Here is a 126605-nt window from a genome sequence, read left to right as displayed (position 1 = left end):
AAGATAGCTAACAACGCTTATTCGCTACACTGGAAAACAGACAGGCCAATTTGAACCTAGCGCAGAGCTTCATTATCGACGACAAGGCCCTGCACGTGACTAGCAGTGTCAAACTTGCACCTTTTCTCGCGTGAGGCGGTTCTTTACACGTAAAACCGTCAACGTAAAAACTAGGAAATGCCGGTAACGTGTACAGGGCCCGCCTGACATTTTTATGCCCTGATTGCCGATACCAAAGCGGATACAAGCAAGAAGGATAGCGGCGACAGCAATAGAATTCGGGCACAAGCCTCCACATGGCGCCGAACGTTAGCTTCGTCAAACCTCCAACAGATGGCAGCAATTTGCATAAGGGTATTGATATACAGCATATACTGGCCTTTGCTTAGGAGTGAGAAACGTACCTTCTGCACTCAGTGCAATGCATATTATTTAGTTTGCATTCCTTGAACATGGAACGTCGAATAGTTTGTATTGTTGAGCTTGTAATCTTTGAACATGGGATGTCGCCAGAGCCAACGTTTTGAAACTTGGAGTTGTCTTCATAAAGGGAGCAACTGTTAATTCTTGATGTTGCCATCTTGATGAAGGCAAGTCTACTCGTACAGAGTTGGCTGCAGTGACATACCGTTTGAAGATTTTTTTCGTCTTTTCAAGCCTCCTCCATCTTCCATCGAACATCTGTGATGTTTGTGCTGCATGAAACTGGTGAAACTGTGTGGTGCTGCCATGAAAAAAAAATTGGGCGTGCGCAGGCACAGCACCATCGAAGAAAAATAATTATTTCTTTGTTAAAGATAGTAAAAGCACAAATGCAATCTCAGCCAAGATTATTAATAGTTGCCGACTCAATTTTAATGTAGTAGTTTCGTTGCTGTGCATACGCACGACGAAATCTCATCAAAAAGTGGGAAGCAACCACACATGCTCCAGTGTTCAGCTAACCAGTCATCACTGCCTTTCTTTATGTTTCAGTCTTCCCTGAGCCTTTCTTTGATACACTGCCCCATTTGCCCCACATAATGCTTATCCCATCATCTGATAAACGATGCCTTCTTTACAGAGCACATAATGTGTCCTGTGATTATTGCAGCCAAGTGAGTGTCTGGGTTGCAACCTTTTCATATTTAGCACGCTTATTTGAGGCCGTGAACACTATGCTGATGATTGCCCGACCACCAACCGTTCTTATATTGTCGGATATCCCGTGCAGGTATGACATAGTGGCAAATATTTTGGCCATCACGATTAGCCATTTCTTTGGCCTGGCAGCTGGAAGGTGTTTGTTTAGTAGGGCTTCTGCAGCCAATACAGCAAGGGGAGCAGGATATCCTGCTTGCATCCAGCGAGTTCTTGAAATCAAGCCTCGTCCACAAGAAATAGGACATGATTATTTAGTACAATATGCAGCACATAAGTTTTAAATGTTTTAGATATGAGATGACTGCGTCTTTCTTTATTAAATACTACAAAGGTTCTTTCGAATCTGAAAGCCACTAACATATAACACTGGCACATGATTACTAACACCCACTGGTGCTACCCACGAGCATCCGGGCAAGGATTGTACCATATCAGGTTCCTGAATGTACAATTTCATTTGCATAAAAAGTGCATGAGCTAGTTATACGAAGCTGATGGAAACAAGCCATTGCTGCTCTTAGTTTCTCCCACTCAATAATGGTAGAAAGGTGCATTGTCTGACACTGCTTGGACAGTGGCGTAGCGAGGGGGTAGCAGACCGGGCCCATGCCCCCACTCGCCCCTCTCCCGAAATGAATTTCTGCCTATGCCACTGTAGCTCGCTACGCAGTAAAATTTCTGTTCCTATTACTTGTGGACTAGCCTTAATTTCCAAAGAACTCCCCTGAACACAAGCAGGATATCCTGTTCACCTTGCTGTATCGTTTGCATATGCCCTACCCAGAAAACCACCTTCCAGTTGCCAAGCCAAAAAAAAAAAAAAGCCAAATCTTGATGGCCGAAAAATGTTGCCACGATGCCCATATCTGCACGGAATATTCAACAATATAGAAACTGTTGGTGCTCGGAATCATCAGCATAATGTTCATGGCCTCAATAAGCATGTTAAACTATGGAAAAGCAGCAACCCAGATACTCAGAGGAGAGGCTTGGCTGCAATAAGGAATCACAGGACACGTTACGTGCCCTGCATATAAGGTACCGTTTATCAGATACTCCTATCATGGGGTAAGCATTATAGAGGGCAAATGGGGCAACATCTCAAGGAAAGATTCAGGGAACATTGCAACAATGTAAAGAAACGCAGCGATTGCCTGTTTGCCAAACAGTAAGAAACTATACTACATTGATTATTGAGTCAGCAAGTATTCATAATCTTGGCCGAGATTGCGTTAGTGTGTGATTACACTACTTGTCAAGAATAACTATTTTTCCTGGACGCAGCTGTGCTGCGCATGTTGAAGTTTTTCTTTTTAAATTATAAATAGGTGTGATCTGAGTCCAAAAAACCACTTAAAAGATAGCGCCTATCTGTGTCCCTTCTTATCCTGTCTTCACTACTCTCTGCAATAAACGTAATGGTTAAAAGGGAGCCGTTCGGCGACCTAACAGCTTGTCACTATTAGTGGGTTAGTAGGCCTTGAGGCGCTCCACGTTGACTATGTCGCGCCTCGACGGCGCATGTCCAAAGCTGGTTCGATGGGTTCGATCAGGTAGTTGACCGGTGATATGCGCTCGATGACCCGGGAGGGGCCTTCGTATTTCGGCAGTAGTTAGAAGAGAGGCCAGTTGCAGTGGTAGGGACCGAGAGCCATACGAGCGCGCCGGCGACTAACGTGGACTCAGAGTGGTGGTGCCACCGTGAAGGCTCTTCTCTGCCGCTCTTGTTCGTGCATTGTAAAGGTCTTTGCAAGCTTGCGACACTCTTCAGCAAGCCTGGCTGTGTCAGAAATAGGCGCACACTCAGATGGACCGGCTTGTAGGGTAGTATCGTGTCCAAATGGTGTGCGACGGGTGCCTTCCGTACAACAGGAAGAAGGGTGAAAAACCAGTAGTGTTCTGAGGGGCGGTATTATAGGCGTAGGTGACGAAGGGCAGAATGGCATCCCAATTTGTGTGATCGGCGGCGACATACATTGAGAGCATGTCGCCGAGCGTGGGTTAAAGTGTTCGGTTAGGGCCATTCGTCTGTGGGTTGTAAGCAGTAGTTTTGCGGTGAACAGCATGGCACTCTTTGAGATGGCTTCGACGACTTCCGACAAGAAGACACGGCCTCGATCACTGAGAAGCTTCTAGGGTGGACCGTGACGCAGCATGATCGGTGTAGCAGGAAGGAGGCAACATCACACGCTGTAGCCGCTGTGAGGGCAGCGGTTTTCGGCAGATCGCGTTAGATGGTCAACGGCGATGATGGCCCAACGGTTACCAGCCGAGGTCAGAGGAAGTGGTCCATACAAATCGATGCCCACGCGCCCAAACGGATGGTTAGGTCAAGGTAATGGTTGTAGACCGACTGGTGACACGTGCGTTGGAAGGTTTTCGGTGTTGGCAATTCGAGGCAGGAGCGGACGAACTTCTGCACGTAACGGTAATCCCTCGCCAGAAGTATCGTTGTCGAATGCGGTGGTAAGTTTTGGATACCCCAGAGTGCGCGCATTTGCGGATCAGAGTGGAAGGACTCGCATATTTCAGCACGCAGACTTCGGGGTATCACAAGTAGCCACTGGCGCCGTTTGGCGTTGTAATTGCGTCGGTGCAGTAGGTTGTCACGAATGGCGAAATTGTGGGCTTGACGACGCAACGGGCGAGTGGTTGGTTGTTGCCGACGGATCAGTGAGCAACTCTATCAGCGAGGTGATCCATTTATCCTTGCGCTGCTCGGTAGTGATGGTGTGAACGTCGATGGAAGAAACAGCAATGTGAGATACTGAGCAGGAGGACATTGGCGTCAGGCAGGGGGAGCGCGAGAGGGCGTCGGCATCAGCATGCTGGCGTCCGTTGCGGTACAGCACGCGGATGTCGTAGTCTTGCAGGCAAAGTGCCCAGTGGGCGAGACGTCCCGAGGGATCCTTCAATGATGACAGCCAGCATAGTGCATGATGATCGGTGACGACATCAAATGGGCGACCATACAAATAATACATGAAAATTTACTACTTTGAAAATTATTAGAGAAATACAAATGCAGAGGTTCATTATTCACATAAAGGCCTATTCATACAGCAAATATGAACAAACTAAGATGTTCACAGAAGTAACCATAGCGTCCCAAATTTGACTAATTTTCACTAACGCAGCGTTTGTCGTGAATTTTTAAAAATTCATAATTTGCTCAGAATTCCATCAAATTATAAGAGCTATTTCTTCTTCACTTCTACTTATGCTAAATAGAAATATATTTGTAATGTATAGCTTCAGTAGCTGCCATCATGGTTGCGAATTTACGAAAACGCACTCTTCGTAAGATGGTCGTCGTCAACCGGCGACGCTCGTCGAATTTTCCTGTGTTGAAAAAAATTTTTATGTGAAAACAAAATGCGATTTCGTGCTGTGCAGTCATATGTGCACAACATACAAAATTATCAGGAAAATCGGAAACATCAAGTATACACCTTTTTTTTATCTTTCGTGGAATCGACCATTGTAAATGATGTTATCTCTGTGAAAACACTTGGGTTCAGGTGATATCTTAAGTATCTGCGTGATTTCTAGAAAAGTTAGTCGTGAGTTCAGCACTGCTATGTGCTCTTTTCTTGAGTAGCTGTGCTATCCTGTCAAGATGTTTAACAAGTAACAACGCACTTGAATGTGGATTCTTCTTTGTGGCAAAAGAGCGCAGACAACGGGACGAAGAACATACAGGGCACAGAGCTGACTATCAACTGATTTCCTTATTGGAAAGTCTGAGAATCGTAGGCAGGCGAGCAAAAATCGAAAAATGGCACAATGCTATCAAGTGACTCGGCCGCCCGGCTTTTTTTTTTGGATAGGGTTTACAAGATGCGGCAGAAGCCGATTTCATTAAAACATAAACACAAGCGAAAAATGGCAAAAAAGAACAATGACATGGTGGTCAATACCAAACTGATTAAAACCGCTAAAAGTCTGACATTCATAAATCAACAAAAACGAAGAACCAGGGTCTGAAAAAAAAAAGGTTTTTAAGCAAGTGACAGCAAGGCTAGAAAACTGCAACTACTAACAATAAAACAGAAAACAAAACAAGAAAACAAAACATGTGACAACAAGCTTAGTGATCACAATTGAGGCTCATGGCAGCTAATTTCTTCGTCAAATAGTGCTAGTGATAGCGCGCTAACGCAAGCTGCTCCCCTTTTGTGAATTATGTGCGCCTCACAAATTTGTGAGCACATTACTCCCGATATTTCATGAGAACTTGCACATTGTCAAGCAATGGGGAGCAGCCGCATGATGTACAATGCCAGGTTCCTGCCTGTTGTTGCTTTTAAAGATTTGGCATGTTCACCCCATTTTGTAATTTATGCATCGTCCGGTTTGTCCTACATATGATTTTCTGCATGATAATGGAATGTCATAAATGACGTTCTTCACGCATTCAATGAAATGATTTCTGTGCTTCTTGTCACAGCAAAAGGATACTGTTTCATCCCTGTTAACTAGCCTGCATAGGGAGGCCAGATGGTTTGGGATGGAGCACAAAACTCTTATGCCTACTCTGCCTGCAGTCTTCTTCAACCTATGAGAGAAACCGTGAATGTAAGGAACGTCAGCCAAGGGAGAGCGAGTGTGCTTGTTTGGCCTGTTATTTCTGGTCGTTCTAAGAGTGACGAGCATCTTTTCAGCTAGGGAGCTCAAAAGAGCACTAGGGAACCCCGTGCTCCTCGAGCGTTCCACTTGAATCATAAAACTTGTTTCCGTCCACTGAGGGCATGATCGGGTGAGGGCGTTTCTCATGGTAGAATAGCCTATTCCTGGAGTCATCCAGGAGTCATGCATGGAGTACCATTTGAGTAGCGAAAGGATGCTGTTATGCAACGTTACATCAAAGAAGCTGACCGAGCTAATTGGCCTGTATATGATAGCTGGCCTATCTATGACACCACAGCCCTCAGAAGTGCTGTATAGCGGTTTGTTTTCTTATGTTTTTGATCAAAGGAGCATTAAGCCAAGGCTATGGGGTTGGGCATTGAATACACGTGGATTATTCAAGTAAAATGGTAAAAATGATATCACTATTTCGAAACAGAAAGTCATCAATCATAAATTGCAGCATCTGTTGATGTGTTGGGCTAAGCTGTTCGCTTCAATGCCAAACTACATTTTCACACTCTCTCTTGCAGGTTTCAAATACAGCAACTGTACCACCACAACAGTGCAGCACAGGAGAGCCTATCGTCAGTGCCGCGTCGAGAAATTAAATAAAAAAGCACTTACTCCTGGAAACTTCTCGTATCATCTTATTGGTTTGTTTGTGATTATAAAACTGCACTTTCATGGGAATTGAATCAACTAGCCCCATTTATTGTCCCATTGAAACTAAATAAATTGACAATGTAGAGCTTGTTTCCGAATGCCTGCATGATAGGCCTACAAGATTACTTATTGGCTTCAAAATACTCTTACATGTAAAGAACGCTGTTGATATAGTCATTGCTGGAAATGTTCTGCTGATATTTTTGTTACAATCCTCTAAAGCCTACACACTTTCGTATTGTTAACCACAAAAAGATTTATTGACCTGTGTGCAGCAAACATGCTGTTGCAGGCATAAGGCTGCAATACGCTGAAACTCATACATCAGAATTCTACACACTAACAGCAGCCAATTCCTTGTAGACCCTCATTAGGTGTGCATGAGAAAGCGCATTAGACTGGCAAAAGACAGTCTAATGATTCTGATAATAATAATAATATCTGGGGTTTAACGTCCCAAAACCACGCTATGATTATGAGAGACGCCGTAGTGGAGGGCTCCGGAAATTTTGACCACCTGGGGTTCTTTAACGTGCACCTAAATCTAAGTACACGGGCCTCAAACATTTTCGCCTCCATCGAAAATGCAGCCGCCGCGGCCGGGATTCGATCCCGCGACCTTCGGGTCAGCAGTCGAGCGCCATAACCACTAGACCACCCTGGCGGGGCAATGATTCTGATGTCTAAAGACATTAGTCTCTTTATTGAAATACATTAATTTTTTTTCTGTGAGATTAGCTGATGCATGCTCCTTGTGTTAAGTAAGATGCAATGTTTCTAGTTCATGAAGTTGACTGACGTTATCAAACGATGTAGCAAATTTTCATCAATAGTTGCTGCAAATAGCTAACATGCACGGTGGAAATTTGCTAACTTACAAATACTATTTTCCTGCATTTAGTAGCTAAGTAATAACCGTCGTGGTAGTAATGTTACTAGCTTAGCTTACTACCTTCCAATAAGTAGCAACAGGAACTAGTAACTGTCATGGTAGTAAATTTACTAACTTTATGTTACTACCTTTGGTATGTAATAGCTGCAGGTAGTAAATGACATGGTAGTAACTTTACTACCTTGCCGTTTACTACCTGCAGTTACTACTTAGGTAGTGAATGTTGTGACAGCAATTTACTACCTCAAAGTTAGTAAGTAGCACTACCTTTTCTTTTAAGAGTGTAGAATGATGTGTCTTGTAGTTAATATTGTTTGGGACACAATTGCAAGGAAAGTGCACACGTTCAAAGCCAAATTGCTAAGGTAGCTTGCTAGAAAATAACAAGTGGACTGCCCCCTTATTTGTTTTGAAAGGATAAGTTCATGAGATTCAATTAGCTTAATCTAATCCAATAGCAGCTTTGAAAACCACTTCAGAGAAACTACTGCCGAGATCCTTTAGGGGGCCATTATGTGCACAGGTGCTGAAGTGGAACACGTGGAGGTTGAAAATTGAGCAATAAAGAATATGGCATGTATTTTAGGGTGATTTTATTTTTACCTTCGTTATTTTGTTCACACAATGCCCTATTACTCCAACAAGAGAGCATATAGGTGAAGAACCCTTGCAATGCATCCTATTGTATATGTAGTGATGCGTGTGCTCTGCAGGTGAGAAAGACAATGGGGACATCAATGAACATCAATGTCTAGTGGGTTTTTGGGATTTTGCCGAAGACATCATGTTTGTCCATGATGAACCGGCAGTGCAACCACACACGGACATAGGAAAGAAGGCACATAACACAGTGCTGTGTTTCGTGTACCTTTCCTTTGTGTGTGGTTGTGCTGCTGGTTCATCATGAAGGACAACCAACTAGCCCAAGTTTCAGCCTTGCTAGACATGTTTGTGCCTGCTATTTTTTTTTGTGTCAACAAGCTGTCCTCCTACTCTTGTAGAACTTCTCACTGTCTTGTGTTTGCGTTGTAGCGTGACAATATTCTCTATATTTTCTCTCATGGCTCTAATTCATTTCATTGTTCTGCTCAGTATGCAGCTGCGCAGCAGCATAACATGTTCCTTCATTCACTTAGTGCACTAAATACTGGCATGGGTACTCGAAGAAATGGCACAAAATGTAACAACAATTAGCGGTGCCAGATGGAACACCTAAATGCCACAGTTCTACAGTAATGGGTGAAGGGAAGGGCTTGAAGCAGAGAATGGAAATAAGGGACCCATGCATACATAATTAAGTGCCAGGCTGGCACAGTGATGGATTTGGACTCGATGCCTGACTAACTTATTGCAATATATGTCTCAACACTGCAAGGGAAAGGTCATGTTTTGAAATGGTACCAGAAAAATAACAAATACATTTCAGGTCTCAACATTTAGTGAAGGACAAATCTTGTACTATATGCAAATACCCTTTATGTGGCACAATGTCTGACAGATGGTGTGCCGTGGTAACTGCACGTAAAGGGGGGCTGCACGTAAAGGATAATATTGAGGAATTGATCGCTGGGCAAGTTGGTAATCCATGACTACAAAGAACTGCGCGAAATAAACTGGCACAAGGAAGACGCTTGTCCGTGCGTCTCCTTGTGCCAGTTTATTTCACGCAGTTCTTCGTAAAAAAGAATAATAGCTGCACATTTAGACGTGTATGTCTGCATGCTTATGTGAGCGCTATATGAGCTGCTAATTCTGAAAAAAAAGCTGCAACACTTGCGCTTGAACTACTACAGAATGTTATTGTGTATAGCTAGTGTTAGTACTGGCAATAAATCTTGGATTCTCAAGCACAGTTTGTATTAGCTGCTGTACCAGCCAAAGCTAAGGATGTTGCATGACAGCTTATATTTAAATAAGGTGCACGTAAAGCTACATGATATGGAACAGGGGCGACGCCAGGGGGGGGGGGGGCATTGGAGGGCATTCAACCCCCCCCCCCCAAAAAAAAATTTTCAATTTTGCTTGTGTATATATACACACAGACATGCAAACGCATGCACAAACATACATAAAGCATGGATGACTCCCCCCCACCCTGAAAAAAATTTCTGGCTACGCCCCGGGTATTGAACATGAGGGAGGTTGACTGGGACACGTAAAGCTCAACATTTATGGGTGTGCTATTAGTGTGAAAGCGTGCTTTTTATTTGCAGCTGTTATTTGCAATTATGACACCTACTGAGTAAAAGAATTGTTCCTCTATATCTACTATTTAGTATTTTACGTTTGCATGTCGTGTCCCATGATCCGAATCAAGCAGGATGCTACTGACTGCACATTTTTAAGACAGGTGAACATTTATTCCTAGAAGTCAAGATTACTGCCCGAGTTCAGCCACTTCTAGCATTCTGCTAGTTTATACGTTTAAGCGTTGTTAAGCTCAAAGCATACTCGACTGGATGACGTGGAGTGAAGTAATACTGGCCCTTGTCGCTCCGATCACATCTCGTAGCCAAGGAAAGAATCACTTTCACTCGTCGACAATGGGTGGAATACGAAAACAACCTTCAACCTGCTATGTTTCCCAACACAGGGCCTCCACCAGATCGCTGTTCGGCGCTGATATGTGGTCAACTGAGGCATGTTATAGAGCTTAACGTTCATGAAGCTTCAAGGTGCAAAACAAGTGCATATTTAATTTGGGGTTATTATTTAGATTTAACAGCACCTATTAAATATTAGAATGTTTCTAGTTAATCTTTGCATCATTCAGTATAATTGTTCACATGATCCTTCTGAATCCTTCAGGCCACTTCTGACTTTTGAAGAAATAGCATGGTTTTATCCTTGAAAGCTGGATCATATTGTGACTTCATTCGATTTCAAGCATTGCTATTTTTGATGCGACGCTTGGCAGGAAACATATGTTCTAACGGGTGATGGAAGCGATTTCATGCGTGCTCTTTCCGCGCCAGTCATGCACTATACGTTTCATCGTTTGTGGAAGCCAAGGGGAGCATCACCTCCAACTGTCAACAACGAACGAACCACGAGAACGAACAACCTCAGACCCGCCGTCCTCCCCAGCATGACAATCCCATGGCATCGCTCGTCCGCGCCGTCAGCCTCGAGCTCGGGAGACTGCATTCTTTTTCTGCGAAGGCTCGTTGTTCTTTCGACTCAACAACAACGTTTCTTCATCGCCTATGCTACGCTCGAGAGAGAAATGAGCGCGCCCGTTCTGAAAGCTGGTCCGTCGCCTCGTACGCGCTGCACTACACCAAACCCATCAGTTGCGCGAATAAGCGATTATGTGTTTTAATCCGATTCTCTGAGATGAACCTCTACATAATACTGTCCGTATAAACGCACCGACATCAACGCGATGCTCGCGAAGGACGTGGGAGACTGTACTTCGCCAAGTAGAGATGAGATCAGCTGACTTCCACCGCCTGTAGTGCGTCAAACATCGCAGAAAACTTTTCTTTGGCGGCTGGTTGCACATCAGGGCACGTTCGGCTGCTGTATGATGCCGGCAAATGGAAATGCACTCGGAAACGCATCGTTCATTGTTCACCTCTGTCTCCGTGCGGGATGCGCAAGCCGTCGGACGAGAAACATAATTCCACACACAAACTGACTGTGACTAACGATGCCTCTCATATATGCAAAATTATAGCGTTGTAGCCGATCGTAAAATCGCCCAAGATAACGTGAAGTGCATATATAAAGCCGAGGAAGTCCACCCAGATCGTGTGGTGCGGTGGCGTAGTGGTTACAGTGTCTGCTTGTCACGCGGTTGGCCTGGGATCAAATCCTCGTTGATACATGGTTTGTGACTCTCTGTGCAGTGTTCTTGTGATGTGTAAATGCATATTCATGAGTTGAAAGGCTGAAGAGAACAAAAGAAAAAAAAAGAGGAACACTGCACGATCAACTACAACGTAGAAGAATTTCTTTTTTTTTTCTAAAAACTTGCGAAAAGTACCGCATATATTTCGACCGCGTATTGAGCCGTATATAAGCCGGACAGATTTGACCTGAAATCCCGCTTAACCACATCGACGGTATGCGTTACTTTAAGCGGTCACTTTTAAACGGCCTTCTGGCAACGAGATGGCCGCGCATAGGGAAGAGCCGCATAAATTTAGGCCGCATAAGAAAGAGCCGCTTAGCCAGATGCCGTATAAAGAAGGGCCGCATGAAAGAGCCGTATAAGTAGGCCGCTTAGAGAGCCATTTATAAGCGTCGAAAATTTGACCTACTTTCCGCCTTATATGCGTTGTTTTAAGCGGTCGTTTGCTAAGAGTGTAGGCATCGCCGCTTACAGAAGAACCGCCACAGCATGGCAGCACCAGACACTAACTGGAAAGCGTTGTGGTTCTGATTGCTTGAGAGTTGCCATTTTGTGCGTGTCGATAGGCTTGCGTCCAAGCTGCATTTTAATTATTTTTTGTGCATTGAGGCATTGTTGATAAAAAATAAATGTTTATGAATAAAGTATCTCCTTTTAAAAGCCTACATCATTTATTACATCTTTAATTGTGCGGTTCTACACTTTTGCAAGTCGGAGGCAACGATAGTTTCACAAAAATTTATTCACAGCGTGCGGGCACGTCAACGCCCAATGTTTTTACACCAATCCTGTAAGACGCATTTTCCCTTTTTGCATGATCCACACACCTCACAAACTTCCGGAGGCTCTTTATTAGCAATATATCCTGATTGCTGGCATAATATCTATTGGGAGGCAAAAAAATAGCATGCCGGTTATTTTTTGTAGAGTAGCCTTAACAAGTGGTATACAAGATGGTGCTAACTATTGAAGTGAGTGCAAGTTTCCCGCATTCTATGGCTTTTGCGGAACAACAGTGCTGCCATGGTTCATTGCCTAATTTATGCACTGATGTGGTTGCGTGGCTACAATATTTTCTGCGGTGTTTGCAAAAGAACCATATGCAATCCTCAGTAAGGAATGAATGAAAAAAAAAAGTAATTTCAATTGCTCGTTTCGTTGTTTGACGTCACCATGATGAAAACCAATAGGTAACAGAGCCAAGGAAGAAACAGCAATTGAATTGTGCTGTTTCAACTGTACTGTATGACTGTGATATAAATGTGAAGAGAATAAAGTGGACGAAAAGACAATTTGCCACCGGCAGGGACCGAACCTGTAACCTTCGAATAACGCGCCCCATGCTTTACCAGTTGACCTACGGCGATGACAGTCATCCTCCCGTCCACTTTATCGGGCAATTATTTGCATGCAAACCTCGGAGTGTTAGTCAGCGCCCCTCGTAGTCATGACGGCGAGTGGGCGAGTGTGGAACATTGTTTTTTTTTGCCAGCTGGCGTCACGTCGCATGTGACCTTCTAACGAGCGGACAGCTGACCAATAAGCCCTCGCATACTACCTAAACACATCAAGCCATAGACAACTCTATGGGTTATATAACAGCGGACTGCGTTACTGAATACTAAAAACAATAAAGCCTACTGAGTACATCGTTTCTATTTGAGAGTGTCCTTCATTGATTATCTATTGTGATGTCATAACCTGGCGAGAGATTAGAAGAAATGAGCACGTTACCAGGAGATACTAGGGTAGGCATAGCGAAAGCCGCTGTTTGACCTGTAACTCACAGATAAGTGTGAGTGAGGCCGGAACATTATGAGCGTTGTATATTTGTTATTAAATTCAAGAAAGAAATGCCATTTACGCGCTTAGCAAACATTCATAAAAGCCGTCTCAATCTTTTTTCAGAAAATTGTGACTGAACGTGCTACCGCGACATGCATTTCAGCTACACGCTCCTATGCACTTTGGAAGACTATATCTTTCAGAAGTTGGTGATGCATACATGACGAAATGAAGTGCAATGGACGAGACAATGCCTGCCCCGCCTATTGCGCTTCATTTTACCAAGTAGGCAGCTATGCACACAGTGTGTGCGGTTCGGGCCGCCATTTCGGCCACGAAACGTGTGGAAGTAGTATTCGTGAAAAAAAAGGAAGAAAGAAAAAGGGGAGGGGGATATGCGAAAAAAAGATAATTGATAGAGAAGCAAATATATTTGTGGTAATTTTGGTTCCTTTATTAAATGCTAATTAAACGAATGTTAAACAATATAATTATGTGAATACATACAGAGAAGATAAGTAAATAAATGAAAAGATACTATATAGATGTACACCCGACAGCAAAAAGTTTACGGGACGTAGACTTCAGAGCAAAAGGGAATTTCTGCTCTGTTATTGAATGATGCTTCTGATCTAGCGGGTAACAGTATAGGTGGCAACACCTACTACAGGCTTCAACGTTCGATTGGAGGCTTTGTTCCCAGACAAAGCGGGAATATACGCTTTTCTGAAATTTCACGTCCCGCAAACTTTTGCTGTAGGGTGTACTTATAATATGAACATGGGAGTCTCTTTGTTTCCTTTAAATAATTAAATACGGCATCATATATGCCCGTGTTGCAGTGCCGACTCCCCTGGGGAGAGTAATGCCGATGCGCAAAGCTCAAGGCCATGTTTTTAAAAAGGTGGTTTCAGAAATCCTTGCCCTATATTTTGATATCTGGGACATGCTGTGAAGAAATGCTCTATCGTTTCTACTTGATTACAATGGTTACATTGGGGGAAAGGAACGAATCTAGGCATGTGCAAGTAAAAATTTAGTGACGGTATTCTGCATCGCAGTTTAGTTATCGTAACTTCCAGTTGCCTTGTGTTACACCATGTGCCATTCCGCGGAAACCTAAGTTCCTGAAAATTTGTGTCGTTTAGGACAGAAGATTTAGTATGTTCCTCTTGCATACAAAAATTTCGAAATCGTGCTATCATATTATTAGAGGAAGGTCTTAGGACATATAGGACAGGTCCTTCAACGGAAGCTGCCGCTAGGGTGTCCGCCGCTTTATTTAATGATAATCCAGTGTGGCCTGGTGCCCAAGCGAGACGGACGTGCCGTACATGAGTGAGCATATATGAGCAAACTACTGTTTGGCAGCTCGACGAGTGTGGTACTGTTAAAGCAGCACAGAAAATGATTCTTTTAATATCTCTACTAGAGAGATGTATGCAGGGTGTCAGCGCAAGGTAAGCATAATTGTCATTAATTCTCCCTGGAGTATTCTTAAGGCAATCGGGCAAGCGACGGCAAAATAACCAATTTAGTGATGCTGAATAAATGCCCACTCCCGCCTTTTCATCCCTAAGGGAAGCATCTGTGGTTATTGCTGAATTTATAGGCATAACTTTAAGGTGTTCCACCAACCCGCTTAAATATCTAAACGGCAATAGCTTAGCGTTCTTTGGAAATATGTCATCAAATTCTATTACTGCTGTGTGATTAACTAGGTTTGGGTAATTTACATACGAAGTGTTACTTGTAATGATTCCAAAAGCTTTTGCACGAAAATTATTTGAGGGCAATGTAATCTAGACCGCTCGCTTTAAAAAAAAAAACATGGACAGCTCACAAAGGAATACATATTGGGAGCGTCTCTGTGCGGAGGCATATACGTTCAGAAATGTTTGAAATGTTAGCATTCGAAACATGGTTTGAAGAGATGGCAGGTATGTTTCAAGGCAAACTATATTGTTAGCTACAAATTTTGGAAGACCAAGACATAAACGTAACGGCTCACATTCTATAGTTAAAAGAGGGCGCAATATATAAGCGGGTGTCTCATAGAACAATACACTTCGTAACCCTAATATTGGGCGGACATACGCACAATAGATCATTAACAATATTTTGTACGCATTCCAAAACGAATTCTGCCGATTCGCCTCAATAATTCAATTGCACGTAAACTTTTAGACGCAATATACTCAATGTGCGAACTCCAAATAATATTTGCCGCGTGTAATTTACCTAAATGGTTTAACGAATGTACTTGTGGAATAAAGGCCTGGCCGTACATCAGCGTAATTCGCCCAGGAAAAGTCAATGGAAAAGCAAGAAGAGCGATTTGGTTACCATTCAGAGAAAAATTCATATCGTTAAGCCATATTTCAATCTCATTAAATATGCCTGTTGAATGTCGTACACCGAATGTATATCACTGGAAGTGGCAAGGAGTGCGATGTAATCCTCGTATACATACACTTGCACGTCGTTATGCGAAGGAATAGAACTTAGTAATATATTGAGGAACTCCCCTATGTGTTCGTATTTTTGAGAAGATAGCCCATTCTTCGAGCAATGAAATGTGTGTCCGCTTGAAAAACTTTGTATTCAGCAAATATATATTCAGGAACGCTAACGCTTCGCAGTTTACCAATGAAGATGGCGTGTTGTACGCTATCATATGCCTTAGCAATATCTAAGGTCACTAGGGTGGCGTACTCTTGTTTCCGCCGACCGAGTTCAATTCTACTTTCCAAGTCAACATGATCACACCATATTGAGCATCCAGGTCTCAACCTAATTTTAGATTTACTCAATATATGATTCCATTTATCGGGCGGTATCCCTATGGCGTCGCTCATCTTCTTCCTTTCATGCTCGAGTCCTGATATAACCAACTCGTGATTAATGAAACGCGTGTTGGAAATGAAAACTCGGAACTTCTCCAATAACTGCAATGCTCGATGTCGACAATACACGTGGTCCTGCAGAAGGCTTTTATTTCTCCACCACGAAATCTTTTCAGAAAGTGTTCACAGGAGGCGTTCCACTGTTAAATACTTTTTTTTCTGTCGCCGGCACAACGCATGTAAATGATGAAAATACATTGAGATTCTGCAGGTACTGATGTGTAGCCCAGCGGTGAAGACACCCGCCTTCGCAGAGTGGGGGCTCGTGTTCAAACCCAGCCACGCCAAAAAGACAGTTACTTTGCTATATTAGTGACTCGAGCAACGAGTGACAATCGTGCTTCTCTTCCAGCACTTTCGGTCGAGTATTGACTTCCGGTTTTCGGAATATTGAAGAAGCGTGTTTTAAAGTATAAAACTGGTGCGAAATTGATGGTTGTGGTTGAAGAGCTATACATGATACATATGACGTCGGAGTATAAGTTATTTAACGTCAGAATCGTTCAACTGTTAGGATAATTCACGAAGATAAATTGAAGGAGTTAAGTGAAAGAGGATACGCTTTTCTTGCGAGCAGCTGCGACACCAGACAAAGTAGATCTCATTCACGCACTTCTTTATGTGTGGCTTCTGAGATGGGCTTCGGCAGTGCGACGAAACACGAAGCTAACCCAAGAAATACCCAGAGAAAATGAACGCCGACGTGCGAGCACCACTACCAGACACCAAAGGTATGACAATGGTCGTCTTATGTGAAAGAAGGACGGACGGGCATTATTCAGGATGAGTCGGCATAGATACGCTGACGCATATAAAATAGCGATATATGTAAAGTGCAATAGGTTACTTACGTAACAAGGCGTGTGATCTGGCAGTTGCGAAGCACCGTCACATGTCTGGTTGCATTGTATCCATGCCTGCGAAAGTAGAATACGATAAAAACGATTCCACTCTGTCTTCGCTGTTTGCGTTTCGTATGCAATGTTTATCATTAATAAAATTGCGGCCATTCGCATGTCTGTTCCCTCGATACATTGTCTTTTATGAGAAAGGATGCCGGAAAACGCCCCAATGAGAGGGAGGAAAGAAGGAAAGGCAAGCACTGGGGTTCTTTCGCCTTGCGGTGTTTGGAAGGCTGTTCGTCACTTTTCTCCTCAACACTGTGTACGAATGCACACAAACGTACAGATCCACGTACAAACGTACAGATTGAATTTGTTATCTCGGTCACAAGGCCATCTTTGATGGCGATCGACACCTGCAGGCACTTACCTTTAGGCTAGAAGCTGCCTCCTCTGCGAATTCTGTGGAAGGAAGCTGGTAATAGGCAACGAATGCCATCTTGATTTATTCTGGTTGCGACGAAATATGCACTGTGCGACCGGTGTACAAAGACGTCTCGCGTAGATGAGCGCTATAGAAACCACACATTGTTAATCATGTTCTGATCCACACGTGGACCTATATTGTTTGCATATAGGCGTTGTTCATAGTGCATGAACTCTTGTAAGGGTAAAGGCCCGTCCGATTATTCTTTAGGACAACAGAAAGTTGAGCTAGTTGGTAAGTATTCTTCACAAAACAGGATGGGCGTGCAAGCATGGACACAAGAGAACGAGACAACGCGAAGGCCTAAACAAAGAAATTGCAAACAATTATACCTAATCGTGTTTGAACGCCCGCCTTCTATCGTGAAGGTTATTGTGCTGCTGGACACGACTGCTTCCTCTCCGAAGGCATTGTCAAATTGCTTGCGTCTTAACGTCCAACTTACGTTCCAGCCGCACAGCGGCCCCGCGCAGGGTGGAGCACCAACCGCCCTCGACTGCCGTGCAGAACACGGGACCGGCGACATGCATATTCCAGTTCACGCGTTAACGGCATTGGCGGTTCGAATGCGCACGCTGTTCAGAGCTGGCGACCGTTCAGTATAGCAGAAACGCGCGGGGTCGGCAACTATCGCTAACAACGAACGGCGCTGGAACGCTTCCTGACGTGAAAGCTTCGTGTGGGCCCAGGCGCTCGAATGAAGAGATGGGAGGTAGACAAAAACAGGTCGTTTATAGATAACACGGGTGGAGTTACACATACATATACTTGTGTAAATCGCTGAGAAAATCGTCCCTGTAGTCCTGAATCGCGTGCTATGATTGTAGCGCTACTAGTTCGCGCGTCACTTGATGACGATCACCCAGACGTCGCTATTGTCGTGGTGGTTCGACGTGTCGATGCGCCTCGTGGCGCTATGATGCTCCTTGGTCGCCGCGGTCGCCATGGGCAATCGATGAGATGGCCTCTTCACCGCCCGGGATGTTGCCCAGACCAGGTGCTTGGCCGCGCCAGCGAACACCGGTAGGCCGGCCCAGCTCGCCACAGCTTCTCTAGGCTTAGCGGTCCATGTAGCCGCCGGCCCGCCCATAGGCCCCGACCATGACCACAAGCATGGTCGTGCTCTCGCGCAGCTGTTCGTCGGTGTTCAACAGCAGCTCCACCCACGAAGAGGACGGGCGCCACAACGGGTCGGTAGCCGCCACGGTCGCTCCTTCAGTGAGCTGTTCCTGACCTGCTGCCTCGCAGCGTCTCGCTGCTCGAGCAATTGAGCCTTTCTCGCGCTCTTCACGAGCGGCGCCGCCGCACACCTTAATGTCGTATTCTTCTGCTTCAGTCGTTGTCAAGCGCGTCTTTTAAATTGACCCCAGCTCATCACATTCTCCCCAATTTCCAGAACATTGTGCCGCGGGTAGCGTTAGTGTATAGGCGCGACACAACGAAACATAATAATGCCAAACGTCACCACCACGCACATGCAAAGCAATGGACGCACTTCTCGCACTGCGCAAACACTCTGGAAGCTGTTAGACGTAGGGCTCACGCACCCGCACACCCCGTCAGATTGCAACGAGGCTCGCGCACACTGCCGGTCAGGTGATTCAGCACGCGCACACACGCAGCACGCGCAACGGTATACGCAGTGGTTATCTCGTTGCCTTCACTTGGTCCTGTTTGCGCCGTGAAGACAACCACCATGCTCCAGTTAGTCGTTATCAATGAATGTCTTCGTTGTCTCGTCGCTTGAACATTTTGGTCCTGTGACGTCGGCAGCGACTCTCGGGAACGGATAGTTGAGGCAGCGGTGACTGATGTGCCTCTGCACTGAGGTTGTCGGTGCCACCGTAATGGTGCGACGGAAACTCCAGACTGGAGCGCAAATAGGGGACCGTGTTGAGTTGATCCCAGCTGGAGGGCTACCACTTTCGCCGACGCGGTGGTACATTAGGCGACGTGTCAGAGGCACCTACGCCTCACCTCGTTGGGCCGAAGTTCCACAGAACAGCGACGGTTCCGGTCGCGAAGTCGACCATGGCGTGGTCAACAGCCGCTGAGCACCAGATGGGGTTGTCTTTCGTTGTCTCTTCGCGCATGCCTTCCGGCTACCGCTATTTGCTGCAGATACGCTGGTGGCACTCGATTCGGACTTATATGTCCGTGGTCGGTTCGCCGCTGTAACCTGGTCCTCTCGTCTACCACGACGAGCTGTAGACGTATTGGGTGTCATTTGCTCGATGTCGTTGCTGCTGCTTGCACTGTTGGCCTTGCTTTGCTTTAATATTGGAATGTCCAATGGCAATGCTTCTGGGAGGTTCCCACGACATCGTAAAGGGAGCTTCGCATGCCCAGAGTCCGGACTTCTCCTATAAAAAAGGGTGTGTCCAGGAAAACCATAGCTTCCTGCAGGTAACCTACCGTACGATCAAGGGGTAAGACCGACCGTACGTCCTAGTAAACCATCCTTTTGGCAGTAATGACTGCCGCACTTCAACCGTGTGGTAGCCGGTATGACGTAGTGCGGTAACCGGCTGTTTATCCAAAAGCCCTTGGCCACTGGAAGTATCTCACTTTTTTCTGTTGAAACGCCCCTGGTTACTGCGGTGCTGACGACAGAAATTCTTTCTCCATCTTTAAGAACGAGGTAGCCATCGTTCTGTGTAGGTTCTTCAGCCGTTCGGTCCCCGGCTACCACAAAAGACGCTTCTCTCTTGTAATAAGGGAAAAAAAAACAATCACAACCACACACACACGAGAGCGTTCCGCTCAGAGGCGCTCTGATTCCCCAACCCCAGTGGAGGGTAGCATACCGGATACAAACTTCTGGTTAACCTCCCTGCCTTCCTCTGCTCTTTCTCTCTCTCTCTTGTACTCTCCGTCAGCAGCATACATGTCATTGTTGTGTGCATGCACTGGGAAACCTTCTTTTGTACGTGACCAGCATTAGGCTGCCGTATGCCCCTTTTGGTCGCAGAGGAAAGAACGGTTGTCAATCTGAAGTGGTTTCTTTGTTGGCTCCGCTCTCAGACCTGAGCCAGGTGCCGCTTCTTTCTCAGGACGCGCTCTACCCAGGTTCAGCAAAGACTGAGCCTCCACAAAATTATCGGCTGTCTGGGAGAGTTCCTGTTGGGTTCGGCAGTTCATTTCCATGAAGAAAACCCTTAGTGCGGGAGAGCCGCCCTTGACAAATTGATCGGCAGTCGTCAGCTCGCTCAAGCCGCTGCAGCTTTTCTCCGTCTCCACGAGCTCCAGACAATGGTCGAAGCAACCCCAGAGCCGCGAACCATACTGCTTGGCAGTTTCTTTGTCTTCAGGTCTTGGATTACGGAATTTATCCCGGTGCACTTCCGCAGTGTACAGGAACTGTTGAAGGAGAGCCCGTTTAGGCGTGTCATAGCATGTCAGTGCGGCAGACGGATACATGCGTCCAATGACCGTTAGAGCCTCTCCCGTCATACACAGACGTACTGAGAACGCCCACTTTTCTCATGATGAAAAAGTTTGTAAACAGGGGGTGGTTGCTCGAGCCGACGTCTCCACAAGTGGACTTGCCTTCTTCAAGGCTGGAACTGATTACTTCCAGCCTTGAAGAAGACAAGTGCACTTGTCGGAACGTCGGCTCGGACAGCCACCCCCGGTTTACGGATTTTTTCATCGCAAGCTTCCATCTTCTCCTTGCCGTTTTTTGGATCACTTTTCTCATGGCCATTCCTGAGAGATGGCGACGCGTTCAAAGCGTTGCAGATACGCGTCGAGGTCGTCCCTTTCGTCATTAAACGGCGGTAATAACTTGTGGGGACTGCCCACGTTTGATGCAACAGACGCTTTCGTGCTTGCAGCATTTGCGTTAAGGGCGAGACAGACGGTACGATTTTTCGTGCGATTCGACGTCCGACACGGCGGAGGGGAAAACCGGAATGGTGACCTTTCATAGCATCGTACAGCCACCATTCCCTCTCCCCCACTGCCGCGTCGGCCGTCGGATCGCATGGAAAATCGGACCGTCTGTCCACCGCTTTATGCGGGGCCTGCGGACTAGAGGCACTTCCTTGGAGCCGAGGCTTCAATTCAAGAACCTCCATTTCTTATTCCAGGAGATTTTGTTGTTGCTTCGATTTCTCGCGACCTGCCTCACGTTCCTCTTGAAGCAATTGCTGCTTTAGTGCCATTTCTTCCTTTACAGCGTTCCGCTCCTCGGCACGCTTATCACTTAACCTTACACGCACATGCTCCACCCATGTTCTCAACTCCGCATCCTTCAGCCCTAACTTTTCCAATGCTGACTATATTGTCGTTGTCCATGTCTCACCCTTGGGTTTGAGCGTTGTCTTTAGATGTTATTAGCCAATACTGGCTGGCTCGCTAATTGTGAAAGGTGCGTGCATATGTGGGCCTAGGCGCTCAAACGCCGCGGTAGCCGCGGGCAGTCGATGAGACGGCCTCTTCACTACCCGGGGGCATGCCCAGACAACTGCTGGGCAGTATTGAAGATACATGTATCTTAGATACTCTGAGTATCTTGTATCTGTATCGTGATACGTATCGCAAAACGAGTATTTGTATCTGTATTTCCCATACATTCAGCAATGTATCGTGTATCTTAAAATACAAGATACTGTTATAGAAACAGCACCACGCAAAAAACAATAAACGCCGGCTGACCTCCGCTTATTAAGCTGATACTGCTGCCTGTAAGCCACCAGAATAAAACAAAACTACTGCGGCATTCTTTTATCTTTCCGCCAGACTGCTCAAGCGACCAGAGGCGAAGATGTATACGCGTCTACATTGGTGGAGCAGAGTCACCTTATAGCTCTCGAGCCATCTCGAGAAAAACAACACCGCGAACGTCTACGCGCATCCTACGTTTTGTTGTCTCGATGTTTCCTTTCTCTTTAGCTGTGTCGACGTGATGACATTTCTTCTTAGCGACGGCACTTTGTTGAGTCCTCTGAAGCGTGCGGCTTCTCCAGAAAAAATTCCGATGCCGTTATACCGTCGTTACCGAAATTTGTCCTGTGTGGTGCTTCATTGCAAAGTGTCACGAATGCAAGAAGAGGGCTGCTTTGGGTCTCGCGGCTTTCACTTATCAGGGATTTAAAAGATCTCGGGGATGTAAGGTTCACTGCATAGGATGAGATTGACTTATTTGCGAATGAGATTCTCACAACCTCCGCACAGCCGGTGCCGATGCTGTATGTAATAGAACACGCATTTACGTAACAAGATATTTCGGCGTACCGTATCTTTATTCTTCCTGCTAAATTATTCAAGAAGTTCTTTTCATATTAATTTTATTGTTAACACAAGTGCTCTCTGCGCTGTCCTCCGTTTGCATCCCGCACATTACCTGAGCTTCTGTATAGGTTTTGCTCGTGTGTTTACTGTTATATGTCCTTTGTAACCTGCCTATAAGTTCCTTCTCTGCTTTATTCATATTTTTAACTGTCTGCGTAATTGCTACTATTTACATATCTACATTCGATGTGAGTTTACTGTTATGTCAAGGCGATGTTGAGGACAAAGGTAAAATAGGGAAATTGAGTTGGCATAATATTATTACAAATTATAAGAAAAAATCTTGAAGAAGCTAGGAAGGGGACTTGAGCAAGATAATACCAAGCACTACGTTTTTCTCACGAGCGTGCTCACGCGCCCTTTTATGCTATTCCAATGGGCGCTCAGATATTCATTTCTGACCTTAACATCTATGTTGAGCATACATCATGCTTTATTGTCATAGCTTTTAGGGCTTCCGCCTGTATTGTGTTTATACAGGGCGTTTCACGTCACTGGAACCAAATATTTACAAGTGAGTGGTTAACCTCAACCGAATAAAATCAACGACATGGTTTACCATCATGTCGCTCTGCTTAGGGTATATCGCTTAATTTGTTAATTAACTAAGATGAATTATGTAACATTTCTTATATTCACTTTATGGCAAAGTGCGTTTTGTTACGTTGTTGAAGGCATTCCAAAACGACCGATTCAATTTTTTTGTGGAAACGTACGCGCTGCGTAGTGACATTTTCCGGCGTTTAAATAAATCAGGAGAAATATGACCACGTTAATGCCCTCGTGCGCTACCGTGCAGCCTGCAGGAGGGCTCTGAAACGTGCTTCGAGTGCAACAACCGGCGCGTGCACCATGGCGAAATGAGCGGCCGCTGCTCAAGGCATCGTCTCCCCACTGCGTCCACATTTGTGGCTGCCGCAAACGGCAAGCAAACGCCATCGTCCCTGAAAAGCCATAGGATGACGGTCCGCGCACCGGGTGTTTCGCTCGAAGAACATTTGAGAGCGCTGCAGTATGGTAGCGCGCGAGCGCAGTCACGTGGTTTGCTTTCATTTTTCGAGGGCGTTGTTCAAAAGCCAGAATATATTCACCACGCAGCATGTATGTCGCAAAAAAAAAGAAGAGTGGTCGGTCGTTTTAAGTGCGCTCTATGACGTGACAAAGCGCACTTGGCCCTAAAGTGAATGTTAAAAAGGTTGCATAATTGCCCTTGGTTATTAACCAATTAACCAGGAAAAAATACTACAAAGAGAACACATGACGGTAAACCATGTGCTGTTGGTTTCATTCAGTCGCGGTTAACAACTTGTTTTTTTAGATATTTGGTTCTATTTATGTGAAACAACCTCTATACTTATTCACTGTGATTGATGAATACGGAACCGCCCTGCTATTTGACTGAAAATTATTTGGTTTCCTTTTCTAGGTCACTGTAAAGTTTTTAGTTTTTTTTTTTTTTATTCTTGCAAATCAACAGGTAAGCAGAGCTAGAAGTGGCAATAGTGTGAATAGCAGTGATATACTGTGACGTTTTCTGTCACTAGGATACGTATGAGACGTTCCTGGCCTGCATAAGCCCTGTCGGAGACGAAATGGTAAAAGATTGCACGTTAGTGAATACATCGCTAAGGAACGCTTTGCGCCAGCAGATAAGTAGAAAATGAAAAATTATTGCAGGCTCATCTCCTCAGTGAATAGTGAGTGCTGACTCTGTAGTTAATGTCTTCACACTATGCACTACAAAAGAATATTGCTGCCAGCCTTGTTACTGCTCTGCACCTGTCGGTTGATGCCGTATTACGGAAACGGTAATACGCTTACGGACAAGGTAAAACTGCACAGCAGCATTTGCGCCATCGTGCGGAGACTTCTTCATGACGTTCTTGCAAGTAGATGGCAACGCGCTATCTGGTCGCCAAGTAGAGCAGCGACACGCATCAATTACAAAAGTGCCAAGCAAAAACCACTGACAGAACAGCGTACAAAAAGCTGTCGTGTTAAGCAGCCAAACATATCCCAAAGGAGTTGCCTCGGAATGAAACTAGCATGCTTTGAGCAAGAAAGACAGAACTTTGGGGATACAAACACGTATTTCAATAAAATTAAACAATGTTCGTCGCAGTTGAGAAATTTTCATGTAATCTTTGTTACATAGGTCCTTGCTGCTTCATTATACGGGTCTATAATAGCGAATTGGATAATGTATCGAAGTATTTCAAGATACAATTGGGAAGCATCGTATCGGATACAATAATTCTTGAAGTATCTTGTATCTGTATCTCAAGTACTTCTTGCCCGAGTATCTTGTATCGTATCGCAATAAAATTTCAAAGTTTGTACCATATCGCGATAATATTTCAAAGTATCTTTGCCCAGCCCTGGCACAGACCAACTGTTTGGCAGTGCCCGCGAACACCTGTAGGCTGGCCCAGCTCGTCGCAGCTTCTCGGGGCTCAGTGCGCCATGTAGCCGCTGTTATGATCGGACTTCAGGGCTTGGCGCCGTTGGATCGTCGGAATGGTACGACGGCATCAGCCCTGCTTTCTTCGACCTCAACGTTCCCCGAAACGCACCAGATGCAGCGACGACACTGCAATTGTGTCCTGAACCCTTCAAGGCCTTCAGTACACCTCGTCAGTCGCCTTGGGCACGCTTGGTTGAGTTTGACGCTTTTATGGCCTGAGAATGAATTATTTGAAATCCAGGCAGCTTTCTGCGAGATGCACCGGACAATTAGCCGAGCGCCGGAGATTGCTCATCGGGCACCTCTCCCACAGGATGCGGTGTCTGCGACTTGGTGACCCGACCGGCAGCTGGCCGTCACCTGCACCGGCGACGCATCGAGGCAAGGAAAGAGTTGCAACTGTCGACACACCTGACATCACGGACAGTTTTCAGGAATGTGCGTCGCAGTGATCCGTTTATTGTGTGTATGGTTCCTTTGTGGCTGTGTGACCCGACTAGGAGCTGGCCGTCCGATGCGCCGACGGCGCTATCGAGGCAAGGAACGACTGCACCTGACAACCCACCTGACAACACGGCCAGTTTTCAGGAATGTGTGCCGCCGTGATCCCTTCATTGTGTGTGTGGTGCCCTATTGTGTCTTTTGCTCACCTCGCGGGCACCATCCGTTGAACTGGGCATGCCGCTTCTCTATTTCCTGGTGTGGGAAGGAGGCGGTGCTTGACCTTTCCCCTTTGGGGGCGGAGATAAAGAAAACTTGTTAATTGGACTGTCCTGGACTTGACTGTTTTCTCCAACAGGGAATCCTGGGAAGGCCCAGGCTTTATAACGCGAGCGTCGAGACGCTCCAAGCATGCTACGCTACGAGGCTACGTCGAGGCTACGTCGACGCGACGCAACGTCGCTAGACGACGCTACGACACGCTACCAAAACGTCATGTAAAATGAACGTTCCTGTTATCAACTCCGGCTCGTGACTCCCTGAGTCCTGGCTGCTCCTCGGTCCTATGGGCAGACCCCCGAATACATCACCGCCGGCTCGACCACAGGCACCGACCATGACCACAAGCATGGTCGTGTCCTCGCACAGGCGGTCCACCCACAAAGAGCACGGGCACCGCAACAGCCGGTAGCCGCCACGATCGCTCCTTCAGTCAGCTGTTCCTGGCTTGCTGCCTCGCAGCGTCTCGCTGCTCGAGCAATCCAGCCCTTTCTCGCGCTCTTCACGAGTGGCGCCGCAGCGCCTCACAGTGTCGTGTTCTTTAGTCGTTATCAAGCGCGGTTTGAAGTTCACTCTAGCTCACTGTTCACTGAAGTTGCTGTGTTTATTTAGAAAACGATGATCTTGCATTGTCAGAGTGTTCTTCGGCCGCATGTGCTGCATTTACGCGGTCCCTTACGTTAGAGAGACACTGCACAGTGGCTTTATCTGCGTAATTATTATTATTATTATTATTATTATTATTATTATTATTATTATTATTATTATTATTATTATTATTATTATTATTATTATTATAATCATCATCATTGCAGCATCCTCAGGTCGCAAGGTATTATCCGTGCTATCTGTGTTTATTCGTGCCCGAGGTGAAGCCAATAGTTTTTTCAGTTATGCAAGCCACAGCTCACAGGTGTATGAGTGCGCACACAAATTACTCAGTTTAGTTAGCAGGCCGCCTGTCGCGACGGCGGGAGCCGCATTTACATGAATACGCATCCTCGAAAGGTGCTGTTGCGCCAGAGTTAAACAGTCCTCCTGCAGAACGATAATCGAGTTTCTTGTAGTGCACTCTGCTGTTCCCCACTTCACTCACACTGTGAGCATGCGGCGGAATTATGAAGTGCGCATAATTTAATTATTTGTCCGTTGCTTCTCATGTTGAAAACCGAGCCTAAAATAGTTTGATAGATGGGATAACTTCAGGCGTGGACAGTTTCGCGATATTATTTTAAAGATACTTTTTGAGTTTCTGAATTTCAGTATTGAGATGCATTAGAAGTATGTAGCTAAAGTGGTTGCTTGGGCGAGTTGGTACGACATATTGGAGGGAAACAGCGCGAAAGACGAAAGACCAGGCAGAGAAGGACACAGTGTCCTTCTCTGCCTGGTGTAACGCCTTTCGCGCTGTTTCCCTCCAATAAGAAGAATGTACTTGTACCTTAGTAGTGAAATATATTTAGCATGTATCAACTATATCTAGATACCGTTCAGGACGCTGGTAACTATATAGTTTTTTTTGTCGCAAATGCAGTGACGTGTTTCCAAGATCGAAAGGAAGACTTTTGTGCTAAGCCAAGCGTAGGCGCGCCGCCAGTTGGAGACACAGGGAGGACGCGAAGGGTTCCCCACATGCGCAGACAAGTCCATGGGAAAAGAGCCCGAAGTCGCTGATGGCAGAATCGCAGAGGCAGTATTGTCGGCCACTGCCGATGGAAGTGGCTGTGTCTCAACACCGGTGCAGCGCCTCTAACCTTTTCCAGGCGGCCAGCCATTTAGCGAGTTCGCGAGTATTGTGTTGAGACCGAACCAACGCTATCTAGGAGAAAGCCAATTTGACAAGCTGCTGTTGTTTAAGTGAAATTAACGCAACTACTTTCTGAGCGGGACAGATCTTGCGTGTAAAATAAATGTATTCTTTTTCTTAATTCACTGGACTTCGTTTGTGAATCGAGCGATACGCTTGACTTGCATGTTCAATGCTCTGCGTCATCATCCACAATATTATGCTGCACTTAATCATTGTGGAGCATAAGCGTCAATGAAATAATAAGTATACCAGTATCTGTATTCCGCTTTCTGTATTCCGGGATAGTTTCCTCGTGTTTTTGCAAAACTATCCATGAAATAACTCGTTACCTCAAAAGAAATGTTTCTAATTATCTGAATATTACGCTTCCAGCACACATGTCTCGACATCTGTATTCCGGATTACTTGGCTGAATATCTCTGCTCAGCCCTGGATAATTTACACTTTTTCCTTAACGAATAAAACCACCCCAATGGGTCTGCCGCTCCAAACAGCTCTCATTGTGATTGATTCATTGATAACTTTGAAAAATGAAGCTCCATCGCTAATTTTGAAATATTTAGAGGTCTTCCAACTCTTTGTGAAGAGGAAAAATTACACATCATCTCCCCATACGGGAAACCACGGAGGGATGCGAAAGCATCGCGGGGGTGCGCATCGACTTTTCGTTTCTCCTATGCGACCTATGAGACGGTGGTTCTCGAGGCGTTTGAATTACCGCTTGCCGACGCTGGCATTTACGTTCGTCTTCCCGAGCTTTCCTCTGCTCCGCGGCTGTGACGCCGCCGCTGCAACTAGCGCCGATATTTATGGTGTTGATGGCGTTTCGCACACCGTTGCACAGAGAGAGAAGGACGGAAGCACAACGAACGCGCGCTTTCGCAGCCTCGCAGCTTCGAGATTCGCTTGCCGTAATTGTCGTTTACGTTCGGCGTTGCCAGCCTCCATAGCGCCGTTGCGATGGAGAGTGCAACGCTTGCCGGCATTGCCGTTTACGTTCACCTTCGCGAGCGTCCATAGCGCCGTTGCGAAGGAGAGTGCAGCAGTTGCCGGCGTAGACGTTTACGTTGAGCTTCGCGAGCGTCCATAGCGCCGTTGCGATGGAGAGTGCAACAGTTGCCGGCGTAGCCGTTTACGTTCAGCTACGCGAAGTCCATAGCGCCGTTGCGAAAGAGAGTGCAACGGATGCCGGTGTCGCCGTTTACGTTCAGCTTCGCGAGCGTCCATAGCGCCGTTGCGATGGAGAGTGCAACGCTTGCCGGCATTGCCGTTTACGTTCACCTTCGCGAGCGTCCATAGCGCCATTGCGAAGGAGAGTGCAACAGTTGCCAGTGTAGCCGTTTGCGTTCAGCTTCGCGAGCGTCAATAGCACCGTTGCGAAGGAGAGTGCAACGGTTGCCGGTGTTGCCGTTTACGCTCAGCTTCGCGAGCGTCCATAGCGCCGTTGCGAAGGAGAGTGCAACGGATGCCGGCGTTGCCGTTTACGTTCAGCTTCGCGAGCGTCCATAGCTGCGTTGCGATGTAGAGTGCAACACTCGACGGCGTTGCCGTTTACGCTCAGCTTCGCGAGCGTCTATACTGCCGTCGCGATGGAGAGTGCAACGCTTGCCGGCGTTGCCATTTACGTTCACCTTCGCGAGCGTCTATAGCGCCGTTGCGAAGGAGAGTGCAACGGGAGCGAGCGCGCGCCGCATTATATACGAGCGCACAGCTGTGGCGGAGAGAAAGAAACGGGAGAGGAGAAACGGAGCAGAGGCAGCGCTCACGCCACCTCCTCTCTCCACCTCGCGCGAGGGGAGTGGGGAGAGTTGGCGCATGCGCAGTATGGGCGCGGACGCCGCAGAACAGACACTTTACCGAGCATAAGATGATTTCGCATCTAAAACCAGCGAAGTTGGGCAAGCGTTCCGACGGCGGGGCATCGCACGTGTTTTTATTTAAAAAAAAGATAACTTTTAAAGCATTTGATTTCATCTTTATGCAAGTTAATCGACGGTTGTCTCACGCATGCGCTACCACTCTTCTCAAAGTGCCATGCCTCAACCATCAGGCGCATTACTTCATTCTGATTCGATTAACTCGCATAAAGATGAAATCAAATGCTTTAACAGTTATCTTTCATGTAGAACCCCATGCGTGTCGGATTGATAAATTCGCCTAACGCATGGGCATGCGCAGATAAGTTTTCGTTCTTCTTTTTCCGCCATTGTGCGTATCTTTAGTTGTTAGTCGGCGTTTGTGGCGTAGTGACTTCTTTCTTGTATCTGTGTTTATGCCCTGTCTTTTTAGAATGAATACTTAAGAACTAGCTAATCTCTGTGTTATTCTAAGGAAAAGAGTGCCTTGCCATCAGCTAGGCTACATCAAAGTTTCGCCCTTACCTCTATGGCAGGCCCTTCAGTGTTGTGAGCGACCACCACGCCTTTTGTTGGCTAGCAAACATGAAGGACCCTTCGCACTGTGAATTCTGAGAATTCAAGAGTTCTCTATTACCTTCCTCAACAATCAGCGGAGAACGGACAAGGGACAAGAAAGGGAACATAGACGAGCGCTGTCGCTTGTCCGTTCTGCACTGATCGTTGAAGATGGATTACCAAATAGCCCATTCTCAAACTTTGCTTCTATATTACCGTCGTTTGCAAGTCTGGACGAAAGCATTCCGACGCCTACTACCTGTCTCGCACCCTAGTTGACCTGCTGACGCAGCACGACCAGGAGGTTCACTGTTTCCTGGGAACCATAAGTTCCGACGACTTCGCTGAACGACAGTGAGCCGACCCGGAGCTTGGAGGTTTTGTGAAACATCTCGAGGGCAAGACCGCCGTTGTTCTAAAAGTATTCAAGCGAACACTTGCGTCGCTTTTCTTGCGAGACGGCGTTCTCCTAAAGAAGAACTTCTCGCCTATTCGAGTCAATCGTCTCCTCGAAGTACCTTCTGAATTACGTCCAGAGTCTCTGAAAGCACTGCGTGATCACTTGACGATTGGAAACCTCGGATTTTGCCGCACGTTCGCGAGGATACAAGAAAACTACTAGTGGCCTCCCCTCGCTGCCGACATCTCCCATTACACGAGGACTTGCCGAGACTGTCAGCGACGGAAGACACCGCCGACTAGGAAAGCCGGGCTTGTGCAGCTTGTCGAGCCACATCGCCGACAGTTTCAACAAATCTGGATGGACTTACTGGGGCCGTTCCCATCATCGACTTCCGGAAATAAATGGATCGTCATAGCTTCCGACTTCCTCATCCGCTACGCGAAAACAAGGGCCCTGCCCAAAGGCAGTGTCGCGGAGGTAGCCAAGTTCTTCGTTGAGAACATCGTCCTGCGTCACGCCGCCCTCGAGGTCGTCATCACCGAAAGACGTACGGCCTTTATTTGAATCTAATTGAGGCAATTTTGAGAAAGAGTCAAGCAAGCCTCCTTTGGACAACCGCCTACCATCCACAGACCAATAGCCTCACCAAGCGTCTAAATAGGACCTATCGCCATGATGCTGGCCATGTACGTCGACGTCCAACACAAGATGTGGGACGCCATCCTTCAGTATGTGACCTTCGCATACAAAATGACCATGCAAGAAACGACGCAGAACCTGCCGTACAAGTTCTACGGAACGAACCCTGCAATGATGCTGGAGGCTCTGCTGCCAAATATCACCGATGAAGAAAATCTCGACGTTGCTACCTACTTGCAGCGCGCCAAAGAAGCTGGAAAGCTTGCCCGCCTGCGTATCAAGAACCAGCAGAGGGTCGGGAGCCGTCACTACAATCTTCGATGAGGCAACATGGAGTACCAACCTAGAGATCTCGTTTGGGTCTGGACAGAAAAAAATATAGAAATAAGTGGAAGGGAGTAATAGAGAGAGAAAGCGTCTTTTCTTTTTTCGAGCCTGGCGGCACACGTCTCACCACCCCGTTGTAAAGGGGACGCTCATAGCATCCATCCATCCATCCATCCATCCATCCATCCATCCATCCATCCATCCATCCATCCATCCATCCATCCATCCATCCATTCATTCATCCATCCATCCATTCAAGAGCATTGTGAAAGGAATGTGTGAAAGATAAAAGGCGCGTTCATGTGATCTCCGTTATGTGTTTGGCGGTAGCTCAGTGAGCTAAACGCCCGCCAGCAATCTTAGTGGTACGAGAGGTAATGGGTTGGACTCCTGGGAACGGAATTTTTGCTTAGTTTTTTTCTTGGCCATGAGATGGCGCTCGTTTTGTTGGCGTATTCAGTAACGGAAATACGTCACGAAAGTCTTGGTGGACCGCGGCATAAAACACTCGTGTTAAAAAAGGTGAAGCGAAAAATAGACATACAGAAAGAGATCAAAGACAGAAAAAGAAATAACTATATGTAGACAGAAATAAAGGAATAGGAATAAACACAGTCAGAAAGAGATAGAGAAAACAGAGAAAAAGAGAGGAAGAAAGAAAGAGAAAAATATAAAGAGAAACAAGGAATGCCGCCCAGCTCCGCACTTATTTCAGACTTGGCACTGCTACTGCCAAGCTAGCTTTATTTCTTCCCCTCCATTTCCTGCTTTTTAAGCACCAGGACGACACTTATACATGGGGGCACAATGCCACGCGCGGTTCTTTTTCTGTTTTTATGTAACCAGCCTGTTACATGTGTAACCACCGCCTTGCGCAAACCGCGCCCGAATTTCTGAAAAACTTCCCGAGTATTTTAGTATCTTCCGATAAGATTGCGCGTACAACGCGAACAATAGAGTTCATTCTGGAACCCGGTCAGCAACGATAAGGCTGAATCTTCGATGCCACATGTATAAATGCCGACGCGCTATACCCTTGATCAGATTACCGATGACTGTGGTAGGGGCTATCATTGCACTGAATGTGTTACTTCCGTTCTTTCTTGGCGCAAGTTCGCCCAATGAAGTGTTCAGTCCTTATATGCATAACTGTACCAACAAAACTCGTGTAGCTACTTTATGGAGGCTACACTAGAGTGCCAGTTTTCCTTCAAACTGTTGTTCTTCGATAACGGAAAATGGAGTGTATGACAACCATACTACAATGTCTCCGTTTTTAAGTACGTAAGCTTTTGGAAGCCGACTCAACGCTGATTTATCGCTCACAATCAAAGACGCTGCCGCCGACACCGACACCGGAAGTTCTGCGAAACGAGCGGTTTAACGCTATCGGGCTAAATAGATCGGATCCCCTACGCTGCCCCGCCACGGTGATCTAGTGGTTATGGCACTCGATTGCTGACCCGAAGGGCGCGGGATGGAATCCCGGCCGCGGCGGCTGCATTTTCGCTGGAGGCGAAAATGTTTGAGGCCCGTGTACTTGGATTTAGGTGCACGTTCAAGAACCCCAGATGGTCGAAATTTCCGGAGCCTTCCACTACGGCGTCCCTCATAATCATATCGTGATTTTGGGACATTAAACCCCACCTATTATTACTATCCCATACGCTACACATTCATTCATCAGAAATATGAAGATGTGCGTCCTACATCGTGGCCTACATGAATGCGTTTTACCCGCCGTGCAGAACAAATGTAGCGAGATAACGCTCTCTATGAAGGCTTTGTTGAATTTTCTGAAATTAAAATGGAGGCCCTCTGCAGGACTGGGCGTAAAACCGAAAGGAAGGACTGTAGACATCAGAAAAATTTAAACTGCGAAACTTAGATGCCAAAGACGTGTTTCTGTGGACGCGGGATGCGCTTGTCATGGGACAGCGTTCCATACGTTGTCTTACGGCACGCGCCCGAGTGCTAGAGAGAGAAAATGAAAGACGCCGTGCCAATGGAACGAATACGCCGTTACAGAGAGGGCCTCTATCAAGAGTAAATTGCAGCGCTTGCGCATCAGTTAGGCAACTGCCTAAGGAGATTCTGCGAGGATTTTTCAATAACGGAAAACTGTCACATGTTAGCGGAGGCCGTAGAACGGCGTCTCCATTTGTCAGAGTTCGTCAGCTTTTCAATGACAGAAATTTCTCCACCACATCGCCATGAGGCATTTTTTACAGTGTACGTTAGCCTGTGAATGGAGCTTCGTGTAGGTGAAGGTTATATCCGCTACACTATCACTAAGTTTTGATTAGCTGCAGTGCGGACGACATGTAAACATTCCAAAATATTCTGGGAAAACGTGATTCCAATACTAGCACAGACGTTTTAAGGTGCCATGACGCGGTCACCGACCAACTTGCAATTTTCAGCGCAAACTAGAAGTAGGTGATCTACTGAGACTATTCACATACTAACAATGAACCCTAAAAGCACATTTCAATGCAAAATAAGCCATTGAAGTCGCTGGCTACAAACTCCGCCCACCATCGGTGACCGCCGTTTTTCCATGCCGTGTGAGACGTCATGGAGCGGAGCTGTAGTCTTCTACCAAAGTCTAAGCCCCCGCAAATCGTTCAATTTCACTGCCAATCTGAAGAAAGCTGAAATAGCTTGACTGCACGTGCAGCTGACCCCGGAAAAAGATTGTTCGCCGGAATCTTGTTACGTCATGGCTCGCAAGTGCGCCAGTGTTGCCCAACGTCAGTCCACTTGCGTGTTTATAAAATTATGCAATTATAAGTTAAGTGCTCAACCAAGTGCTCTAAATTACGCTGATTTCTACGTAGGCGCAAAAGCTAGAGGCCCGTGTGCTTAGATTTAGGTGCACATTAAAGGACCCCAGATGTCGAAATTTCCGAAGCCCTCCGATACGACGTCTTCCCCACCACCAGCTACTTACTCACCCCAATACCCGACGAGGGCGAAGAAGCTGCCATCGCTTTAGCCTACGCAACGACTACCGCCTCTTGCATTGTTAGTGACAGCAAGACATCTGTCGGCAACTTCACCAGGGGCCTCATCTCACCGCAAGCAAACAGCCTACTCGCAAGCACATCCCCATCTCGTCGTCGCTAATTTATTCTGGGCGCCGGCACATTTGGGCCTTGCCGGGAACGAAGCCGCTCACGACGCCGTCCCGAGAAATCGTCCACCGAGCGCGTCACCCGTCATCAGAGCAGCTACCCTCCCGACGAGCCCAACAGGCTGAGGACGAGGAAGTGGAGTCCTGGGGCAGTCACGCGAAAGACAGAATGATCACGTATGGTGAAATTCTCATGTATTACCGCAGGGCAAGACTGAAGTACCCACCACCTGATATGTCACTAAATAAGCACCAGTCGACAACATGGCGACTATTACAGACTCGAATATTCCCCACATCCAGTCGCATTTGCCAAGCAGCTTAAAATGCAAAGCTTGCGGGGCGGCCCGCGCCGACCTAGCGTACATTATCTCGGTATGTCCCGCAGCGACACGCACCATCAAGCACGGCGCCAACCCTGCATTTATGATAACTAGAGACCGGATTTTAGGCAAATGCCATTTTGTTCATTGCGCTCCTATCGCGCCATTTTGATATATGAGCATGAATTAGAGGTTAAGAAGGGCTTTTATAGTGTTTTTATAGTGCCTATAAATGCCTATTTTTGCGTTCGTGCCTAAATGCTTACAAATGCCTATAAATGCCAATTTTCAAAATTGGCGCTTATATGAACGCAATTTAGCCTCAAGTTTCGCTCCTGGGTGCTGTTTGAGACCGTTATTCATGTTACCGCGTAAGATTGACTGTTGGGCACTCTGGGGTTCAACCTAGTCCTCTAGTTCAACCAACCAACGACCGCTAGCAGCAGTGAATCGGGACATGCCGGCGAGCATACGCCGCCGCGCTGACATGGCCCGACCGGTTGGCGAATGCGAGACCGCGGAGAGCCTTCAGCGGAAAGGAGAGCGAAGAGCAGAAAAAGAAAGCAAAATGTAATGTGCGCGCAGCTTATGTTTTGTTTGTAATTTACTTTTTAAGGTGTTCACTGTAGTAGCGTAGCCAGAAATGTTTTTCAGGGTGGGGGGATGGGGGACAACCATACTTTATATAAGTTGGCGCATGCCTTTGTGCCTGTATATACACACACGCAAAACAGCAAAGTTTCGGGGAGGGGAGGTTGAATCCCCCCCCCCCCCCCCCCCAACCACCTGGCTACGCCAGTGGTTCACTGCCGGGGAAGAAAATGGCTCTACGCAATTCGACTCGGCCAATAGGAGGAATCCCTCCCTTCTGGTCTTTTAGCAATCTGGCTGTCTGCTCCTGCTCTGCACTTCTCAGTCATACCGGAAAGACACGAAGGAGTGTGTTGATTCGACAGTGAACACTTGACTCACTGTGCAGAACACGGGAGTGCGAACCGTGCGGGACAAAGCACGCTATGTTCAAATGTTGGCTTCTTTGTGCCACCTTAAGCAATAACATTTGTTTTCCTGTCGTAGATAGAGGTCGCGCACGTATTCGTTTGAAATTATTCGCATTTATGTGAAAATTTATTGTGCGTATATTTACGATTTTGTAAGCCTAAAACATTGTTTTGCTTGCCTGTTTTTGGCACCTAAAACGAACTTTTTTAGTGCCCAAAAATCCTGCCTGATAACCACGTCCGAGCAGTGTGAGTCTATGCTGCTCAGCGCGTGCCCCCGCCTCCTTTGACCCCAGCTGGGACAAAAATAAAGTTTCATCTCTCTCTCATAACCATATCGTGGTTTACAATTATTAATATAGTCTGCGCTCGTGTGTCTTTGTCCCCTTACTTTATGCTCCCATCCTCGCACCGTTCACCCAAAGTTCATTTTGGAGATAATACTAATTATTAGGCTTTAACGTCCAAAACCCCCGTTTTATTATGAGGGACGCCGTAGTGGAAGGCCCCGGAAATTTCTCCCAACTGGGTTTTTTTTAACGTGCATCTAAACGAAGTACGCGGGCCCCTAGCATTTCACCTTCAGCGAAATGCGGCCGCCGCAGCCGGGATCCAATCCTGCGACCTTAGTCATCAGTCGAGCACCTAATCACTAGATCACCGCGGCGGGTGTCGCTTTATCACAAAAACATTTGTTGGTCCGAAACTCGATGGTGCGATAGCATGCGTTACATGGTGCAAGTTGGCTTGTATAAATGTAGGAAGGATTTTCAATAAACTTCAGTTGCTGGAGCGCTTCCGTTTTCGATTTCTTGCGCCCCTCAGTGTGTCGTGCATCGAAAAACCAACAGAGAACAGGCGTATGCGGTTAAATAGAAATTGCAGCAAATTAATATTTTTTTCAATAGACCAGCTCATGACTGTAGTATTGTCGACGTGGCGGCATAGTGGTTGCGCTGCTCGTCTGCTGACCAGAAATATGTGGGTTCGATACCGACCTCGGCGGTAGCACTTCGATGGATGCGATCGAATCGGAGAGGCCTATGCAGTAATAGGTTCACGTTAAAAAAGTCGAGGTGGTCGAAATTTCTGGAGCCTTCCACTATGGCGTGCCTTTAAACATATCGTAGTTTCCGCACGTAAAACCGAGCAATTAATATTGACTGCAATATTGGGAGAGGTCGGGAGAGTTTCACGTTTATTTATTTAGGCATACTTACATTTCTGTACTCGTCAACGTTGAGATCAATGTCACAAGTGTCACTTGTATTAAAGTAACCTTTAAGGAAAAATACGTACACCAATAATTTAGACCACCATCCAGAACGTGTCGAATATTGCTTGCTACTGGCAATTAAAACTGAAAGTGACAAAGAAAATTAGGTAGTTTCTTGATGCGAAGCACCTTCTATTGTTCTACCAGTCAAATTGATCACATAAAAGCTTCCCTATAGCGAACAAACTACGACTTCCCGATGTGATACTGTTCAGTCATGCAAAGACTATATAAATTTCATTTTCTGAGAACATTCTCGCTTTTTTTTTTAAAGATTGATTTTCTTCTATCAGAATTCCTGCCACATATGCACTCCTTTATATTTGAACATACCAACATATATCTCGAGCTAAGAAGCCGTATTTTTGAGTTCTTTGTACTATCCTTCTATTTTTGTTACTTTAAAGGGACCGACAATTGATTTTTCTCGACCCATACTTTTACGGCGCGACAGCAAGCTCACCCTTCCCAGTGTTTGTAGCTGCAGTAGTTAATGCGAAAAGCACGTGGTAATTTTACGAGCCTTATTTTTCGATCTGAAAGGCTCTAAACACGGACGTAGCTTTCCTCCAGCAACGCTGAGAATTGAGAGCGATGCCACCAGCCCGTCTCGCGATTTGTGAAAGCTATCGTTGTTCTGCTTTCGTAGGAGCTCCTGTAACTATGCTTAACCACCTTTATTGAGAGCTTTTCGACTATTTTTGAAAATGACAAGCTGTTACAATGAGATGTTACAATGAGTTGTTCCCTGTATTTGTACCAGGATGTGTGTGCATGCGTCCAAGGTTGCCTGCGCCTGTGTCATGGGTGGCTTGCCCCGGTGTCGTTACTCTCTCGATGCACGAGCCAAGCCAAGGCATCAAAAACGTCACTACGCTTATGCGCGGCCGCGCCCAGTAACAGCGCGTTTCATTTCTGAGAGAAAGTGTAGGTAGCAAAACTCGCTCCAAAATCTTAGCGACCTGGAAACTGCGTGCACGGTTGCAGGATCACGCTGAAAAGTTGCTCAAGACGCGCTGACGAGCATGGGATCATTACGTCACGCGAAGGCAGCGCCACTTTAATGCATACTACTAACGCAAGCCTATATGTACATTTCTATGGAGTACTACCTTTTAATATAACGAAACGAACAATATTTTAATACCAACAGAAAAATCGTCTACCGCATACAGCAATCAACGGTCACGCGGCCGAGTACATCGGATCGTTCATGTTGTTGGCGCCAGACGCGCCACAGATCATTTTTCGCGAATTTCAATAGGGAAATAAAAATATAAATCCGCATCTCGCGAAAAAAACAGGGTTGGTTTGAGCCAATGCGACGACAATCTTTGCATCAGTGGAGTCATCTCATTTCATCTCATTTGTCGGTCCCTTTAAAACAAGAACTAAGGATAGGTTGGCATTGCGTTGCTATCGCCCGCGTACACCTCTGCAAGGCTATTTCATCATTCCTTAAGCAGTCGTGCACGCACACCCTATCTTTCATGCAAAGACGTGTGTGAGTGCTAATATGACTAAGATTAATTATGCCAGCGCACCCATATAGAATAGTCAATTCGGGTAGTATCTTCGTACGTCATCACAGTGACTTGCGCTCCCCTGTACCCCCTCCCCAGTGTTGAGTAGCAGGCCAGAGCAAACTGCAGCTGAGGCTGACTTCTCTGCCTTTCTGTAAATAAATTCTCTCTCTCGATCACCCGAGTGTCTATGCACCGAAATTTCAGAGACAAATCCCGAAATTAGGCATCGGAATCGAGCAGTTGCAACCATATCGTCAACACAGAAGTGCGATTAAGTATGCAAGCTTGAAACGTTTAAAAAATGCATCTCCTTCATAAAAGTATCCAAATATACTAGCTCTGTCCAGCACAAGAATGGGAGCCCTGCAGCCGTCATTTATAACCGGTGTTGTCAACACAAAAGGCACGTTAGCACGCCCACAGTAAACTTTATGCGGAATGGGATGACGGCGCTCTTCCAGCCTACGCCCTTACTCTTCGTGCGCATATTCTATCCAGGCGCCCCCTCTCCCCCTTGTATAAGTTTTTCTAAATGTGTCACTGTGCACGGTTCACATAGCATTCAATTTCTAATTTTCAGTTGTCGTCTGTCAATATTTACAAATATCTAGGTGTTCACGTAGATAACAATTTAACATGGAATAATCATATCAGTTATGTGATTAACAATGCTAACCGCACTCTCGGCTTCTTGCGCCGTAACTTTTCATTAGCACCTGTTTCATTAAAACTTCTTTAAAAAACACTAGTCAGATCTAAACTCGAGTACGCCTCATCAATCTGGGATCCTCATTCTTGTTTACTTATTAATGCACTGGAAGCCATCCAAAATCGCTCAGCTCGCTTAATTGTCGCTAATTACTCCCGTACTGCTAGCATCTCATCAATTAAAACTTCGCTAGACCTTCCTACCCTTTCTAACAGGAGGAAGCAGGCCCGCCTATGTCTCTTCCACAAAATTTTTTTCATGAATCCTGAAATAAAACGCACATTGTTCTCGCCACCTTCTTACGTTTCATCTCGCATCGACCATAACTTCAAAGTCCATGTGCCATTCTGCCATACCAACATATACTTCCACTCCTTCGTGCCGAAGACTTCATCCGAATGGAACCACATTCCTGCCTCCATCGCCAGCAACCCTGATCATGCATCATTCAAGACTGCGATCTTTAACCTGTAACCACTCCTCTCTGTAACGCCGCAATGGCATTGAGATTATTTAAATAAATAAATAAATAAATAAAAAAAAGTGAGCATTGACAATGGGCATTAACGTGAAATAAAACATCGGTAATAGCCTCTCCACAAATGCAGCAGTTTGTGGAGGATTGAAAAGCCCTTCGTTTGATGCCACTGTGAAGCTACAACTCCCCGTCATTTGAGCAATGGTTAAATGTGCATTTAGATATGTAAATAAGATATGTAAATTTAGATGTGTAAATAAAAAATTCGTATATGGTGTGCCTTTCAGAGGGCTAGCGTGCTACTTTAGAAAGGCACACCATCTACGCATCTTTCCCTCCATTGCCGGCAGTGCGGTTGCGCAGCCGAGCTAAACAAAACCGCTGTGATGATGAGGCACAGGGACCAGCGCACGCGTGAAATCGCTGAAGCGTTTGAAATTTTAAAAGCAATAGACAGATGCGTGAGCCAGCCTTCAATCGCTCTCACAGAAGCTGAGATTACATATCAACAGCATACGTGATTACATGCCTGGTGGGGGATAAGACTTTTTGTTTTTTTTCCAGTAAACTTTCAGTTTCTTCCAGTAAACTTTCAGTTGTTAGACAGCGCTTGTGTCGTGCACTTCCTTGTGTTTTCCTGTTCCTGTTTCGCGCTGAACATGTTGAGTATGTTCCAACTAACCTAATTTGCCACCGTACTTAAGGATCATACGTTCCATTATCTTTCCCACACAGCTGGCCTTTGCGATAGGGCGGTATGAGGCAAGTTCAAGTGGGGACTTGCCTTGCGTCAGAAGTGGTACCAAACGGCTTGTCTTCCACTCGTCAGGAACACTGCCCTCTTGCCAGGATGCGTTGTACAGACGTAGCAGCTCTCCCCGCGCAGTCTCACCCTGGTTGCACAGGGCTCGATATGATGTGCCATCTGGGCCCCGTGATGAAGAACGCCTGCATAGGGCTAGTGCCGCCTCAAGCCCCTCCATTGTAAATGGAAGGTCCATGCGGCCGTCACGGGAATGAGGGGCGTCACTTCCGGCCAGAGCACCTGGACGAACTACTTGGTCTGCTATCCTCGCGCAAAAGTCTTCTGTGACATCAATGTCTCGCCGCTTTCGGAAGAGCACAAGCGCCTTGAACGGAAAACGCTGTTCAGGAATGCAGCGCAGACCACGCACCGTTCTCCATATGGAGAGAGAGGAGCTTGCGGGGGTCTAGTGTCTGACAAAACTTTCTTCAACGTTCGGAGGCTAACTTGTCCATACGACGCCGAATCTTCTTTCGCATTCTTCTAGCTGTTCTAAGGTCGTGGACGGATTTTGTGCGCCGATATCTGCGTTCCGCACGGCGGCGAACCGCTCGCAGTCTTTACAATTCGGCATCAAAATCGTTCCGCCTGGATGTAATCGGTATCGTGCGCGTGGCATCTTGCATTGTGCACTTGATTACTTGCTCTAGCCCAGTGCTTAGACCCGCTTGGCAAGCATCTTACATGTCAGACTTAAAAATGGTCTAGTCAATTCTTCGAACGGCATTCTGTGACCAGATCTGGACATCCCTTTGATGTGAACAAAAGTGGCAATATGGTCACTCCCGTGTGTCTCAATATCCGAAAACCAATTAGCACACCTGGCGAACGAGTTGGAAACGAAATCAAGATGAAGGCAGCTGCCATATGTCACACCTCGAAGAAAAGTGGGGCTGCCGTCGTTCATGAGGGTGAGGTCATGATTGTGAGCGAAACTTGCTAATCGGCGCCCTCTTGCATTTGTCCTCGTACTTCCCCATGCCATATGATGTGCATTGAAGTCTCCTATGTTGACCCATGGAGCTGGACACACGGCCAAGATACTATCTAATATTTTTGTGTCAAAATTACTTGAAGGCGATATATAAATGCCTATCAGAGTGAACATGAGTTTGTTCTTCTTAATTGTCATGCATACATATTGATTGCCATCATGAGGCGAAATTGGATGTAACACATAAGTGAGTTCCCGACGAACATAAACGAGGACTTTGCTGCATGCTCCATTTGTTGGGGACATGACAGCTTCGTACCCCGACAGTCTTACTGGCTTCGATAAGTTGGTCTCACAAATTATGATGACTGGGAACATGTTAGAGTGCACAAACTGACGAAAGTCTGAAAGGCGCGATGCTAGTCCTCTGGCGTTCCACTGGATGATGGACGCTGCCTTGACTTCTTCTCGGAAAGGAGGGTGAACGTTAGCCATGTTTCTACTCGAGAGATTTGAGCACTGGGCTTAAGGCGTCCAGTACTTTGAGATCGTTTCGAGCAGACGTTGTCCCCATGTCCAATAACATCCCTCGGATGGCGTCCATGAGGAACGAAGCATAGAAATGACTTGTCGATCGCATCTAGGTGCGTCACCAGCGTTCGGTGAAGACTTTTGAGTGGGCGCGATCTTCTGAGGCTCCACGGCAAGGGGACGGCAAGAAAGTACCGGCCATTCCTCTGCAGGTAGATTCCACTCCGCAGTCTTCCTTGAGCTGATCGGTCCTTTTGCGGCTTGAGTGAGTGGTGCAGCGGTAGAGGGAGCTTGCGCCTTCTTTGAAGTCGAACGATGCCGCCGACGCCGGTGCCGACGCCGGACCGTTTCGGCAGCCTTCCTGTGGGTCGAATCGTCTCTGGCCATTTGCTTAGGCACCACGCGCTCCTTCTTGATTTGAGGGCAGTCTTTCGACGAGGCAGCATGTGAGCCATTACAGTTGCCGCATTTAAGAATCGTGGAACGGCAGGTCTTTTCCGAGTGAGGTTCTGCGCACCGAGGGCACATTAGCGAGTTCGAGTACACACCCTTGATGTGTCCTAGCTTAAATCACTGGTGAGACTGAAGTGGCTTCTGTACGAACGGCCGAACGGGATGTCGGAAATGTCCGACTTCGACATGGGATGGCATACAATCTCATTTGAAGACCAGTTTTACACAGCGCGTCTTCCGACGACGGCTTACTTCTGTGATGACAATACGCTCATTTGTTGGTTTAATGAGGGTAGGCAAGTCTGCTTCGGGAATCACGATGTCTATGTCGTGTATCACACCGGCTATGGATGCACTGTCCATCAGTATAAAGGGAACGCCCTTTCATGCCGCCTAGCTCAGTGACTTGTTGAAGTGATCCGAGAGCATTCACGTGAAATACGTCTATAGGGAGTATATTTTTCCTCGTAATTATTCTGACGTCCTTGATATCATAAGGCACAACACATTCCAGAAAAGCGAATAGTGCTTGCCTGTTCAGCAGTCGCAACTTTCCTGAGGACTGTTGGAGAGTTTCGTAACAGTTTTGAAGCTCAAATGTAGCGCAATGTGGTGGTTACGGGACGAAGAACAGAATATCCTCCGTTACCAGAACGTCTGTGCCATTTACGAAAAGAGGGCTTGAGAAGGCGTGCTAAAGTTGGACAAAACGATACAAAAATAGACAACATTGAAAAAAGTGCCTCGAGCCCATTGAGCAACAAATGTTCACATACAAGCATTTAACTTGAACACGCCACCATGAAGCGATAGCATGCATCCTGTAAGTCAACTCGTCCGCCGCACCAACATGAAATCAAGGAGGGCTTCATGAATGTAAAAGAACCTACTATCCCAAAATGACCTATTGTAGTGGTAGTCGTGAGCACAGAACAGACGCATGCCGACCTTGTAAAATGTATGCCGCAAGTGAAAGAAGCAAAATCACTTCGCGACAGTTTGCAAATGCAGCAAGACAGGCTAACCGGGTGGTAGAGAGCGAGGGTGAAACAATTTTGGCAGCTCAAAGGCGCAAGCGGTGATCAATCCAAATGTTCCTGAAGTGAATGAACTTCGAATTTCAAGTGAATATCATTGCAGCTGATGTGATTCTAGCAGCTCAACACACGCCCACTATAACCGTTATTATTCAGCAGTTACAGCCGTGCATGGCAAGACCGCGAAAAGGTATGCATTTAAGGTATTTGCATCGTTAAAGGGGCCCTGCAATACGCTTTCAGCATGGTCAGAAAGCGCTGTCGATCGGTAGTCGAGGCTCCTGAGAACGCACGAAAGAAACATTATAGCACACCACGCGGGCGGGAATTTACAGGTATTTCTCACAGTAAGCAGGAATGGCTGCGTTTTCTCCCGACAAATGATGCCATAAACCCAAATGACTGTGCCACAAACCTAAACTTCACGGTTATTGGCTTATTTGAGCATCGTTAGCTGCATAGTTACCGTGGTCACCGCCGGATGCCACCACGTGCCCGCGCGCGCGCTCATGATCACACTGAATAAAAGCCGCGCGTTCGAAGAACAAAAAAACGTGCGCAAGGTCGTGACTCGCGCTGACGAAGCGACACACCTTGTTTCCCCTTTGTCCTCCCCCTCCATGCGTAGCTTTCAGTGCGCTCGCTGGTACGAGAGGAGAGAGAAAGCGCTTGAAGCGTGCGACAAATCCCTATAACTCCGTTCGTACTTGACGGATTCTAAAAATGTTTGCGGCAATCGATTCATGCGGCCTTAAGCGCTTTTGGTGACGCCATTAAGCGATTACATGGAAAAGTGTTGCAGGCCTCCTTTGAGACAAATTCAACTATACGTCACCACACTGCACAGATAGTGACATCCAGTGCAATATGCTAGGGTTAAAATGCCTTAGTCTTGGGATCGGAAGAACAAACGAGCAAATTGGCCTCGTAACCTTGTGGCCAGGACCGATGAAAGGTCTGAACGGAATTTCACATCCAAAGCCGATGTCCAAACTCTGCTGTCGCCGCTAGAGCCAACCACTATGGGCACTACCGTGATGTTCTTATAGACGTTTCATAAGCACTCCTTCGATAAGTACACTCAGTGATTCGACCATATGCGCTCCTGAATGCAATAACGAGTTTCATAATGCCAGTCTGCGTCAAGCTGCATTTAGAAAACTTGGCGAGCCTGGAGAACAGACATCATTAAAAGAGCAACAAAGACAGGACTATATGTGAGTGGCGTGGTTTTCATAACTTAAAGATCACGACATGCGGAATATTTATGATTCGATCCTCAAAGAATAAACAAACTCTCGAATGCGAATTTCACACATCGTTCAGTCTTGAGCAGTGCACCGGTTCTTGCTCAAGTCATAATCATATCCAAATTGGACATGCGAGCGCACAGAAGTAGTTAAACACATGGAAGTAAATAATGGTCCTTGGTAATAAATGAGGCTATTTAATTCTTTCAACCAACGAACTAATACCTATGGGCAGTGTAAAATTGACGCTCTAGAAGGAAGACTAGTAACGTGCGACAAAATGGTTTTGTAAGGCTACTAAAGGTAATTTTTAGCAGATAAACGAGCGTGCCATTATCGAAGGTTTAGTGGCAGCGCTACTCTTGCCCCGTTGGTCCCAAGGCACAAACATGTGCAGCATTATGAATGGCACTCACCTTGGACTGGTAGCAGAATGAAGATGCGCAGAGCCACAAAAAAGAAGCAACGCATTGTCGCAGATGTCAAAACCCTAGAACGGATAAAGCATTTATAATGACCAAGGGACAAATCAAACAAACGCATGCATTAAACTATCTGGTCACATAGATAAAACACAAGATTATGACATGGTTTTTCAAATTTTCGCAGAAGCCCGGCGAAAAGCTTCTCATTGACATCGCGGATGAGGTAGCTCAACTTCTTATCATCAGTCATGCACGGGTTAGCTCGGCGAGAGGGACGAGTCATATCATTGGCGAACATCGCGATGGTTTCATTTGGTTTTTGAAACCATAGCTCCAATAGCTGCTGAGCACGGTCGGGTCGATCGACGCTGGCGAAGGTATCGATGAACTGCTGTCGGAAGTGGCTCCATGTTGACAGACTGGCTTCTCTGTTCTCGTACCAAGTACCAGCACTGTCGTGAAGGTCGAAATAGGCGCGGGAAAGCTACTGCTGATCAGACCACTGATTGTTCTTGGCAACACTTTCATAGTGCTCAAGCCAGTAGTCAACGTCTTCATGGGCGCCAGCACGTAAGCGATCGGGCACCGATGGTTGGAAGAGTGTTACCTGGGATGGGTTCGGAAGAGAGCTGCCGTGGGGCAGCTGTTGCGGGCTGGCGTTGGCCATTGGTAGAGGTAAGCGGCGCCTGAGAGAAGGCTCCCGCGAAGGCGTAAGCTCTGGAGCGAGGCCTCGCAACCGCCGAATGAAGCGATGCACGGGAGTCGCAATAGGTGTTAGTGCGTTTGGGCTGGATGCACGGCTTCCAGGTGGAGTGTGGAGCATCAGGCACGAAGCGGTCCAGCACCTCCGCCAGTGTCGCTGTGCAACGCGAACAGAAGACACTAACGCCTTGATCGGTTGGTCGGTTGGTTCCTAGGGGAATGGCTCAACCCACCACGGTGGATCGGCCAGGAATTGTGCGGCAGTAGTGTTTGTGAAGAAAGAAAAAAAAAAGAGAAAAAGGATACTTCTAAAAAAAATTACACCATCTCCCACTAAAGGAAACCATGTGGGGATGCGGAGCAGCGCATGGGTCGACTTAAAGTTGCGTTCACCACGGGCACCTTGCCCGTTGTTAACGCGTCCTTGCAAGTAGAGCACACCATGAATTCACTGTAGTTGCTGTTCCTGTTACTCGTCCCGAACTATTGTTGGAGCACGCCACGCGGGTGCATCGCGCGTCCGCAGAATCTCGTTCCCCGACGCCATGACCTGATTGCTGAGAGAGTGTAAGGTGGAGAGGCCTCTTATTAAGTGGCGATGCTGAGTTGAACCCGGCGCTATCTTAAAGTTAGTTCTGGCTAATTTGGCTCAATCAGCACTTCAATCAAGAAGAGGTTCTCCTAGTCCAAAACAAACAGAAGCTACTCGTAATACAAGCGTTGATCCCGACAATCAATGCTGTGCTTCAGAAATATTTGCTCCCTGGCCAGAAGGAAATTGAAGAGGATGTCGCGGAAAAGTGTAACTCAGTCAACTCCCAGTTCGAGACTATGGAAACGCGCTTATCGGTTCTCGAGCAAACGCCATCTATGCATAATGTTTCACCTTGCGACACTCTGCGTTGTCAAATTGGAACACGACTTCTACAGTCAATAGGCTTTCTTCTCGAAATGATGATTTACAGAATTTATCACGGAGAAACAGCATTATTTCATTGGAGTGCAGGAATCGCAAGATGAAAATGGCGATTCTTCGCAGGCCAGCACCACAAAATTTTTTTGAGACACACTTGAGGTTCAGCTTGCGCTTATCAAACGGTTCCACAGGATTCGTAGATATCATGGTAATAAACACTGCACGGTCGTTTTTAAACTTCTTGACTTGCGTGAAAAAAATCACACAGTTCTAAAAAATGGCTTTAAACTAAAGGTCTCAAAATGCCAATGAGAGAGGACTTTTCAGAAGATGTATGAATTATTGTCAAAAATTATGGGACGCCACTGCAGTCTTTAGGAAAAATGGTTCTACTGTACACTTGAGGTATGATGTTATATCTGTAAATAGTGAGTGGTATGACTGGGATTATATTTACATCTCATTAGTGATGTCCTCTAAACAGTCGCAATGGCAATCTTTCATCTAAGAATACCAAATGACCGAATCATGGTGAACAAGATGACATCTGCACATTGAATATTCAATACCGGTAATCTTACTAAAAAACACCCCGATTTTGTACGCTTGCTCCCCAGTTATTGTGTTCATATTACTGGTGTTACAGAAACCTGACTGCACAGTAATATTTATGGTTCTGAAATTATTCCACCAGGGCTCAATTTTGTTCGGACTGATGACAACATGACAGAGGTGGTGGCGTTGCCATCTTCTTGAGCTCTGATTTATTTTTTTTTTGTATTGCAGTAACTATCATATATTGAAACTGTCTGGTGTGAGGTTCATATGAAAAACGCTGCTCTAACTATTGGTGTAATTTATCGCCCCTTCCTCCCCCCACCTGTTCATTACCAGATAAGCTATTACTTAATAGTTTGATGCACCAAAAGGGTTTTTCTACAGGACACTGAATTTGTATGGTTGACTTCAATCTGCCTGGTATTTTATGGCCGTCATTCTCCTCTCTCGGTCGCGACCTACCACTTTGTAAAAAGTTGGTTAATTTTTCTTTAAAGTTAGGGCTAAAACAAGTTGTCATTTATGCTACAAGCGACTCTGCTATACTAGGCCGCGTTTTTGTAAGTGTCCTACTTTATACAAGGGGCTTCATACCTCAAGTCATTAGTGGTATTTCTGATCACAAAGGTGTATTAATCTCTCTCTTGCACAGCTCCAAAACGTCGCTACGATTACACAAGTTTCCGGTACTGTAGCCTCGCTGATTAAGAGTCTATAATTGACACCTGATGCAGCGCCTTTCATATATTAACACGAAAGTGTTTATGCCTGCGTCCACCACGGCTCCACTGACGCATTTCCGTCACGGATATGACGTTGTAAAATATAGAGACTAAGATAAAAAACTAGAAGAAAAAGTTCTGCCACCGGGAGTCGAACTTACAACCCCTCGATCCCGAGTCCGCAGAGCGAAACGTCTCCGCCACAGATGGCACGTCCTTCGTCATGCTAACGGCGTGCTATATATATACACCATTTGCCGGTGGCGGTACTCAGATATAGGTGGTACATGAGCGTGTTTTCGTTATCACTAGCTAGATGGCGCGAAGGGCTCGAAGGGCTCACTTTAAAGGCCGTCGCCCCACGTGTTGAGATGAGGGTGCGCCTCTATAGGGCGTGGTCGGTCGTGCGCGCGCACTTATCTTTTATGTCTTGCGCTCTCACCGCAAGTTTGTGTTGAAGTTACAGACAGCACGGTCACTTCGCTCACTGCAGCGGCCGCTTCTCCTAAAGGAGCGCGCCGCTCGAAAACCAATAAGTTAAATCTGTGACAGTTCGCGCTCATCCTGTGTATACTTGTGCGTTCGTTTAGTGCGTCCTCCTTTTTATTTGACCAGCGCGCTTTAACTGTCGAGCTGTGACAATTGTTAATTCGCGCTCATCCTGTGTATGTTCGTTCCGTGCGTCCTTTCTGCTTGAGCAGCGCGTTGCATGTTTCGAGCTGCTTGCCGTTCTTCGCGAGAGATTACAACTTGTTGCAATAGCATTCATTCCTTCGCCCTCGGGGCGAAAGAATGCACAACAAACGCTCAACTAATCTGTGAAGACACGTTTTACTTTCGTGTTATACCGATTTTTATGCCACAGGAATGAGCCATGATTTTTTCTTTAAATTAGCTATACGGGTGATGTGAACAGCCTGATGCCTTATTTTGAAAACCTTGTTAGGGAATGTGCTGAAACATATGCCCCGCAAAAGAAAAAAAAAGGAAAACGTCGAAACTCCGCGTATAACGAGAGAAATACGGCATTTTAAGCTCGACTGGCAAGGTTAAGGCGTGCAAGTCGTAATGCCAATGTCCTGCGGAGAGCTGAATTTAATAAAGTGAAGGAACATAAAGAGTAAGAGGGCGATTTGTCTGTTTCTTTCTTGCCTTTTAAAGGTTATTTTCTAGTTTTACGCTAATGTATAATGCCCTTCTTTCGCTCAAAGATGGTATATTTGATATATAGCTAAATACAACTGAAATGAAGATATTTGGCACCGATCAATTCAATGAAGAAGAAGTGATCAGGAACGGCGCGGCATAAAACGAGCCAAGCAGAAGGAGCAGAGCAGAAACATTTTTTGAAGGCCTTCAATGAAAGCCAAGAGCGAGAAAACGTTGCCGAGAATTCAGAATGGCACGCATTTTGCCTGGAAGGAGCACTGGCTCTACAAGTCTAGTCATCGCCATTACGCCCATGCAACATAGGAGGGCTGCGATGGAAGCATGGAGACAGTGTTAATCTGCAATATGGTTCATTCGCTGCAATTTAGGCTTGTTTTACGAGCTAATTCAAGCCCAAGTGAAATATTCCATTCTATAAGAGCCACATCAAAGTTTTACTAATGAATACCAAGGATAGTGGGATATATAGATTTTAGCCGAAATGTAGACTTGAGGGATGTTGCTGACATGAGCACACTGGGAGAAAATTTTTGGAGCAGCCCGCCCATATTGTGAGTAGCAAAAACTGCGTCTTTCTCAGATTCATTTATTGTGCACTTGGCTCTCTTAGTAAAAAACGACAGAAATAAAGGCAGCGAGCCTTATATCCACTCGTGTGGCCAGATGTCCTTTGGTGTGTTCCGGCTCATCTACATTGAACTCCGCCTCGCTGGCCGAGCGAAACGTGGAAGTTGTGACGCGCCGTCTCTCGATGTCGCTATCAGCACAGCTTTGCCTGCATCACTGTATTCTCTTGTGGTTTCATATTAAGCTGAGCGGGACCGTTTTATGTGATTACCAGGAACGCATAGAGCTCATCACTCAATAATAGACGCAGCGGGTAGGCTTAATTGTTTAATTGTGTCCTCTCTGCGCTGGCCTGGCATCAGCCATCTTGTTTTTGACGGCGGAGTAACTTTTCAATATGGCGAAATGGAGAGACGTTACTGCGAACATAGGGGACACCGCCGCCTCTCCCTTAAAGGAGATAGGGTCATCCCATTTTTAAGCGTATTTATCCCTTGCTAGGCAATCGCGTTCATATAACCACGTAAGGAAATATTATTTCGCAGTTTCACATCGTCAAGATAAATGATGGATGACCAGTTTAGCCACACTAAATGTAACCGCGTGGAACGACCTTACAAAATTAGGATTTTAATACGGGAGGCTGAACTTGCAAGGACGAATACGATTGCCCAATACGTATGAAAACTAATTATCTGCTATTGTGAATAAAAGAAAAAAATCTTTTCTCTTACCTCAATCGTACCTATAAAGTATGCTTAGGCGATAGGCAAAGCAAAATAATCGGTTAAGACTGGAAATAACGTCCACATGCGCGGAGCTCAGAGAAGAACTCTACTCCATGAAGTCATTGTTTACCTAAAGGATGTGCGTTTACAGGTGCGAGATATTGCTTCGAAGGAAATCGAAACCAAACCACAATGCATGGAAAGGTTTTACTTCCAGAAGTTTTGTTCAGCGATGACGCCCACGTTTTCTAAAGACAATACCGAGTTGTTTTGTATGAACTGCATGCCGTATTAAAAAAAAAATAACACAGACAAAGTATGTGTGACGTCAGTTGTTATCGTCGTCGCCAGAAAAAGCTGAAGCAGAAGGTTTCCTTTCTTGGAATATCGTCTTGAAAATAAGCACAATGCATAATAGAAACCTACGCACTAGGCAGTCCTTGTTCATGCAAGAATGCTTTATGATGAAGGTGACTGCTTGCAATTGATTCAGTGTGGCATGCATTTCTGCAAACATGACCAGTGATTTCGGGGTGCAAAAGATCGAAACTACTCCTGTAGCAGAAATGCGTTGACAGAAAACAACCATTCACTGTTGTGAAACTTTACGAATTCCTATTTCTTTAGACACTCAAGCCTAATAAACACCGCAACAAATTTGGAACAAAGGAGACTGGCTGTCTCGTTTAAAATGCTATTCATAGTGACGTTTCATATAAGAATTACCTTGAACTGCTCTTAAGCTGTTGTAGTTCTATTGCCAGAAATCAGGTATTCTCAATTGTACTCGCCAATACTTACATTGGCGTTTTCACGAATCCTACGCGGTTGCTGATTAAAAGTAAAATGTGCAAATTGTGGAATACATGTGGAGAGAAATGAGCTCGGTATGAAGGTTCTAACCTATGTGCTTTTAAAGAGACCGAGGTAAAGAGCCCGTACCGCAGAAAATACGATGTGGGTGTCGGCGGCGGTGTTGGCGCTGTTGAGTGAGCGAAAGAGTGGCCTGCTCCGTGAGCTAGAAATACCGATGAATGCAAAGAATTAAATAACGGCGTTCGAACAGGAATCAAACCAAGTGTTTCTGCGTGGTGATCAAGCAATCCACCACAGAGCCACGCCACTGCTCGGAACTGCTCGCAAAAAGATACTGTACCGTCGTCATGTCGGGCAAGGGTCGCGATAAGAGATATGATATTGCTTGGAGGAAGCGTACAACTGCAGAAGCGGTCACACCATGTGAACTGCGCAGCGAGTGGCTTTTTAAAAGCTGCCAACCTGTTAGAAAAGGCGAGGCAATCATTCATGTTCTTCGTCATCATCAGAAGCCACAGCTTCAACAAACTATGCAGGCACGTAGGTGAACACATCGCCCTACAGATGCGTAGCGAGTACTTCGCGTCTGTGCGTGTTCAGACGTCCCTTCCCTCGCAGTTCCGTTATGGTGTCCACAAAAAAGCGACGCGTGAAAAGCGAATGAGAATCATATCGTGATGGAATCGTAACGGCCAAAGCTTAGAGTTGTCATGAACCACCTTTCGAAGTAATCATCGAATGATCTTAGTATCGGAGTTTATTTCCTCACAAATAAATTGCCACAAAAATTTGTGGACTTCGTCAAGAACGAGCGGAGTAGCAGAAGCTTGTCGCAGCTTGCTCTCTTCTCTTCTCCGGACGATTTGCGCTGGAAGCTAAGCAGGGAGGGATGGCGCGCGGTAAATAAGTTACGTCAGCGCGCGTCATGAAAACGCAATCGCTCTGTCCTATTTTTATTTTTGTGCACTGCTGTGGATTATGGTGTTATGTTAGCAAAATGGAGTGGATGAGGTTTACCTGGTTTTGCACTGCTTCCGTGATTGACCCACTTTTGACCAAACCACGATGTCATATGTGATGACGTAATTATGTGACGTAACGAATTTTAACGATCTGTGACATCACGATGACGCCATGCGGTGACTTCATCACATTACGTTGATTGTTTGGGCCATTCGTGTTGACGCCACTGACGCCCAATGTGAATATTCGTGTTTGATCAGGCATTTAAGGCTCTCGTCTCAATATAAACGCTTCTTAAGGTCTCATACTCCGCTTTTATTATTGAAAATTTATGTCAACATTCGCATGAATTCCTGAAGTGCGCTTATTTAGACTTTCTCTCTGAAACACAGTGCACAGACTTCGTGCTCATGGCTTTAGAAGCCAACATTGTGCAGTGGTATGACCGTTGTCTAGCGGCGTTACCGGAAATCACAGTTTGAAATGAGCTGATTGACCACCGCCACTACCACGCATTTTCTACGCATCCGGTCGCGTTCACCGCCGGGCGTACAGGTCGATGCAGGGCAGGTCGTCAGCCGCCACTCCGTTTTCTGACGCCGCGCATACGGCATCGGACGTGGGACGAACTTACTCGGTGTTTTGTCGTTGGCCCACTGCATGTAGCCCGGCCCTAATTGTTAGGCCGAAGCTGTCGCGCTCCTGAATACCGATGTCGGTGCTAAAGCACTTAACCACTCACCGACGTGTGGATCAGTTGATGTGTCCTGCCGTCTATGATAATAACTGATCAGCCTTGAAATAAAAAGCTTAGTTGGACAATGAGTTGGAAAGAGAAGCGCCGCCCATGTTGAACGCTTTTTGCCAGAGAAATGGCCTTCTATTACCAGCGCTAAACAGCCTGACGGCCTGCTAACTAGCCATATGGCAGGCTACGCAGCGCTCTCGCTAGCTCCTTGAGTAGAATAGCCCAACTTTGCTGGCCGCGTTGGCTCTGAGCGAAGGCATATATGACGAGATGACCATTCACCTTGAAATTATAGGGACTATGTTTATAACGCCACTCATGCGATAGCTTTGTTTTGATTAGTGATGTATGCATGCAACATGTATCAATTTTGCATCGTGATTGAGCTCATACCTCTATGTACTATGATCATATCAGCGCAGTAAGCTGTACAACGTAATACCTAGCGGTCCTAGAAATACTGTGTTGTGTTAGGGTGGCTAGTTGAATTAAGTATTTTGTTAATACGCAGCGAAATGTTGATGTACAAAAATTTGAATGTTTTAAGATGTTTTCTTTACACGTTTGCTCCTTAATCTCAAGGAATTTAATGGAAATCGCCAGTTCCTGTAATATAGTTTCCTTCGACATAAGGGCAGTAACAATGAGCAATTCATTAAGAAAAAAACGTTTATTTACACCAGGTATTTTCACCAGCGTCTTTGTACAGGAGACGTACAGTTGTCCCTAAGTTTGCAGGAGCCACTTTGGCATGTTCCACAAAGCCTACAAGTTCCAAGACGCATGAACAGTGATGTCCTCTGAATCATATTTCTGCAGTCGTACTGCGATAAAGAAAACAGAAGAACAAAGCACTGTGATCAGTTGAAAAACAGTGAACACGGTTCTGACAAACAGGCGCAGATGGCTTTTGTTAGCAGTTCTTATTTAAATTATTTGTGTTCGTGTTCTATCTTGATTACAATATAAGCAGCGGAACTCCCGAATCAGAGCTCAGTGAATTCGAGTAGCGTAATGACAGATTATCACTGCTTGCGTGGCAATTGTATGGTCATTTAAAGTTTATTAAGCACTTCTCTATTGTAGAAAACCGTAGAATTGACTACAGGAGCAGTTGCTGCGTTGTCATGACCACAAAAAAGGCGTCAATTTAAATTGGAACACCGAAGCACGCCAGTATAAATACAACCGGTGTCGCCTAAAGTTTTCCTTTCAAAAACGTGATTCGAAATCACGCTACACTTCAGAGGATCAATACGTTACATTGCTCGTGTAACTATTCTCAATGGCACTAGCTTATGTGACATTATCTCGACGAGTTCATAAAAACAGAGATTAAACTGGATGTGAACAATAGCAAGATAAATGTTATTTAAGATGCCTAACGAAGAAATAGCTTTGTGGCATGAGACCCGTGCCAGATGCGTAAGAAAACAAAGAAATACGGAAAAAAATTATGCTAAAGTAATAGACGAGGTACGTCGGTGCAGAGTGACGGCACAATACCACTAAGACCTTATATATACAAGGAAATATAAAGTGTATGTACGGCATATCTTTACAAAAACGTCTAAAGTGTAGAGGATATCGTTAACAGATGCAAGTAGGCAGTAAACTTACCACGCAGTTAAAGCAAATAAGTCGTCCGATATGCTGCATCTTTTCGAAAACATACAACCACAGACAGGCTATGTGCATTTTTATATTTCGGCAGAGATCGTTTACAGATGTATGTAATGATATCATGATAAGTGTACATGCAATAACGACATGCAAATAATGGTGCACATATAAAGAAATTAAAATGTACATACTACGTAAACTACACAAGCAATTTTCCATTACCAGGCTACAGGAATCGGATGGTTGGCAAACCGACCCGCGCACGTTTATAAACCACCCACAAGAAACGGCATGACCGCTGCAGAAGAACGAGATGTGTGCCTCCCTCGCAAAGGTATCCACCGCAATCTTCTTGACAGTTTGCATGGCCAAAACACCAGGCCTACGCGGAACATGCCCATAGTCACAGAGTAAGCTGAACGAGCGGCCTTTTTTGAGCCTGTTGTGAACCTTCTTAGGGCGCCTCGGAAGTACATTTGAGAAGTACTCTGTGCGCCATAATTCATAAATTAAAAAGGAACGGAGTAGGAGGGAGTTTTTGTTTGTTTCGAAGGAAAAGGGCACGGGGATAGAGGTAGGGGGAGCTTGCTACGCACCGTAGTCCTCCGCAACCATGTCTGCTTAACCCAGGATGAACTCCTGGACGTTGGGTTTGAACATGGGCAAAACCACCTCCGCTGCTCCTCATTATCTATTACTTTTACAGAGGGATGGTAGAAAAAAATGCATAGGACATCCCGACATAATATGATTATGCTTTGCCTTAGTTGGAGAGCAATACTTCCATGAAATCGTGGGAGCGGTACACGAGGTGAAGCAGGTTATTAGAGGGAAAGGTGCGGGTCTGCAGTTGTCGCCACAGTACTTCGAGCCTGCGCGGAAACTTCGTTAATACCGGCAGAAAAGTTCAACGGCCGAAGCGGTAGTGACTGCAGATGTCATGAAATGTTAGAAAGCGATCCCACGCACCAAAGAGAGCCGTTGTGGAAACGGAGTTTGGCTCATCTTATGACGGCGCCATGACCTTAAATACTCGGGCGCTCGCATGAGCCGTTATGTTTACGAGAACGGAAATCTGGGCGAGTTTGTAAGAATGCATCACAGAGCAGGTAGCGCAAAAAATAAGTAGACACAAGCCAGGAACATAAACATAAGACAAACACGCGGGCCTTGCCGATATTTTAGCGGCAAGGACCGCGTGCGCGAGAGTCTATGTTACAGCTATATCTTGTTGAAGCAACGGAGTATCCACTATTTGTCTGCAAGGCAATATGTGCATATGAGCTGGACACTATGTCATGCCGTGAGTGATGATGATGAATAGGATTATGCCGCAGCCCTTTGGAATGGGCGGGCATCTTTAAACCTCGGTATGCAGTTCGTTATGCGGTAGACATAATATTGCCGCGAGAGGAAACCAGTCAGTTCGGAGCGAACGGCTGTTTACCTTCGGTCACAGCAGCCACGAACTTCTTCATTTTTCCTCTTTCCCCTCCACTAGATCGTTGTAATATGATGTCTGGTGTGATTATACGCTTTTGTCACACAATATATGCATAGCTGCTAACATTGCTCCTTGCCCTGCATGACCCCATTTTGGGGTCTTTTTCCAAGGAAGTTTTAAGCTCTGGCGAGCCTCTGTGGTAGAATATTGAACTGCTACTGATAATTGTTGGTTGCGATTTCGTTTTGAATCCTGGTGTTTTTTCTCAGTGTGCGTAATTGCCGCACAGACGGTCGGCATCGTCGCTGGAGGCAGCGGCAGCAGCTGCAGCTGCGGCGGGTGAGGTCGCCATGAAAAAAGGCAGCTGTGTGCTCCTGACAGTTTCCGATACAAAGTTCCGGCAGCTGCTGATTATCTCGTGGAAAACTACACAGTAAAAGAAGAAATGGTACCTGAGTATCCTAACTGCGTGAAATCTACGTTATCAAGGTCAGACTTTATTGATCACGTGGGATTTTCGAATTCCCGGTGGTGCCTAATTTGCTGCACCTACTTTGTCGAGTATGTAGCTAGCAATTATTGCCGGCGTATGTCGACACCTAGAGATTTTCTAACAAGTTGTAACGCCGTAGTATCGTGCGCTGACAAACAGGTGGTCGTACACAGTACCAAACCTAAATATTGAAGCTACTATATATCCTAACCAGCACAGTACAGCGTATATATTAACTGTGCCTAACAGCGGTGGCCAGGGCATGTGAAACCGCTTCACTTGTTTTGAGCACCAATTTACGCATGGACGACATGATAGAGTAAGTGTAATATTAACAATGCGTGTAATGTAATAGCAGTCATTTGGACGCTTTCGGTGGGTTTTCGACGTAGCCGTCAACGCCGTCGCGCCGTTTCGTGTATATATAGGTATGTATGTATAAATAAAACCACGAAAGAAAAATGGTTCAGGAGGAAATTTCTCCGTAACACGCAGCCGGAAATTTGACGAGGGTAGTAATGCTGGCTGGTTGGTCTGTCATGCTTCTTGGATGTGGGCGCGAAAAGACAATGATGAAGGGAAGAAAGACACACACTGGTGTTACTGACAACAAAAACGTTTATTTTTAATCACCAAGCCGACTGATGTACCTATTTTTCACACGACGGAGATTCGAACCTGCGACCTTTCTCTCCGCGGTGTCACGTATTTAACCACTCGGCCACATCGTATGCATTCTCTAGCATACTAACGGCGAGCGATTTTGTACACCATTTTCCGGTGGTGGGGCGCACTTATCTGACGTGCCACAGCGTAGCAGAGGCGTGTCCACTATCAACCGCGAGATGGAGCAAAGGGCCAAAGCCGTGTAAAGCCCCTCAAACTTTGTAAAGTAGCGACATACACCTTGAAGAAAGCGCGCCTCCTCACTTTTCTCTCTCCTTCAGCCTCGCGCGGCGTCGCCATTCGCCAACTGGCGTCACGTGGAACCGCGGGCACAGTTCGTTTGTTTAAAGTCGCTCTCGATCGGCATGTTTGCTCCAGGGGTCTGGCGGCGAGATCATGTATCGTGTGTACACGCAGTGGGCTGCTCTGTGCGCGTCGTGTTGCGACAGAAATTTGATTACAAGGGTGGAGTCACTTTTCGTCGCCATAGGTGGGTGCGTTCGGAGGCGAAAACAGATTTACGGAGGGCAAAAACCTCTTCGCGACAGTGTCCTGCAGGCGCGACGAGTTATAAAGAAAGACATATAGAGTTGCGAAGAAAGCCCACCAGGCGCGCTCGGCAGTCTGGTAACATAGCACAGTGAGCCACACTCGCGCACAGGAAGCACAACGGCAGAGAGCGATCGCGCTTCATCACGAGTGATGAAGGTCATGATGCGCTCCGACGTAACTTCTTTCCCCCGTATCATCCCTCCTTTCGTAGCTGCCTGCAACTCCGCTCGTTCTTAACGCATGAAGGAGTTTGGCGGCAACCTATTCCTGAGGAGTAAACTCCGATAATGCGGTCATTCGATCATTATTTGCAAAAGTGGTTCATGACCCCTTAAAGACTGCCATCTAATGCGCTGAATTTAGAGAAGGTGCGGACGTATTCATTAGGAAGCGAGTCAGGTTGTCCGATGACAGGTTTGAAATGCAATTGTTGCTTAAATTTTACAAGTTGTAGTTACTAGAAAGTTCTCTCTGCAATGCTTTAGCGCTGGTTATCAATTCTGTATTTCAATATGAAATTTGCTTATTTCTATTGGCAACTGCGGGTATGCGTCTTTTTGGTTGCTCAAATTTTGAGCGAACGACACTTACCTTGAACATATTCACATAAACACTCGCAATTTCTGCGGCAATCATACAGCCTAAGGGGGAAAAGTGTGTATGTGTTCAAATAATTATTGCCCCGCAAGTAAGCCGTTTAAGCATTCCTTTATGACTGGAGTACTTGAGCATATGTATTGCTTTTAGAAGCACACCGTCAGAACTATTGTGAATTTGTTGATAGTTGAGTGACGTTTTCTTTGCTGAGAGCGTGCATGACGAAATCTGATTTTGTGTTCTAATGGCACTCTGAGAAAAATTGCTGATTTACCAGCTGTCACGTAGTTAGAAGCTATCAAATGTAAATTTATAGGTAACTTCATAGGCCACTATAATATTACTGTGACCTGGCACATTTGGGCAAAGTATTCTCGTTAAATCAGTATTTCAGTTTAAATCGTTGTTTCAGCTATAAGTTTTACGGTAAATATAAATATGAGCTTTATACCATTGTTACTGTAGCTTCCTGCAGCGAAGGAGTACTCATCCACATCCAAACTTCTGACCAAAATGTAGAGAAGAGAAATATCTTCATTTGACCAAAGTCACGGTTGTGACCCCAGCAGCGGGCGAGTGCGAGCCGCCTGCACGGGTCTGAACCCTCATATTTTTCTTGTGTGCACTACCAGCGTCTCTGTAGCAAATGCACCAATGGGCGTGCAATATGCGTATTTCTGTGTCCTACAAAGCGAATTAGCGGAATTTGTGGTTGCCGTCGCTTCCGAGCAACAACTACGTGCGGTTTCCTTGCTTGTTGTAATCGCCCCCGCGAAACGTTGTCGTCAGATTTAAGTTCAAACAGCATTTCATTTTTTAACACGAAAGTGTTTTATGCCGGGGTCCACAAATACTTTAGTGACGTATTTCCGTCACGGAAATGACGTCAAAAATTTGTACGATCACATTGCAAAGAAAAGAAGTGGTGCCAACGGGCCCTAGAAGCTTTAAAACGCGCCTTTTATATCTACCACTCTGCCGGTCGGCGGTGTGGTGTTGCCCTCTGGAAGCGGTAAAGTAAAGTTTTTGTTCATTACTGTGGCCTCCGCGATTACAACATGCAACGCGTTACACGTCCGTCCCATTCGGCGCGTTTTCAATGGAACTTCAATTTTGTCAATGCCTTAATACACCGCGAGGTGACGATCTTAGCCCCAGCGTCGTAAAAGCGTCGGCCTCGCTCATAGCATCACGCTAATCCAAACCAAAAATAGCTCTGCGACGCGCGCCTGCCTCGCCTGGCTGTAACACCGCGTTCCCCGCTCAGGCGCTCGCCCCGAGAAAAATCGCGGCTGGCTACCGGGGCGGCACGACGCGCTTTGCGTTTCCCTCTAGTCTGGCCGTGATGTTCAATCACATTTTAACATGCCGCGGGATGGCGACCAAGTTCTGCGTCCAATATGCTACGCTCTTCTGGCTATCACACCTCGTTCTCCGATTACGCTTGCACCGTTAACTACTACAGCTACCACAAGGGTTTGTTTAATCATTTAACATGGACGTTAGTCGTCGGGATGGAGATGTACCACCAATCATCAAAGTGGGTGCATCCACGTTAAACGATGCTATAGCTGCCAGACATCAATATACGTTGTACAAACTCTCTTATATCAATGTACAGTAAACATTCAGCTACTTCTGTAAGGGCACGCTTTACTTTCGTGTTATTGCGATTCCTATGACGGAGGGATCAACCATCTTTTCTAGTACCATGGGCTTTGCCTCCGGAACACCAGATGTAGGAGGGACCAGGAGCTGAAATCCAGATGCTCTTTAGGATATCAAACCACGTCAATGTGACACCAGTTTTTGTTCTAACGGCAAGAAAGCTTTAATTACTTACTTCCTGCATGGTTTCACGATTCACTATCATAGCAGAAACATTGACGTTGCAGCCTAATTCTACTTACATAACAGGGTGTTGTGTCCGGCAGGCTTGATAACTTGTCACATGTCTGATTGCACCATACCCAGATCTATAAGCGGAATAGTTTAATTGATTAAAGATGGGTGCCACTGGAAACACCCAGGCGTGATACGCAAAATGGATGCTCTCTATACGCTATAATGGAACAACACTTAGCAGGGCTATGGTGCGAGTTGGCTTCTTGGCCGTAGTATCGAAGCGAGTTTCTCCAGCGCTAAATTCGATGAAAGACCAGAAAACGAAGAAACGAGATGAATGCTGTATCAGCGACGACGCACGTTAAAAAGAAAACAGAGGAAACAGAGACGACCGCTAGCTCTGCGACCTCCTTTGTTTCTTCGCTTCCTTGCTTTTCGTCTCGTTTGTTTCGCGCTGGAGAAACTAGTTGAAATACATATTTATGAATTCAATTGTTATGAATAATTGTGTCTTCAAAAAAAGGACGAATGGAATTTTTCCGCGGTTACAGAAATCATAATTTCTAACAGACTATCTTCTAAAATAAACCAACAAATATTTGGTGGCAGTACAACTCATTTTAGTTACAACTCCAGCTTGAAAATGCTGGCCGCGTCTCCTCGCCGTCCATGCGCTTCTTAGCAGGCGTACGTAGCAATGTGACGATACAGAAATAATCTATATTGAGGGTGTTATTCGGGCTACCTGGCACAAGTTGAAAGCCCGAAACAGTGTAACACGAGAAAATAAACACGCAATAGCGCTGAGCTTTAGAAACTCGCCTACAACGACGTCACAATATTTTCCCTCTTTCTAGCGCTCATATTCAGTGTGGAATACGCTGCATGCATACGCCCATCATCCGCGCTGATGCTTCGAGTCACATCCGTCGTGCCGTTGCAGCAGTCCGTGGCAATTCTAGCTACATTCTGGCTGTACACTAAAGATTTTTACACCCTTAATGGTGTAAATGACATTAGAACCCTTTTTCGCATTGCACGTACAACGCGAAAAAGGTGTTAATGTCATTAACACCATTTTTACAACTTTAAGGGTGTAAATAGCTTATTGTGTGCCTTTTGTCAGGCTCAAACCACAACGTCAACATGCTTCGCGCTCAGCCACAATCATGCCGTGATGCTTCAGGCTGTTTACGATATTTATTCAACATGAGCCTCCAGATTCTGAGGGTCGTCGACCACAAAATCAAGACGAATCTTTCGTTACGTATGGCTACTGGGGTTACGGCTACAACATTCGCTAGCCGTGCGCGCCGCCGAAACAATGTTAGCGTTACGCTCGACATTTTGAGAATCGCTTTTGGAAATACTGATTAGAGGTGTGCACGGGCTCCGGGTAGCCCGAAAGCCTGAGCCCAACCCGGCCCGCGGGCCGGGCTCGGGCGGGCCGACGCATTTCCACCTCGGACCCGGGCCGGGCTCTGGCTACTTGGAGTTTTATCGGGCCGGGCTCGGGCCCGGCGCAAAGCCCGACTCAAGCCCGAAATATAGAAAGTGAGCGGGAATTGTTTTCCAGCACGCATACAGCGCCTTTTCCGCGACTGCCCTTTACCGCTTTTCCTTTCCCATTCACTACTTTAAACAAAAGGGGAGCTCTCCGATAATCTCTCTATGGAATCGTCCGCCTGTCCATCTGAAGTTTTAGTCTTCTGGAAAAACAAGCAGCAGAGATATCCCAAGCTTGCCAGGCAGGCAAAAAAGATAGCAATTTCGGCGACGAGTGCAAGCAGCGAACGCAACTTCAGTTCGGCGGGCTACATAAAGCAAAAGCGCCGCACTTCGTTGAAGCCGGAATCGTGGGACTGCTTGCTGTTTTGCACGACAGTTTGTAATCTGTGTAATAGAGACTATTCGTCGTGTGTCGTTTGATCATATTCGATATGCTCAATAAAATGCCAAATTACCGGAAAACGATGTTTTGTTTTCGCAGCGAACCTTTAAAAAGCCGGGCCGGGCCGGGCCGGGCCGGGCCGGGTCCAGGATTGTGTTTTCGTACGTCGGGCCGGGCCGGGCGGGCTCGCAGCCCTTTGCCGTCGGGCTCGGGCGGGCCTTCGACAAAGTCAGCGGGCCCGGGCCGGGCTCGGGCTCGGAAATACGGCCCGTGCACAGCTCTAATACTGATACTATCACTAACACCTAGCTGTAGAAGCATCTGGATACAACTATAAAGCAATAACAAGCTTTAGCGATCGGTACCTGCGGGCCGTACAACGCATTAAGATGACAAGTCCAGTTGACAGGCGTTTGAGAGGTTTTTGTTGTCCCGTCGACTTGCTTACGCCTTCATACCGAAGCGAGTGGTTCTCATATTTCCCTTCCCTGTCCGCTAGGGGCCTTACGAGGAATCAGGCTATCCTATGTCGTGTGTCACCTTGTGTTAATACCTTTCTGGTTTACGTTTCTTATTTGGAAGGCGTTTGTGATGGCCGTATGTCAAAGGTATTTAGCTTATCACTTTTATATTAGGCACTATGCCTGATACCTTACTTATGCATGCTCACTTATGCAAACTTACCTGAGACGTGTTGACTAGGCGACCTTTGACATCACAAGGAACACCTGTGAAAAGACTCGCACCTACAAAATAATGTGCACCGAAATAAATGAAGGAGACAAAAAGAAATAGAAGAAATATTGCCATTGCTTTTGCCTTGCTAGGAATGCTTTCCCTTTTACTGAAGGTCTTGTTCGAGCGTTCTACAGAATCACGAATAGGCGAGTGGTTTTGCATAGTCACCATGCAATCAAATGAAATAAAGCGTTTTTTTCAGCAACCTTGCGCGCGTGTGCGGCAAAATATGCTGAGACGCCTCATAACAGCCCGTAATAATTGTGAAACTTGCCTCATAACTGCGGGTTTCAGAACCATTATTACGTAATATGGGCTTTCTACTAGTACGAAATTTATGTCATAAGGATCCACAAGCACGCTGGAGCACGTCCGAATAAATATCCGCAACCCAGCAATCAAGAAAGGCATCCTCGACATTCTCGAGTTGTTTGCATGGCATACAGTCGGCTGTCCAAGGAATGAAGAGGCCTTATTCCTGAAGCCATGTTTCTACCGGAAGCGTATTCGTATGTAATCTGAATAAGAAGCTCCTGGCAGTAGGCGCTACTGGCATTTTCTCAGCGCTTTTTAAAACTGCCTATCCTGGGTATCCACGATATGAAAAATGATACATTGTGTTGGGGAAGAGCATTTTGATTAGATCTTGATAAAGTCTCTTTTCGTAACAACACACAGGTACTTAGGAATTCTTACATTCAACAATCGATTGAGAGTAAGACCTTCCGCAAGAATCCGGTTAGCGTGCCCTCGATATCATTACATGAAGAAACTATAAACTATGGAAATAATTTGCGTAACAGAATCAATTTGCGTAACATAGTTTTTATACCCAGGCGTATAAAAGTATCATTGACATTCAGGAGGAGCATAAATCTAGGCACAATCTACCGCACAAATAAGTGAACAAGAACCAAGCCTCCGTATTTAACCATAAGGAGCAGGTTAGTTCCACTGCTTTTTTTTCCCAAGACGAAGCCCAAACAAAACAGCGAAGGCACAGTAGATATACTAAGTACTAGAACATGAGGCACATATGATACTCATAACATAATGCATACGCGGCGTAGAAATGGATTACAGATCTTGTTTCTTATGGTGCCATTTTTTTCTGTGCTGGAGTATTTCAACATAGACGGTTTAATAGCTGATGGTGTAAAAATGGCATATGCAAAATTCTTTACTTGGACAATCGTGAATGGGAAGCTCAAGGATAAAGTTTATGTGGTTTCTTCAATGCGCGAAAAGGGTGCCCATTTTCGCCTCTTCTATTTGCTGCCCCTGTTGAGCCCATTTATTTGACTAATTACATAACTAAAATATATGAGTTTATAGCTTACCTGCAATTCCGGTCTAAATACTCGATTATGCAGATTGCATAGCAGTTTTTTATTCAAAAGAAAAAGAGCATCACTGAGGCAACAGCTCTCATTGAAAAGTTCTGCTCATACACGAGATGTAAAATAAATTGCAGAAGTGTTATAGGTTTTGGCATGGCGATTGGGATACCACTGCGAATTTTTTTTCGCACTTGCGTATGTCGTCTATAGCAACACAGTATCTGAGTGTGCCTCAAGACAAATATCAAAACGCTGACGAATATTGCACTGAGTTTAAGTTTAATGAAAACCGAGCAGGAGAGAGAAGAAAGGCAGGCATGTGAGCCGTTGTAGCATAACCAGTAGGCTACCCTGCACAGGGGAAAGGGATGGGAGAGGTTAAAAGAAGAGTAAGGAAAGAGAGAAATATAGGGGAGCGCACGAACACACACACACGCATGCGCGTGTCTTTGCGTGTACATACACACATTCAAAATCGAAAAATTTCGGGGGGTTTGAACCCACCAAACCCTCCCTGGGCTACGCCCCTGACGCACGTCAGCAGCGTCAGACCTTGAAAGGGGTGCAGCCTCTTCCTTGTCGCCTTCCAAAGCTGACCGAATAGCATTGTCGGCATGTTCGTTGCCTACACTATGAGAAAAAGAGTGAAGAGAGGGTTACGACACCCTGAATATCTTCGGTTATACATCTGACCCCTTTGGAAGGTGGCTCCAGGAAATGAGAGTAAATATTTGTGCAAGAGTTAATCGAATTTCATGCATCGCGTGCCTATGGACCTCCTTATTGAAGACGCTTCCCTGTACGCAATATATATCACGTGGCTCGTGTTCGGCGCCATTTGTATAAGCTGTGTGTGTGCTATGGCGCCGCCGCTCGCTGCCATCGGCGTGAAGGCGCCTCCTCTATCAGTCTCCCCTGCCGCTAGGAGCGTGCTTGCAGAACTTGGATTGGGTTGATTTATGCAGTGTGTTTTGCAGCATATGACACTACGCACATCACAGTCATACATTGTACTTGGCTAGAGTCACACAAACTAGGTCTACCTCAACTGCTTAATTGGAAATCACAGACCATCTTTCCGCGCCTCCTATTTTGCTGTGCTAGAAAATATGTGTTCGTTATGATGATGACTTTTAATAAAATAATGTTCGAATTGAACTATTTTTTTGCAGTCATTGGGCGCAACGGCAAGTATTATTCGACTTGTTTTATATCAATACTTCACTATTTCCAACAGTTGTGGCGCAACACTAGAGCATATGTCAATTAGTTAACTTGAAATAGTTTTAGAGTCGATTGACACTTCAGTGTGTGGCATTTGGCCTACTAGGAGAGTTACCGGCAATTATCGTCGGACTCCCTCGGCAGCGGTTATGTGATCCTTCAGATAAGAGTCCTTTCACTCTTCCTAATAGAGTCAAGGTCCACTCCTAGAGGCCACCGACTCGCAGCCACCAAGAGAGTTCACTTATCTCTTCAAAGAGAGTCGTATAAGTGGCGAGTCAGCACTCACCGAAAAGAGTCACACATACTCTTTTTAAATGCGAACCATTTATTAGCGAACCTCAGGCACTTTAGGCGTTTCTATCTATCTATCTATCTATCTATCTATCTATCTATCTATCTATCTATCTATCTATCTATCTATCTATCTATCTATCTATCTATCTATCTATCTATCTATCTATCTATCTATCTATCTATCTATCTATCTATCTATCTATCTATCTATCTATCTATCTATCTATCTATCTATCTATCTATCTATCTAGCCGCCTACTTCTGGGCGCTCTCCCGGTCGTCTCCATAAGTCGTCTCCATACCAAAATTTACATAGCAGAGGATGAGTGTATGACGAAGACGATTCACTGGTGATGACAGGGATAACGCAAAATACATGTCGCGTACCTCATGAAACCCTTTTCCTCAGTCACTTGTGGCACATGCCCGCATACCAGACTTGAACATGTTATTGGGGGTATGTGCTACAGGTAAAGAAATTGGCAGCGTATCTGCGTGCTTTGCTGCAAATGTGGTCTAAAGACGATAGAAGAGGCGCTGCTTGAAATATGGACGTCATCTGGCAATAAGTCGGGAAAAATGAGTGCTGTGTTGCGGGCTGGTAGTCCCGGCGCAGCAGCAGGCGAAGACCGGCGGTGACCAACGCGAACGGCGGGTACACCAGCGAGCCCGAACGCGCGGTTTGGCGCGAAGCGCCAAAGCAGAAGAAACGTCCGCACACAACGAGTACTCTCCACACACTCTTTTATTTACACGTCGCATGGGTAAAGCAGGAATGCCAGAGCGGCGCCCCATGGCATTCGTACAGTGCAATACTGAACCGAAACCGAAACACAACAATGAGCTCGTGCAGAGGGCACGGAGGAAAGCAAGTTTCAGCGCAGTCTCATTTTCAGCGCAGCTTAAGAAACTAGGGTCTCTAGAATTAGGTATCTATGTATTTTATATTAAAGGAACACACCACCTTATACTTACCTAGTGATGTTGCGCCTCAGATATGCGTAATGTTTGCTTTTTCATCAACAATGTACACAAGTATGAACCTAGTCAGCCGTTCAAGATGGCTGGCCCTTGGGCAAGTGGTTAAACTTTGGCCGGCTGGCTGAATCGAGTGACGTGCCGACAAACAGAAAGACAGACAGAAAGACAGACCAAAATTTTTGCGTTTAAGTTCCCCAAGAAAGACTATCGTCTTTAAAAATCGGCAGATCCCACGTACCGTGGTAATCGATGTTAGGCGAAGCATGCGCGGCACGGTGACTGTGGCATAATTTTGCACACTGAGCGAAACGTTACGGAGTGACGCTAGAGAAATGTGGCAGTGGTATACACACACTCATATGCTGAAGAGTCACATATGTATTATATAATGAGTTTTTTACAGTTGCGTAACGAAGCAAACAGCAACATGTGTGTTAAGAACACCAGGCGCGGCAAGCTATCTGTAGTGCTTATATTCTTCAATAGTGGATAGCGCGAATCCGAACAGCACAAAGGAGAAACACAGATGCACAAAACCGGCGTTACTCGCAGCTAAGATTCATTCAGGAAGGTGTTATACGCACTACATATCAGCTCACAGCTTCTGGTGTTGGTAACGACTATGTTGCTGTTGGCATCGTCAAGCAACTGTGAATAACTGGTTATATAACATGTGGTGTCATGCGAAGCCAGTGTGACGTCACGCTGATAGCGCCGGTGCTTCATGGCTATATAAGCGCTGTGAACCGGGCGCTCAGTGTTCTTTTGTGCTCAGTATTCATGTAGTAATAAACCATCTTACTGTTCTCGTTCACGGCCACTCTGGCTCTGCTCGTCCCTCGAGGCTACAACAGACTGGCGACGAAGATGAGATCCGAATTCCACTGGGCTACAAGACACCATTAGCGGCGGTTCCGAAGCGCTGCGAAGATACAGGCAGGATGGCGACGTTGGGAAAGTTCGATCAGTTCATCGAGGACGGTGACGAAGATTTTCAGTCCTACGTGGAGCGGTTCGACCACTTCCTGAAGGCCTCCCAGGTGAGCGACGACCTGAAGGTGTCAGTGTTCATAATGGCAATAGGAAAGAAGGCCTATAAAACTCTGAAAACGTTGCTGGAGCCAGAAAAGCCAGAAAACAAGACGTACGCACAGTTAGTACAGACACTGAAAGAGCAGTACGTTCCCAAAACTTCCGTGATTGCCGAGCGTTTCAAATTCAATCGTTGTTTCCAACAAGATGGGCAAGCGGTGACAGCCTTCGCTGTAGAGCTGAAGCGGTTGGTGACATTCTGTGATTTCGGAACGTTTCTGGACGACGCTCTGCGCGACCGGTTTGTGGCAGGACTTTGTGACAAAGAAACACAAGCAGAGCTGCTAAAGACAAGCAAGCTGGCTTTTAAAGAGGCCTGCGATATCGCTAGGAGTATCGAGTAGGCCCGGAAAGAAAGCTAGGATTTTCAGCCCAAGTCGGCGCAAGGAATGATCAGCGCCCTTAACCGCAAAACAGATAGCGGGAAACGCCCACCATGCTGGAGAGAAGAAACTTCGGGGATGCCTGCTGGCACCAGGGGGGCGGAACCACTGCACTGTTTCCGATGCGGCTCAGAGCATGAAGCATCTATCTGCAAATTTCGCAAGTACCGTTGTCGGGTGTGTAAACGGGTTGGACACTTAGCGAAGATGTGTAGGGACAGAGGTAGAGACGCTGCGAACGTGATAGACGAGGAAAGTGACGCGGGTGAACATGTGCTGCACAATATCTATTCCTGTGAGGGGCGCACCAGACTCTACGAAATTTGCCTGAAGCTAGATCAGAAAAGTGTGCGCATGCAGATTGACACAGGGGCGTCTGTGTCAATTGTACCAGAGTCACTGTGCAAGAAATACTGGCCCAGCCTACCTTTAGAGCCATGCAGTCTTAAGCTAAAAACCTACGGAGGCACTCCGCTGACGGTAAAAGGGAAGCTAAACGTTTCCGTAGAGCACAATGGTCAGCACAAGCAACTTCCGCTAATTGTCGTGAAAACAAACGAGAGTACTAACACTATGCTGTTGGGGCCAGACTGGCTGTCAGCACTGAAGTTAGACTGGGCTAGTGTGCATGGGGTTTGCTTGGACAAAGTGGCGTTGTTGCTTGAAAATATGCTAAGATTTTTGAGCCTACCTTGGGTCTAATTAAGAACAGGGCCCTTAAGTTAGTGCTTAAAGAGAATAGCACACCCGTTTTTTGTAAAGCGCGGTCGGTACCTTTTGCAGTTAAAGAAGCAGTGTCTTCGGAACTGCAGAACCTCGTGAAAACCGGAGTGTTAGTACCTGTTCAGCAGAGTGAATGGGCGACGCCACTAGTAGTGGTGCCTAAACCAAACAACCAGGTCAGGGTGTGTGGGGATTTCAAGGTGACACTAAACCCATGCCTAAGAACTGATCATTACCCCCTTCCCGTGATTGAGGATCTGTTTGTAAAGCTGGGCGGTTGCAAATATTTCACGGTGTTGGATATGTCCACTGCATACCAGCAGCTGGAATCGCATCCCCAAGCGCAGTCGCTAGTCGTGATCAACACGCATTTGGGTTTATTCAAGTATACGCGCTTACCCTATGGCATAACGAGTGCACCTTCGATTTTCCAGGCAGTTATGGATGAGGAGTTGAAAGGACTTGATCGGGTAGCGTGCTATCTAGACGACGTGCTGATAGCAGGAGCTACCTTTGAGGAATGTTTCCATAAAGTGGAAATTGTGCTGTCCCGGTTTCTAGAAAGAGGCATTGGACTGAAAAAAAGAGAAATGTAAGTTCTTTCAAACTTCTGTCTTGTATTTGGGGCACGTTCTGGACGAAAAGGGCATACGCCCGTCAGAGGAAAAAGTCAAAGCTATAACGGATGCTCCTGCACCTGCGAATGAGGCACAGTTAAGAGCTTATTTAGGGTTGACAAACTATTATGCAAAGTTCGTTCCCCACGTGGCCACGAGACTTAGACCACTGTATGACGTGTTGAACCAAGAAAAAGGCTTCGAGTGGTCCCGTGAGGCAGAGCAAGTGTTCCAGCAAAGTAAAACGTGGTTGACGGAAGGAAACGTTTTGACATACTACGACCCAACGAAAGAGATAGGGCTGGTGTGTGACGCATCCATGTATGGCGTGAGCGCCATTCTGTTTCATAAGATCGATAAGGTGGAAAAACCTATTGCTTATGCGTCTAGGGCACTGAGCAAAGCAGAGAAAGGTTATGCTCACATTGAAAAAGAGGCTCTCGCCGTGGTCTTTGGGCTGAAGAAGTTCCACAAATACCTATTTGGGCGTAGTTTTGTCATTTATTCGGACCACCAGCCATTAGCCAGCCTTCTGGGGCACGGCAGACCAGTTCCAGTAATGTCTGCAGCGCGCATGCAACGATGGGCTTTGTTACTGGCGGCGTACAATTACAGATGGGTGTACCGTAAAGGCAGCAACATCGGAAACGCTGACGCGCTTTCGCGGTTGCCGTTGGCGAATGAGCGAGATGTCTCAGATTACGTACAATTTTTCTCTGTGGTCAATGAACTTCCACTGTCTGCTGACATAATCAGCAAGAAAACTAGTACTGATAGGGTGCTATCGAAAGTGTTGTGGTACACGAGAAATGGCTGGCCTGCGCATGTCACTGATAGTGAATTGGAACCGTACTTTGTTCGCCGGTATGAACTATCGGTAGATCAGCAGTGTGTTACGTGGGGAAATCGGGTAATTGTTCCGCACTGTTTGCGTAACCAAGTATTGGCACTTTGTCATGAAGGTCACCCCGGAGTTACGCGCATGAAAATGCTCGCGCGCAGCTATGTCTGGTGGCCTCAGTTAACCCAAGATATTGAAAATGTTGTTAAAAGTTGCTGTACTTGTCAGTTGACGCAGAACGCTTCACCTAAGGCCCCACTACAAACTTGGGGTTGGCCGAGCCGCAGATGGCAGCGAATCCACCTGGATTTTGCATTCGCAGACAACAAGTGGCTCCTCGTGCTGGTGGATGCCCACTCCAAGTGGGTGGAGATGTTTGTGATGAATTCAACAACGACCGAGAAGACCGTCGAGAGGCTGCGTGGGGTGTTCGCATCGTATGGCCTTCCAGAGGAGGTTGTTACGGACAACGGGCCTCAGTTCACGGCAAAGAGTTTCACAGAGTTCCTGCTTAAGAACGGAGTGCGGCACACCAGAACACCTCCCTACCACCCCGCATCCAATGGAAGCGCCGAGAGATGCGTCCAGACGGTGAAACGGGATCTTACGCGACAGCTTCTCGACGAAAGGTCATCGGGCCAGAGTAAGACCCTACAGCACCGCATGGATCTCTTTCTGTTCAGGTACCGGAACACACCGACCACAACCACGGGGCAGACACCAGCAGAACTGTTTTTGTCGTGGTCGCCCCGCACTCGCCTGACTATGCTACAGCCAGACCTGAAGAGACGGATGGAAGAACGGTTCTCCAAAGTAAAGGCCCAAGTTGACGAAAGAAGAGGGTCGGAAAGAGCTTACAAAGAGGGGGAAAGCGTTCTGGTCCAAGGCCTTCGTCCAGGTGATCCCAAGTGGCTGATAGGTGTCATCGAAAGAAGGTGCAGTGCCGTTACGTACCTTGTGCGCGTAGGATCCGAAAACAGGTTCACGCATGTAGACAATTTACGTCCGCGCTACTTTGAGAGTGTCGAAGAAGGCCCCAGTGAGCGTCCCTGTTTCGTGCCCAGCTCAATTCCAGACCCTGGGTCCAAAGCCCCTCCTACGAGCCCCCGTCCCCTTCCGGTTCGTGAGCCTCCTAGGTCTGCTACCGCACCGCCGGAGCCACCCGGAGACTCAGCTCCCTCGGAACAACCAAATGCAAGTCCACATCAAGGCTCTGCCCCGGCAGCGTCCCCTCTGCGAATACCTGCGTCTCCTCTGGGTGCTCAGACTCTTCGACGCAGTGCTCGTACAAGAAAACCTCCCGATTGGTATAGGCCATAAACATTGTAGGAAGGAGTGTGGTGTCATGCGAAGCCAGTGTGACGTCACGCTGATAGCGCCGGTGCTTCATTGCTATATAAGCGCTGTGAACCGGGCGCTCAGTGTTCTTTTGTGCTCAGTATTCATGTAGTAATAAACCATCTTACTGTTCTTGTTCACGGCCACTCTGGCTCTGCTCGTCCCTCGATAACACATGTGCGACTTTTCCAAATATGTGTGTGCGTATACCATTTGTACATTTCTCTACCGTAATTCCGCTAGTGACGTATGAATCAGATGTCCGATCTCGAATATCAGTTCGTACGGTCTATGCCTCAGGGCTGATAAAAGAGATTGTAGGCCTGTCTTGTAGTCGCTAAAAGTCGACCATCACTGCAGTTGTTCGCGATCGACATCAAGTGCTGCGCGAAGTCCTGTTGGATGGTCTGTCTCAAAGCTAGTGGTTACACCTCGCGCACGGACAACCACTGCTACGGACGAACACCGCGTAGTAGTTGAGCCGTCGGTGTAGATTGTACTATGTGTCCAGCGTACTTCTCGTGTGGTGGAAGCAGAGGTAGCTGCTTCAGGACGGGCGATAACTACTCAGATTGTTTTTTTCTGATTCCTGGTACATTGAGTTGCACTGCAGGACAAATCAAACGCCAAAGTGGATTCAGTGGTTTGGATGCGGGGCTTAAGCCTGACGGAAGGTTGGCGGAATAGCTCGAGATAGTTGCGCTGTATGATGCTTGCGGTCTTTTTGAAGGTAGTGGCAATGAGTTCGAGCAAAATATCTGAAGTGAGCTCTCAAGTCTTCCGCAGCAATGTGCGTTTCTATCGGTTGGTCCCTGTTGATGGCAACAGTCGCCTTTGTTGACGCATATTTTGGCCGACCAAGGCAAACTCTGAGTGCCTGAGCTTGTGCAGCCTGAAGAGCGCGAACATTTCTCTTGCAAATGTAGGTTAGTACAAGCAGGCTATATCTCAGAAAGCCGAGAAACAGTGCTCAGTACATTTCTTACATTGCATTTACCGTCATACCCCAGCTTTTTTTCCGCCAAGGAACATGAGCATCGACCAGCAGCATCGACGTGACCTTTGTAATAAGTTCAGTTGCCCGTAACCTTGGCTGGTGCACCGACTTGGAAACACGTGGGAGTGATCACTACCCAATAATGATATCAGCCATTGTTGCGAAGACGTCTCCAAGGGAATTCGTTACAATATCTAAAGATTGGGATGCACACAAAAAAACGCCAGGCCTGCGATGAAACCGTAGCACAGTCACAGCGAAAGTTGGAAGAGCGGCGTTTCTTGAGCCCGTTGTAAGCTCTCTTGGGGCTACAACACAAGTACACTAGGAAAGTACCCACTACGCCATAAATCACAATTTTTGTGAAGTTGGGAAGCACCTACTAAGCCATTATTCGTCATTCTGCGCAGAAGCGAGGCACCAGCTCCACGTCTGTAAGGCACTATGTGCACTTTGTTGACGCGACGACTGATGACGATGAAGAATTATGGCTCAGCCCTTTGTAATGGGTTGGAATCTTTAAACGGCCCAGCAGTTATGTAATTTGCATCGGGTGACGCCCACTCGCTATTTCCCTCTCCCGTCATGCTGTATAACAGACGAGGGGGGGGGAGCGAATGACTTTAGTGAGACCCCTAAGAAATGGATCATGCGCTTATGGGCTTCCTTGGCAACCAATGCAAGTGCACTTGCGAGGAACCCACTACGCTACAAATCACTGTAATTTTTGAGGGGTAGGGCAGCAAGCACTGTGCCATTTTTCGTCATTCTACGGAGAGCGTTGGTACCTGCTAAACGCATGTAAGGCATTATACGCACTTTGTTGATGCTGCGCCTGATGACGATGAAGAATTATGGCAGAGTCCTTTGTAATGGGCTGGAAGCATTCAACAACCTACTCGTTGCGCAATTCACATTGTGTGACGCCTGGTTACAGAATTCGCGTTGTGCGACGCTTGATGCTTATTTTACTCTTCTACGACGCTCTATTGCATATGCTAATGTGGTTCCTTCCCGACATGAAGCCTGTATAGGACCTTTTTGCAAAGCAGTTTGAAGCACCGGCATGGCTCAGAGGTTGAATATTCGGCTCCCACGCAGAGGGCCCAGGTTCGAACCTCGTTCCATCCTGGAATTTTTTTTCTTATTTCGTTTTTTTTCTTATTTCGAGCGATACTGGTTACGGACACCGGCGGCGGCGGCGGCGGACAACTACGGCGCCAAAAACGGCCGGTGAAATGATCTCATAACAGCTTTCGCTGTAAAACGCCACAGGCAAGGGAGTTACTGCCGCAACCAAGAACGACGAATTACTCACTACAATGACTGAGTGTCTAAGAGAATGCAAACATGTTGCAGCCAAAAATGACAGATTAACGCCAAGTAATGAGGAGTTTCAAGAGACTTCGCGCTATTCGCAGGCGACCTGAAAGAAATGTTTTGCGCACAAAGTGGCTTGAAGACCTTCGACCCTGCCGACGAACACAACGTCATATCCGACGCTACCTGGAAAAACGTAGCTGGCAAAGATGGCGTGCATCCGCATTGGATGTTCGTTAACCTGTAGCCATAATGTGGCGGGTCTTTAGAGGCATGCGCATGCCAACACTCCTTCGCCGCACTCTGCCTGCACGAATCCCTCAAATAGCTCTCAGAAGCACGCTACTATCAGCAACTTCAATGCCTTGGACCTCCTCCTTATATAATCAGTATGGCAACTCACGGGCGGCAGCATTGCACTTGCCCTTCACAAATGAAGAACTGAACACTGCTATCGGTGAATAAAACAGGCACACACCGCCTGGTGATGACGAAATAACCTATGAAGCCATCGCAAGGCTACCCCACACCTCCAGCCTACGACTCCTAAAATATCATAATTCTTCGTCAGGGGCGTAGCCAGAAATTTTTTTCGGGGGGGGGGGTTCAACCATACTTTATGTATGTTCGTGCGTGCGTTTGTATGTGTGCGTGCCTATATACGCAAGCAAAACTGAAAAATTTCGGGGGGGGGGGGGTTTGAACCCCCCCAACCCCCCCCTTGGCTACGCCCCTGTTCTTCGTGGATATCTGGTGAGGTCACCGCAGAATGGAAGCTGGCGAAACGTGTCCGTATTTTCAAGCCTGGTAAACAGCCAAGAAGGTACGCCTCTTTCCGGCCCGTCGCCCTACTGAGTTGCGTTGGCGCGTTCATGGAGCGGATGATTCACAAATGACTGACACGATTTCTACAAAGCCCCAGCGAATTTCCCCCGAGAAATGAACGGGTTCCGACAATGCTATGGACAATGCCATCGCCCTCGTCTCTTCACTTCAAAAGGACCTCTTCGCTGGGCGCATCCCAAAAGCCGCCTTCCTTGACATCAAAGCAGCTTTTGACTCAGTCTTTGACCATGCCATTCTTGCAGCCGTGGACAATCTTGGCCTCGTAGTAACGCTATACAAATGGATTGAGAACTATTTAACAAAGCGGAAAATATAGATCAGCATTCCAAAGGATCCCACACAGTTCTACGCAGTAGAGAAGGGCGTACCCAAAGTCCGCTCTTTTTCAACATTAGCGTGATACACTTAAGGATATTGCCGTGAGGAGCACACATCACGATCTACGCCGATGACATCTGTATCTGGACCGCTTCAAGTTCACGTTATATCACCAAACAACGATTTCAAAAAGCTTTACAGAACCTCTACACGTATTTGGCTCCCCGAGGTCTGCACCTTTCACCAGAAAATAGTACAGCAATCGCTTGCACAAGAAAGAAAATGAGCAAGTATCTGCTCTTCCTCGGCTTCCTCGGTGGACAGCCGCTGATCTATGTGCGGTCTCAGCGATTTCTATGAACAGTCATCGATAGAAATCTTTCCTCGTCCCCTGAGGTGAAGATACTTCGAGCGGGAATAGCAGCATCATCGCAACTCTTCAAATTCATGGCGGGAACACAATGGGGATGTACATGCCGCTCAATGGTACTGCTTCGGAAAGCATATATTGAAGAAACCCTGCGCTACTGCCTACCGGTGCTTCACCGATTATCAGCAGCAAGTAAGAGAACCCTAGAAGCCGCACGAAACAGCTGCCTACGATTATGTCTATGCCTCCCGAAGAGCTCATCAACCTCGGGAAATGTAGCGGAAACGGGATGTCTCCCGCTAAACGTCATCTCTACCCAAGAAGCCATGCGTAGTCATCTTCAACATCTCCTAGCTCCAAAGGAAGAAGCATTTTCTGTAGCGCGTCCGTCTAATACACAGCAATTCTCTATCTGGTCAGGCTGTGCAAATGCTGCAACTTACTCCTATAAGTTAGCCACAGAAATTAATGCCTCCGATATTTCCACCCTGGATCCTCTCGCCTCTAAAATATAAAAACAATTGTACCTGTCATCACTGGAGCAAAGAGAGGCATGTCACAGACAGCGCTGCAGCAGACTACGCTTCTCAACTTAGCCGAGCACTATACTCAGCACTCTCATATTTAAACTGAAGCCTCAACCACTTGGGATACTTCCTCCTATGGGATTTATGTCCCCTCTACAAGACAAATCGTCTCTTATCGGCTACAGCGGAGGACATCCACGACGACAGCAGAACTTCTTGGCATCAAAGAAGCTCCCTTTTATATCTTGCGCCAAGCACTGGACCGATGGCTAATCTTCGCTGACTCCAAATGAGCACTACATGCATTGTTCAACCTCTTAAACAAAACAAATCTCCAGCACGTTTCACTCGACATAACATACACTACTTGGCTATTACTACAGGTCACTTTATCACATTTCAGTGGATACCGGCTCATTGCGGTATTCTGGCCAACGAAAAAGCAGATGAAGCAGCACGCAAAGTTCTTCAATACCGAAATTATAGGCGAACCTATTTCGCCAAATCTGATGCCTCCCAGCTGGCTAAACGACTGGCTTCTAAAGAACAGAAGAGGCTCTGGAACATTCCGAAACATCATTATGCCTTCCTCCACTCATTTGACCCACATCTTAGAAAAGACTCCCATCCAGAATCCCTTGATATCTGGAAACTCTGTACCATCGTCTTCGCCTAAACACTGCCTATGGAAACAGCTTATTGTAGCGCTTCGGTCAAGCAGCAAATCCATCCTGCAGCAACTGTGACTCCATCGAAACTGTGGGACATATTAACAGGAAAGTGTTTTTATGCCGGGGTCTACCACGGCTATACTAACGTATTTCTGTCACGGATATGGCGTTGTAAAAGATACGCTAACAGATGGCAAAGAAGAAAACTAGAAGAAAATGTTCCATTGCCTGGAGTCGAGCCTACGACCCCTCGTGCCGCAGCGCGCGGCGCGAAATCACTCTGCAACAGAGCGCACGTTTTTCATCTTACTAATGGCGAACTATTTATACACACCATTCACCGTTGGCGCTACTCAAAGCTCCGTGGCTTGAGCGTGTTCGTGGGGGCGAGAAATGCGCGGAGGGCGCGCTTTAAAGGTCGTCGCCCCGCGCGTTGCGATGCGAGCGTGCCTCTACAGGGGGTGTCTCTCGTGCGCGCGCGCATATCTCGTGGTGGAGGCGGTTTGTAAGTCTTGTGCTTTCACCGCAAGTTTCCGTTGACGTTAGAGAGCACAAAAGGTCGCTTCGGTCGCTTCAGAGGCCGCTTTTCCGAAAATAGCGCGCTGCTCACACACAAAGGAGCAACAGTTCTGACAGTTGTTAGTTCGCGCTCGTCTTTTGTATGTTTTTTTCGTGCGTCCTTTCTGCTTTAGAGCGCGCTGCAAGTTTCGAGCTGCTTGCCGTTCTTCGCGTGACATTACAATTGGTTTCTAGAGCAGTCGTTCCTTCGGCCTTGTGGCGAAACAATGCACAATAAACGCTCAGCTACCCCTGTGACGACACGTTTCACTTTCATGATATACCGATTCCTATGAAAGAGGGATCAGCCATGTTTTTTTTGTTTGAGTGAGGAGCGTATGCCGATGAGCACGCGCTCTATGAATATTGCATGTATTCGATAACCCAAAGTACTTTATCCTTTGACTGTGTCTTGGGCCCTTCAGCCTGCCTCAAGCAACAGAGGCGTGCGATGAAACTTTTGTTCAATTATTTAGAGAGTATCGGTCAGCTCGACAAAGTTTAGTAGCAGCTTAAAACTCCGCAAAGAAAGACTCTGTGAGCGCACGTCCCCACCCAAGGGAAAATCTCAGCCTTTTGTTTTATTCTGTCTTAATATTTCATGTCATTTCTTTTATCTTTCTCCCTCTCTGTTCCGGTCCCCAAACCTCATCCCCAGGTGAAATAGTAAATCAGCGATTTGCATACGCCAGCTAAATTCTCTGCTTTTCAATAAAGAACTCTCTTTCTCTGAAGCCTCGCACGTATCCCCCTGCGCTTCGTATGCTCTATCCGCGAGTAAAGCTGGCGAGCACTGGCGACTGACGGCGCAGGAAAGCAGGTGAAACGGGCCAGCTGTTTCCGTCGCATGGAGGGCACATGCGATGACATCAGCTCGCGTGCGATGTCTGCCGTAGACTGATCATCAAGCAGTGAGGAAACGCCCTACCGTTTTTCGTAAGGAGCATGAAGGGATGCCAATGAGTGGAGGGCGGGGGAGGGAGCCACCATTCGAGCTCGGTCGCCCGAACGGCGCTGTTGCTGTCGCGCGCGCTTTGTCGTCAGGCATCAGGAGACGGCTCATAAGCTTGCTGTGCTCTCAACGCTTACTTCTATAGAACTGACTGCACGAAAACCGCTTCGGCTCCTGGAGCGACGTACTTTCTGAAAGCAGTGTTTTGCAGAGTTACGCGAGACCCGATCAAAGAGTTACTTGCTAGCCTTACTTCGCGTAACAATACAGTTGTCGCTATCACATTCATTGCTACGCCCTTAAGTGAGACGTTAATTTTTTCTTGTTCTTTCTAGCGTTCGTCGGCGTCTGGAACGTCACCCTCTGGAACATCTGGAGAACATCAGGATTATATTTTCGCAAAAATTATTTTTAGTTGATTGGCACAATCATCTATGTTGGATTGACATGGTGACATGATGGGATCTGTTCCATCGCCTCAAAATTCAATAAAGCCTTCAAGAAAAGTCTATTTTTACTTTTGTTTTGCCCCACGTGTACAGCGCATCCATATGGTAAGATATATTCGCATTTGCAAGCATGGGTGTGTAGCCCAGTGCTAAAGACACTAGCTTTCGGAGCCTGGGAGCCCGGAGGAATGCCACTCCGGTCGAAAATAATCTGCTGCGTTTTCAATGTGAAACATTTCTTTGTCAATCACAGTTTGCCAGTTTCTGTCTCTCTGTGTAGCCGCCTACGTCTGTGTGTTCTTGCAGCCCCTATACCACTTTTGGTATTTACCAAAAATTCGCATAGGGGCTGCAAGAGTGTCAGTGTCTGACGAACAAGACTGACCCTGCCCGTAGCCGGGGGGGGGGGGGGTCGTGCCAAATGGAGGGGGATGCTTTACCGAAAAAATAGTAAAGATAGGTGTTTTCAAGGCTTTCACCAAGGGCCCCCGCCCATCCGAGCAACAAGTCCCGGCTACGGGCCTGTGACTGACATATTTTGACATGCACAACATAATAAGAGAGTCGCGTGCGTTATGAAACACTTTTTTGCAGCCTTTTGTGGAGCATAGCCGCATACCACGGGCCTCGGTATGCGGCTACACTGAACAGGTGATTCGTAGTCTTTATCATCCCAGGGCAGCGAAAATAGACACTGAAAAGTTTATAATAGATCTTCAAAAAACAGCGATGAATTACCAACTAGCCCAATCTCAAACCTTCCTTTATAAGACACTTTGTGCGGATTACAACATAGAGGAGCAGGCCGATTGCTATACTTGACAATTTTAATGTTGCCTACGACTATAAGCTATGGTTTAGCTTTGCTCCTCTTCGCAGGAATGAGCCAATGAACGCTGCATACCCTTCGTTTCGTCTGTGCTATAACGCGAGTGCCGGCGTTAGGTCACAGAATGAGGTACACTTGAGAGAGGAGGGTAGTCAACGTGACTGGTAAGCCCACTATAGGCACACAACTACTCAAATTACACAAAGACGTCGATCCGCCTCGTAAGACTTGGCTGAAAGTGTGAGATAAACAGCTGCTCGCTGACTGCTTCGCATTGAATCAAATACCGCAGTGTGTGGAATCTGACGGAGTGTTTAATTATTTGTTTCTTCACGGTGAAAACCCTCACACGTGACAAAGGGACAAACGGACAGATTTCACGTTGAGCTGAAATTAAATTCATGATGCATTTTAAAGGCTAAGAAGTTTTGTAGTGCTCTTTTATTTAGTATTTCTGCCATGTAGCACAGCTGTGATATTCTTTACTGTGAGAGGACTCGTTGTGCCAGTACATCCTACCGAGGATTAGTTTTATTGATGTACCTGGACCAATAACTTGCATCACATTATTTCTTTATGAACTCCAAGTTCATCCGCATGCCATGGTAGACGCGTACTCTTTGTAAGGCGCCGTCTGGATTCATTTTGCTGAACTTTTATTGAAACATCATGACCTTAAAGCGCCGAAAATACACACTGCAAAAGTGCACATGAAAACATTCCATGCCGTTCTGCAATTTCTAGTGGAATATAACTCACCGAGCAATGGAACCAGCATAAAGCAGCAAATGCTGATGCATACCAAAATCTTCATTTCTGCATAAGGAGAAAAGACGTGCATTGAATCATTCAAAGCGCACTTTATGCAAGAACATATGTCAACTAGACGTTAATACACTTGAAATTGTAGCATTTTTTACGGGCGCGGCCTCTAGAGCCAACCACAGATCATTGTTTAAAGCTTGTACTAAATTTGCAGCATACATTTTTCTGTTCACTATACCATTGTGAACAAAGAAAGGTCGCGTAAATTGAAGTCTGCAGTGCGTAATTTCGGTCGTGCCGTAATGGTTGTGCAATTGAGCACAAGGAGAATAGTTCAATTCCCGGCCAGGGCGGCTGTATTCTGAACGGTTAAACTGCAAGAATGCCGCTGAACTTATATTTAGGCGGAAGTTAACAAACCTCAGCAGGCCACCATGTCACGGATCCGGCACGTAAAATAGACATGCATGATTATGACTCCCTTCAGCGCACATACGCGAAAGCAGGGGAAGCCGTTTGTGCCGATTTTATGATGTCGTGTGTGACGGCCTTTATGTTTTCGTTGTCATCCTTAGGAAGACTATCATGGCTTGCAAATTTCTGCAACCTGCACGGATGAATAAATACATAGAAATAGCCTTTATTTTCGCAGCACCTTGAAAATTTAAGATAGGAATAAAATCTCAGGTGCAACGTTGGCCTAATCCTACCCCCTCGAGAGCACAGCACCGTAGAAAACATTCTTAGAAACAAAATAAAACACTTGAAACTATCTCACATTCTAAATGAAATGCCGTTTCAGACAACGACACCACAGATATACAGTATATGACTGCCGATGAAAAAGAAGATCGCCGCAAGGGCGAAACAATAAATGCGACAGCAGCGAATATGAATGTTATACGGAGAAATGCAAGCAGCTAACTATTTGGGGTGCAATTTCGCGTAACTCTACAAGACGCTGGTTTAAGCGAACACAGCCGCTCCAGGGAGCGAACCGCTTTTCGTACTCTCTGTTCTGTCAACGTGCAGTAGATGTGAGAGCACAGCACTTATGTGAGCCGTGTAGTAATAGTTTCTGCTGAGATAACGCGCGCCCCATCGCCCCTATAGGCAAAGTTCGCAGTTGCTGTTCGTGCAGAGCATCCACGCAACCCCCCCCCCTGCTTCCATCCTCCACAGGCGCTCGTTCACACTCCTTCGCCCGAAGAAAGTCGGGTGGAGCGTTTCCTCTCTGTTCCTTGAGTAAACGCGGCCGCTGCAGCGAGCAAAATGCCCTCCGTGCTTTCTGTGGGTTCAACGCAAACGATGAGAGCAAAGCTTGTACAAAATTGTCACCCATCTGTTCAACGCCCTCTAGCGATAAGCGCGCGATGACAGGCAACCACTCTCTGTAAGTTAACCAATGAACGACCTCCGGCTCTTACATCCAAGCGGTGCGACGAAACACGGCGGGACCATTAAAGCGCACTCGTCGGCCCTTTGGAGATCTCGCGGGTAATAGTGAAGAAGTCACTGCCACGCTGAAGCACCTCCGCGATGGTCGTACCAAGAACGGTAAATGATGTATATAAACTCGCTGTTAGTGTGCTGGTAGACGTAAGCGTAGTGGCCGAGTCGCTGACTTCGGAAAAAATTTCTTTCCAACCATTTTCTTTGTGGATTTTATATACATACTTATACATACACGTAACCGCACGGCGGCCCTGACGCCGACGGCAAAAACCCACCGAGTGTGTCCGTATAATTGATTTTGCAATAAAATTCTTGGTCTTTCAAGCCCGCATCTACCTATCCTAGCTCGCGGATTTGTACTGGGCTCGAGACCCATCACTTGAAAAGCTGGCGCCACCGTCGGCCTGACGTGCCCAAGCACTGCGAGCAAACTTTTGATTGCAAAGGCTACGTTTTCACAACACTGGTTTAAGAGGAAAATAGTTAGCACGAGTGATTTCAATTATTTTAATTGCGCGAAGATAGCTCGTAAAATAAGGTCGCGTACTCGCGCGCGCCGAGCGCACGATTTCCCCCGTGATCGATGCCATTACTCTAAGGCGCCCACATAAGACAATGCAGCTGAGGGAGGCACTACATTAAAAAAAGATATTGCACGCCTCTTAGGGAAGCTGTAGAGGTGGTTTAGGTTCCGATTATGGCTTTGCTTTTCTGCGCCGCTTTTTTTCTATGTCCAGTACACTGGCCTCGGGGTCGCAAAGAGATAGGAGGCGACTGCGTAACTCGTCGCCTGCAATACTTCGTACTCTCTCTTCCAACGCAAGCAAAAGAGGAGGAAAGGGCAAGTGTGAAAACGGGGGTGGGAGACGGGGATAATGAGGGGCCGGCGTGCCGAATTGGGCGAGTCGAAAGGAAACAGGAAAGATTCAGTAAAAATATAAGAGAGGGGTAGTGGTGGTGGTTTCGCGTCCAACGGACGGAAGGGCAGGTAGGTGTTTCGCTCAATTAGGGTTGTCAACAGTAAGCACCACCTGACATTGGTAATATCACGGTGATAAGAACGGTAACAGAATACTAGAAAAATGGCTTAATTCTGTCCAGCGTTCGTTATGTATCTACCATATTGGACGTGCTCGCGACGGGTCACGTGGTCGCACGTGTGGCGATATCACTGATGTAAATATACCGGTCGACGCATTAAAGAATTTCTACACTTCTGAAACTGTCGACAACGGTCCTCATAAACGCTTGTTCTTGAAAAATTGCTGTCTTGACCTTGACCCCTTAGTTCTTTATTGAATTTGTGACTTTTTAACTAACCGCCAGCAGTTCATTGCCGACTGTAATCGATCCTCGTCTTTACGACCTGTTATATCAGGCGTGCTTAGGGCCTGAAATGGCAATGGACCTAGGCCACGGCCCTAGGTCTATTGCGTTTTCTGATCTACGTTAAGGACTCGGCGAACAACCTTTTTTTTAACATCATACATTTGCAGATGATTGCCTCATTTATCGCACAATTCACAGATCAGATGTTCATCTACTTAAGTCGGACCTTCATAACATTGAAGTCTGGTGTAACAAATGGCTCATTTCCTTAAGCACAAAAAAAAACATCGCTCGTCTCTTTTCATCGCCGACAGTCCTACCCAACGCCAAGATACCTAAATTACAACACAGAAATTTCATCTGTAAGTGCATACAAGTACTTAGCTGTCCATTTCTCTTCTGATATAACATGGTCCCTTCTCACATCCTATGTTCCTAACGAAGCTAGCCGAGCTCTTGGCTGTCTACGTCAAAACTTTATCTAGCTCCTAGCACTGTGTTACTCGTCTATTAGACACTAATCAGACGAAAACTAGAATACGCATGCGCTGTTTGGGACCTTCACCAATGCCACATCACTGAATCACTAGAAACTGTGCAACACCGTTCAGCAAGAGTCACCATTTCAGATTTCCCACAACAGTCAAGCGCAACGAAACTTAAATCTCGCACCAATCTTGCTACTCTTTCATCATGCCGCCATATTTCTCGTCTGTGCCCGTTCTTCATGATCCACCACGCGTTACTGCGTGCTCCTGCCATCAAGCCAACCCATCGTCACTCAGACCGCATGAACAAAAAAAAAAAAAAAACCTGTGTACCCGCCAACTGCTCACACCACTGCGCACCTTTCATACATTTTGCAAGACAGCACAAGATTAAAATGGCCTTCCGCCTGACGTTGTGCACCCTCCAGTATCATCAAGTTCAAAGCAGCGATCAAGCATCTCGGCATTGCGGTTGGCGGTGCAGAAATAGACGAGCGCGTCGTGGAGGAGCCACAGTACCGCGGTGTCCATGCCTTCAAGGGCGGGATCCCTCATGTTGGGGGCCAGATGTAGGGGTCTGAGCCAGCCGCCACTCAAAAATATTTCACCATCTCCCACTAAAGGGAACCATGTGACGATGCGAAGGAGCGCATGGGTCGACTTAAAGTTCCGTTCATCACGGGCACCCTGCCCGATGTTAACGCGTCCTTGCATGTGGAGCACACCATGAATTCACTGTAATTGCTGATGGGTCATTCCATGCCAAACGTCCCAGTCATTTTGGCGACCATCTCAAATGTATTTTTAAAAAAATTGTGCTGATTTATTGCATTGGAAACAGTGATTTGCTCGAATATTTCGGGGAGAAAAAAATTTTTTGGTCACATGGGTGCCTTCTGAATTTGCCAGAATGTCATCTGGGCGTTATTTGTACAAAAATTTATTCTGAGAGTATTGTTTCTTGTTTCAATACCAAATTTGGTTTACCTATTAAGCAAAGGTGTTTGTGTCAGCTGTTTAAAGCTTAATAATATTAGTGTAATTTTTCTGCCATAAACGCCTTCAGGAATTTTGCCAAAATTTTCTATGTTTGCATTTTTTCCATTGCGGTAATGCGCCTTGTATGAATATATGAGTAATGAATACTTAGTCTACAGAAGGTATATTTTGCAATAAAAATATTTTCAGACCCCTCAAGTTTATAAAATTACGAGAAAAAAATCACAAATTTCAGAAAATTGTCGTTTTTGTCCACATTGAGACGCGATTTACACCACGTGGTGCTCCAATTAAAAATCGGCTTTATACCTCAATCGAAAGCAAATAAAGAGTTCTTCTTATACTGCAAGTTTTATCATTACAATTTTTGTTTTAAGGGAAAAAATAATTTTTGATGTTCCTCATTGATGGCTATCTCCCCATTTGGTCACACGGCAGCTTCCTCATTAATGTTCCCAATTGCCGTCAATGGGGAAATTAAAAAATTATTTTCTTCCTTAAATCAAAAATTGTAATCATAAAACTTGCAGTATAAGAAGAACTCTTTATTTGCTTTCGATTGAGGTATAAAGCCGATTTTTAATTGGAGCACCACGTGGTGTAAATCGCGTCTCATTGTGGACAAAAACGACAATTTTCTGAAATTCGTGAGTTTTTCTCGTAATGTTTAGAAACTTGAGGGGTCCGCAAATATTTTTATTGCAAGATATACCTTCTGTAGAGTAAGTATTCATTACTCATATATTCATACAAGGCGCATTATCGCAATGAAAAAAGTGCAAACATAGAACATTTTGGCAAAATTCCTGGAGGCGTTTATGGCAGAAAAATTGCACCAATATTATTAAGCTTTAAACAGCTTACACAAACACCTTTGCTTAATATGTAAACCAAATTTGGTATTGAAACAAGAAACAATACTCTCAGAATCAATTTTCTTACAAACAACGCCGAGATGACATTCTGGGAAATTTGGAAGGCACCCACATGACCAAAAAATTTTTTCTCTCCGAAATATTCTAGCAATTCACTGTTTTCGGTGTAATAAATCGGCGCGATTTTTTTCAGTACATTTGAGATAGTTGCCAAAATGGCTGGGACGTTTGGCGTGGAATGACCCTGCTGCTGTTACTCGTCCCTAACTCCTGTTGGAGCACGCCACGCGGGTTCATCGCACGTCTGCAGAATATCCTTCCCCGACGCCATCACGAGACTGCTGAGAGAGTGTAAGGGGGAGAGGTCACAGCGTCTTACCCAGCCCCTTACACAGGCCCGAACGCGCTAGCGCGTGCAAGCACACGTGGTTTTGTCTGCGTTACGCCAAGCTAGGACAGCATACGGCAGCCCGGGCCCGTAAAGTGCTCTGCACGTATCACTATCAAGGCGGTCGAAGAACAACACGAAGAAGACTTCTTGGCGCGAGCGAGCGCCTAATATGTTACAGATGGCTATGGTAGGTTATAGAAAGCGGATGGTCTCCAATAGAACTACGGACAAAGCCCAGCGCAAAAGCTGCTTCGCATCTAAAAGCCCTCAGGGATGACACGGAGACAACGAACAACATGGCTTTACTAATGCTTTTACGAGGAACTTCTTCAAAAGATTTAAGCTCGAGATAGACTCCCAGCGTTTACAACTTGTGCGACAGCACAAGTTTTTGGGTGTTATTTTGGACAGGAGGCTGTCATGGGCTCCGCAAATAAAAGCATTAAAGGAGTAAGTCAACTCCCTAGTCAACGTTCTTCGTCGATTTGCCGGAGTGAGATGGGGCAGTTCAAGTTTTTCTTTAATACGAATTCATTCGGCAATGGTTAGACAAAGAATTGCATACTCTGCTCCAGTACTATAAGGTATATCTCGTAATTTGGAAGAAACTGTGCAGAGAATGATGGCCAAAAGCCTTCGCATATGTCTTGGCGTACCGCCCGCACCTTCTAGCGCCTTGGTCTTTGCGGAGTCCCGCCAACCAACTTTCCAAGCGCTTAGATTTACGGAAACCTGTAGGCACTACTTTCGATTCGCGACACAACACGCTAATCATCATCTTTGCCGAGCGGATCAGGAAAGAACCGCTGCCCGTAACCATGCAGATATAATGCAAAGTAAAAATTTACTACATACTCATGAATACTGGTCGGTGTGCACAACTCATCCCCCGTGGCGACTTCACATTCCAGAAAGTGTCACATCGATTCCGGGGTTAACTCGAAAGTGTACTTTAGCCCATTTTTACACAAATTGTGCATAACGTATTAGCGTTTACACTGATGGGTCATGTCGAAAACAAAGTTCTACGTCAGCTTTCTATATACCTGAATACCAAGACAGAAACGCTTTTCGGTTCTGTCACTTTACGACGTCCACAACGGCAGAACTATTCGCTATAATTTCTGTTTTACGCTACATATGTAGAAAGACAGGGCCACTTCGCTGGGTAAGTTTAAGTGACTCCCAATCATCTTTAGTGTGTAATAAAGACATCAAATTCGACAAAACATATAAAAAATAACATATGAAATTCGGAATATATACAACATAGCAAAAGAGTTACATCATGACATCGTTTTCCAGTGGATCCAAAGTCACTGTGAAATCACCGGAAATGTCACACCTGATTGTTTGGCACATGCAGCGCATCGAGATCACGATTTATCTTTATTACCTCTGGCGGCGAGTGATGCACGATGTTTCTTGAACAAACTCTGTGGTCGATTGTCCAAAGAGGCTTGGTTTGCGAATGGAGCTCAAAACTCTCAATTGTATGCAATCGATCCTGGAATGGAATTTCAAATTCCGATTAAAATTAGTCGTTCTGTAGAAACAGTAATTCACAGACTTCGTCTAGGCACTGCCTACACTAAGAGGTTCCTATATAGAATAAAAAAAACTAACTGCGCTACATGTACATGTGAAGAGGCAGAAGAAGACATACAACACCTCCTTCTACACTGCAAAAATTATGCTGTTCCCCGTAAAAAATTCTTACAAAAACTAAACTGATTGGACACACGGCCGCTATCATTAGCAAAAGTATTGGGTCCATAGCCAACAGAAACTCTTCGAAACACTGCTGCACGCGCCCTAGTACAGTTTTAGAAGAGTCGGGAATATCAGAAAGATATTGAGTCACGTTGACATACTTCTGGTCACATGTTTCGCGTTGCCTCTTGTGATTCAATACAGCTGTGTTTAAAGTGTGGGCAATGCCCAGTGACTTTTGTGTGATGAGATCGCATTCTACAAAGGACTGTGAGTAGAACTCTTTGGCAAATTGCGAACGATTCTTGTGTTTCTTGTGTGTGAACATTGTTGTAATCACGTGGACATTATGCATGACGTGTGAACATTCCTTTTAAAAGGACATTGCCGCGAGTGAGTCTACTTTTATTGATAAGCTCGTGACGCTAATTAATAGGGAAGGGAAGAGGAGTAGCCGGAGCCATGTATAGGCACCAACCTCTCCTTAAACACATTGAATAAAAAGAAATCACAGCATATCCAAGTGGTGAATGATGATGAGTGGGGCGAAGCTCCGGAGAGAATCATCGGTAAACTGTGAATGTTCTGTGTGACGCCCCATCAATCATCGTATAAAGAGTGAGAAACACTGTGTGTATATTACAAACATCAAACTTTTATTTTTCTTAATTAGATGATGCTTGGCTTGCGTTGTCCCTTTATTATCACGGCTTCATGGTCCCTGAAGTGAAGGGACAGCGGTTCTTGTACGGGTTGCAACTGGAAATTAGAAAATACCAGGTCTATACACGTTCCTCGGATGGTCTTCTCGCCGCAGCCGTGCAGCTTGTCGAGCAGCTTCGGCTTCGTGGGCTCGAACGGCGGGGTCTTCTCGGCGCAGCCGTGCAGCTTGTCGAGCAGCTTCGGCTTCGCGGGCTCAAATGGCGGAATCTGCTTCGCGGCGTCGACGTGCAGCTTCGGCATCTCGGGCTCTCCCCTCAGGATTCTGTCTGCGAGTGCGCGCTGCCGCCGCCTTCCATGCCCTACGTTCCGCAGCCTTGTCTTCCATTTGGCGACTCAGAGCTAAAGAGAAAACGTGCCAAGAGGGAGCCTCATGGCGCGTTACTTCTGAAATGTTGTCTTTGGGTGTCGTTGAAAACACGAGACGTAGTAAAGAAGAAAGAACGCCACACAGGCGAACACGCACGAGAGTGTCACTCGTCAAGGTCGTCTTCTTCTTCTACTGCATACCAGAACGCGCGCTTCTCACGAACTACAGGTGGCTACTACAAACCTACAAACGGAGGATGGACAGACCCACGGCATAAGGGGCTTCGCCCTAAAAAAATGCAAGGCTCGGCCGCGACTGATCATAAGCGGCCGCTGAGCGTGAGCCGCCAGCATGCGCGTGTCCACCGTTCTCTTCTTTTGGCCTGCTCGCTCGCTTCCAGTGCTCCCATGGAACACATTGTAATATTCGACCCTTCACTGTAATTGTAATAGTCAAAGGCCCTTCACTGGGGCCGTTGAGGAATTGTAAATAAATTAATATCGAATGGATTCAAGCACTCACTTTCAAGCGTTTATACCTATTGGCTGTAAGAAACGACGCTGCTATCGCCGTACAAGTTGGTCTACGGAAGCAGACCTGCAACCACGCTCGACGCAATGCTGCCAGCTACCACCGACGGAGACAACCTCGACGTCGTCACTTATCTGAAACGCGCCGAAGAAGCTCGACAGCTCGCTCACCTACGCATCAAGAACCAGAAAAGGGTCGACAGCCGTCACTATAACCTTCAACGACGACGCATGGAGTACCAACCAGGTGACCGCGTGTGGGTCTGAAAGCCGATACGTCGACGGGGACTTAGCGAGAAGCTTCTTCGACGATACGTCGGGCCATACAAGGTGCTTCGACGTCTCGGCGCACTTGGCTACGAGGTCATCCCGGACGGCATTACGAACTCCCAGCGACGCCGCGCACGATCTGAAGTCGTGCATGTCGTGCGCCTTAAGCCGTGTTTTGCGCGTTAGCGAACCTGGGGTCTCTAGTTTTTCGTTTGGTATTTTAATTTATTTGTGTATGCACTTGTTTTTTTTCTTTCTTTGTTCGGTCACAAGCGTCGGGACGATGCTTCTTTTGAGGGGTCATTGCCACGCCCGCTTGTTGTATTTTTATCTATTCGGGTTTCACAAGCAAGGACGGATGGCAACGCTCGACGCTGACCGCGCTGCAGTGTTCGAGAACCTTCACGATTTTAGTAGATCATTTTGTTAAGATGGCGCGCAGGACGCGGTTAGTCTAGATTATTCCAAAGCTTGCGCGACCACCACTTATAAGACTGGAAAGTTCGATGCTTGATGTATAAAAGACGGCGCGTCCCAGCCATGAGCAGTTTATCGACGGCCGACGCCCTGTTCGCCGCTATCAGTGCACAGCATGTATTGTTGCAGCTTGATTTGAATTTCCCGGCCACAAGTTCGGCTAAATAAAGAGTTACACAGTTCCAAGTTATCCTGAAGTCTTCTTCACCGTCACGACCACGTGACAATATATATGCTCGCAATCTTCGAGTGTTAGCCAATGGCACTCGTATTGAAGGCTAGCATATGATACGTACATCGCATATCGTCATGTTATCAGATGTATTATTGTCACATATCATAAATGACATCATCATGAAGTAACAACGACGCCACCTAACAATGCCTCAAGATGAAGTTGTCAGGTCATATCGTCTTTTGGTCAATGGTAAGCCAATTCAGGAGGAAGTGCCACATGAGGCGCAGAAAGCTTCGAGGAAGAGGAATGATCAGTACAATCGACTGAGAAGAAAAAATGAAAAAGAATAAGATGAGGAACAGGGCATGCGCCTTCGACTCAACTTAAGCGAATGTATGTGACTTATTTCGTCTTTGACCGAGACGCTTTCTCCCCTCCCCCCTTCCCCCCCCCCACTTCGGAGGCAGCGACTCAGAGCTGCGACGTGAGGGTCCGCGCGTTGTGGAACTATCCAATAGAACAGTGGGGGAATTCTGCCTGTTGTGCTGTGTCTGGCCTGCATAAAATTTGGTACCTCCACTCCTGCGACAGCCCTTAAAGCCTATAATATAATGAAATAAAAAAAGGGGCAGCTACATACTACTGGTTCAAGGACTCAGAAAACGGCGGAGCTGGTGATCTTCCCTCCTTCTTACTGTCACTTTCCCACCCCCTGTGTATACTATACAACGTATGCTAGGAGCTGCTTGGCACATACTTCTCTTTCCCACCCCTTGCTATGTTATACAATATATGGCTGTGCTACGCTTCTTTAATGCGATAGTTGGATCTGAGATTAAAGACGTAATGATCTTTCATGCCAGGTATAACTTGGTCCGCGATGCTGCCACGCTCTGAGATTTGCAGAGCACGCTTTTTAGCTGCGGGAGTGCCTGCTTCGTCCATCGAAGTAGTTGCAGACCCCTTAGCGCGCATGGCGTCCGAGGCTGCCCGTCCCTTTTGAAGCTCGTGTACTTCACTAGTCAGTCTTAGAGTTAAGTCACGCATACCTGCGTTTTTTATCTTAGCACTTCAGTATCCTTGTGCAGCGACAGGACGGTGCGTTTCACTGACGCCGCACGCTATGCGAACGGATGACGCCTCGCTATCGTTGTGTACAACCAAGAGAAACAACAACGGACGCAGCTAGTGTTAATACCCAACACCCGGAGGTAGCTCGAGAAATGGCCATCGCCCTGGCCATAAATGACGCCGACACGCTGACTATAATCAGCGACTCGCGCACAGCTGTGTGGAATATCGCGAAGGGTGGGATTTCGATTGAAGTCCTTCCTATACTCATAAATGCCGGCCAGGTTTCCCAGGCCGCATTGGTCTGGTTCCCGGCCTACATGGGCGAAGTAGTCCCGCACCTCCAAAACCTTAACGACGGGTCACATTCCGCCGCAAGAGACGCTATAACCCCGGGAAGGAGGGGTTGGATTTGTCGAAAAGCACGCGGACCGGGATCGACTTACGGGATACAACGAAGTGACCAAGGCCTTCTACTTGACCGGGCTGTCCTACCCTCCGCATCTTGGCAATCTAGACAGAACTGAAGCACATACCTCGAGCAAGAAAACTAGAATACGCAAACCACCAAGAATGATAGGCGAAAGGAAAGAGTGTCACTGTTTCTTTTCTCCTATCCGCTGTTTCCTTTCTCGTATTCTTCTTGCTGGTTTGCGTCTTCTAGTTTTTTGATGCGTGCACCAACTAGCCCCACAACACGTTTTCCTGAAGTTACCTGGAGGCAGCTGTAAACAAACACTTATTCCAATCTACTGCTATAGCTCCCAATCTACCCTCAGGTGTATCACACCGGCATCTGTAAGGTCTGCCAGACAGACACAGCTACGCTTAAGCATATGTTCTGGGAACGCGAGGCTAAAGCTAAAGGCATTAATCCCGAGGTTCCCTCGGCGAGATGGGAAGCTGCCCTGAGCAGCGCGAAGCTCGCCGACCAACTCTGGGCAGTCCAGCAGGCTCGCGAAGCGGCGGATAGGCAAGGCCTTGACGTCCTGACATGCAAAGCTTGAGCCCGGGCGATTAATCTGCCGGAAAATCAATAAAGGTTTTCTAGCCATCCACAACAAAATGCCTGAAATGTGTTTATTTACAGGATGAGCTTAAGTGTCAGGTAAATTGCTCGGTTGGTCCCAATAGGCAGGAGCTACACCCCCCCCCCCTCTCGTCCGGGAGAGCGGCCGTGATCGGGAAGTACCCTGTTTTAGAAATAAGTTTAGAAATGTAATCAGTTCAGAAATTACATAACCAGTCATAGAAAAACGACAGAAAATCAAATCCATGTGACCGAGAACGAAACTGAGCTTACTTAGTCTTAACATTTAATTCTTTTTGTCTCCCGTAGGAAATTGCATACGGCTTCACAAATCCCGCTGGCACTGAAAAGTAGTACGGTAGCGCCAAAGTAAGGAACAACCGGTAGTTAAAAATTGAAGCACATCTTTCGGAGGAATGCCTTACACATGGTACCTCCAATCTCCGCAGAACGGCGCACAATTTCGTGATGGTTTCTTCCCAACTTCACATAAATTATGATTTGTGGCGTAGTGGGTACGTTGTTAGTGTAATTTATTAGTAGCGACCAGAGAGTTTATAAGGAGCTCTAGAAATGCCGCTCTTCGAGCTTTCGCTGTGACTGTGCTGCGTTTGCCGCGCAGGGCTGACATTTATTCTTTGATTTTATAATATTCTTCGTCATGCTAAAAAGAAATGTTGCAGATAACACGGTTATAGCGGTGAAGAATTAGTGTAACTCAGTCACCCCAGACCTGTGCAGGTAAAAGTTTAATGGGGGATATGACACAGCTGTCTGGTAATAAATATTCCTGTACTTGTAGAGGAACACCATCAATTCTCCTTAACAAATTCAAGCTGTGGGAAATCATATGTTAACAAAGCAGATTTATCGAAGTTATCGTTGGTGGCAAGCTTTTAAAATGCGCAACACTGAGAAGTATCGGCGTCGGCAATAATGATACTACAGGACGATCGTTAGATGATACTGCCTGTGCGCCGATATAATCATTGCGGATTAAACCTCCGAGGTTTGGTACCCACACAAAACAAATAAGATGTAAATGTCATAAGATCAGAAAGTGTAATGGTTCTGAGGCAGTTAACAAGTTAGGTGGGCATAAGAAAGAACCAGAAAAGGAATCTGTTAGAATGAGCGCTGCTGGCAGACATAGCGGTAACTTGTGCAAAGTTAGGACTACTGCCAGTAATGACATCTGAAAAATAGGCGTGAAGTAAAGTAAACGGAAACAATTAAAGGTAATATTACGAATACCACGCCTGTTTTTTATTCACAGGCCGAAGCAGTCGTCGCCATCACAATGTTTTCTTGTTCTGCGTTTTGCAAGTCGGCCTTTGTCATTTAAATATCGATACAGTAAATGTTAAGCATTACATTGAAAGTATAATATGGAGAGAATTGAGCATGCTCTAAAGAACGGAAGAAGCCTCAAAGCTACGAAGACAAAACTGTGCATAGGCAAAAATCAGATGTATGCATTAAGGGACAAAGATGGCAAGGTCACAACCAATATGGATAGAATAGTTGAGGTAGCGGAAGAGTTCTACAGAGATCTGTACAGCAGCCGAGACAGTCAGGATGATAATGTAAGAAGCAGTAATATCCCAGAGGAATCTGACATCCCACCAGTATTAACAGGAGAAGTAAAGAAAGCCCTAAAGGGAATGCAAAGAGGCCAAGCCGCTGGTGAGGATCAGGTAACATCAGACCTGCTGAAAGACGGTGGAGAGATTATGTTAGAGAAACTGGCCACCCTGTATACGAAGTGTCTCTCGACAGGGAGGATACCAGAATCTTGGAGGAATGCCAACATCATCTTGATCCATAAGAAAGGGGACGTCAAGGACCTGAAAAATTACAGGCCCATCAGCTTACTGTCCGTTGTCTACAAGCTATTCACAAAAGTAATTGCTAACAGAATTAATAGGACATTAGAGTTTAATCAACCAAGGGACCAGGCAGGATTTCGTACAGGCTTCTCAACAATAGACCATATTCATACTATCAATCAGGTGATAGAGAAATGCGCGGAATACAACCAACCCCTATACATAGCCTTCATAGATTACGAGAAGGCATTTGATTCGGTGGAGACATCAGCAGTCATGCAAGCACTGCGGAATCAGGGCATCGACGAAGCCTATATAAACATAATGGAAGATATCTACAGCGCATCCACAGCCACTATAGTCCTTCATAAAGAAAGCGACAGAATCCCAATAAAGAAGGGCGTACGACAGGGAGACACGATCTCTCCAATGCTATTCACCGCGTGTTTACAGGAGGCTTTCAGGGCCCTAGATTGGGAAGAATTAGGGATAAGAGTTAATGGAGAGTATCTCAGTAACCTGCGATTCGCTGATGACATTGCATTGATGAGTAACGCGGGAGACGAATTACAGCTCATGATTACTGAACTGGATACGGAAAGTAGAAGAGTAGGTCTGAAAATTAATATGCATAAAACTAAAGTAATGTGGAACAATCTTGGCAGAGAACAGCGCTTTGCGATAGGTGGCGAGACGCTGGAAGTTTTAAAGGAGTACGTCTACTTAGGACAGGTAGTAACCGCGGAGCCGAACCATGAGAGTGGAATAACTAGGAGAATAAGGATGGGATGGGGCTCATTCGGCAAGCACTATCAAATCATGAATGGTAGTCTACCACTATCTCTCAAGAGGAAGGTATATAACAGCTGCATCTTACCGGTACTTACCTACGGAGCAGAAACCTGGTGACTTACAAAGAGGGTTCAACTTAAATTGAGGACGACGCAGCGAGCGATGGAAAGGAAAATGATAGGTGTAACCTTAAGAGACAGGAAGAGAGCAGAGTGGGTCAGGGAACAAACGGGGGTTAAGGATATCATAGTTGAAATTAAGAAGAAGAAATGGATATGGGCCGGCCACGTAGCACGTCGGCAGGATAACCGGTGGTCATTAAGGATAACTGACTGGATTCCAAGAGATGGCAAACGCGTGAGGGGGAGACAAAAAATTAGGTGGGTAGATGAGATTAAGAAGTTTGCAGGTATAACGTGGCAGCAGAAAGCACAGGACCGAGTTGATTGGCGGAACATGGGAGAGGCCTTTGCCCTGCAGTGGGCGTAGACAGGCTGATGATGATGATTACATTGAAATATATATATATATATATATATATATATAACCAAATTCTATCCTATTTGTCGTTATAGAATAGATTTGTGCGAGTACTTCACTGAGGTGCACTGTTGTGCATCCGAGAGTCTCTGAGTAAAAATGACTTCCGGGCTATCTAATATAGACCTCTGGGGGTTAAAAATGAGGTCGGCTGTTTAAGAAAAACATGCTGCATGCGACCTTCTCTGTCGTTTTCAATAGAATTTTAGGAACACCGTAGATTAGGACGTGTAAGCGCTTAAGAAGATAACGCTGGCGCGATTCTGTTGTTCGCTACATAATGTTTGCGAGAAATTTAGGGAGCCCAAGGAAAGGCTCCCGTTCTAAAAGAACCAGTGGTCGAATTGCTAGGGAGGATCGCCAGAAAACAAATCGCAGCCGCACTCTAATATCCATGCAAAAAACTCACAGCGTCCCTCATGCACTCGCCTAAGACGACTCGAAGGCGAAAACCGTCTTTTTCTTCACAGTCGATGCATTGATCCTCCCCCGCGCCCTCCTAAAGTTTTCTGCGCCCAACGTAGTTTTGCACTTCCTGCAGGATTGGCTCACCTTTGACCAAGCGACGTCACCGTGTTCGAGACACTATAACGTCACACGATGACGTCGTAGTGACCTCACAACTTTGGTGATATGTGACGTTATGATGACGTCACAATGTGGCGTCGTCACGTGATGATGTTTTTTTGCATCGCTGGTGCTGACGCCGATGGTCAACTTCCGCGTTTGATGCGGCTTTCACAGCATGGAGGAAAAGAAAATAGCAGGGAGTGCGGCAAGCGTCCACAAGCCAACCTCCTCGGACGCCGTTCCTCCCCTCCTTCTCCATACACTGGTCACAATTTACAGTATGCTCCTGTTTCATTTTTTATGGCTCCGCTTGAAAATTTTCACGTCACGCTCCCTCTGACCTTTTTTTTTCCCCGCCATGTTTCGGCATAATAAATCATGATGAGGAATGATGGCGCCAAAAGCCTGCACCAGCTAACGTCTTCCTTTTTCGACGCCCGGCGGCTGCGAGAGCAACTTTGTTGCTTTAAATAAATAATTTTCTTAATGCGATACAACAATTCAGTTTAAATAAATTACCTACGGTGTGTCACATACATTAGTTTTACCAGTGGCCTTAGATTGCTTTGCGTATACGCCTGAGCCTTCTCCAGCTGCCTCTTGCGATGCCAGAGTGGCACTTTTGCTTGCCGGCGCCACTGTGACAGCTATAGCTCGGGAAACAAATTTTAGCGTAGAATTTTGCGGGATATAGGGCACTGATATGAATATACACCTCCTTGCATTGATTAACTTATTTGTGCCAAGAATAAAATCGCATATATTCTGTGAAAATGAATAAACATGTGGTGTAAACGAACGCCTAGAGAGAGAGAGAAAGGTTTATTTACAGAAAGGCAGAGAGGTCGGCCTGAGCGATAGTATGCGCTAGCCTGCTACTCTATTTTCACAGAATGTTGCAGTATTCTGTGAACATATTTGTGAGTCGATCACTTGAGCAGAACTTGTTGTACTTACCTTAATCCCACGTATGAACAACAACGCAGTAAAGCACTCGACGGATTGTTTTGATCAAAGCTTCTGCATAACACGGCTGAGCGCAGCTAGATGCCAGTACGCCGCGCCATCTGGCAGCAATGCGTAATAAGCGCGATACACAGATGTAGATGCACAAAAATGCATTTCACCTTTCGCTGTGCGGCCATCTGCTATTGTCAATATTTAAGGCATTCTTGCGCTATTTGGAGAAGCACGCTCTATGTTACAATTGGACAGGACAAAGCAGTGCTCTGGTATCACTACGACAATGATATTTCCTGCTTTTATATTTCTTCCGTTGTTCTGCCGAGCACATGTAGGAAAACAAAACAATCTTTACGTATTGCAGAAATCACTTTTCACATGCCCTACTGCGCTTGGAAGTTGAATTTAGAATATGCAATGGCTATCGCGCGCAATATTTCTGCAAAAGGTAAATGAGAGTGCTGATAATAATGCAAGAACGCTTGCGCAATATAGGCGGTAAAATAGTCGTCACCCTCCTTCGTTTCTCAGTTATTGAGCATCTATTGGCGTATATTGATAATTTTTCTGGGAAACCTAGGGAATAGTTTTTGGTGTCTTACGTCCCGAAACCACGCAATGATTGCAAGAGAAGGCGTAGTGGGCTCCGGAAATTTCCCCTAGCCCAAAACAGTTCCTTGTCAACACTTTCCGATCAATTTGGTGTCATTCGTTGTGATCCGGTTTATGTGGGGTTTTGTTCATGCAATAACCGTCGTCTCTGGGTGGCTCGTAAAAAGAATACATTTCGGCTGCGATGCGCCTGTTAAAGCAGACACGACCCTCACCTACAGCCTTTGCTAAAACAGGTTTGTAAACTTCGTTACGCATGTTATGCGCGTTCAAAATCTCATTTTTCAGTTGTAGTCATTCCGTAACCGCGTGATATACGGATGAAACTGCCTTACCGCGAAAAAGCACAGCAAGAATTGCGAAAAAAGTTCTTTCCAAAGCAGGACTACCCATGCTTGCACGAATGCAATTGAGTGATATCACATTTGTTTGATGCTCCACACACTCTGCGCACACTGCCGCCTGTACGTGTTTTTTTTTTTTTTGTTTCTTTTAGCCAACACACCTGTCTTTTAAAGTTGCTGTCACCATGAGACAGCTTTCGTGCACACAGAAGATCTCCATGGCGAGGCAGGAATGCACTGCCACTACACAGGTTAGCTTGAACGTAATAAATAGCCAAGAAAATACAACATTTTTCGTTTCAAAGTTGATGGCAGTTGTTCATACTGCAAAGCAGTGGGGTGTCAAGCCTTATGGCACCATCATTTCCTAGCAATCGAAATCAACAACACGTAATTTTGGATATTTATTATGGAGTTTCAAACGTATGATTCCGGCAATGGACAAATTTAGCGCGCTGGGAGCACAGAAAATGTGGGCGTTCTGTACCTCCAACAGAAAGGCCCCGTGGCGGAGTTACTAAATTCGAAAGAAGGCACGCGGCAGCGCAGTGTGGTAAGCGCAAATCCGAAGTCTTCTCGAATTTCTAAACTGTCCGCGTATTCCGTGCTGGTGACGCGCGGCGCTCATTTCTTTTAGCATAAGTATGCGCATAAATACTTTCGTATTTTGCCGGCATTACAAGAAATATCGCCTCAATGACTTCTGCCCATATACTCTAAATTTAAAAAAAGCGGAAATTACATTTTTTCTTCCACTCGGTACGAAAGCTACAGATAAGAATAGAAGAAGCGGACCGACTGTCTACGCCAGATAACTTGTCGCTTGACCATACTGTGCTATGGCATACTTTCATTCAAATTACGTCAATTTTCATACAATCACAATTAATTCGTCCATCACAGAGCAGACACCTGCTCTGCATTCCTTGTGCACTCGGAACCATGAAGTTCGATGACCATATCAAATTGTAGGTCTTGAGTTTCTAAGATATCGCAAATGCCATAAATTTAGACAAGCTACATCACTCAAACGTAAACAACGGCGTTCAATAAAGTGTCCCTGATTGCGATGTTCTTGCCGATATGCATCATCCATTGCAAAGCAAAAAGCACCAGCTAAACATACACAATTCAATGTACCCACAAACACATCCCAGCTACAATAAATACGTAAGCCACCCAGCTTCATAGAGCGCGTGTGTTGGCGGCATGAGACCCATAACACATGTACCGCCCCACCAAAAAGTTTGCGGAACGCGAAATTTCCGAAAAAGCTATATTCTCACTTTGCCTGAGAACATAGCGTCCAAAGAGATATTCTAGCTTGTAGTCCTTGCGACCTACGCAACTACCTGCTAGGTTAGATGCGCCGTGCACTAACAGAGCAGAAATTCGCATTAAATTTGATGCCCACGTTCTGTTAACATTTGTTGGCGGTTGTACATTTGTCGATGACGTGGAAAATCATGGGCACAAGTTTGCTCAGTGAAGAGGTTCGTCACAACCACGTGACAATATGAATGGTATATTTCCTTGAGCGGAAATATCAGTGAGACATTTACGTGTATTGTGGTTTTTATACGTAGCCACATCTGTTATCGATGCACAATTCATGAACGTCGTTCTGTAAACACTCCAAAAACAGTCGAGTATAGCAACTACGTCTGTCGTAAATGATTTTTCGAAATGCCAATGGCGTTGTTTCACGCAAGGCCTCACGTTTTGGTCGTACGACTTCTCCCTCAATACGAATGAAAGCGCCGTCTAGCCACTTCTTGATCACTAGCGAGTGAGTCTGTCGCCCGGAACAGATGGAACCTGTATGCAATATGTAGACCTAACAACTTAACAGGTTCACAAAAAAGTCAAGACCAATGTAACATATAAGCACTTGTAAGCTAAATTTTGCAATGGCACTTTCAGGCGGAGACGAATGAGGAAGGCAAGTATTTCCGACAAATTTGTTAAGCTGTTCTTCCTTGTGTGAGATACGCTTCCTTTTAAAACTAGGAAAAGTGCTTTCAACGTATCAAATTTTGGCGACCCAGTGCCTAGGTGTGTACAGCGGGGCAGGGAGGTCAGCGAAGTGGGAGGAGCCGCCACCTCCCGCCCCTTATCATCTAAGGGGGGCGCCAAGTCTGTCCTAAACGTTCATTTAGTCGTATCTGTCGCGTCATTGTTTTGAGTGCAGGGTTATGGTCATAGAGGTGTCTGCCGATGATGGCGGCCTATTACGTCTGATGTTGCAGTCTACAAACGGTTCAGTTCCCACCTTTACAACCCCCCAACCCCCGTTTAGAGTGGAAAAGCAGGAGACCAAAGGCAAGGCATCGCGAATTTCATTTTTCCATGCATTGCGAAGCTCTTTTCTATTTTGTACTCGCGAAACAGAGGTAGTGAGTGCTGCGGTCAAGCTTGGCACCCTCTAATAGAGGACTGCGCACGCCTATGATGACCCAGTGTAACACTGAAGCACGACTTCAGTCAGCATGTGAAGGCCAAGGTTCCTTTTGGTGCCAAGCAATTCTGAGAGGAGACGGTTATTATCCTCCTTAAGCAGTGGCATTTCAAGCATTGTTAGGAGCGCTTTGCCAAAGTCTCTCTTCTCTGTAAAGATGTCAATTGCGCACAAGACGTAGTTTCTTACACAACACTGCTTGAGTTTAAATTCATCATGTGGATGAAATAGCGTAACACACACCAGTATCGCCGTATTCTTCCTGAGTGGTTATTTCTGCGACTTCAACCTCTCCAATTTTGTCTTCGCATTGAAGTGGTGCAGATAGTGAACTGTCATCATGTAAGCAGGGCTGCAGTGACTGGAGTGGCTCGCACTTTCTTTCTGCCTATTAGATGCATGGTATGGCTGTGATGAGTAGAGAAAGAGGAGTAGCAGGGGAATGAAGACAAAAGATAAGCACGGAGGTCAACCAGCGCTCAGCCTGGTAGACTATGGGGAAGGGTGGAAAGGGAAGGAAAGTTAAAGAAGAGGAGAGCAAAATTACTGCTGCAGCCAACGTAAGAGTTCCGCGTTTGATATCACTGGCTTTGAATAGGTCCGGTACCCTTAAAGAAACACCAGGCCTGCGCGGAAAGCGCAGCACAGTCACAGCGAAAGCTGGAAGAGCGGCATTTCTAGAGCCCGTTGTAAACTCACTGGTGGCTACTAATACAAGTACACTAGGAGCATACCCACAAGTTCACAAATCATAATTTTTGTGAAGTTGAGAAGCACCCATACGACATTATTCGTCATTCTGCGGAAACCAGGTACCATCTTTAAGGCATTATGTGCACTTTGTTGATGCCACGGCTGATTACGATGAACAATTGCGCTAAACCCTTTTTAATGGGTTGGAAGCTTGAAACGACCCACTAGTACGGCCACTACATAATGTAGCGGCCGTGCCACTAGTTACGTAATTCGCATTGTGTGACGCCCGGTCGTTATTTAACTCTCCCACCACGCTTTATAACATATGTTAACGTGAGAAAGAGAGATAGGGAAGTACCTTAATTGAGACCCTGAGGAAATGGATCATTTAAGGCTTCCTTGGCGACTTACGGTATGTTTCTTCTTGCTGGCAGGGTGGCACGACCAAGGCAGGCATTTACTTAGCCTTTAGTCGTGTCCCCCAAGGCAATCTCATTCAATTTCTCCTTGAATAAAGCAAACCAAACCAAAACCAATAGAAGTGCACTTGCGAGGAACCCACCACGCTATAAATCATCATATTTTTTGTGAAGAAGGGAAGCAGCCACTATGCAATTTTTCGTCAAACTGCGGAGAGCCGTGGTACCCGCTAACACCGGTAAGGCATTATGTGCACTTTCTTGGTGCTGTGGCTGACGATGATGAAGAATTATGGCAGAGCCATTTCTAATGGGTACGAAACATTCAACAACTCACTCGTTGCGCAATTCGCATTGTGTGACGCCTGGTTACAGTATTCGCGTTGTGTGACGCCTGGTTGTTAGTTTACTCTTCTACCACACTACATTACATAATATGTTAATTTGGTTCCCTCCCGATATGAAGCCTGTATAGGGCCTTTTTGCAAAGCAGTTTCAAACATCGGCATGGCTCTGAGGTAGAATACTGGGCACCCACGCAGAGCGCACACGTTCGAGCTTCGTTTCATCATGGATATTGTTTTCTTATTTGGCGCCATGGCGGTTACGGAGACCGGCGGCGGCGGTGGCGAACAATTACGGCGCCAAAAACGGCCCTTGCTGTGATCTCATAACAGCTTTCACTGTAAAATTTGCAGCAGCGCTTTCGTTACCTTTCGTAACTGTGCAACCACTGTGCGTAACTGTCCCAATAAGTCCTCGACAGTTAAAGCGCTTTCGTCCAGGTTATTTGTAGCAGTTCGGAGGTGAAGCGTCTCGTTTGCGTAAGTCGGCCAGTGACACAAGAGGCGCTGAATAGTTTCTTCGAAAGCACAGTCGTTGCACTCGGTGCTGTCGACCACCTCGATCTTAAACGAGTACGCGTTGGCGACTGCTACCCCCAAGCGCAGACGGCGTAACGCTTTATCCTCGTCTCGGGAAACACCATGCAACAGCGGAATACACTCGATGGTATGTGAACGCCGATGTTTGCCACTTCGCCAGTGTCATGCTGTGCGCCAGCTTAAGTGTTGAGCCGCACCAATGTTTAATAAAGTTTTAGAATTAAGGTTCGTTTCTGCGTGCGCTCTCCTGGAAAATTCATCGGCGAGGTCATTGCTGGGGATAATGCATTGACGTGTCAAGCACTGAAACACAATGTCGGGTCCTTTTCCATCGCAGAGTGCAGCGTTTCTCACATATCCGACACAAGCTATTCAGAGGGCCCGCGACGAAGCGCTGAATAAACTAGAATTTCGTAAGTAACGTGTCGGGTGCACATGAATATCAAGAGAGAAGTCTGCACCCCTTCTGCGTAGGTTAGAAAGCAAACTTGTAAAGCGAACCTTAATTTGTCGACGCGCCCTCACTGGAGCGGCTGTCGCTCGCTGTTTTGTCAACTTAGCGGCATCTTTCTCGCGTGTCGGCTTGTGCGTGACAGATAACCGCAATTCATGTTTTGTGGGGAAACTGGCGGTATCGGTATTTTATGGACAGCTGAAAGCTAATAAATGTTATTGTGAATCTTAGAAAGTAATTTTCTCGCCGTACATGAGACTGTTCTACGATCTAGATGTCACTGCCATTTTGTCGGTCGTCAACCGTTTACAATAGCCTTCCAAAGCCACGTCGAGCGGCGCCACCGCTCTTATCGCCATTGGGGGCATCCACGGCCACAACACTGCCGGACCCGCTTCCGCGCACGCGCAGAGCTCTCGGATTGCGTCTGTGGTGCGTCACAATCTAACTATTGCTGACTCGCTGTGGGGATCTTCGATTTTCGGACTTCTGGCAGTTCGCTGGCAGCCAGAGCTAGCCAGAGGGTCAGCTAGCTAGTTCCGGTCGGGACAGGAAACAGCGTCTTGGTCACGTGTGTGGGAAGCCCGAGACAACCTGAAGCTGCCCGAAGATTGCAAAATCGAACGCTGGGAGCGCCAGCGTAACCGTAAACAAACGCTACCGCCGTGGCAGCAAACGAAACTTTGCGCCGCGTGCGCGTTAGTTTTCTCTGCATTGCCCGATTGACAATATGTGACTAGGTTTGCTGAAGAGCTGAAGTGATATTCTCGAGCATACACATCTGGGATACGAGCACGTACATACGTTCGCAAGATCATGCGCAACTCGCCCCGTCCGCAAACAAACCAGCCAGCTGGCGCACGGCGCCACGAGAGCGATGCAAGGTGAGCTGCCGCGCTTCTAACGGCTTAACCAGCTCACGTCTGCTTAGTACATCTAACACTCGCTGCACAACAGGACACGAAAATCTCGCGAAAGTGATCGCGTCCCTAAAAGTGCTCGAGGATCTATCGCGCACTACGTCGCACGCACGCGTTGACGAGCTTGTGTTTTGTCATAACCTAAGACATGCGGCGGTACCGGTACCACAAGTGCGCGTTATATTTAAAATAAACTGTTTGATGCGTCTTCGACTCGTTTTGGCAGATGTTGCCTGAACCTTTTTTCCAGTCCTAAGAGGCACTCCAAAAATCTCATGTAGCTCAGCTTTTATTTGAGCTAATAGGTGATAAGCGCGTACATACTGCATTGCATTATTACTAAAAGGTGGAAAAAGACAAAGCCGACGATGAAATAAGCAACAAAGGGATGGTACATTTCTGAATTCCTCTCCCTTTTTTTTCACGTCGACGCGTCGTAGCATATAACATAATTCCATACCTCAGATCGAAGTACGCTCGCACGCCTTTCGCGACCAACGAGCATCACACAATAAACAATGTCGCGATCGCCTTAGTCAATCGGTGCACTTTATCAACATCGAAAACCTAGTTGAAATAGTTAAGTTCTGACGGGATTCACGCACGCAAACATACGATGGAGCGAAATAGCTAGTTCGATCACAATCGTCTTCGCTAAGTGCACAGAAAGCACACACGACACCACAATCGAATACTACTACGAAAAAAATAAACTCGAAAGGGGTCTGCCTCCATGCGTGCGTACCACGGTGTAAGAAAATTAATTTAGGTGTGGACACTCTCCGCCCGCCGCGAAGGAGAGCGCGTCCAGATAATGTTCGCCTTTAATACATGCGCCGGCCGCAGTTTTGTGGGGGGCGCTGCGACATGGGGGCTTAAGAAACCTATTGCGACGAGGCGAACGCGCGTTTTTCTTCATTTTTTTTTTTCACCTCATTGCATTTTTTTCACGGCGAGTTTTCATACGGCCACGGTGTAAACGGCGCACCCGACGCACATAGCGTCCCTAACAGCGTTGCGTACGTAAAAGCGCGGCGTCTTGCTTAGAGCGCGTGAGCAGTCTTTCTGCTCGCTGACTTCTCACGTGCGCAACGCCGTTACGGACGCTACGCACGCAGCTCGTCTTCTATAGTACATGCGCCGGCCGCGGTTGCGTGGGAGGCGCTGCGACATGGGGGCCGAGAGGAGGAAAGAGGCGAACATTATGTGGACGCGCCGCCGGGCGGAGTGTCCACGCCTAAATTATTTTTCTTACACCGTGGTGCGCACGAACGCGTACATAAGTTTTGGGACATGTGCGCGACGCAGTTAGAACGCGACAGTTCGCCGCGTTGTTCACGGAAAAAAACTTCACGGGGCACATAAGAAAAGCAATAAACATTAGCTCCAATAGACAACGCTCGCTGCCACTCGCAACCGCGCCATCTCGCACGGCGGAACGGCGCCGAGCGTAAGGAAAAGCGAAGGTGTCGTCCCGAAGCGATAGTCTCTTTTCGGCGTCTGCTAGCTCGAAACCTTCCATAGAGTTTCCACGACTAAATCGTCCTGGAAGCTTATGGCGACCCTCGGGCTCCCCGCGGGTCGTCAGAACCGTCCAACCCGAGAAAAATGAACGCCAACCGAGAGTTCGCAGCGGAGGGGGGTGGGGGAGAGGGGCAAAGAGCAACTCGAGAAAAACGACCGCGCTCTGGCTGGCTCTGGCAGCCCACGGGTAGCCAGAAGTGGAAAATGGAAGAGCCCCAGTGCCCTGGGCCCGTATTCTCAAACGGTCGCAAAAGGCGATAGTATCGCGTTTGGTGACGTAGAATTTGATGCCTTCAATAAGTAAAAAAAAAAGACTTGCCTGTGACGTCATTTTTGCAACTGGCCGTTGGTAGTACGAATGTCTCTCAACACGGGAGTGAGCGCACTGTACGAGCGCAGAGCAACCCGAGTACGGCGTTTTCGAGCGTGTGCTGCTGCTTCTACGCAGTGGCCAGGCTTGGCCGGCTTGGCTGTGGCTACTTGAAGTGTAAGACGTGTTGAAAGTGCTTTCAACGTTTTTTTGTTCACTTATTTAATGCACAGTATAATATTTAAAGAATGCAACTTTGCGTGAAACGTATTTTCGTTGAGAGTTTAACACGGCGTACTAGGAGAGTTCAGTTGTAGCGTGCCGCCGCAGCGACATCGTCTCAAGATCTCAATATGTTGCTGGCTCGCGATAAGCCACGCGAGCAACGCACGGTTCATGCTCCTGGGACGTTCAAACCACGAAAAAACACGCGCTGGCAAAGAACGAGTGCTGATAACACCCCAAGGTAATGCTCGATGAAAGCTTCAGCGTAAAAAATGCTGCGTATATCCACCGAGGATTGAATACTAGAAGCTACCGCCTACGTCACTGAAATGCTAGACTTCACCACGAACCGACGGTTAACGGTGCCTTCGCTTATTGCAAATATGTCGAGAGCACCGTCGAGCACCATGACGCAAAATTGACGTCGGCGGAATTATCAGATGGCGCCCTAACTTTTCCGGTTTGCTCAAGAGCCAATCAGCGCGCACCAAAGGCGATACTTTGCGATTGTCGCCTTTTGGGAATACGGGCCCTGTGCCGAATTAGGAGCGCATGCGCGTGCGTATCTTTGCCGCCGCTGCTAGCAAATTCGGCGACAAACCGCCTTCGCGGGCAGCGTCTGCCCCCAGCAACGCACAGCTCAGCCGCGCGATCGTCGCGCCCATAACTTGAGCTTGGCTTCTCTATAATTTATCGCGTCGCCGTAGCCCATGTGATGCATGTGTTTCTTCGCTATTAAGGCAAAAACGTTAGATGCCTCATCAAGCGCAAAGAAAATGACTTCCGAGGCGTCGACGTCAAAAGTTAGTGATGTAAATATCGGCATTATGTATGACGTCATGACGGCAACACAGGTCGCCAAAATTTGGCATGTGGATATGTCGTAATCATGGCGTCACTATGACATCGCATGACGTGGCGTCACACGACGATGTCATCACACGGCATAGTCACTTGGTCAAACGTGCGCCGATCTCTGCTACAAAAGCACGTGGGATACAGAAATCTGCGGTGCCTCCGATTGTGAACGCAGTGGGAAATCACGTAATCTACAGAGAGGGATGGGGAGATGATCAATACAACGAGGAAACCGGGCGGGGCACTTTCTTGAAAATTTCGTAAGGCTAGATCTGCCGGCAACCTACAGCATCCTCATCATCATCTTATCTCACAATCGACTGAGAAGAAGAAGCAGAAGAGAAAGAATGTGGTTTTCGCTTTAGGTGTTTGCATAACAGACCGTGGGACATTTACTTAGCCTAGCTTTTAAAGGACGGATCAGTCCGGTTAGCGACTCAAAGAGGAGAAAAGTCACAATTTAGCCGCAAGGACAAATAAATCAGTGCGGTAGCAACAAATGTGAATGCAATGCCAAGTAAGGCAAGCAGCTAACTCTTTTAGGATCTAATGTGTCGTAACTCTGCAAAACGCTGCAGTAACGGAGCATGGCAGCTCCAGCGAGTGAAGCGGTCTGTCTGTCGCCAACGCAGGTAAGCCGTCAGAGCACAGCACGTGTATACATACAGGGTTTTAGGGGCGAAGCTACTTAAGGCGGCACCCGTTCGTCCCTCGTAGTCGTCGTAGTAGTCGTAGTGCGTAACCAGTCTTACGGTTTGACCTCCAAGGTGGTGCAGGTGGGAGATTTTTCCTGTGCGTTGTTGAACAATAAAAAAATCGCAGCGTGCGCGTTAACTAAAAGCCGAATTCTTCTGTCTCTCATTCCCCATTAGCAGCCATTGGCATGTTCCAGTAGGAAACGTTAGTAGAAGTAGAAGTGTAAATGTTAGCTAAAAGCCGACTTCTTCTGTCTCTCATTCCCATTAGCAGCCATTGTTTACCTCCAAGGTAGTGCCTGGTGAGATTTCTCCTGTGCGTGATTAAACAATAAAAATTTTGTTCAAAACGCCGTTGATTGATGAAATAAACCAACGAAAGACGCCAGATGTTTTATAAAAGCAAAACGAAAGAACGCCAGATGTTTCTAAAGCAAAACGAAAAGACGCCAGCTGCTTAACGAAAGACGCCAGATGTTTTCTAAAGCAATGATTTTCTAAACAATGAAAATTCACAGCGTACATGTAAAATTAAAGTGAGCTGCAAGTCGTCATAACTCATCGAACCTTTAGTATAAACGCACCCGATCTCACGTCGGTGATGATGTGCTGGGCAGAATTCACGGAAGATTCACGGTTTACCGATGAACCTCCGCAGCTTCGCCCACTCATCATCATTCACTCAGTGAATATGCTGTGATTTTTTTCAGCTAAAAAGCACATAGGCGCTACGCGTCTCCAATTAGCGCAATATTGTTCTGAGGCTATAGAGCACGTCAGAGTATTTTGTCCAATCCGCTAAGCTCGGCAATTAACAAAAATTTCTTAATGAACTTTTTAAATAGCAACTTTAGAGAAAAGTTTTCAATACAAGCATTGTAGCGCTTGTTCAGGAACATTGAATTTTTCAGTCTATGTTAAATTATATAAGGCTGCTTCGCGCACGCAGATCGATGGAACAGGTTAATGGTGACTGCGAGGGACGTTAAGCGACAAAATCAACAGGCCGTTTCAAAAACAGTAAAAAAAAAATCCTTCAACGAAAAGGCGGCAGCCACGGAGCAAATGCCACACGAGACCGTAGGCAGCATTTGATGCATCGTAGGCAGTGTTTCTTTTCAGAAGAGCTTGGGTGGGGGCTAGTTAGAACATATTGTAGAAAAAACTTTTTAGCGCTGCAAAGTTGAGGACGAAAAAACATGGACAACACAGACGAAGCGCTTCGTCTCTGTTGTCCATGTTTTTTCGTCCTCAACTTTGCAGCGCTAAAAAGTTTTTTATACAGTGTTTCTTTTCTTTTCGCATCGATGAAGAAACACATTGGAAGGGGCGAGGGTGACAGCGTGATGAAGGACCGAGATAAAAGATGCACTCAAACGTGGCGGCCTCTCTTTCGTGGACTTTCTTTTAGACGGTACGCCCCTACCATCATTTAGCGTCCATCGCAGTCACCGGTAGCCTGCTCAATCGACCTTCGAGCGCGGAGCAGCCCTTCATAATTCGTTCAACTTATATTTGAGGGCACTAAAAACGCCGCGCGTTAAGGGACAGTCACGTCGTATTTTTTTTTCTTACGCTTTAAAGAAAGCCCTGAAAAAAATTAAGCAGGAGAGTTATCTTCACATAGATTGAAAAAATCGATGTTCCTGAACAGGTGCTACAACTCTTGTAATGAATACTTTTGTGTAGAGGTGCTATTTAAAAAGTCCATTAAGCAATCTTTGTTAATGCCGAGCTTAGCGGATTGGAATAAATACTCTGATGTGCTCTATATGGCTCAGAACAATAGTGCTTTAATTGGAGACGCGTAGAATCGATTAATGCTTGGTTCTTTTGAGCTGAAACACCCTGTATATATGGTGAATGTAGCGAAAGAAGGAAGACGCTTATTTCTGCAGCCTGTTTGGGAGCACGGCGCAGCGTCACACGTGAAAAGGTATCAGCGCCGTCTACCCTCGTCAGTCCCAACATGAAAAGTTTTGGTCGATTTACTTCAAATACCCGCTACGGTAGTCTAGTTGTTATGGTGCCCGACTACTGACCCGAAGGTCACAGGAGCGAATCCCGGCTGCGGCGGCTGCATTTTCGATGGGGTCGAAAATACTCAAGGCCCATGTACCTAATTTAGGTGCGCATTAAAGAACCCCAGGTGGTCGAAATTTCCGGAGCCCTCCACTACGGCGTCCCTCATAATCATATTCTGGTTTTGCGAAGTTAAACCCGAATAATTATTATAATTACTGATTTATTCCAATCTTCTACACAAATCACTCAACCGAGAGGACGCTGTTGCAGGCGACCGCTTCAGACGAATTCATTCCCCTGCCTTTACATCCTTCATCTCTTCCCTCCCACGAATATCCCGCATACTGCCGCTATTGTGGAGCAAAGCCTACGGTGCATCACTGCACCAGGGAATGTCCAAAACCACCGGGCTGCCGCCCTATTCTTTCACCCTGACAATCCCCCACTGCGCTGACCAGCTCGGAGCCGCAGGAGCAGCGTCGGCTGATACAGCGGGCACATGGTGTGGCGCGAGCCAATGGCGCCCTGAAATAAGGGTTCCACACAACGAAGACGATCCTTGAAGCCTGCACAATAAAAGTTTTCTCTCTCTCTCTCTGTAGTTTGCTCTGGCGCATAGAAGAAAAGGGATATGACAGGGTGATGTTATCGACGGAAATGGGCCGGCTTGTTTGATCTCTGCTTCGGCCGCGTTCGTCACCCCCGCTCGCGCGCTTTTACCCGCGGCAGAACATACGATGCGCGGAAGTATCGTATCAATTTGGACTTCATAAGGGATATGATGGCAACGGCGACGGCAAAAACCCGTCGAGTTCTTGCCGTCCCAAGAACTCGACATATGATTGCTCGCATATAGCAAAATACCAAAAATACAATTTCTGAGAAAATAAACAAAAAATATTTGAAACAGGTGAAGTGCTCACACAAGGTGATCACGAGTGCTAATATCCTCAATATTTGTAGCTAGTTCCATCCTGGACCTTACTATTGCCTGTCTTTGCTCGAGCGGAAACTCACAATTTTTTTCTAGCTTCCTTTGCAGCATCATTGCCGTGAAGGGATGCTTTCACGGTCTGCTGCCGTGCATTGATGACTCTCGACCGGCTACGGCGAGCCAATTATTTTACCTCCGTTGATTTGAAGAGTGGCTATTGGCAAATCGACGTTGATTGGTGGGACCGTGAGATAACAGCCTTTTGCACGCTCGATGGCCTTCACGAATTTCGAGTGATCCTGTTTGGTATCTCCTCTGTGCCAGCTACTTTAAACTCATAATGGACACAGTGTTGGCCGAATTAAAGTGACAAAGCTGCCTTGTCTACATCGTTGACGTGGTCCTGTTTTCAGCCAACTTTTCCGAACATCTGAAGCGACTACAAGTACTCGAGGCGATCTGACTGGCTAACCTTAGTTTAAAGGCTCAGAAATACCACTTTGGTTACGAAGAACTGAAGTACCTCGGACATGTGAGCGCCATGGCCTCCGTCCCGACCAAAATTGCCAAAATTGCAGAACTGGCTAGAGCCGATACACCGTACGTTTGGAGCTCTGAAGAAGCAATGCATTAACCGAGCTCCGGCACCGCCTGGCATCACCACCTGTTCATTGGCACTTCTACGATGATGAAACAGAAATTCATACCGATACCAGTAACCAACAGCGGTGTGAGAGCGGTACTTGTACAGCTGCTGGAGGGTGTTTAAAGGGTTATCGCTTACGCAAGTCGCACCCTATTACGCCTGTAGTCGAAATACAGTACCACAGAGAATGAGTGCCTTGCCGTCGCATGGGCACTTGCTAAGTTTCGACTTTACCTCTACGGCCGTCCATTCAGGGTAGTGACGGATCGTCATTCGCTGTGCTGGTTGGCGAACGTAAGAGACCCGTCTGGACGAATAGCACGGTGGAGCTTGCGTTTTCGGTAGTACGACGTCACTATCGTGCATAGGTGAGGTCGCGCACGCGAAAACGCGGACACGTTGTCGCGCGCGCCAGTTGAACCAGATGCTCAAAATGACGACTTCGCTTACTTTGGAGCCGTAAGTGTAGCAAACTTTGCTACATGGCAGCGAGCAGATGCTGGATTGTGACTTATAATTGAACATCTAGAGGGCCGCGACGTATCTGTGACCCCGCACATATCTCGCGGATTGTCATCCTTTTGTTCACGACAGGACGTGTGTTACAAAAACTCTGCTGCCAGCAACAAAACTTATCCATTGGTCGTCGCAACAGTGCTTCGTGACGAAATTCTGTTTGGCTGCCACGACGAACCTACATCTGGCCACCTGGGCATCACCCGAACCCTCGCCAGGGCGGCAAGTCTTAGTACTGGCGAAACTTGTCATTTGCATTAAACGGCACGTTCAAGCCTGCCATGAATGCCAGTGCCAAAATTCGCCAGCTGTGAAGTCAGCGTGATTACTTAACCCTATCGAGTCACACAGAACACCCTTTGGTCAATTCGGCATGTACCTCTTGGGCCCGTTCCCCTTTTCGTCTTCGGGACACAAGTGGATAATCATCGCTATGAAATATTTAACGGGCTACGCTGAAAGGAAGGCTCTTCTCTAAGGCACAGCTTCTGAAGTTGCTCAGTTTTTCATAGAGAGCATTGTACTACGCCACGGCGCTCCATCCTGCGTGATCATAGAAAGAGGAATGGCGTATACCGCAAGGCTTCTTGAAACCGTTTTAAAGACGATAGTCTTTCTTGGGGAACTTAAACGCAGAAATTTTGGTCTGTCCTTCTGTCTGTCTTTCTGTCTGTCTTTCTGTTTGTCGGCACGTCCCTCGATTCAGCCACTCGGCCAAAGTTGAACCAACGTTACTAGAACAAACTCAGTCTAAAAGCTCCGCCGGAGAGGCGGTCCGTGTGGCGGTCGCGAGAACTAGTGGCGCTGCAGTCACGTCTAGCTCCCGCGGCTAGGCCGCGGCTGGCGCTTGTGTTCTGCGCCGCCGATGTACGAGCGCACGTGGGTTACAGCGTCGTCTGCGCTTTGTTAGCTCGTCATTTTTGCGACTGTTCTTGACCAGGCTTAGCGTCTTGTACGAAGATACGTGCATGATGTACGGAGCGCAACGAGGACGAAGAGATTCACGGTGCGGTATGCCGACTTGTTTTGCGCCGGGCTGCAAGAACGGCTACCGCAACGACGGCTCCGCTTCACGACACTTCTTAGGACCTCCAAAAGACCCCACGACATTCAAGCTTTGCATGGCAAAGATAGAAAGCTTACTGCGAAAGGCAAGGTCTGTGACGTTCACTTTGAGAGTGACGATATTGTAAAGCACTATCGTCGTGTCGTTGCGGGACAAGAAGTTTTGATCCTACGTGGAAAGTGGGAACTCGCGTCCGGTGCCGTGCCGCGCTTGTTCCCAGTACTTTCACCCCAAATTTCAAAGCCAAAATGTTCGGGGTTTAGGCGCAAATCCCCCCCAAAACGCACGGCGTCCCGCGAAAGCCCGGTGCCCAGTTTGGAGGAGCCGCCAGAAAAAACAGCAAAACGAAAGGGAGGCGATTACCTATTACGCTACCGAGACTGAGAGTTGCATCACACTCACATTCGATCAGTTGTCAGCTGTCGCTATGCGTTCAAAGCAGTAGATTTTCGAGAGATTTAACGGCGAGCTATTGAACAAGGTGTGCGGAATATTTTACACGCCGGCTCGGGAACGGGCTGCGTAGCGCAAAAATTTGACACGGTACACATAGAAAAGACGAGGACCAGCGCTGGTCCTCGTCTTTTCTATGTGTACCGTGTCAAATTTTTTGCGCTGAGCAGTTTAATAATGGAATACCAACTAGCCTAATCCCACAGTTTGCTTCGGGAACGGAGACTTACTTGTGCAAAAGATAATTGTAGTTGACGAGCAGTTTAACTGCTTTGTGAACGGCTACAGCACGAAACGCAAAAGGCTGTCGTACAGTGTAAGAAGTGGTGCGGGCATGAAACATCTGCTCGGTGAAGTTGAAAAACTGAAGTTTAATACTGACGACTCTTCTAGCGACAGAGTACGCGCGAATAACTGCTCGGTGCTCGCATCACGGCCGATCTGTTCGATTTGTTTAAGGCACCGTAGAAGGATGCGACGTATAAAGATGAGACACCGAAAATACAACTATCCGCCGAAAAAATTGCTCAGAGACGACATCTATTCGATATAATCGCACACTGAGATTTCATTTACCGAGTTCTCGGTAAAACTTGCCGATTTTGGGTCAGTATCCCTTTAACCATCACGAAAACGTGTCTTGTAAACATTGCAAAGCATTGATGTTTTTCGAGAAAGTTTTCTTCAATAAATTGTAGACAACACGAGTACTGTTTTTCTAGAACGTTTTTGTATCTCGAGTAAGTACGCTTCTTCGTATACTATAAAGGCTTTTACAAACGTGTTGGGTTGTTCTTGGTCTAGATAAGACGGCAGCGGCTAAAATTGTGGTGGTAGTTATAAAAATTACGCTGAAAACCCGCATTCGCTTAAAAACTCCCATGATTGGAAGTTAAGCGCACTGTAGACAGCTCAAATATTGTCACAGGGTCGTGATGTCGACGAAGGCAGCAGTCAGCAGGTCCCAGATAAAACTCTTTATTTGGCCGAACTTGTGGCCGGGAAACAAAGTCAAACTACAGCAATAGACTGATAGCGGCGAACAGAGGGTCGATCAACTGACAAGCAGTCAAGCGCGTCGGCTTTTATACAGGCGCTGTCGAACTTTCCAGCGATATCGCTGGTGGCGGCGTTATCTCTCGGCAAAGCTGGAACGTTCGCGTGCGGCGCGCAATCTTACCAAAACGATCTACTACAATCGCGAAGCTTCTGAAACACTGCTTCGCGGACAGCGTTGATAACCGTCCTTGCTGGTCAAACCCGAATACATCAAAATAAAACAAGTGGGCGTGGCAATAAAGACCGAACATCGAGTCTTAGCCAATCAATGAACAACGCACGCGGGCCAATGCATACAGACGACCTTATGCATATCCACCTAAGTATCCACCTAACTAGTACAATAAGAAAGTTGCCGCGCAGTTGCCGCGAGCAACTGCGCGGCGGACCGCAGCGTTATGCCGTGGCAGCAGACGACGCGCCGATAGTGGCGCAAGACGGAACTGCAGCGCCGCTAGTTCTCGCGACCGCCGTTCGGACCACCCTCCTCCGCTGGTGGAGATACGGAGCTTTGAAACTGAGTTTGTTCTAGTAACGTTGAGTTGAACCACTTGCCCAAGGGCCAGCCATCGTGAACGGCTGACTAGGTTCATACTTGTGTACATTGTTGATCAAAAAGCAAACATTACGCATATCTGAGGCGCAACATCACTAGGTAAGTATTAGGTGGTGTGTTCCTTTAATAGAAAATACATAGATACGTAATTCTAGAGACCCTAGTTTCTTAAGCTGCGCTGAAAATGCGACTGCGCCGAAACTTGGCTTCCTCCGTGCCCTCTGCACGAGCTCATTGTTGTGTTTCGGTTTCGGTTCAGTATTGCACTGTACGAATGCCATGGGGCGCCGCTCTGGCATTCCTGCTTTACCCAGGCGACGTGAATATAAAAGAGTGTGTGGAGAGTACTCGTTGAGTGCGGACGTTTCTTCTGCTTCGGCGCTTCGCGCCAAACCGCGTGTCAGGCTGGCTGGCGTCCCCGCCGGTCGCGTTGGTCACCGCCGGTCTTCACCTGCTGCTGCGCCGGGACTACCAGCCCGCAACACAGTATTCACGTTTCCCGACGTATTGCTAGATGGCGTTCATATCTCACGCAGCGCCTCTTCTATCGTCTTTAGACGACATTTGCAGCGAAGCACGCAGATACGCGGCCAATTTTTTCAGCTAAGTTTCACCACGTATCGCAATACAACAGCCTTTCACCCACAGACAAACGCTGTCTATGCTATGTATATAGACGCACAGCACATGACGTGGGATGAGGTATTGCCTTACATAAAATTCGCGTACAATACCGCTACGCAAGAGACCACACGTTTCTCGCCGTTTCATCTTCTATACGGTCGTGATGCCCAGATGATTTTAGATGCAATACTACCATGCAACAACATCGACAACATCGGCAATCTTGACGAAAATGCTTAGTGTTTTGTGCAACGTGCTGAGGAAGCGTGCCAACTGCCTCGCGTGTACACCAGTAAAAAACAGGTCATCACACGGCACTACAACCTCCGCCACAGACAAGTCGATTACCAACTGGGTGACAAGGTGATAGCTTGGACCCCGTGCGCCGCAAAGGTGTTTGTAAAATAGGAGTGCTGTTTCTTGGGCGAGTTGGAGATTCATACTTGGAAGGGTAGCGCTAGTAGACACGGACTAGAGGAAGACACACGGACATACAGACGGAAGCGCTCTAGCAACTGGTTTTTTTATTGAAAATCTGCCCTACATATATACATCGCTTTTATGGCCACGTGCCACGTCAGTGCGCTGAAATTGTCACGTGGCCATAAAAGCGATGTATATATGTAGGGCAGATTTTCAATAAAAAACCAGTTGCTAGAGCGCTTCCGTCTGTGTGTCCGTGTGTCTTCCTCTAGTCCGTGTCTACTAGCGCTACCCTTCCAAGTGTTTGTAAAAGACTTCTCAGTCGGTATCTCGGCCCTTACAAAGTGCTGCGATGAGTGAGCGACGTGAACTATGAAGTTCTTCTGGAGTGAAGCCAACCACCACGACGCCGACAGCCACAACACGAGATATTGCACGTGGCGCGGTTGAAACAATACCGCATATTGTACGAAACAAAGGGAATTTTAAGGGCTTGGTTTCTTTTGCTAGACGCAACATTAATTAGAACTAAGAGACACGAAAGCCAAATGTAGTATAGGGGATGCTATTTGTAGTAATTGTGATGTAACTGTGAAGAAAGTAAAGTGGGCGAAAAGATAACGTGCCGCCTGCAGGGACCGAACGTGCGGTCTTCGAATAACGCGTCCGATGCTCTACCACTGAGCTACGGTGGCGGTAATCCTCCCGTCCCCCTTTTGGCGTATGTATGTGCATTTAAAACTTAAGGCACGTTCACACCAAACGCGGAGCACGCAAGCGGGCAAGCGGATTTTCAAAGCGGAGAGTCAGCGAGGCCGCGCGGCTGTTCAGACTGACCGTGTTTCCTTCTGCCCGCTCCGCCGCGGGGATGGAGCAATCCACCAATCCACGGCGGACATGTCGCCATCATGCGGCACTGCGCAATACTGCGCGTGCGCTTCTCGTACCCTGATTGGCTGCGGCCAAAGCGGCCCACTTTTCCGCGCGAAGAAAATCGGTCCAGGAGCGATCCGGGCAAGCGGCCGCGGCTTTTCCGCTTTTGCGGATAATCAGCGCCCGCTTTCCGGATCCGCCTATCCGCTTTCCGGATCCGCGCTCGGTGTGAACGTGCCTTTAGGAGTGTTAATCAGCGCTGGTAGTAGCCACGACGGCGAGTGCGGAACACTCTTTCAGCACGCTGGCGTCATGGAGCATGTGATCTTCTTAAGATCTGGCAGCTGACGAATAATCCCTCGCGTAGTACCTGAAGGCCTCCAGTCTGCCAGAACGAGACCATTGCTATGAATGAACGAAACGCCGGGAAATTTAAGCACTAATTTTCTTTGTTAGACATAAGACTCATTAGAACTAACAGACAAAAAAGGCATGGAAAGTATAGGGGGTGTTATTTGTATAGGGGTTGTTATTTGTAGTCATTATGACGTAAATGTGCACTCTTAGAATAAAGGGAGTCCCCCGACGCCATTTGCGAGAGTTTTGGCTTGTCCCGCTGGGCACTCCCTTTTCCGAGGTGAAACAACTCCCTCTAGACAGGGAGTGATTCAACGCCTCCTCATGGAGTGCAGTACTCCGTTTGTGATAGAGTGAAAGCACTCCTCCGAGGGAGTAAAGCTATCACGTTGAAACAGCTTTGAAATAAAATTAATCGAGCACAGAAAATCGCACATTCATACGCGCACACATTCACGCAACCAAAAGACGTAGAGTGCTCGCAACCAAAACGCATACATTAGAGGATTTTAGTCTGTCCGGCACACCGCTATACGCAAAACGCTTTGCGTGTACCAGAATACCGTGTGTGAACTGCGCATGCGCACGCCCGGTAAACATGGCCGCGCCGCCGAAAGCGATTGCCGTCCACCTCGAATCTATCAAGCGGCCGTCGCGTCTCTGTCGCTCGTTATCTCCGAACTGATGCTTTTATTTGCTTTAGGTTCACGTCCTTAAGCTTCGACAGCCAGGTATTCGTGTCGATTCGGCACCGTTTTCGAGAGCCATACTCAAATAATCAATCTAGTGTAGCGAAACGCTCACTAACATCGCACCTGCGTTCACATCTCTCCCTAAGAGAGCGGGAAGGTTCTCTTTTAATAGAGGATTTTAGTTTGTCCGGTATTTCGGTAAAGCGAAGGTGTAGCACATTACCGGATAGCGTGTGCCGAAAACTGAAAAAAGTGGGTGCCATGTGCACTTCTACCACCTCGTATACCTACCTGTAGTTGATGCCCAAATCTAACATACAAATTATGCCACCATTGATAAATGATCAACCCATCAATGTTCGATCGCAGTTGATCTGTTTCGGTTTGCTGCCTGTCGCTTATTTGCACGACGTTTTGCAAGAATCATCGGTTCAACCAATCTGGTAGAACGCAAGCATTATCTGTAGCATACAGTGGTTCTCATGTGGGGGAGGGGTGGCGGGGGGGGGGGGGTAGTAGGGAGTCACAATCCCGGAATCTCAGAGGTCATACATTATGTGTTTGTTAGTTGTTTTTATCCTCCATAGCTGGCGCAACTTGACGTGGCGGCAGCTACGGCACACGCTATCCGGTAATGTGCTACACCTTCGCTTTACCGAAATACCGGACAAACTAAAATCCTCTATTAAAAGAGAACCTTCCCGCTCTCTTAGGGAGAGATGTGAACGCAGGTGCGATGTTAGCGAGCGTTTCGCTACACTGTTAGTCAAATACTCGCTGGAATCCACGCCTGCAGGCAGGAAATCCGTTCAAATTACGGCCGCTGCTAGTCAATTCATTATGCGACTCCGTAGGCGGTTCCCAGAGAAAGCAACACAATAGCCTTGACGCGGCTTTTGCAGAATTTTAGTTTATATTTTTCCTGGCTAGGTACGGCCTGCAGCGCTTACGTGTGGCGTCATGTCAATAGGAGGCCCTAAAGCGGCTGCGAAAAAAAGAGAAATTTTGGCAGTCGAACAGCGTTTCAGGTAATAATTTCTGCAATACTTGTCTCTGGGGACATCAATGTAGACACGCACATATGAAAACACATACAAATCGCACACGACACAGGAATCGAACTCATGTCCACAAGCACCGAAAGCAGACACTCTACTATAACGCCACAGCGCCACCGCATGCTTCGTTGACTGATGTGAACGCAGGTGCGATGTTGGTGAGCGTTTCGCTGCACTGTTAGTCAAATACTCGCTGGAATCCACGCCTGCAGGCAGGAAATCCGTTGAAATTACGGCCGCTGCTAGTCAATTCATTATGCGACTCCGTAGGCGGTTCCCAGAGAAAGCAACACAATAGCCTTGACGCGGCTTTTGCAGAATTTTAGTTTATATTTTTCCTGGCTAGGTACGGCCTGCAGCGCTTACGTGTGGCGTCATGTCAATAGGAGGCCCTAAGGCGGCTGCGAAAAAAAGAGAAATTTTGGCACTCGAACAGCGTTTCAGGTAATAATTTCTGCAATACTTGTCTCTGGGGACATCAATGTAGACACGCACATATGAAAACACATACAAATCGCACACGACACAGGAATCGAACTCATGTCCACAAGCACCGAAAGCAGACACTCTACTATTACGCCACAGCGCCACCGCATGCTTCGTTGACTTTCCACGGCCTTATATATTTACAAAGTGGTTTTCAACGAGAGGGCGGAGCTTGCTACTTTTTTTTTTTTTGCATCACCGGCGTGTGTTTGCGCATGGATTAGGTTAGTAAATAGTTAGCGCGGCGCCATGAACTCACGAAGGCCACCGTTAACACCTTCAGCTCCGACTTCCGTTTGTCGTGTCGCAAGAGAAATGATAAACGTGTGTTTTTTTATGTGTTCACCATGCATCGTGGATGTCTCGCTCGCCCAAAAATTTGCTGATACCCGCGTGACAAGTATCTTTAAGTAGCGAAACTCACGTATGTGTATTTTACGAGCGTGTGCTGTTGGAGCAGTTTTGGTTATTTTTGCCGCGAGCTGCAAGTGTCTGCGGTGCGTTTTCAGCTGCTTGAAGACCATCATATGTCGCATATTTTTGTTGCATACGTCGATGTCAGAGTTCCAAGAGCATATTAGCGTCCACCTATACAAGCATGTGCATTTATTGCGCGTGTAGGTGCTGTTGCGAGCTGCACGCAGGCTCAGCGGCACCTCTGAGCAGTTAGACGAATATTTGCGTGATGAGCATTACGCGCGCTGAGGCACAACATACAGTGCTTCTGAATTAGTCATAGTCAGTATTTAATTGCTTGCACACTAGGAGACTAGCTACCCCTTTACTAAATAACATCTACTCTTCCGTATCACGCCGGCCTTAAAATGTATGTCGAAGGTGTCCACCAAGGTTAAGCACGATGTACATTAATTTGCGAGTGACATGTCTCCCTTAAAATAGAAAAAAATAATAGTGTTGCACTTCTGTAACGCGAACGTCCGCGTGTAGTTGGCACTACTTCTGAAGAGAGTGTGCAGCACCTATTAAAAAACTGGCATTATTGTATGCCTCAGTGAAACAGCTGTTCTTCAGAAAATAGGGTTTCATTTTAATTGGTAGGATATTTTTGTCACGGCAGGACATAACTCGACTTTTTCGTGATTCAGGATTACACATAGCACGAACATGAGTGCAGCAGATAATAAAAACTGAAAAAAGTGGGTGCCATGTGCACTTCTACCACCTCGTATACCTGTAGTTGATGTCCAAATCTACGATACAAATTATGCCACCATTGATAAATGATCGACCCATCAATGTTCCATCGCAGTTTATCTGTTTCCGTTTGCTGCCTGTCGCTTATTTGCACGATGTTTTGAAAGAATCATCGGTTCAACCAATCTGGTAGAACGCAAACATTATCTGTAGCATACAGTGGTTCTCATGTGGGGGGGGGGGTGGCGGGGGGGGTAGTGGTGGTGGTCAGCGAAGCCGTATCTGGGGGTCCGCGAAACGCATCTTCGAACAAAAAACAAAATACGCCTTTTTTGAAGAAACAATGCGTCCAATGGCAGCGCCCCCTTCTGTTTTTTTTTGTTTCACCGCACAACGGTTATGCATTGCGGCGGAGCTGACTTATTCCTTCCATGAGATGGCTGTGAAGCTTTTACTGCAATTTTCAACCACATGTGCTTTTCCTGGCTTGCATATTTGAAGAGAGAGCGTAGCAAAAAACAGCTGAAATGTGGCGGCAGATCGCACAACTTAGTGACAAGCTGTTGAGATTGAATTGGCGTGGCACTTTAGTTTGACCATTCTTTGCCACGGAGAAACACAAGGCACCTATTTCACGCTGTATGTTGTGCTAATTTATAAGCCTCCGCCTCCCCCCCCCCCCTTACCTCTCACTGCAAGGGTCCCCCATCACTTCCACCAGTCCACAAGGGGTCCCCAAAACAGCCATGGCTGAGAACCACGACCTATATGTCAGAGGCTGAACAATTTCTTTTACATGTACAAGGACATTTTTGTTTGAATGCATTACAAGTTCTTAAAGTTCAAATGATACAATAAATGCAGGTTTTAGTACTTTATTGGAATCAAAACAATGACTTCCACAATGTCAATGTACATTATACATTTTCATCTACCACAGAACCTATGCTCATTATTGAACAGATCAAACAACATACACAACGCAACTTGAGTACTAATTCACAGCAGTAAAATATTATGAAAGTATAGTTCAAAAATTCATCACAAAGCACGACACATACATATCGCAATGCCAGTATGCAAGTACAATCCAAAGAGATGGCATGCACAGCAATCCCCTCCCCTCGAAATTTTTTTTGCCATGGCATACAGAGCCCAAAATGACAATTGACCACATCTGCCTGCCCGGCTCCCACTTTAAACCAAGGAGACGCCACCCCCCCCCCCCCCCCCAAAAAAAAAAAAAATTCTGCCTATGCTCCTGATGCACAGAGAACTTGGTGTCTGCTTACACATGAAGGCAACTCGATAAGTAATAAAGGCTTGTAACATTTAGGCATGTTGGTGTACCATCTTTCTTATATATTGCATTAGTTTGCCCTCAGGCATGAAAACATGTTACACATGATTGTGCAGTTTATTTTTTTCTATAACCCTTTCGGCCCTGGCGGTGTCAATTGACACCATCACACAAAACTTGCCCTAGCACCTTGGAAATGAAACCAAAACTGCCGATTCTTGGGGGAATACTTCTTCAATCATCCCCACTGCGATTGACATCAAAATTGTGACATGCTTGCGGAGCTGGGAGCCGCAAAGAAGAAGAAGCTTGACCGAAGTCATGGGTGACGGCGAGGCGGGTCAGCTGAGGCGACTAAGCGCCATTTTTGGATCGACGTATCGAAGCTGTTTCAATGAGTATCACACTGAAAAATGAGACGTGGTTCACATTTTGTGTACTCTAGTGAATAGCAGGAAAAAAGATGCAATTTTTCTCATTTCGCAACCGCTGAGCCCTGATGACCTAATTTGACGTCATGTCTGTAAATCCATTAATACTTGCACCACTGGCTCAATTTTTCGTTTTTGGTCTTCTGAGGTCATAACTATTAGGAAAACACGCACAAAAAGATTCCCCGACCAAAATAAAAAATCCAGGGCTGAAAGGGATAAAGACCTGTGGTGTCGACTATAGGTCCACCTGCCAAGGTTTGTAAACACAGTTGCCTTTACTCACATATTTTTAAGAAATAATGTAAATTTTTAAAGTTAAGCTTGGGAGCATGGCAATATTTCACAACCATATTCACCCGCATTATTATGCATAAGTAGTAGACCAATGGTTATAATATTTACATGCCAGCTAGTGCCATCAAATGCGACCGGAAAATTGGTTCCTCGTCACCTTCAATAGCTCAATTTATGGCTCATGCAGAAGTACCACATTGAAAATGAATCCGAATCCGTGACAGGAAAGTTACCTCAGAGTTAGGCAATAACATGCTTTGAAATAAAAATTGCCCCATCAATACAGGTGGTGGCTTGGCACATTAGAGCCAAGGACTGGACATGCCATGAGGTTGAATAAAAATTGAACAGGGAATAAAAACGGCTGTAAAACAGTCAAGAACCATGCTTAGTCAATTAAATAAGTTTACATTCAGCACCTTTTTCAAGCGATGTAAAATTTTCAAATGTACACTGTTATTGGAAGGTTTGGACTCGGAAGCCTGCATAACACAGTGCAGCAGTCCAAGAGGTGACAATCCTAAATACTGAGAAATGTACAAGATCATCAATATAGTATACTGTAAGGCACAGGAGTGTTAACAGAAGAGACTGTCTTGTAGACAAACAGGTTGGCCAGAAATGTTGCTGCTTTGCCAAAAGTGTTCAGTCTTCCTGAAAAAAGATATCAAGCAAAGAAGTTCATTAACCTTTCTGCATCCATAGAAAATACCAACTTGACTCCTCTTACTGCAGACTTTTCCGAAAAAGCACAAAAATACAAAATCAAGAAGCTGCCAAGTATTTTGTGAGATATGCAATGAGTGTGCAGCACATTTTCATTCTCGTAATATCCAGAAAGACGCAGCATTACAATACAGAAAGACGGGGCTCATTTGCTTGTCCATGTTCTTCTGCCATGCTTTTATACGCGTAGCAAAAAAACAAGGTACAATAGCTAGTGTGCAGTGTTGCTTGTTGCTTTGTGGAGGCAACTCCTATTACAAAAATAATTTATTTATCCTCAAAACCGAATGCAAGTTTTGCCAAATAATTTATTTAAAATCCTAGGCTAGACGGTACTTATGAGGCATGCCACAGTGGACAGCCTCGATTTTTTAATTTACATTTAAATATAAAACTCTGCTTTTGCCAAAGCAGCATCTAGACGTTGTCTTTTTCACAGCACTTCGGACTAAACCAGCGGAGCACATAGCACCTGCCTGTAAGCACTGCACCATCCTGCTTCTGCCAACTATGAAATGCGTGCACACTGAAAATTTTCTATGCTGCTTACTGCTTGCTATTACTTTAAATCTCCCCTAGCCAACATAATCTAGACAAGCAATTAATATAACTATCAAGTGGAAATGAATGTAAAAATTTTTCTAACAGTGATAACTTAAATCACAAGGCGCATGCAGCCCATCCTATGTGCTGTTCACCTCTGTTCAGCACATTTACTTATTTGGAAAGTCTAAGAAACTTGCAACAAGCTGGTGCAACCTTGTGATTTCAATATAGAAATCGGAGCATGGAGGCAGTGCATTACCTTTCAAATTGACTTTCTTAAGACAAGGTTTTGAACAAGCACGATAGCCAAAAATATCTGCCACTGTGAATTAAAAGTTCAGGGCTAAAGCCTCATTTCAAGCAGTCACAACCATAGGTCGGCAAACTCACTCATGAGTCGACTCACTCAGACTGATATCAAGATGCGAGCCTGAGTGAGTCCTGCTGAGTAAAGTTTTTGTGAGTCTCAGTCCGCGTGAGTTCGGCTGAGAAAATTATGGCGAGTCTTAGCCTGAGTGAGTCCGATTGAGGAAAATTTTGGCGAATCTGAGTCCGGGGCAAAATATATTGCATGAGTGAGTTGGAATGAGCTCCACATCTCTTGCCGACCTATGGTCCTATATAGTCAACTTCAGCATTAATATCGCTCACGTTCATACTATGTATACTCCCACCAACGTCAGCGTCAGCTTTATAATTATTAATCAGAGGCGTCATTTGCGGAGGTAGAGGGGGTGGAGATGCCTTGACCTCCCTCCCCGCAAACTTTTAGGGGCGAAGCTCCTTAAGGCGGCACCCGTTCGTCCCTCGTCGTGGTCGTAGTAGTGAGTAACAAGTCTTACGCTTTGACCTCCAAGGTGGTGCCGGTGGGAGATTTCTCCTGTGCGTTGTTGAACAATAAAAAATTCGCAGCGTGCGCGTTAACTAAAAGCCGAATTCTTCTGTCTCTCATTCCCCATTAGCAGCCATTGGCATGTTCCAGTAGGAAACGTTAGTAGAAGTAGAAGTGTAAGTGTTAGCTAAAAGCCGACTTCTTCTGTCTCTCATTGCCATTAGCAGCCATTGTTTACCTCCAAGGTAGTGCCTGGTGAGATTTCTCCTGTGCGTGATTAAACAATAAAAATTTTGTTCAAAACACTGTTGATTGATGAAATAAACCAACGAAAGACGCCAGATGTTTTGTAAAAGCAGAACGAAAGAACGCCAGATGTTTTTCTTAAAGTGTAGTATTAGTAGTTGCATGTAGCCACCTCGCCCGATCGTCAACGGGCGAGGTGGACCGGCAACGGCGCGAGGACCCTGCCGTACGAGAGTTAAATCACACTAAAAGACATACTTTGCGGGCGATACACTCTAGTGAGCTTTCAACTTTTCGTCTTAATGTACATGATAAAGAAATTATTTCTACGAAAAACGCAAGGCACACCTTGAGCAATATGTTTGGTTTTGGGACGCTAAATGGAACCATGAGGCGATGCGAAGCCGGAGCACTTGCACGATCGCGTTCCGTTGGCTTTCGTTGGGCATGCTACCGACCTCGCGTCGTGGAACGCGCGTCCTGTCTTCCCTCTAGCCTTGCCTTTAATTCGCACAGGGCGAGCGGGGAATGCGGTCGCTCTTGGCGCTCTTTCGCTCGGGAGCGGACTTCTTCCTTGCATTTCACCGATCACAAGTGATAATGAAGGGCCACGTAAACCAACAGTACAATAAAAGTTTGATGTTTAATATATACACGATGTTTCACACTCTTTATATTATGTACTGGGCGCATTTCACGGAAGAGTTTCACGGTTTACAGATGATTCCCTCCGTAGCTTCACCCCACTCATCATCATTCACCCCGTGGATATGCTGTGATTTTTCGCAGGGGGTTACTGATAAAAATATCTCGTGTGAGTCATCTCTTTCAATAAAAAGGTCCTTTTGAATTGCAAACTCTGATAACTCGTGTTTGAAGGTACGAGATCAAAAGGTTCTAAGCAGAGCACCGATTATGCGAGATATTTGTGTTAAAGAGCACTGACACTATGGTAGAAAAAGCTATTTATAGACTAGTGGACTCATGAGTCGACTCACTCAGACTTAAATTGAGCCGTGAATCTGAGTGAGTCCAAGTGAATAACGTTTCGGTGAGTCTGGTCGAGTGAGTCCGGTTGAGAAAAATTATAGTGAGTCTGAGTTCGAGTGATTCCGGATGAGGAAAAGTTTGGCGAATCTGAGTCCGAGTCAGTTAAGGGCAAGATATGTTTGGTGAGTGAGCCTGAGTAAGCTCCACGTTTTTTGCCGACCTATTCTCACAACAGGACTTACATTTGTGTCGCAAATTTGTGAACGATTTTGCAACTACCCAACACAAAAATAAAAATAAACACCATAATAACAACGCGCTGGTGAGCTTCAATGTATATCGATGTACATGCCACTTAATCATTAAGATAATGCATCACAACGCTGACCGTTTGAAGCAAGATGGGAATGCGAGATAGTTGGCGGGTATTAGGCGAGGTTCAAGTTTAGGTATATATTTTCTGCTGAATCAATAAAGCTTTCAGTTGCTAGTAAAAGCTCGTGATGTGCACTTTCTTGTCCTTGTCTTCTTACCACTGCCGTTATATAAGTACTGACCATTTCGCCAGGAACACTATGAATCCCTCACAATACAGTCAATATCATGCTACAGGTGTCTATTATCGAGGCACCCCACTGTAAATTCAATATATTGTTATAGGTGTGACAGAGTGCAGGTGCAGATTCTGCATACTGCATCGGATGACTGAGATAGGAGCTACCATGAAATTGGACTCAAAATAGTGATACTCTCAATGTTTCAAATGTATCAATGACTTGGTTCATTACACACAGGTATGCATTGCACAATTCAGAAATGGATTCTATTTGATCACACTCTCCTAACGAGATTGCTGCTACCAACCCAGGTTCTGTGAAGCATCCAGATGAGCTTCAAGAGTTCTTATCAAGCTGCTGGTGTCGACAGCTGCATAGCGCTGCATGTGCAATCTTGAGCACCATCTGCAAAGAAAAAGAAATTGTACAGATTTGTTGCAGTGACTATTTCATGCTGCACTAAACAGCTGTAAAGCACATGAATACCTA

At 46.4% G+C, this 126605-nt stretch overlaps 2 protein-coding genes and 1 long non-coding RNA gene across 3 annotated transcripts; 2 read left to right on the top strand and 1 right to left on the bottom strand.

Annotated features, from left to right (window-relative positions):
* Positions 1 to 11916: 11916 nt before the first annotated feature.
* On the bottom strand, positions 11917 to 50681 carry LOC119390886 (uncharacterized). The gene is made up of 5 exons (XR_005183520.2): positions 50532 to 50681; positions 45154 to 45227; positions 36959 to 37017; positions 16729 to 16794; positions 11917 to 12070 (listed from the first exon to the last, which is right to left on the bottom strand). It is a non-coding gene; the product is annotated as an uncharacterized LOC119390886 (long non-coding RNA).
* Positions 50682 to 67627: 16946 nt separating this feature from the next.
* Positions 67628 to 68920, top strand: LOC119391822 (uncharacterized). Its single transcript, XM_037659471.2, is given in 1 exon segment — positions 67628 to 68920. A coding segment is annotated over 1 exon segment (1236 nt). The 5' UTR covers positions 67628 to 67684.
* A 1446-nt stretch (positions 68921 to 70366) lies between these two features.
* LOC125758349 (uncharacterized protein K02A2.6-like) lies at positions 70367 to 71719 on the top strand. The gene has a single exon (XM_049415414.1). The coding sequence runs from the start codon at positions 70541 to 70543 to the stop codon at positions 71717 to 71719; it is 1179 nt and encodes a 392-aa protein (XP_049271371.1). The 5' UTR covers positions 70367 to 70540.
* The last annotated feature ends 54886 nt before the right edge of the window (positions 71720 to 126605 follow it).

Source organism: Rhipicephalus sanguineus, chromosome 4 (genome assembly GCF_013339695.2).
Source record: "Rhipicephalus sanguineus isolate Rsan-2018 chromosome 4, BIME_Rsan_1.4, whole genome shotgun sequence".
In the NCBI taxonomy this organism is placed as follows: Eukaryota; Metazoa; Arthropoda; class Arachnida; order Ixodida; family Ixodidae; genus Rhipicephalus; species Rhipicephalus sanguineus.
This window is presented reverse-complemented; position numbering and strand designations above follow the sequence as displayed.

Bases quoted from the DNA above. Each gene is read 5' to 3' on its own strand.
- LOC125758349 (XM_049415414.1), top strand. From the start codon at position 70,541: ATGAAAATGCTCGCGCGCAGCTATGTCTGGTGGCCTCAGTTAACCCAA.